A 123,882-nucleotide genomic window follows, 5' to 3' on the forward strand; every position below is an offset into this window, starting at 1 on the left:
GGCAACCTGATAGCACTGAGAGCAAGAGCAAGGGGGGGGGGGGGGGGGGGGGGGGGGGGGGAGAAGAGAGGAGAGCAGAGGAGGAGGAGAGAGGAGAGGAGAGGAGACGGACCTCTGCAGCTGGTCCGGCCCCGGCCCAGCCAAGCTGAGCACGACCCCGACCGAACGCACACGTTCTCCGCAGAAAATCCTCCACTTTTAAGTGCAAGAATGAGTAATGACCCCGTGCCATGTGTTGAGCTTAAGTGTGTTTGTATGGTTAAAGATGATGAGAGTTTTCTGTTTGCTTTGAGTGAAAAAACACCAGTCTTGCCCCCGGGGCCTCAAGTGCTTCCCACCATCCCGGAGTTTGTCGTAAAATAAAGAGCTTGTATCCCTGCTACTGCTCTGCCCTGGGTTCGCTTTATGCTGCGTAAGGCTGGTTTGTGTGGACGTTTAAAACTAGTTCAGGGAAACTCCCTGCCTTGAGAGGAAAAGAAAAAGCGGGGAGGAAAGAGAGAGAGAGAGAGAACGAGAGGCCATTATGACTATAGCTTGGGGCGACTCCCAACGGATAAGGCATTTGTCTACACTTGAAAGTATGATTTATTTTTCCACCAGTCAGAAGGGTTATGTTTGTCACCGCACACCGAATAGGACTTGTGGAAATAACAGCAGAAGCAGAAATGGGAACAAAAAGAATGTCCCCCGATGTTCTAATGCAGTCGGCCTGTTTTCTCCAATACTTCCCTTCTATGGTTACCTTGTTTGGGATCACTTTCAGTCTTCATTAACTTTAGTTAATCATACTGAACCTGGCGTCTAATTTATCAGCAGACGCACGTGCGTGTGTGTGTGTGCGTGTGTGTGTGTGCGTGTGTGTGTGTGTGTGTGTGTGTGTGTGTGTGTGTGTCGATGATTAAGAGAAAAGGGGGGAATGTGGGTAGGGGGAGACGGTGTGGTTGTATCAGGTTCCCTCCACTGGGTGTAGATGTGGTCTTAGATTTCTCTCTGGGCTGCTGATTAACGTGTGTGTGTGTGTGTGTGTGTGTGTGTGTGTGTGTGTGTGTGTGTGTGTGTGTGTGTGTGTGTGTGTGTGCAGGGAGTGCACCAAGGAGGAGAGGAACTTCAGCTTTAATTTCCCCCAGCTCCAGATATTACACCCCCGCGCACTCTGTTTTTATTGGAACAGAGACCAAAAAACACCAAGTGTTTATGATGCATTAAAAAGGCGGTGGGGAACTTGAGTGCGCAATTGTAAATCTATACATTTGGCTCTGTCTCGGCAAAGCAGAATTAATTCTTTTATAGGGGGATGGGGGGGTTTTGTGTGTTTTACAAAGACTGATGATTGTAACGTGCCGTGAAATTATGTTTATCATCCTGATGCTGGTGAAAAAGATTTCCTGATAGAAGGATAGTGAGAGGAAAAAAGGAGGCAGGACTTCTTGAGGGAGTAGTGTGGATGGGGGGGGGGGGGGGGGGGGGGGGGGGGGGGGGGGGGGGCAGAAGGCCACATGGGAGGTAGGAGGTGTCATTGAGTTTTTGGTTGGAGCACAGAAGGAAGGAATTATTCTGCATTACCCTAATGACCATATGAACAAACGGATGGGTGAGGAGACCACATTACATTCTATTAACTCAGCTTTTGTTGTCAGTGAACTGTTAATGATGTACAAAGGGAGCTCTGCAGCGCTCCTCTGGACAATACCAGCTCTGTGCTTCTAATTATTCTCAGGGAAGCACCAACAGCTTTTATACCTGGAGACACATTAGCTGGCTCTAATTAGAGTAAATATTCTTCGGGTATAACACCGGTATTGCCTCACCAATCCAACGGTGATTAGCTCTTTCTGCAGGGCAGGTTGTGCTTTCCTCGCTCTTCTCTATCTCTCATTCTCCAGTTTTTTTTTTTTTTTACTTTCTGCCTTGCTCATTGCCCTCGCCTCTTCCTCACTCTTTTCTTTTTCTGCACTCAATTTGCTTCCTCTCCTCTCCTCCTTCCCTCCCAGCAGCAGCCCTGGCTGTGACAGAATGGCGGCGTCTGCCCATGCTCCAGCCACTTCCCAAGTTCATTATATCCGTACACAGAGTCCATCCCTCTGTAGCCCCTCGTAGCTCCCATGTCCCAGCCAAATGCAATGTGACAGCGCCGCCACAGCCCTCATTTACAGCCATCACAGGACAGATTTGCCCCTTCCATGGCTCCCCCGTCTGCAGCCTGATAGATGGCACCCCTGCTTTTCTTCCCGCGCATGCATGTGCCGTTGCTTGGTGCGGTTGTGCGTGCGTCGGAGTCGCCTCCATTTGTCTACGTCTGCATGCATACGAGCCTCTGAGTCGGAGCGGGGGCCCGAGCTGGAACAGCATCGTTTCGTCTGTCAGTAGTGATCGCTGAGACGATGCATTATGATATTACCGAACCTTGTTTCCACTCGCTCTCACACTGTGTTTTTAGATTTAATGCACTCTGCATACATTGTTCTTATTTCTCTGCCAGACTTTCGGTGCAGTTTTAAGTGCAGAGTTTGTGTGAGACCTTCCATTTGCTGTGGCGGTGCTTATTGGAGCACCCTTGGGGCAAGCACATCTTTAGGCTGCTGCAGCACACTTCAGCTTTGGTGCACACTTTCTGATATCTTGTCTCTTCTCCTTTCCTCTCCTCGCCTCTGAATATTATACTTGTAGTTGCAGCCTCAGGCATCCGTCCTGTGTCACACTGGGGAAGGTCAAAGCAGACACACATACGCAAAGCGCACACACACCCATAGATTTCAAAAATTTCCATCAGCACTCGGAGGATCAGATTGTTTTACGGGAAATCATGTCACGGGTCAAATGATTGAATTATTAATGGAAGTGCAGTGCAATAACAATCGGGTCTTGTCTATTGTGATTCCAACGTGATATTCACAGGCCCCCCCCCTTCTCAGCCTAACTTGATACTACCATGTTACAATCCAAATCCAATAATGCCGACTCCGCAGAAGAATGTTTCCCCCCCCTCTCCTTCTCTTCTATTGTTTCATTAGTCGAAGAGCGTCTTCAGTCTGTTTGCCTTCCCAGTCAAAGACGACTTCCAACTCTGAAGCCGTATCGACTGCTGTGCCACATTTGCAAGGACGAGGCAATACATTCCCATCAAAACTGTCACGGTAAAGTAATCCAGAATCATAAGACTCTTTCAGCAACACACCGGTCTATAGAGAGTGTGTGTGTTTTTTTGAATGTCTAATACAGTATGTGTCTGAGTAATCTGGCACTTCTCAAAAAGAAAGGAAAAAAAAAAAAACAGCAATCTTTGTGCCTTTTTTACAGTGCCAGATATGGATTTTGTTCCTGAGCATAGCTGGAAATCAACCAAGCAAATCTAAAGGCGTATTCATGTTTCACATTATGGAAATGAAAGCAGACAATTCAGTATTTCCGCATTTGCATATGTAAAGAACCACACTCAGAGAGGTACAAGTATTTTAACCTAATTTGAAGCACAAGAGATTCAATTGAAAGCAATATGTGGCGTTATGATGTTTTCAGAGCACTTTGCTACTCTACTTTTCCCTCGGGCTTGTTTCTCACAGGACTGGTCTGGAAAAAAGAAAAAAAAAAAAAAAAACGAATTGGTGATGGATTCTTGACCTCGGCTCAAGAGGATTTCTCAGTCTGTTTTGAGAATGACCGTAGAGCAACACGGGGGAAAGAGACGTAAGGTCAAGCTTTTAGCATGTATTATCCGCCGGTGCCAGAACACACAACTCTTTTAGACATCCTAAACATAGCGCGCTGGACACATGGGCTGACAACTTCACTTAGGACAAGGAAATCAAACAGGCTTGTTAATGCAGCTGCTGAAAACAGTCCCATTAGGAGCAGTCAGTCTTTTTCTTTGTTTTCCTCTCATTTGTACTTGCCTTTTCATCGTCACTCCCTGTTGGGCAAGGCTGTGAAAAAGAAAAGGAAAAAAAAAAAAAAAAACGGAAATGAAACGTGTTTCCTTCAACATTTAATGGTGACATTTTGTCTTCCACTTAAAGCTCAAAATAGATATCACAGGGAATAAAACAAGAGAAGAAAAATAATGGCGGTAATGGGTTTGTTTGGTTTCATATTTCTGAATCAAGGCGCTGCCGTGTCTCGTTCTATCAAGCTTCTTTTGCGCCATTATGCATTCTCATTACAGCTTAGCAGAAGTTTCCCATCTGGAGAAGCGATGTCCCTGTTTACAGTCCTCTCTTCCTCCCTTCTCCTCCCATTTCAAACCCCGTCGACATTCTCTGAGGCCTAAATGAGCTTGAAGACAAAAAGAGCCCTGTGTAGTATTACACGGCGCTCTGTAGAAATTAGCCTCTTTTTTTTTTCTTCCTCATTACGTTCTTCACTTTATGGGAAATAGAAAACAAAAGACGACATATGTAATTACCAGGCGAGTAAAGCGTAAACATGCCTCATAGGATGGAGCTATGCTCTTGGCGATGGGCTAATTGTAACTTTCCCCCCTTTTCCCTCGGCGCCTGGGTTACATGATCGCTCAACGTGAGACTGAGGAGCGTGCATATGTGCTCACACGCACACAGATGCACCCATGCTGTGCATGCATCACGAAATGAAGCTTCATATTCAGTCTAGGTGAAAAAAGAATAGGAAAAAAAAAAAAAGACTACTTAAAGTACTTTAGGTCTTTAGATGAAGCAGTAAACTTTATTATGAGCCACAGGTCAAGCTAACGTTGACCTTCTCACCTCTGGCCGGGACATTCGTGCCGTGTAACGTTGGAAACACTTTCAAGGCATATATACAGAGATTTAATGGCTTTTTTTCTGCAATCATTTGCACAGAATTCATTTTCAACATGGATTATTGAATTTGAACATAGGTAATATATAGGTAGCAGCGGTGTGTTGACAACCAAAATAAGACTTTTACTCAAAAGAAGAGTAAAAAAGACAACAAAAAAACAAGTGCAAAGATCAATGGAGTGGTGAACCGAGCTGAGAACAAGTAGAGGCTTTTTCACTTGTCTGAGAGAAAGAGTCCACAGCTGAGGAAGTAAATCAAATGGAAGACAAAGTAGCATGAAAGAGGAGAGATAAAGATGGCAGGAGTGTCCCGAAAGAAATCCTACCTTGATAAATCGAGTTCCTGCACTCAGTGCTCTGCTGAGGACTGAAGGGAGCAACCTGATGATGCCAAGTGATCCTCCACTCATCAGCTAGAGAGAGCGAGATCAAGATGTGGAGCGAGGTAAGTCCGTCTACTGTATGGTTACGAAGGACATCCACAGTTTCAATTGATACATTTCAATTATTATATATATATATATATATATATATATATATATATATAATAATTGAAATATATATACAATATATATACAATAGTGTAATTTCTAGGATTTGAGGATTTTCTAGGATTTGAAAAGAATATATCTTAGTTCAATTGATTGTGACGATACAATTAAACGTGGTCAAAGTATCTGAAATGAGTAGCATTTCAAGAAAGTTACTTTAATTGAGTATTTTAGCAACAGTACTTACTTGTTATTGGGTACAAATTAAACTATGAAGCAGGAGTTTGATTTTTATTGCAGTTTTTCAACACTCCTTGCGCCCTTTCAGTGAAATCTGCCCCCCACATGTTGACCAGCACTCTTAATTCTCTGTTTAAGGTGCCTAAAGAAATAGCGAACAGATTTATGAGCGTCTGGTTTTAATGAAAGCTTTTAAACTTTTCTTTTACTCTTCCTTGATCTCAAAAGACTAATCAATGTTAGTTGACCTTTAGATTCCCTGCATGAATGTTAAACCAGGGTATTGAGCAGGTTGATAAAAAACCTGTGCTCTCCTTTATTGAATGGAGGAGATATTGTTGCTATTTGCATAAACTAATGACCATCATAAGCTCTGCACTGTTCTTAAACTTGAGGAGAAAAGACACCTCTGCTCTTTTTTTCTTTTTTTTTTAAATACAATCACCACTTGAGATTGATTTTGCTAAAACTACCGCGCAGAACTTGCCAGTCACAGTCTTAAAGGCTCCTTCGACAGTTAAAAGCGTTGCACTACAACCATGAATGGCATCCCGGCCTTGGTCTACACACACATCATTCCACACATTACTCCCCTCAGCTCCCCTTTTGATGTGTCAGAGAAAGAGCCAGCCACTGTTCCTCCGGTTTTTATTGCTCACGCAGCACTGTGTGCATACGTATACATGTGTGTATGTGTGAGTGTGCGCAAAAGAGTGTTTGCTCTTCAAAGGCTGCAATGGGGGTGTGCTACTTAGGACCTATTAAACCTGCAGCTCTGTTCATTGTAGCTGGAAGAGAGAGCGCTGCGTGCTGAGGCAGACAAAACGGCACAGGCATACCTTTGAACTGGAATCATGTGGGAGCTCACATTTTCACAAGTGCTGCAGAACTGAAAACAATGTTTTGGCGAGTCCCCTGATATGTGCTTTTTTTTTTTCTGCTAACGGCCAGCTAACAGAGAATCTGTTAGGGCTTTGCCCTGACGGTGTGATATTACAAGCCCACAGTACATAATCCAACATACTGCGAGTTATTAAAATATGACCAGAGCTGCTCCCCGAGGCTATATAACTCACACATAAACTGTCTCCCTCTCTCTCTCTTTCTTTCTCGCTCTCTTTCAGACAGACAGACACACACACACACACACACACAGTCTGGCATACATTCCTGTGGCACCGCATTCGAGCATGCTGTTCATACCTCTCTCACTCTCCGGTGCAGACACGAACATACCCCTTTATTTAAAGCCGCTCGCCAGTTGGAATGAGTAAACTTTACCCACAAATCAATACTTTAATGGAAGTCCATTCTTTCATTACACGCCTCTCTCTGCAGTTAGTTGCCCTGCAAGGTGAAGAAAGGCATGTCTCAGGAAAAGACTACCAGTGTACATGTTACTCTATACCACTGGAATACATAGATAAGCACATCAGACACAGGAAGCAGGCACCTCGCGAACGAGACACACTAAATCTGATCAGTGCTGCTGACTGCAGCTTATGTATAAGAGAAGCAGAAAACAGAGGGAAATTACCATAACCTGCGGGGTGGTGTGTGCGAAGGCAAAGTTTTGGCCCGATTGATTTCCAAAACTCATTCCAAATAAAAGGAGGCATGTTGAGTGGGAGCTCTGCGGTAATGATAGATATACCCGTATTGGATTCATTTATAGAGTAGGGCTGGAACACTATTGTTAGATCATAATTCAGACAACCTCCTTCTTTCAACTACAGTAGATGAGCTTCCCAGGAGGCTGCCGCGGTAGTCATCTGCATCGTGCCTGTGTGAGTGTGTGTGCGTGTGTGTGTGCGTGCAGGCATGCACATTCTGTAGCCTCAGACACACAGTATTGGTGTTCATGTGGTCCCCGGGGTGCAGAGCAGGACAGGAGATTTATGTTCTCTGTCGTCCAGACACGGTTCTCCCGGCCAGCTTCCCCGCTCATTAGGGCTCCTACATGGTCATACGTGTTCCTCTAACAAGCTGGAGAGAGCCTCCCCCTAAAGCCTGATGGGTTCTGAGAGGGCTGCACCGAGTTCCCTCTCAGCGAGGAGTCAGAGGAGACGTCACCACGTGTGAAGCATCGCAGAGACGACTCATCTCCATCCAGGCCGGAGGACCGTGAGGCTGCTCAGCCATCTACCATGGTTACCTGCTTTTATTAGCCCCGGCCTAATGATCCTTTAGCAGAAGTGAAGATGTACTTATGCTGAAATGTTTGGTATTTGTCCATGTGTTTTGTGTGTGTGTGTCTGTGTGTGTTTGTGTGTAGAAATGAGGCCAAGGAGCCTCGTTACTGCTGCAGCACTGGTACCTGAAGCAGGACCATGTGCTTGCTAATCTCCACAGTTACACGAAATGACTATTTTCTCATTCTCGGGTGGTTACAGGAGACTGGAGTAAATATGAAGGCCAAATGAACAAACAGATGACTTGTTTGTGAACTGCTCGGCGTACAAGCTTTATCAGTTTTGTTTCTAATCCGCCTGATAATGAATCCTGGGTCTATTATGCAACTCATGCTCGAGTGATCGAGGTGCGCGCCCGCTGTTTAGAGCAGACGCCGTCTTCCTGTGAGATCCGTGCTTGTCATAGGAATTGAGTTTGATACAAAGAGGAGCTTTGCTTTGTTAAAGTATAATTTCTTGTGAAAGCTCAGGCAATAAATGGTAATATCACTGCCGATGAAGCTCATTTCATCTAAGTCTGCACCTTGGGATTTAATCAAAAATCCTTTAGCTCTTCGCTCACAACTGCAGTGATCGTGCTCTCCGCTGCCGAGGAATACATTCTAATGATTTCTGTAATGAAGACATATTGCACGTTGTCTAACTTTACGTTGAGGCTCAGAGGAAAAAAAAAAAAGCAGCTGACCTAATGACGGCTAATAATTTCCCACCGGGCTCGTTTATTTCTTCCTCGGGTGAAGGCAACAAAAGTGACACACAGGTGAAGGTTGCAATGAAGCAAGCAAATCGCTGGCAAAGAGATATGGGAGACAGGCGTTATTTACAGCCTGGTGTGTGTGTTGGATGCGCCCCCCCCCCCCCCCCCCCACACACACATGCTCCACACAGCCCATATTTCAAGCGCAGCCATCAGGAAGTGGCAAATAAAATGTCTGCAGTCACATTTTACAGAGCAGTAAAGTGTAACTTAATAAAGGCGCTGAAATGCACGCCGTATTGACTGCTTGTGCGCCAACACAGTGATTCCAGAATGATGGAGGATACCATTAACAGCATCATTAATGAGCCAAGTCAGGGCCTTTGTAATCAAATGAATCCGCTCAACAGTCGAACTTATTCAAACAAACAGTGAGAAGTGAAAACAGTGGTGATAGCGCAGGCACAGCCGGCAGTGAGTTCCTCCGGAGCCTTCGCTGATTAATCACACCGCAATTTTTGCACGCTAGGTCATTCACCTCGGCAGCGCTGGCAACAGCGAGGATCTTGACGGTTCTTGGAAACTGCTGTTTATCATCGCACCAAGTACATGCTTTTTAAATGTCGTGACGGGCCCATTCATTCGATAGAAAACTGTTTGAGTTGGCACGCCGCGTGGGTTTTTAAAAAGATATTTAGCGACCTGTGGAGGGTTTCACTTTTCTAACACAACATCCAAAGTAAACCTTTTCATTTCCAATGATACAGGAGATCGCAGAGGCAGAGACGGAGAGCCGTGCCATTGTAAATTAATCAGCCGCGTGGAGGAGAAACAGGGAACAGGCATTCCTCAAATTAACCCCAAAAAAAAAAAACAACAGCCACAGCTTGATGCAGGCAAAGCCTGGCTGTGATATGGCTGCCTTCCACGCTTCATGGAGAGCCAAAGCGAAATTAGAGCTAATAAAGTTGCCCGGGCCTGTTACAGTGAAACCTCCATGTTATCAGTACTCTGGCCAATTATCTTTACAGATGCCTCTGCTTGTGTGCTGTCTATCGCTGTAATGCACATATGAGAGCAAACAAGTGCTTTTTTTTCGGTTCCAATAAATAACAGCAAAGTCAAGTTGTGTCGTGTGTGTGTGTGTGTGTGTGTGTGTGTGTGTGTGTGTGTGTGTGTACACACTCAATCCAAGCCGCTCTGTCTGGGTGACACCGAGCCAGCCTCACTGCCCGGCCCCTTCATGGAGACAGTGCTGGGTTTAATTATCCCCAGCTGTGCCTCATCTCCCTCCCCAGCTGGGCTCTGTGTCCCAGTGTCCTCTGCAAGTATGCCACGGTATTCTCGGCGAAGTCAAGGTGAGATGCAAAGATGAGGGTATACACACACACGCAGACACACACACTGCCGCCACACACACACACACACACACTGCCGACACACACTCATAGGAAACGCAACACCTGTGCAGCAGAGCGCTTTGACCGAATCACCTTGAAAAACAATATTTTCTCACTTTTTGGATTTCATTGTGACTGTCACCAAGCTTTTGATTCAAACCTACAGTGGAGTACTTCGACAGCTGCACATTTTCCTGCTCCTCAGGCTAATTCACTTTTAATGGTACCACATAAAAGTGCCCTAATTTGAGCAGATTTATGTCAATACAGACAGAAGTGGGGGTGATAAAGCCCTTTTTAACATAAAACGCCTCGAGTTTAGTGGTTCAAAAGCAATTGGGCAAATGTACAGGTATCCACAGTAATTGAATATTAATATTTTGGGTGAAACACACTCAACCAATGTCATCTACAGAAGCCGTGTAACCAAATCGATGATGCTCACTGCAGATGTCTCCCGCTATTGCTGTTATAGGGGAATCCCCGCCTTTATCCTGCCCTTAAAGCAAGTGGAAAGCAGCTCGGCTGGATTGAAAATCAGGAAACCGACTCGGGCAGTCGAGGATATTCAACATCTTTCCTCTCTGAAAAGGCCATTTAGGGATCTTCATCCTGCTGAATGATGAAATGCTGTCCAGTGAATTTTGATGCCATTGGCTGAATGATCCTCTCTACCTCCACATTCATCCTCTTGCAGTAAAATAGTCAATAATTACCAGCGTGCCAGCTCTATTGGCAGCCGTACGTGCCCGAGCCTCAACAGAAGCATCGCCATGTTTGACAGATGAGGTGGTGAGTTTGGATCACGAGCAGAATTCTTTTTTTTTTTTTTTCCTCCACACTTTCCTCTTTCCATCATTTTCATCGAGGTGGTTTAGGGTTTGATCAGTCCATTGCAGTTTCCTCCATAACATCATATGTTTCTGGCATCCTGCTGCTGTTGGGTTTTTTGAGCTTTCGCAGGGTCTTTGCGTCTCAAGGTGAATCCTCCGAGGTTGTGGTCATGAAGTCTTGTCTTCATCACTGACGAGCAAAGACGTCCGCCTACATCCTGGAGAACATTCTTTAATTGCTGTGAAACCATAACATGTTTTTCTTTTTCTTTTGTTTTTTACCACAGTGCAGATGATTTTCTACTCATCCGCAATATGTGTGTTCCTCTTTCTGCAAGGTCACTGGTCATTGTCTCTCTGTGATGGGCACACCTGCTTTATGACAGGATTTTGGCAAACAATCTCTGAGAACCACTGCAAAATGTATTTTTCTTTTTTTTTCTCAATTGTCTCTGTCTAACCGGATTGACAATGAACAGATTGAATCGTGATGTTTTCCCTGATAGATTGTTGTCTTGTAGTATCATCTTACTCTCCTGACTGACCCCCCCCCCCCCCCTTTTCCTGACTTCTCATGCTGACAGAAAACTCCACCTCAGTGTATTTATGCAGAGCGCTGAGGCACATCTGAGATCTGTTGTATATGAACTAACATGCAAACTGACACACAGCTGGCAATATTTTGTGCATGTCACAGAATGGAACACTGGGGGGAGAAAGAAATATTCAAAACTGCTTTTTCAATCACACCCTTAAGAAATACCAGCGACAGGAAGAAATACATGGAGAGAACTCAGTGAAACTAGTAACTGATTCCTGTCTCAAGTTGTTTTAGTGGAGTTACTTTTTCATGCATTTATAACTGTACACTTGTAAATATATCTGTAATCTCACAATATCACTTGGAAGTGAATATATGTAATTGGTGGTAATTGGTGAAAGAATCTTTTTTTTCTTATCATGCTGTTCCAAAACAAATCCCTTAGTGAATCTGATTATGATTGCAAGTGCAGCTAATTTGTGCATTATGTTAATTTGCTTCGTTCAATATGGATTATTGTCTCGATGCTGTAGTTTTTTACAACTGATTCACACAGTAAGTTCAGTCTTTTTCTCGATTATCATCATCAATAGGGGTGGAATAAATGCAAAATAGATAACTTCGTTAAAACAGTTAATTGGAACTAACAGAGGAGAAGCCGATGACAGAGAAAATAAGCTTTGAAGGTAAAGTAATGTTTCTTTAGAGCCACTAATACATCAGGTACAGCAGAAACAGCTGGTGTTCCTTTAAGTATTTACCACGTTGAACTGGGCAGTCTCAATATGTTTTACACAATCAATAATAGTCACCCATTCGCTCACACAGGCAAGGTGCTCACATGGAGCATTCGGCAGTTCAGTGTCTTGCCAAAGGGCACTTCAACACACAGACTAGAAACTGTATTGAACCTGTTCGACCCCATTAAGAGAATCAATTTAGTTCAGGATTAAGGTGGTGTTTGTTCTCAAATAAACAGGAGGTTAGTGAAATAGTGAAAGATCTGCACTCCAGTGGAGAAAACGTCAGCTAATGCTGAAGGTAATCGTTGGCTCAGCAAGCGGGACAAAGACACAGACAGCAGCTCTGGAGCAAGATGATTTCCAATAACTGTAACTGCATTTCATAACAGTAATTAATTCCTTAAGTCTTGTTGCAAAACTAAGTGCAGAGTCACAGTAAGTATTAAGTGTGGCTTTTCAGACAGAATCGCGAGCATTACTGTCTAATATACATTGTGCTTAGGTGAAAAGCTCTTAAGTCGAAGGTTTTAACCGATACTCCAGAATAATTACCAAGTGAGACCGTTTATCAGCTTATTCTTGTCATCGGTGAACATCCAGGTTAAGCTCCGGCCTGTCAGACGTTATGCAAACTGACGTCCAAAAAGACCCGACACACTCACATTCACACCGTGGTACAAGTCAGAATCACCGATTCATCCAAACGCATGTTTCGGGACTGTGGAAGCAAACGGGAGAACATGCAAACTCCACACAACACCACTGTACCGCTAAACATTGGTCTCTATTAGGTACAGTTTGTCCTTCATTGTTGAAATGAAGATCTTCATTTTGCGTCAATAGTACATAATTAGACGAAGATTACAAACAAAGGGTATCACTGTATAATATAAGTTTGTTTCCCTCAGAAAACACGTTTGAATTCCATTGATTTCCTCTTATAACAGCGTCCACTTGATTTGAATTGTGAAAACATGTCCAAATATGTGTTGTACACTGTGTGCATTGTACACTAATAAAATAAGTATTGTCTCTTTTTTTTTCACCTTCAAGAGTCGCTATTATGCTTTTTTTGGGTCGATCAGCCAAAATCAACAGCATCTTTTAAGACTGCCAGAAAAAGGTTTAGTTATTTCTTACTACTTTAATGTGCTGAAATTAGATATCCCTTATATGAAAAGCATCAAAGATTTAAGACTCTTTAATGTAAGTTAAATGGATTTTAAAAACATGGTCCCAACTAAATATATCATCTTCTCCCTAAATAATGAAATGATAGTCCGACACCAGAAAAAGATTTTTCATTGAACACTGACATATTCTAATTGCTTGTAGAATTACGTCGACCCAACACAGCGTTTCAAATTTACTTAATTGGTTTTTCTACACTTCAAACCATTTATCTAGTTTTTTTTCCAGCCTGCACTATTCATCACAAAGCTAATGCATAAAGGTATATAATCGCACACTTACATCTGCAGCCAAGTTAGAGTCACTAATTAATCTAACACTTGTGTCCTTGTATTGTGGAAGCTGAAGAATCTACCTGAAAAATCGAGGCACAATTGGAACACGCAAACTCCACACTTAAAGGCCGTGTTGACAGTGGCGTTATATTATTCTGAAACATTTATTACTATTTTATGGTGAACACAGCTTTTTAAATTGGTTGTATTTGGGGGAAAAGCACTAAAAGCTTTTATTTTAATGTATTTCAATGTAGACTAAAACTGCCTAAATTCTTTCGTTTGGTACAAAGAGCAAAACCTGTGTATTAAATACACAAAACCCAAGTATTAATCTACCTTCTCTGGCAGGTTTCCGATTAAATTGTAATTGTCACAAAAGTGAATATCTAAATTTGGAATACACTCGCTTGCCATAGTCAGTGGTTGTGGTCAGTTCAGGGGATTTAAAACCAGCATGAAAAGTAGGGTAAATAAGGTAAGAGATTTATTAAGATATATTTATTAAAGTAAGTAAAATCTATTTTTTATTCGAACGCACTAAGAATAAGAATAAATAAGAATATTTGAAGTCCTGATTTAAAAGAAGTGAGTGTGTCAGCAGTCTGCAGGTGGTCAGGAAGTTTGTTCCACAGGTGGGGAGCGTAGGAACTAAAAGCTGCTTCACCTTGTGGTTTTATATTCCACAAGTAAATCTGAGATGTATTTAGGCCCAAGTGGAAAACTCATGGTGTTTGCATTTTTATTGTCATATGAAGTTTTTTTTTGTTTTATTTTTAAACAATGTCCCGGAAACACTGAAACACTGAAAACAATGTAGTCAGCATACCGGGCCACTAGTGGGTGCTGTTGTCGTTTTGTTTTTTTAATGAAACCACACGCATGCTAGCAGAGAACAATACTTTATAAACACTAACAATGGCGAGGACATGGACATTCATATGGACAGACGACGAAGGCCACATTTACACGCCAACGAAATTCGAGTGTGTCCGCAAAGCTTTCTTCAGGTTTGGGGGCTCCGTTTGCACGGCGCCGGTGTGCGGCTCCACTGCATCCATGAAGTTTTTATACCGGCTGCAAAGGTGGAACATTTCTTTCACGCTCGCGCTTCCCCCCTGCAGTGACTGCTGGAGGACGGAGTGCTGTTGCATGCACCCCCCCTACCCCCCACAGACACGTGTTCTCTGCACACATGTACGTGTGGTTTTATTACAAAATAAGCGACAGCGCCCTCCTGTGGCCCGGCATACTAACCACATCGCTGTCAGTGTGTCCGTGAACGCACCACTTGGTTTTAACGGATTAGGTGTTGTCACATGAAACGTTGTAGTGTAAATAGGGATTACTATTACGGGCGACTTTCAACTTTAAAACTATGAAACTACGAAGCCCCAGGAGAATGTGGACCAGGAATCATGACACTCTGGATGCCGCCGTTGTTGTTCTTGTCCATGTACTTGTTTCAAATGCAGAAGAACCGTTTACTACTGGTGTGCAATCTTAGTATCAGCGTTTCAGAAAAGTTGTGTTTTCCACCATCTACACGGAAATGGAGTTGGAGCATCTTCAAAACATTGCATGTTTAGTGGATCTGAGTCGTGCCAACGGACCCTATTCCACTTGAATACATTATTGTATAAATGTGGTCTTACAGGAAACAACACAGGTTTTTTTTTTTTACTCAGTGAGAACACGCAAACCCCACACAGAAAAGAGCCTGAAACCATTACGCCATTGCATGAGCCTACTTGAACACATTTCTCAAGAGAAAACACATTTTTTCTAGTACATCCATATCTGTTGTCACTCAAGTAATTGTTATTATTTGAAGAACAAATGTGTTGAAATAGAAAACTAAGGTTTACTTTCAGAACACAACACAGACAGTGGAAAAACCGACAATGGAAAACTTCAATGTACTGTACTCGAGGCCTGTTCCATCTTTCATCCCCATTCTTCTCCCTTCTTAACACCAGTTAGCATAATATAAGAGGATGCAATGTTTTCTCTTGAAAGACTATTGAAATGTACACATTCCAGAACCGCAAATAAATGACAGACTTGCGGAGCTGCTTTAAACAAAACGTTAGCTCCTCTCGCTCACTGATAGATTTATTGCGCCCGTTTGCATGTCAGACAAAAGCAGATTTACGATGAGCTGAACGGCACAGAGTGTCGGACTCCGGCGTCCGCTGACGCTGAGCCGGGTAGTAAGACGGGGAATCTGTTGCTAATCACCACGGAAAGCGAAAATAATGTTTTAGACACTCGTCCTGTTTGTGAAAAAACATACAGTCTGCTTGGAGAGCGTGTCCAGGCACGCGGACCGCGTGGGAAGCTCAAGCTGGTGCGGAGAAGCGAAACCGTTCAACAGTGTAATTAAGATACCAGGACGGGAATCTGAATCAAGGATTTTAGTTGAGTTAAAAAGTTCAGCTTCGTCATGGCAATGGGTGAGAACTAAAAATGATTCATTCAGTCATTCCTTCAAATGCTTCTTGAACGGGTCACCAGTCCATCACGGAGATAACACAGCAAGAGGTTTTCTTTCTTTTGCCACCCAGTAACCACCATTTCATTGTGACTAGAGGTCACAGAAGTGAGTTTCTTACTGGATTTTCATTGGTTCAAATCCCACCGCCGATACGATACCACTGCGGGTCCCTGAGCAAGGTCCATTACCCCCTTACTGCTCCCCAGACACTGCGCTGCCCCCTGAATGTGTGGTCAAGGTTAACTATTAATAGGATGGGTTTAATGCAGGGAAGGCGATTCGGGGGAATTTATGAAGTATCTTGCGTGTAAATCTTAAGTTCCAAGTCCCAAACTGCCCCATTATGTGCCCATTCATTTGTTTCAAATTAACAAACCAAAAAAAACATGGCGCCCACTTTTGCACACACACTTCTTAGTCAATGAGGTCGCTTTTTAAAAAAAACTCTCTCAGTTCCCCCTATAGAAAGTACTCTAATAAAACCACGACTATCAAAAGTGACTTTTCTTTTAGAAATGTTGAAGAAATGTATGAACAAAAAGCATGCAGGGGTAGGCGGAACATGCAAACAACAAAGCGATTTAAGCATTGAGCAAATATTTAGTTCATTACTTCTCAGTATCAATTCGTTTGGCTGCATAATAAGAGTACTGTAGTTTTCTGTACGTCTGATTTTACAGTGGGACTCAAGACAGATTAGAAATAAAACTTACATTTTTGACTTTTTCTTCATTTATTCAGGTATAATATAGCTGCTGATTTATACACCTGCATTAACAGGTGATTGTATTCTCTGATACAATTCAGTGACCTGAATATACAAACATAACATTAGCAGTAATTTTGTCGTCAAAGTTTTATTGGTGTAAGGTCGGAGAAGTCTTTAGTTTTTAAAACCACATTGTGTGTTGTAGAGTTGTTCATGTTGTTGTGAACATTGACTGCATTCATGCATTACAGCACATTAACCACACACACACATGCACACACACACACACACACACACACACACACACACACACACACACACACACACACACACACACACACACACACACACACACACACACACACGCACCGGCATGTGTACGTTCACTTAAAACAGATGTGATCGCTGAGATAACAGAATGCCGCTGCCTCACACTGTTCCCAGGATGAGACAAATGCTTATGAAAGCTGTCCCTGCGTGAAGCTTTCGCATGACCACTGGCCTGGCAGTTTTGATTGAATCCCAATCTGACTGGGTCTGACTCGGTCCATCTGTGCGACTGTCCTTGGCCCCAGTTTGGGATCTGGGGTGGAGGCGGGGCGGAGGAGGGGGGCACGGAGTTATCACACTGAGAGACTGCTAGGGTCATTACAACCCTCTGCTCCGATATTTCCACTTTTTTTGATGGGAGCCAAATGTTGTGCTGGAATCCCTGTGTCTGTCTGTCTTTGTTCCCGTCTCTCACCATCCTGTCCGGGGCTATGCCAGCACAGCTGTGAGCGGCAGCGTGTAATAAAAGTCTAATGCGAGCAGCTGCTGGGGGTTTAAACTGTAATGAGATGGTGTGTGAGATTACCACACTTCGCTAGTCGCTGAGAGAAAGCCTGGCACCCCAACAACACTGCCCACCCCCCCCCCCAATGGTACAATTACACTTTAGATATGGCTAATAGAATATCCACACAACGCCTGTAAGCAAGAGGCATAATGAGCTTTAGCTTTAGCCTCTCCAGTCTCCATTCTCGTGTCTCTCCATCTTTCTCTCTCACATGCCCACAGCTGCACGGAGCGTCCACCCCAAGGAGCTGCTGTAAACTGCGAGGGGCTGATGTAGGAAACAGAGACAGTGTTTTTGAAATCAAAGGCACGCCTAGTCAGAAGATTCCCACAGAGAGGGTCTTTTTTTTTTTTTTTTTCACTCTCTCTCTCTCTCTCTATCTTTTCAGACCTCGATCGCTGGAAACGCAGTTTGCCTGCTTACATCAACCCAACAAATAATTCAGGCCTCAAGTCATGAATAGTTGAAAGCCCTGTGTCAACTTCATTAGTCATCACGGGAGAGTTTGTGGTAGAGGGTGTATGCATACCCACATGGTGCCCATACATTCAATGGAGGGGTTACAATGGGAAGGAGGTGTGCAAAGAAGTTGCTCGAGGTCTGCTGTGGAGCTTTTGTTAGGTGTTACTTTATCATGCAAAATCTTCTCTCCCGGTTCCCCCCACACCTCTCTTCTCTTCTCTTCTCTTCTCTTCTCTTCTCTTCTCTTCTCTTCTCTTCTCTTCTCTTCTCTTCTCTTCTCTTCTCTTCTCTTCTCTTCTCTTCTCTTCTCTTCTCTTCTCTTCTCTTCTGAATCCTTGACATGATAGGAGGCTGCATGTAGGAACATAAAACTCCTTGTTATGGTTTCTCCACCTCCTCTGAGGCACTTTAATGAAAGTTCAGTGTGTGTGTGTGTGTGTGTGTGTGTGTGTGTGTGTGTGTACCTGTCACAGCATTGCCGGGATAATAGGCCCAAAGGTGCCACTGCCGCATCACAGCAGAGGAGAAACTCCTCTGAATGCATACTGCTCTTCATTACCTCATGCGCCAGGCTAAACTCCAGATTCACAGCTCTTGCAGGGCTGTATATTGTAAACGTGACCCCAGGGAGCGCAGCAGTGGAATTTCAATATGCCACTCGGTCAGTATTATTCCACACCTGAATGCAGAGCCTTCCGGACAATTAACGGAGAATTATAGAAAGGGGAGGCACTGAGTAATTTACAGGGTCTGTCTCACCCTGGCCCGAGCCTTGGCCCCGCCAGCCAATGGGGGGATATTTCACATTTGCACAGGCTGGGGGTTGTGATGCCTCGGGCAGTGGAGAAGGAAAATGGATGTGCTGAGAAACCTTAAATGGGGGCAAACTCAATTTCTGCAGGTATTTAGGAGATGTCGAGTGAGGCAGCCCCGGTCCATTCAATATCTAAACGTTATTGTTAAGCGGGTGTGGGTGGGGGTGGATGTCTCGCTTCTGTAGTATTGGCTGCACGTCTGCATTTAAATGTAGGTACAGCTGTGAGATTTTATGTTTGGCAAATGGCCTGTCACTGTAGCACACTGTGGTCGTTTCTTCACACCGAGCGCACAACGAGGCCTGTCCCATTACGAATGCAAAGGACGACCAAGTCATTAAAGGAATATTTGAGTCTGGACTGCAGCCTTATCAACGTACTCCGCCATCCCTTTCATTAGCCCACCTCATCTTGTTATTATCATCCACAGCCGATTTTGTCTGCTGCAGATAACAGTTGTCATTTCACTACACCGCCGCTCTTGATTAAAGTGCTCTATTAAGTGACAGCCTGTTGTTATTTCGCCATGAATCCATCTCTTCATCTGTGCAGAAATCTGAGCAATTATGAGACGATCGCGGCGGGAAGGCTGAGCTGAAATTCCCGACCATCAACAGTTGATAACGTTAGAAAACACCCAAACAAATGATTGTGTTAATGCATCAGCCAGTTCACTTCTGTTCTCGTTGTCATCCGCTTGTCATGCGATGCCACAGCGCCGCAGCTCACCGCTCACCGAGGAATGCTTATTGCCACATGAGATCTTCATACTATCCCGGCCTTCTCCCTCTGAAACGTGTGTTCCAGCTGTTACCACTCTGCGGAGTTGTGAGGTTATAATGAGCATGGAAGCAGCTGCTTCCTCCTACAGTAGAGGCCCCAGCCTCTCTAATCCTGATCATTAAGAAAGGAAAGGGTGTGGGGAGCCAGAGTGCGCAGACTTGTGGGCCTCAGCAACGCAGGACAGGACTGCAGAGAATTGAGTTTCTCCACTATTTTATTGGTGGGACCAGCAGGTATAGGACCCTATTGATCTGCCTGAAGTGGCAAAATGAATTAGGCTATGCAAGACAGCCTGAGCAAAGACTACAAAAGAAGTGTGACCGTGCTGTTTTCCACCCTTCGTTGTCCTGACAATTTTAAACATTCAGCGAAAATGTGCTGCCACCTCAGTGTGAACGTCCTTACCCAGGATGAAGACACAGAAGCCTGATATTTCTGTATTCTCACAGCTTTAACGTCACCGTGCATAAACTCAATCTTTACACAGGAAAATATCAGATTATGAAATATTTATGTTCTGACCTTTTCCAGTAATGATTTCATGATTTAATTTTCTCTGGCTTTACCCTATAGTGCTGAAAGAATACAAAACAGACCAAACCACAAGCCCACCAAGAGGGGGAAAAAAAAAAAAGTGGATCTATGGAGACAATGACATTTGCTTTCAGCTTGTAAATATCAACAACACTCAAGCAGATTATTCCTGGGTCTGGACTCGCCTGTTCCACTGCTGTCTCTCAATAAGTCGTCAGTCATTGGAAAAGACATCTCCGTCTGTCTTTCAATTTCGCTCTTTTAATACTTTGAGCTGAAACAGTTGAGTGAGCAAAGTTTAAAACGGCCTGATATCCAATACGAGAGTCGTAAATCACAGACCATGAACGCCAGCGCCATTCAGACAAAATATATGCAAGCATATACCATGGAATGTACCGGTGTAAAGTTAATAGTGTTACATTTAGAATAACAAGCCCACTCAACCTTGTCATGCCTCAGTCAACGTGAAACTGCACCCAAGAGCTGTGACTCTTAACAAGACCGCGTCTTTGGAGCAATTTTATGTAGATTAGTAATATGCAAATTGTGAAGCATGACCTCGCTGTTTGCCAGATAAAATCAGTCGCTTTTTTTGATCTGCATATTAATGCTCAAAGGAGAGATGGAAGTTGAGACATGAAAAGGCTTAATAAAATCAGCAGGTAATATTCTGCCTCATAATTAATCGGGCAAAGAGGAAGACTTCCGCAGACAATGGTCGCACCTCAGATTCATAATTGGGGCCTTTATTGATATTCCACAGGCTCCACGACATGCCACCCGAAACGGTGATTAATGTTTCACCGAACAAAATGCAAAAAAAATCTAAGGTGCTGAGGTGAGACGTGCTTAACTTTTTCCTGGTGCGTCTGGTTTAAGCAAGTAGAATCCAGAATTATCCCACGCAGAATCATCTCCACCTCAACCCCCTGTGATAAATACACAAACCAGCCAAATTGCTAGCCAAACTCATTTTCCAGCCAGAAACACAAATGTCGGCGCGGTGCGTGGGACAGGCCGAGGCTTTATGCGTGATGGTCTGTCATTGCGTTTGCTCTACCTAACCTCTCCTGACACCTGGAGTCAGGGACCCCCCTCCAAAATGTGTAATATTCAATCTTCCTGACAGCTCTGCTAATGACCAGAAGGAACCAAAACAGAGGTAATAGGTGAGCCTCAAAATTGCGTTCAAATTATCCCTGATAATGATTCCCGTCCAAGTAATAAACCCCGGGGTGTGTGAGAGAGCATGTGTGTGGCTGCGTGCATGCGTGAGTGAGTGGCAGTGTGTTTATGTCGGGATATGTAGAATGGCAGGGCTAATTATCAGCACTATTAAAGCTAAGTACATCCAGCTGCATCCAGGACTAGTCCTAATGAAGGACAGCAGACAGGCTGGACTCTTTCATCTGTTTTTCTGATGTTGGTCAGTATCCACACCTCTGAACCGCCGCCCCAACTCCTGATTCTGCTCCAGATTGGAGGTGAAAGTCAAACATTTCATTGTGAGGAAGGTGATGGCGCTCCTCTGCGGTTTGTCTCGGCGAGAAGACAGCCAACAAAATGTTGTTTTCCCTCGATTTTCTTGTGTGCAAACTCAGCTCAGGAGGACATTAGCATAAATGACAAACACTTTTAATTCTTTGCCTCTTCTCCGCCTGTCTTATTTTGTCGGTCTTGAATATGCTTTCCTCGCTTTCCTGGACTGAGAAGAAACAGGCCCGAAAAGTCTGATGCGTTGTCCTCGGTCTCACATCGCAGACATCTGTTACTGTTGAAAAACTGGATAACTTTCCCAATTAAACCGTCCTCAACCTCAGACTTGTTTCGAAATACAGACTCAATATTTCTTAACCCGGGACATCCACATGTGAAAATATGCATATTAGTGCCTTCATGCAGCTGCGAACACGGAAAAATACCAGCCGGGGAACTCCCACTTCAAAGATGGTAACGTCTATTAAGGATAAAAGAACCAGCCAATAAGTTCAACCCTTGAAAATCTCCAGATAAAACAAACACAGATGCTTGTTGAGTCAATATTATCTACAGACACACAAACTTTGTGTGCTAGATTAATGGAGTTTGACTATTTTCACTGAGTCAGTGATGACGGTGGTTTATTGCAGAGTTCACTATTGAACAACGTGTTTAGTCACAACTTATGTGCTTCTCCAAAAGGTCCCAATTTCAGATTGGGAAATTCCTGGGAACAGTGTTTAGATACATGGTCCCACCTCAACTTTCATGTTAACATGTATAATTAAATCTTTCAAGAAAATCTCAACATTGTGAAATCTAGTGGCTGGAGTAACTGTAACAAGAGAAAAGAAATTAGAGGTAGTGTTGCAGGAGGTCAGGACTAGAGGAGTTGGAACAGTTTGGGGTGGATGGAGGGGTTATACAGAGGACCCACTCTAAGGAACTCACGTTCAAATCTAGTGAGGCGATAGTAGTTGACGTTCGTTTGAAAGCTTTTTAAAAATGCAAAACATATATAATTTTTCATACTAAAATCTAGTGAAGAGTGACCACTTGAAAAAACAAAACAAATATTTGATGAATTAACAAGCGATCTCTACAACCTCGAACTGTATGACCAATACAAAACTGTGTTTTTATCAAAGTTGTTTGGTAGAAGTCAGACAAAACAATGTGCTGATGCAATAATGTGGCGATGAGCTGTTTTATTTCAAATCACACCATCAGTGTGAAGAACGATTTCAACACCTATATATAGGACGACATGTCCAGTGATGCCAGTAATATGACCCCTTTTTTTGGTAACGAGTAATCTAGTGTGTTACTATTTCCAAACAAGTAATCATAGTTAAGTTACTTATCCAAGTCGCTGTGTGTTACTATTTTAGGATCCCGGTAGTCACTTTATTACTGAACAGAACATACATAGATTCACCGAGCTGCTCCTCCATTCATTTTCCTCCAACAGGGCACACACACACACACACACACACACACACACACACACACACACACACACACACACACACACACACACACACACACACACACACACACACGCGCGCGCTCTAACGGTGCGTTCAGGTAAGATAAGATAATAGAAACCAACAAACATCATCATTGAATCATTGCAACAATAACACAAACTGCAGAGATGTTACACTATTTTTGTAATGCTCCTTGGTAACATTGGCAGGGAGCAGGTAATCAGTAAAGTAACTAACTCTTTAGAAGAGTAACTAGTAATCAGTCATCAGATTACCTTTTCAAGATCACTGTGGCCACACTGTACAGGCCACACCTAGCACATGGGAATACATGACTATGACAACATAGGTTGAAGTTGCAGTGTGAAGTGTTGTTTAAGTGTCATGAACCATGTTGTAAATAACACATTGTAAAGTATCTACACCTGCTTTTTGCAGTAGCACACTAGTGACTGGTGGATGGATGGATGGATGGATGGATGGATGGATGGATGGATGGATGGATGGATGGATGGATGGATGGATGGATGGGTAGATAGCTGTTTGCATGTTGGTATTTTATGTTGCTGCTTCGTGTTGTTGTCGTTCGCTCATAGATTCAGTTCTTTTGTGAAGCAGTGTTCTGCCAAGTTCCGCATGAATGCCAGAAAACTGCATCTCCTCCTCTCGGGACTTCAATAATGACTGATTAACTTCAACAGATCAAAATAACATGTGCGTCACCATCTGACGTCCAACTTCTCACTTCAGCTCAATGAGCGAATCAGTCATCGGACTGACCCACACAGAGCCGACAGCTCAGTTGATTCATGGAAACACTACAGTAGTACAACAAAGAGTTCATCAGACATCCCGAGAGAGAGTTGCAGCTAAAGGTATCACATAAGTGTCTTTTTCTAGCAATTTGTTACTTTTTGGTATTTTTGGTACCGAGGATAGTAAGCCCCACCCCCTTTTTAAAAAACTAATTCTCATTGATTTGCTCAATAGTGGTGAGAAACCTTAATTTTATAAGGAGGTAACATCACTGAAAATGTAGTGAAAACCATCTATCTATCTATCCATCTATCCATCTTCTATCTATCTATCTATCTATCTATCTATCTATCTATCTATCTATCTATCTATCTATCTATCTATCTATCTATCTATCTATCTATCTATCTATCTATCTATCTATCTATCTGTCTATCTGTCTGTCTGTCTGTCTGTCTGTCTGTCTGTCTGTCTATCTATCAACAATAACAATAATAATTTATAATTATTCTTATTATTTATTTAATTTTAGAACAAGGGGTTGTATCGGTACATCGAAAGCACATTAAGTGTGCACAGTGTAAGACCAGTGTTATTTTACATTGTTATAAAATAACATGTTTCAAAATCAACATAATTTCAGACTTAGTCAAACTGAGACATGAGACATATTATTACTGTGGAATTTCCCTCTTTTACTAAAGATTCTAGATGCTTTACCAATCTGTAAAAAGAAGTTGCAAAGTTACAGAAAGTTCACTCCAACTGCTGTACAGAAAATGCTTTAGATAAAAGCCAAATATTCAGGATAACACTAAACACACACATATAACACTAAAGGAAGAAATCTATGTCAAATAAGTAAAAAAAAAAAAAAGTTCTGTAAGAACAAAAAGGATTCAGATGGTAAAAATCAGCGTATGAGACTATCGGTAGGAAACAGAAAGGAGCAGATTTCCAGGCAAAGTCAAAATTTACACTTTTGTCACCTTTGCTTCTGAAGGACGGCAAACATTATTTACATGAAAGACAATGCCTGCAGCTAAAATGCTAACATTGGTTTTTCAAAAACTAACATTTTCAGACTTTTTTTTTTACAACAAAAAAAAATGTCCAACAAAGACCTGCCTTATGGAGCGACCCACAATGCCCCTGTGCCTGCCGTGCTTCAAAGCCAGTGAACAACAAGTCATAAACTGTTAGTGTTGGACCGGCCCTTTTTCATGTGCTAGTGGCAACGTGGCATTCTGGGTTTTTCTTTGTGGAATATTTCAAGTGGTTCCCATTAGGGTCATTTCTGAGTGCCCTGCTTGCAAATAGTTCCAATGCAAGCAAATTTCTGCAGATTATTCAGTCTGTGTAAGGGGATTTAAAAAAAAGAAAAAGAAAAAGATTTGCAATGTATATGATAAAAAAGACCTATACCTCCTGCTTTAATTACTGTAACACAAGTGTAAAGGAAGTTGTGGTGTAACACATACTGTTCCACTGCATAAAGAGTGCAGATACTCTCCTGCAGCGTCTCGTGGAGCTTGTTTAATGCCAAAAAACTGTAGAAATTGGCTCATTTTTTACACCGCTCCTGGACCACAGTTCACTGCATTTTCAACACTTCAGCACAGCATGTTGTATGCCAACGTGTAATATATCAGTCTCTATTTCTCCTCTAATGCATGTTACATAGCAGTTTGTACATTTGTAATCAGTGCCGCAAAAATACATCACTGTCAACATGCAGCACTCTGCCGGCTCCTTTCTCCTCTCAAATTACTACCATTGTATAGTGCTCTTAATTTTCCCGAGCCGGTGAATTATGAATGATATAAAATATTTAAAAAGCAAGCATGGAGCAACGGCGGAGAGAGAGTTTTAATAATCAAGCTAAGTATGCAGTGGTCTGTACTTAACTAAATGAGTCCATAGATGTGCGCGGCCTAACTGTTTGACCTCTACGCTGCACATTCATTTTCTGAACATATGTTGGCCATTTCGGCAGCTCTGGACTGTGAAACTGAGACAGGAGCAGAGAGGTCTGCCGTGCATGTGAGCATGATCTAACTGGCTGTGAATACGGGGAACGGACCGGCGGTTAGTGGTCGCGAGGGGAAAAGTTAGCAAACTGAATGACATGTTTGTGTGATCTGATGCAGATTTTTGAAAAAAAAAATTTTATTTTTTTCCCGAGGTCCTCCGTAGGAGTCGGGGTAACCCGTAGGCCTTCAGGCGGTCTCAGTTCAAATCATTTTCCAAGCATGCACGAGCATGCTCGCACACAGCCGCACGTAATTATACCGCCGATCCCCACCAGCGCAAACACTCTTAAGGTACAGCTGCTCTGCTCCGTCCCATATTAAACGACAAGGTGACTCCGTGTCCTGTAGGCCACCTGAGAGGTAAGACTCTACAAGGGGGCACAGCAATCTCTTCCTCAGTGCGAAGAGGAACTTACTCAAGCAGAGAAGCAGTTATTTCCCCCACTCTGCCCTGCTCTGCTCTGCTCCCAATTCCTCCCTGTTTGCCTTCAAGTCAGCACCAGTTAGTAGTTCCCCTTTTCGTGCAAGTGTGTGCGCGCGCGCGCAAATATGTGTACGCGAGACTGTACGCCAGCTTAATTTCCACCGCGATGCACTGCAGTGTGCTACGAGCATTCTCCGGGATATTGATGTGCTGCATATTAGTCGGCAGAGTGAATCAGCGCCGCGTGCTGTAAATATTCCATTGTCACTTTAATGCCTCTGTCAATGGCTTTGTCCAGGGTAATTCAGTCCACTGGTGTCTCTGTCCCCCGTAGCTTTCACCAGCCAAGCGTCAAGCACACATCTGCACACACTTCATGCACACACGCGCAGGCACAGGGAGACTGAAACAGAGAAAATGAGAGGAGAGAGGAGGGATAGTGAGAGAGGGCACACACACACACACACACACACACACACACACACACACACACACACACACACACACACGCACACACACGCACACGCACACACACACGCACACGCACACGCACACGCACACGCTCTCTTTGCCTCAGGTTTTTTTTTTTTTTTTTTTCGCCGTCACAGATGATCAGGCCCAGTTTTGGCTTTAGCTCAGCACTGGCCAGCCCCTGGTCCTGGAGCCAAACTGTTAAAAGACATTAAGTCAGCACAGAGACGCGCCACTGCTTCCTCTCTCTGCTAACCACAGGACACTGGACGCGAATGCCTGTGCACGCCCGTGCATGCATGAGATGGAAACGGTGACTGTTGGCCAGGATCTGCATGCGCACATGTGTACCCTAATGAGTCTTTGCATGTACCGTTGCATGTGCGCCATTCTCTTTGGTGAGGTCAGAGAGGATAGAGCTGAATATTTGGAGCAGCCTTCCGGTCTCTCCGGGCGCACCACATGCCTGTCGCAGCTCAGTGAGCAGACTGTGAAAAGCTTATGTAAATGACGAGCCGCTCAGATGTGAAATCAGCTCTGTATTAAATTGTTTTGTTCCACTTGTCAGAGCTGATTAGTCCGAAAGCTCTCCGAAAGCTTCACAGGTATTGTGTTGGTTGCATTCATATTGGGAGTGGGCTCGAAAGGAAATCCATAGATCACCTCAGGAAAGAGCATCTGTGTAGGTAGTGGGGTGCAATTGCTCTCTGAAGTGTGATCGCTAGTCAGTTATCCCATGACAGATTATTCTAGTGGATTTTGAAGAGGCCCGATGGCTCCCTCCACAGATGCAGGCTGATTGAGCTCCAGAAAAACTCTTCAAAAGAGGCAATTCTCACCCTATCACAAAGGCCAGATCACAGGTCCCATTAGTCTAACCTTGGTCCACTTCTGACTGACATCACAGCTACATCCCCTCCTCCTCCTTCTCCTCTTCATCTCTCTTTCTCTCTCTCTCACCTGTGGGATGCAGCACAGGTGGCTTTGTTTCTTCACTTCTGAGCTGGGATAGTGGGGGGAAATTAGAGTGGAGGATAAAGCTATGTAAGAGACAGACGGTTGGGTGGAGGAGGAGGAGGAAGAGGAGGAGGTGAGGGTGAAAAAAAAAAAAAGCAGAGGTCCGGTACGATGTGTGGGCAGAGAGAAAGAGATAGAAAGAAGGAGAGAGGGGCAGTGAGGAGATTGCAGTGCTACGTCTGGAGGGCTCCCAGCATAAAGCAGGTCTTTGAAAAGGGCAGACAAAGAGAAAAGGTCTCGGCCAAATACCTGAAAGAATGTTGAGAGGAAAGAGGAGCGCGGCCAGAGGGAGATAAGGCAGTTAGCCGCACACTGAGGCAGCTCCTGTGTCATTGGATCAGGTTACTTCTGCACTCGCGTGTGTGTGTGTGTGTGTGTGTGTGTGTGTGTGTGTGTGTGTGTGTGTGTGTGTGTGTGTGTGTGTGTGTGTGTGTGTGTGTGTGTGTGTGTGTGTGTGTGTGTGTGTGTGTGTGTGTGTGTGTGTGTGTGTGTGTGCCTTTTGCATGTGCTCATCTGTGCACTCGTCCATTTGAGCACTGGGTCGATGCCGGCTCTGCCCAACATTCCGGAGCGGTCTGCCTCTGTTCACGGTCCAGTGAGGCCGCTGACAAAAGCCGTGATGGGTGGAGGCTGCGTGTGTGGCGCCTCCAGGGCGAGCCTGAGGTTGGTGCGACGCAGGGCCCGGGCCACAGCAGCCGGGGCCAGACTATGGGGTAAAAGAAGGGATAACGAAGTCTCAATATTTCTGTTAGGCCGATGAGAATTTCAGTTCCCATGCGTCGCTTTTTCAAGCCCCTCTCCCGGGCTTCAAAGCATCTCGAGATGAGAGCCTGCTTTGAAAGTGATTTTCAAGTCTGGGCTTTATCTGCGTGAGAGAAATCACCCTCTAGCTATTTTGTAAGCTTAGGTACCTTTGAATAGACTAACAGAGCCTTAGGATAAAGGGATCTACCGAGCTGCCGTAGCAACAAACTGAAATGAGGTGCAAACCACCTTCTTCCCTGTGCTGGCGTGGAAACGACAACAAATCTGTCAGGATATTAGAAGTGGATAATATGAGTATCGAAACAAATCTAAGCAGTTATTAGTTGTGATTGAGGGTCTGATAGCAATTAGTCTCGCTCGGGCACACAGACTGACTCCTATCTAATGATGTCATTGACCTTGTCACCCCTCAGAGGTCAGAGTGTCCATGTTAAACCATGCGTAATGGTTCCGTGTTTAGACTACAAGGGCCTGTCCGGCTAAATGGTGATGGATCGCTTCTTTTTGCTGCCGGTGGTGTGTGTTGCATCAGATGATACGGGTCCCAACATGATACACAGTTGATTAAATCAATACTCAGAGGAAATGTGCGCCGGGGCTCAATTTCAGTCCAATAACACCAGAGGTTTTTGGGTGCGCGTGCGGGGCGACGTGTTCGCACATGTGCGAGTGCGACCGTGCGTACCCTTGAGGAGCGTTTTCATGGTACACAAAATAAAGAACAAGGGCAATATGTTTGTTTGCAGTTTGCCTTTGAAATGAGTTCATAAAGAGACAATGTGCGGCCTGTAAAGAGGTTCTCATGATCATCTCAAACACGTGAATGCACAGATCTCTCCGATATCAACGACGACACACTAGATGATAGCGGTCATTTGCCGCCTCGGGTTTCTAAATCACAAAAGAGAGATGGGAAATGACAGGCAGCCCAATAGGCTTAAGCAGAAAAAGGGGGGAATGTTTTTTCTGTTTTTCCCCGGCCTGTTTATTGAATTTGGTCATCAAGGAGGGGGCCGGCTGCTGCCGAGGCAGAAAAGTGAATGAGGATGGTGGAGACATGAAGGATGGCGGGTCTAGATGTAGATATGAGAGTATTTCCATCCATATGGCTGCTGCTGCAGCTTTCCACGTTATGTCAGGGATTGTTAGGAGGACAGGTGCTGGCCCGAGGCTGTGCACATTAACAAATGCACGCACGCTGTTCGCCACACCGCTCGCACACAAACACAAACACAAGCAAATGACGCAGAGCTCAAAATGAGGAGAAGAATTTAAGTTATTTTACTGCCGACCTGGTTCCTCTCCTTTTTCTTTCTTTTTTTTTTTTTTTACTGCTTCCTTTCTTTTCAGTCTCACCCCAGCAGTGACCCATAGCAACCCCTAGTCTAATGACCGCTGCAGTTTGACACTCATTAAAGGTGGTCAATTAACCAAAGGGCCCGGAGTCACTTTCACTAGACGACTTGTAAAGGTCTATTTCAGTCTGGCTTTTAAACACAAACACGAGAGGAGGGCAGGCGGGACGGGGCTGCCAGGTACTCAGACCCCGGCTGCTCGTAGTTTCACTGGCAGGAGACAGAGGGAGGTTTACAACCTTGCAGAAATGAAGAAAAGGAACCTCTGGAGAGTAATTTGTTTTGTTTGTTATTTGTTTTGTTGAACTGGATTCTGTCGGTGTTTTATGGAAACAAACTGAAACGGTAAAAAATAAATAAATAAATAAATAAACCCCAGTGAAATTGCTGAAGAGAGCACAGAAAATGAGATCTCATGAGAGCGAAGATGAAAAACAGAGCCATCTGCGCCGAGGGTTGGCTCTCTAAAGACGATCTGGTCTCATTTCAATCCTTTGTATCCCTCCTTTACAGTAAATCAAGGGAGAGACTTTTATTCCTCCACCGGTTTGAGCGTTTCGATGCGGACACACTTAGAGCTCGCGTGTGCGCAAACATGGATGGAAGGGCAGCGACAGGGGAAATGTTTTTCCCATTCCTGTAACAAATCTGAGTGCATGTATGTTTGTGTGTGTGTGTGTGTGTGTGTGTGTGTGTGTGTGTGTGTGTGTGTGTGTGTGTGTGTGTGTGTGTGTGTGTGTGTGTGTGTGTGTGTGTGTGTGTGTGTGTGTGTGAATCTGGTTTTAGCAGAAAGCGTCTCCTGGTCCCAGGCCTCTGGAGTCATCAGCCTGTGAAGGTCAAGTCTGATTCAGAAAGAGACAAGGCAGATTGGCATGGAAATGGAATCTGCTGTCTCTGTGCCAAACGTCCAGACTGACTGACTGCCCTCAGCCTCTCATCACATCCAAGTCTATCCTCTCATCACACCGTCCACTCCTCCTCCTCCTCCTCCTCCTCCTCCTCCTCCTCCACCTCCTCCTCCTGCAGTCATCCCTGCATACCAATAACAGAACAACACAACAGAGGAGCCACTCTGAAATGGGGCCTGTTTAATAATCAGATTGTCAAACAACTGTCTGCATAAAAAGGAAACATGAATCCAGCTGTTAGCATGCGGCTACAAACCATCTGCTTTAAGTGGAGCTGCCTCTTCTCATTGCTTCTCTTTTTTTTTTGCACGTGGCAGATTCAGCCTTGAGCCATTTTTAAGCAGTTATTTTATAATGAAACAAGAAATGCACTTATTGAGCTAATGGATTCGTAAGCAGCTGCTGCAAAGAGATATTGTTCAAATGTTTATTATATCTTCATGAGAGAAGTCAAGTTGGATGAGTTGCATGATTGCTAATGGCTGGTTTGTGTGCGTGCGTGTGTTCCGCTGTTGTATGTAATGAGCATGCGCTTTTGATATGAATGAGTGCAGCGAGGCGTGAGATGAGTATGTGCCTGCTGGTATGGAACAAGTCCTTGCACTTTGTGTGTGTGTGTGTGTGTGTGCGTGTATGTCTGTATGATTTTGTGACTGGACTGCGTGAGTGTGTGTCAGAGAGAGAGAGAGAGAGAGAGGGAGGGAGTGTTCATTGGCCTGAAATGGGTCCCTGCCCTTCATGAATATTCAGTTACCCCCCACCTTCCACTGATGTCTCACTGATGTCAGCTTGCGTGTGGGAAAACGAGTTTCCCCTCTCAGAATATCAATATTCCCCCATCGCTGCTCCCGCTGCTGCTGCTGCAAGAAGAAAAGAGAATAAAAAAGTACTTAATTTGCCCCCCCCCCCCCCCTCCCAAAAAAAAAAAATGTTAAGGGGTTTGCCCTGTCTGTCTGCAGCCAGCAACGGCACACAGGGGACTTCTTGATCTCGCGTGGCACTCTTAAAACTAGGGCGGCACTCAGGTCACATGTTTAGGTCAGTCACCCTTCACTGGGGGATTCTCTAATGCATCCTGTCAACCGCTGTGGAGCTTCCGCATCACAGGGAACACAAAAAACCCTATCTGCGCCCTCCGCCCGTGATGCCTCCCGACTGCTCTTCTCAGTTTTAATTTCTCAGCTGGCTGTTTGCTGTGAGTTCGTCTGTTAAGCTGAGAGGCGTCAATATAAAAGGTCCGCTTCGCTCTCGAGTGAGGGTGACATTGAGAGATCCTTCACTGCGCCACTGACTGAGAGATGTTATTATTCTGACACTGTCATTGTCGGGTAGATTTGCAGTCGAACGCGTCAGCGTGCGCACACACACACCCACATATACACACACACACACACACATGCGCAAGTTATCCGTCAGCATCCAACCATCTCTGCCCCCGCAGATGTTGCCTAGTATTTAGGTCACTTAGTTTGCAGATGGGTGGCCAGCAACGCTTGGGTTTCCAGGAGCTGATACAATAGGCCAGCCAGCTCTTGGTGGCCACCCCGAGAGAAACCGGAAGTGCAGCTCTTGATAATCGTAACAGACAGCTCGCTTACGGATACCAAAGAGCATTACGGTCCGGTTAATGAGAGTCCCTGCCAGATTTAGACGGTAGTGGAAATCCAGTGTACAGATGAATGCTCGCACTGTAGCTGCGGACGTTAAGAGCGTTCATATGACTGTGTGCTACTTGCAGCATGTCACCAGTTTCTGCTCTCTGACTTAAACTGTGGCATCAACATGGAATATAGGCTAAAACCGTATTACGGTGCATGACATACACACAAGACAGCAACAACAGATTGGGAAAGTATACAATGTGGGTATATATTTTATTCATTTATTCTTCATTAACCTTTATGTACTCGTTTATGTGTTATTACAAATATTTTGCTCTACAAAAACTCTTCATTTTGTGTCATCTGGTTTGCCTTTATTATGAAACATTTGAGAAAAAGTAAGGAGATTTTGTGTTTAATAGGTAATGCCTTTGTTCTAACAAGCTTCTCTGCTGTAAAATTCATGCAGTTTTAAAGTCTGCCAACTGTTTTTGAAAAAGTGACATTTGAATGTATCATGCATCTGTGGGATATGCAGCGGAACTGAATGTGTCTGCTGTGTCAATAAAAAATGCCAAACCTTATTTGCCAATTCCAAACAGCTCCTTCATCATTGCAGTCCAAAGAAACAACATATATTACAAGCTTAACAGTTAGTTTAACTAACAAGTGCAAGGAGATAGTGAGAAATTCTTGATCAATCAAAACATTATCTTCAAAATTCAAGCAATGCAACTGTTTTTGTATTTTCTGTCTTTGTGTCTTGCTGTGTTGAATTCCAATTTGAATATTATTTGCCAATAAAAACATGCAGATATCTATCTATGTTATTCATTAACATGTATACAATTTGACTAATATAGGACATATTACTCCTATGTAATGGTAAAATAACAAACTACCATAAAGGCTGATAGAGCAAACATTTTCAGATCAAATGAGATCAATGATTAAACCAGGGCCTCTGAAACTCTGCTGTTGGCGGTGACCTAAGCTAGTTATGGATTTCCTCTAGTGTTTATCTAGTTTGTCGACGCCACCAACAACACATCAGGTCAGTGACGCAGGGATGACGTACGACCTCCATTTAGCTGCTGACAACATTTTAATAAGTGTTGCTCTCCCGGACACATACATTGTGAAATTTTTATACACAGCTTATTAAAGGACTAAATCTAGCATGATGTTACACGGTAACCGAGTAATGAGTGTGTTATTATCCCGGACGTCCTCCTGTAAATTTTGCTGCTATGGGTGTTGGTGTTGCTCCGTCTCTGTGCCTTTTGGACTCGGGCATGAATGAATAGGTTGGAGTTGCTGCCATCTTGGGTAATAAAAGCGGCGTTATGTTTATTAATGTGTTTACATTTCCTATTTTCAAGAAGATGAGGTGAGGATCACAGTGTGACTGGTTGTGCTTGGAGAACGTGTTGGGACTGGCCGATCAGATTAAAGTGGACTTTGTTAGATTGGGGGGGTGGGGTCCATTAATGGCAAACATGAGAGAAACTGATTATTTTCATATTGTTTGTTAGTGTTATTCTGTTAGAGTGTTAAAACAAGTAAAAAGAATAGTTTCCCTCGCATGTATTCTACTTTCCTCAGAAAGTGACTGAACATTTGTTCAAATACTTCCTGTATTTGTTGAAGAGTCTCAGGCTTGGATTCAATTTCCCAATGTACTCTCCAATCCTAGTTCAATATTTACAGGGTTTTTTGGTTGGGTTTATTTGTATTCTCAGGTACACAGTCTTTTTCTTTTCTTTTTTTTTTTTTTTTAAATCAAATTTCTTGGGAAAATCTGTGATCTCTGAGGTTTTAGTTGCCGTCTGATTTTTAGATTTAAATTCACAGCCTGGGGTTTTCTGGACGAGTATGGACTGAACTTCTCGTCATTTCCAGTCAGTCAGCCATAGCCGGCATAGAAATACCTAAAGTAGCTTAAAAATACATGGAAAAATAAAAGTTTCACAACAACCAACAATATAAAAAGACGAGAAAGGCCATTACTTAAAAGTGGAAATGCTTGTCTGTGTTTGCAGGGGGGACTCTTTTGTAGTGTTAAACATCAAGAGCGGTTTGACTGAAAGGGGGGAAATGAGAGAGACAGAAGGAAGCAAAGCTTCAAGGCATAATACTGTAATTGGAAAATTGTGCAAATGCGTTTTGGAGTCATGTTATATAAATGGCCAGCAGAGATAATGCCTAAGATTCGAGGCATGGCCTAATTGAGAGTTGGAGATGGAGGAGGAGAGGGGTGGTGATGCTGAGGGGGCGAATGGAGTGTGGGCTTTAAATTGGGTGAAGGAAATGTGGATGGAAATGGGATGTTTTTAAAGAGGGTGGGAGGGAGGAGGCCGAGACAAAGAGAGAGAGAGAGAGAGAGGGAGGAGAAAAAAAAGAAAGGGAATAATTTCCACTTTCTTTCTTGGTCTCCACACCTGTGACCCAGCAGCCAGCCTCCATGGCAATTTCTCCCATATGCATTTTTCCTTTTTTCTTTTGTATGTGTGTGTGTGTGTGTGTGTGTGTGTGTGTGTGTGTGTGTGTGTGTGTGTGTGTGTGTGTGTGTGTGTGTGTGTGTGTGTGTGTGTGTGTGTGTGTGTGTGCGTGAGTCTCTTTTCCTCTCCCACTCTCTGTATGATTGATGAGTCTCGGTTAGACCTGGATCCCTGCCACAGCCCGGGCCTGATCAGGCATGTTCTGGTCATAACAATGCCATCAATATGTGGCTGACGGCTCAGTGTGTGTGTGTGTGTGTGTGTGTGTGTGTGTGTGTGTGTGTGTGTGTGTGTGTGAGGTGTGTTGAACCATACCATAACCCAAGAGAACAAAGATGCTTAAGTGGAATTTCTTGCCCCTCGGGGGGATTAAAGGGGAGCCGTGTTTAGATATGCCCCCCCCCCCCCCCCCCCACCCCCCTAAATGATTGAAACTTGAATCACATTAATTAGCCCTTTCATGAGTGAACTATTTGTTACAGTTTGACTAATGAACTCCCCTTCCGTGGTTTTTCCTCTCTCCGTTTTCCATTTCTCGGTGCCGTCTCAGGTTTCTTCTGAAGCTCAGAGATTGACCAAAAATCTGCTTGATATTTGATGAGCAGCATTTGATGAAAGGCATTAGCCGGCCTGCATTATTTATGAATGGTGAGTGATGCATTAACCCATTAAAAATGCATATGTACATTACATGAGAAAGAACATGTCCCATAGCATGTCATATTGATTCTGGCGTGAATTACGAGGCCCCCGTGCCGTCCCCGTGAAGAAAAACTTTGACCAAAACAAAATCGGAAAAAAACGTTGGTAAATTGCACTCTGACAGCTTATATTGACGGACTGTCTCCCTGGATGTCTGGTCACAGTCGAGAAGCTGCGGAGTTTGAACTGGAATGCTTCGACAGCTCAAGGGTAGCGTGTGCACATGCAGCAGATTTTGTGTGGGAGCGTTGCGTGTGAAGTAACGGGAGGGGAAACTAAGACGCAGTGCCAGCTTACACCGTTAAAAAGGACTCTTACCAGTGTTGTTGAATTCTTTCCCTCATCTGGATAGCTATCACTTTACTTCTCCGACTTTATTTTCCATCTGTGGCTCCGCGAGCTCCGCAGGTCCTCTGCAGGCCTCGTCGGAGCTGCGAACGACTCCGAAGCAGACTAAATGGTACGTAAGCCGTGCCAGTCGCTGCTGATCCTCTGAAATGAATCGGAAGAATAAATCGGTCAACCCGCTGAGGGAGAAAAACAATCTCGCTAATTCATGGTTCCTCACCTTCAAATAAACTGCTTCCGCTTAATGTTTGCAGGAAAAGTTTGAGTAAAACATTCGAACTAAGTGAAAATTTGCAAAGACAAGTGGAAATTAAAATGTCAGTAAGAGAATTAATTCTTTTAGCACTCAAGCCCCCTGAAACTGTTACTACCCCCTAAAAATGTCTCTGGATCTGTCTGGACTCTTTTACTGTGTAATTGTGCTGTTTAATAGATAAAGAAAAAAACAATAATAATACCCATCCACGATCTGCACTCTATCTAATTCAGGCCATGCATCCAGAAATGAGTCATCCTAATGAATAAACAAGGCTTTTTTTGTCTTTTTCTTTTTTTTTTTTCTAATCTGGGTGGCAACATGTATTCTTCCCAAACCTGTTTGGTATTAATGGAGCATGTGATCCAGTCATCTATGCAGTGTGCACTAATCCACCCTCATACCATCACATAAGCTGACAGCTCGACTGTGACCTGAGGAGGAAAAAGGAAAAAAAAAAACTCCACTTCTCTTTAACCCCGAGGTCGCAGCATCCATGAATTCAATGGATTTCAAGTTTTGACTCATGGGACGCTTTTCTACCTCACGTCCTTAATGAGCTAAGAGGAGGACGCTGCATCTCTCTGTCTTCTGTTGCTGAATGAAGCAATGCGCTGGATCCAGAGACAATCGTTTACACAAGTGTTACTGAACCCTTGCAGTGATTTCCATGACATAATCCTGTGTGGTTTCACTTTGACGCTGCCTGAGGGCCTTTCAGTGCTGGTTTGTGGCCTTCTCCTATGTGTACGGAGGTCACATGATTCCTGTAAATTTTTTATTGATCGCACGCACCATTGAAGATGAGATCCTTAAGTCATTTCCCATGTGATACTGAGTCATGCCACTTTATAGTAGTTTTGTACTTTGGAAAGATGCTCTGGCGTGCTTTTTCTTCTATACGATATGATATGCCGCGCCTTATACCGGCGCAATATGTAATACAATACAAAAAGATGAGCGATGTCACAATATGATATGTGTCACTGAGATGTGTTTCGACGGAAAGAAGTTAGGAGACACTCTGATACGATCCAAAAAGATAGGCTCTGTCACCATGCAATACAATGAGTTGTGAAGGGATAAGATGGTACAACACAAAGAGCTACAGTAAAATATGATATGTTCCCGTACAATATGATACAATACAATAAAAAAAACAACAACCTCCAATACAATGTAAAACAATACAGGACGATGAGTTACGAAGTGATATGATGCCGCTGCATTGAAAGAACGTGGAAAACTTGATACACAACATTATAATAACCAGTGAGCAACACATTGAGAGGCACAATAAAACACTAACAATGCCTATCAACATTATTAGTTGTTAAATGTTCCATCGTGTAGCGTTACACAATTCTATCTATTATTTGCAAGCCATTTCCTCACAAACACATCCTTTGTGATGGACTTGTTCAGCGTCTACCCTGCTTCACCCCATCGTCAGCTGGGGGTGGATCGGATGGAGAATTTATCAGTCAATACTTCATCGTTGTACTAGTTCTAGTCAGAGCAGTCTGCTGTCTTATTTTATATTTTACAAAACGTACTAAGTTTTCTGCAGTTGCCACAGAATTTGTCACTTTAAGAATGAAAACGACTTCATAAAAAAAAAGTTTGCTTTAAAGTTTTAATGCCTCAAAATGATACTTTGTGTTGTTTACTATACAAAAAGCATTGGGAAAACTGAGGAATGTGAAGAAAAACAACTTCTCCGATTTTTTTTTTTTTTTCAATTAGTATTCGTGGTCATGGCTGAAAATGAGTGTAAATTAAATTGTTCCCAAGCCACCTCAAACTGCTGGCAGCTGTTGCTCTCCCAGGTGACTTGTTTCATCTATAAAAGACATGTGACTCACCATGTTATGCGATTAAAAAGAAAAGAAAGGGACCAAATATCACAGACATTGTGAGGAATTACTCATGCTTACATCAGGTGTGAACTGATGAGGGTGTTTAAGCTGTTGACACATAAACAGGCCACATTTAAAGTAATAACAAGAAACAAGCCCTGGTAATGATTGGAAGCTTCTGAAGTGTCTCGTAAAGATGCGGCAATGTGTTGTGTATATGTATAAGGCAAATATTTGATTTAATAAGGATCCGGAGGATGCATTTTCAAAGAAACCAGGGAGCGAAAATGCTGCAGTGCGTGCTGCAAGAGTATCGCTTCCTTATTTCTGGGACTCTTTTGGAGAGCAACTGAAGAACCCTGTGGCAAGAGGCACACACACGCAGTCACTGAGACATTCGCAGACCGAAAAAAAATAAATAAATACACACACGCACAAAAAAGAACACGGAGTCACACACAGTAGCTCTGTAGGGGGAAGGTTTTAATAAACCCACAGTAACGTTGGATCTATGGGGGCGTCTCGGGACCGAGCCAGGAAACCAGATGAACGTACCTGCCCCGAGGTGCAGGGAGGGTAGAAAGCGGGGGGGGGGGGGGGCAGTGAAGCTACAGGCACATTATGTCTCTGACTGCCCCGAGTATTCCTCTCTGCTGCCATCAGTCTCTTCAGTCGCCCACTCTGTCTCTCCTCACATCATCAGCCACACGAGACCCGTGCCCACAAACACTGATGTGTTGGTCGGGAGAACAAAAAATACAGAAGAAAAAGAAAAAAGAAAAAAGGCCAATCACTTTAATAACATTTCATGCCATCTCCACTTTCACCAAGGACTTGGGGAGTTTTGCTCCTCAGTCGGATACGCGCAGACTGTAATTTCAGACAAACGCAATGGAAATGCCGAGTGCAGCCAATCAGATTTAATCATGTATGGAGAAATGTAATTTTGGAGGACACCGGGGCAAAGCGGGTTGATACGGGTATTAGTTGCTATGCAAAAAGGCGTGTCCATCCTCCCTGAATATGAATTTATGAAGCCTGCTTGTGATTTCAATCTGACTAATGTATCAGAACAAACCCATCTGTGCAGCACTGACCCCTGAGGTGAGGGTTTGGGGGAGATTTTTTTTGGGGGGGGGGGGGGGGGGGGGCAGAGAGGGAAGTGCTGTGTGCGTGGGCGGCTGGTTAATGTTCCCACCATGCATGGAGGTGGTCAGTGAGAAGGAAATGGTAACGCTTTACCAACACAGATTGAGCTTAAAGTTGAAAAAGAAAGTGACTTCAGACAAAGTTCCATGGGAAAAATTTTATTTATCAATATGCGGTAGTTTCCAAACTGGTGGAACGTTATTTCCATTGTAGCTGGTGCCAACAGGTTACGCTGAGAAGCGGCAAAAAAAAAAAAAAAAGAAGAAGAGTGAATGGCAAAAAAATGAAATAAAATAACTGAAATTGACAACTCTGATTCAAACAAAAGGGAAACAAATTCAACAGGTTTCGTTTACACATGCACATTGAAAAATAATACTGTGGCTTCGAACAATAGCAGTAAATGAGCCTGCAGAGGGGCTCGTACAAAGAGCCATCAACATCCTTGTGCTAAATTGGGAAGGGAGGGATGACAAAGGAGAGGGGCGGAAGGAGAGAAAGAGAAGGAGAGAGCATCTTTAAAACAAAGGACCGCCAGCGAGATAATGAGCGGTGTAAACCAGATGATTTATCGGTGAGCGTGGAGCGGTCAGACTCTCTCACACGGACTCCCCCTTTTTTTTTTCTTCTTCTTCTTCTCCTCTCTCGACCCCTCTCTCTGTCTCTTGGCCCGATAGGCTTATTAAAATTGATAAAAGATTCATCTTTGTGGACCAGAAAACGTTTTCTTTTGTTACATCTCAGAACGAAGTGGAAGGTGTAGGTAACTCAAAGGCAGTGGAGTAACACAGTCTTCATCTGCAGAGTTAAGTGCTGTCTGCAACAGGGAGCGGGACCCTTATCGCTCATAGTTTGGGTGACCTATCCATTTCAAAAGCTACTCTCTGACAAAAGCTTCAGTCCTGAACGGTTTCTGAGCGACTTGCAAATTCCTGTTGAGAACCAAAACTCTGAACTCCAGTATATTTTTTTTCTCTTCTCTTTTCTTATATGAAACACGTGTGGTAACAAAGACATGTTTTTGACAATACTGGATGCTGCAAACAAAAAAAAAAAAACAACAAAAAGAAAAGAGAGTTCATGTGACCGTTGCAATATTCAGTTCAACTCTAAGGAAAAGGAAATAAAAACATATTGCAAAGACAAAAAAAAAAAAAAAATGCAAGGATTCATACAAAACACACTTTAAAAAGACAGCTATTTACAAACATCCTCCATTACAAAAATCTAATCTTAAAATTTTGTTTATGAGCAGTGTTCAGGTGAAATTACATCTTAAATTGGGCTCTATCCATATATTTACATTTCTCTGTTATCTCCTTTTTATTGTTTTTACCCACCCCCCACCCCCCACCCCATCCCCAAAATTCGAATAACATTAAGTGGTCTCTAGAATAAATGAAAATGAGATATGGTTTGTGGTAATTTGGTAATGACTCCCTCGGCTGGTGTAGGTGAATGGATGCGCGACGATCCGAAACAAAAATATATGCTCTGAGATATGTTCTGCAGAAGGCCCGCTGAGGGCTGCATGCTGAGTTAAAACACAGGGCCACAAAAGCGCGAGCAGCTGTTTAGGTTGTTAACTCTGAGGTTGACGACGCACACAAAGAGTCGTCCCCGAGCCGCCTTTTAACTCAGCAGTGTGTGTTTGTCTGTGCGTGGACAGGAGTGTGTGGCGGCAGATGGATGAGAAGTGTCTTTGCCGGTGAATAAACATTGACCGCCAGTCTGACTGTTTGACTGGAGATAAAACCTGGACCCATCAGTGTGTGTGTGTTTGTGTGTGTGTGTGTGTGCGCATGTGCGTCCAACGTCAGCTCGTGTCTGCGTGCTGAGGAATGGCTGTCCTTATCTGCTCCTCTCTCCTCTCACACATCATTAGCCAGGACTGTGGAGCTCTCTGTACTGTGGCATCCACACTGTATGAAGCACCTAAACACACACACACACACACAGACACACACACACACACACACACACGCAAACACGTCTGTTCAGTTGCTCGACCACAGGAACGCGCGCACACAATCACACGGAAGGGGGTGGGGTAAAAAAAAACTGCCAATATAAGCACAAATCAGCACTCACACACACCTAAACGCCGCCGTGTCCATCCCCGCCCTCACCTAGATGCGAGCGTCGGCGTGCATGCCATGTGCGCACCTCCAGCTGCAGTAAATCCTGTGTTGGAGGAGCCGCTGCCCTGGGCTGTGTGATAGCCGGAGCTGCGGCGTCCTCACTGACTTGAACACCTTGACTGTAGAATATTGTGCACAGCATTTTTTATTCACAGCACAACTGGTGGGAGAAGATGGAAAGAAAAAAAAAAGAGAAAAAAAGAATGCTAAACTACCTCCACCCTCCCCCCCTCCCTCTTCCTCTCAGGTTAAAGCCAAGTCACAGGAACATTTTCTCCTTTATCTGCCACTCTCTCTCTCTCTCTCTCTCTCTCCCTCACTCACTCTTTTCCCCAAGCTGGTGAGTGTGGGCACGGAGATGGCACATAGATTAGTCACACACTAGCGACGCCACTGACTCATCTACAGATGGCAGCCAATTGGCATGTGACAATACTGTATCCCAATGTTCAACCGTCGCTCTCTGTCCAACTTATATATAGGGCATCCTTACCTATGTAGGCCAGCCAATCGGTGCCAGGCTTCCAACCTCCGCCCACCCTGCCCAGGCAGCAGGCACCAATCTAAGTGTTTGATGCTTACACATAGCACCAGGAGCTAGAACAAACACATAGCAACCTGCCTGCTGTCTTAAAACCCTCACCCTGAAAGCTCATCAGACACAGTACAACCTTCAGTGGGTGCCAACTGGAGCACTGAGAGAGTTTAGTAAGATCTTGGGCATGTTTGTCTGCAGGCGCATCAGTCTGTCTGCCTCTTTTTTCCTTTTCCTTTTTTTTCCTGTGTTGCAATCTGGCGATACAGTAATGTAGTGTTCTAACCCATAAGCCAGTAAGTCTTTGCAGATACAGAGCTGGTCTGGACATGCCCAACCACACTCGCAGAGAACACACCCTGAATTACACACACAAGTAGGTCACGGATACCAGAGTAATGCTAATGCTCATATCAGACCAGTGAAGAAGGGAGTATTCCTGGAAACACACACACACACACACAAACATACATGTACACATATGCACTTAACAGTCCAGGTTGAGGAAAAACAATGAGGGCAATGGGTGGTGAAATGGGTGGTGAAATGATGGAGTAATAATGGTGATCTATTTCAGTCTATACATTGTGCACTTGTAGGAAAAGTCTAACAAAATACAACTGCTTTGTGAACTGAATCAGGGTTCAAGGAAATCCTCCATCAAAAATAGTAAGTAAGGCAAACATCAGAGGTGCGAAGGGAGAGGAACACATTATTTCACACACTGTGTCTGATACCTGAGCTATCTGGAGAGTTTCCTGGCCCAGCGCGGAGCCCCAACTTAACACACACTCAGCCGCGTGCACATGCACAGGAGACACACATACACACGCACACACACACACACACACACACACACACACGTTTTATGCTGAATCTGCAGGCCCGAGTGTCATTTGGGCCCGTGTCGGCCTGTTCATGGCTACTGTGCTCGGGATGGTGTGTTTAATTGGGTGGAGCACAGAGCGTACATCGGGGAGCCGAGATAAGTTATATCCTGTCCGTTAAAAGGGACAGCCAACCACGAAAGCTGGAGTTCCAGCTGTTGGTTCGCTCCAGCCCTCTCCCGCGCACACCCCACCCGACTGTCAGACCACAGCAGGGAAACGCAGGAGGTGGGGAGGTGGCGGGAGGGGCGTTGGGGCGGGGGGCAGGGGGTGAGTAGTGGAGGAGGGAGGGTGGGGATTGTCAGACAAGGCCCAAACAAACAGGATAAACCTCTCTTTCTCGTCAGTCAGCTCGTAACCCTGCTGGTTACTGGTCAGTGCGTGTTTCTCCAGATTTGTGCAGCAGGTGGTAGAAATAACAGGGGCTTCAAGAGGCATCAAGTCCCCCCCCCCCCCTCCCCCCTCCCCCACCCCTCCCCTAAAATGCAAAGGAAAGTGTTCTTCCCAAGAACGTAAATCAAGCGCTCCTCTTCTTTTCTCTCTCTCTCTCTCCCGACTGTGTCACCGGCAGCGTTTCAGCGCGTCAGACTTTGTAGTAAATGTTGGCGGGGCTCTGCGGCGGCATCTCCTGGACGATGTAGACGGGGTGGCCGTAGTCGCCGCTCACCTTCTCGTAGTGAGGGCAGTAGTTGTTCTCTGTCCGCAGAGGAATGATGATGTCGCTGGGCTCCGTGCCAGCCGTGCCGCCCGGCAGCTTGGGGTTGGACAGGGTGCTCAGCGACAGCGCAGAGGGGCGGGGCTGCGAGTGGGTGTTTTTCCTCGCGCGCTTGCGCATCTTGATCAGGAGGATGACGAGGAGGAGGATGAGCAGGAGGAAGATGATGCAGCCGCCTCCGATGGCGGAGAACACGGCCACTTTGGAGCTGAAGATGCCGTCCGAGTTGGCCGAGGAGCCAGACTGGTCCTGATTGATGGAATCTGGGATGGGAAATAAAAATAGAGGAGAGCTTAGGGACTGTGGAAAAATGATTGCAGGGCAGATTCAAGGTCAAGAAAAAGACGTGGTAGTAATTTGTACTTTCACTGAAGTCTGTCCGTTTTGAAGAATAGCGAAGGAACCTTCTTTTTTTTTTCCCCAGCCCCGTATGTCAGTGTTACGACATATTTCACATTTCGGAGATTTATTAGTTGAAGAAGATCAAATAGGAACATCAAAAACCAGTTCCTTTATGGACTCCATGAGGTTACAGTTTGCCATGTGAACAGGATGTGGAGTGAAGTGAAAATCATGCACAGCGCAGTGCGACCACCTGTTCTTCTTTCGCTCATTTCTCTCCGATAATATCACCTTTTTTAGAGTAATTACTCTCACAGCAGGTTTGAAATGGACTTTTTATTTGCTACAATCTCAAACAAGAGTCACTTGCCACAGCGGGGACAAGCTGTTTGACATTGGCAGGGATGATTTGGCAAATGTTTGGCAAACCCACAGACTCTGCTGTTCATCCCACAAATGCATGGGCAAAACAACATAACAACAACAACAACAACAAAAAACGCTAAACGACGCAATTCCCTAATTTTTGCCAATATTTTAGTTACTTGTTTTACCCAACTGAATATAATCAAATGTGAATAAATACATCATGAAAAAGCATGCAATAATAATCAAGCATGATTGTTTAAGGAAATAAGCTATTTGTCTCTGGCTTCACTCATCTTCCATCTGCTCTCTTTCTTACCTGCCGGAGGAATCTGCATGAATAGTAATTTTATGGCTTCCAGTTTGAGGTTATTACTCCCAAGCATCAAACTATTTGTTCTCTAATTGGCATCCGAAGTGTGTTCACTGCAAGCCAAACAGAACACTGCCATCTTTGTCTCTCTGTAAACTTCCTGATTCAGTGTTTCCCACAGATTGAGAATTGACTTGCGGTGGTGGGGGAGAGTCGCCTGTGGCTGATATGCATGCAGAGACTCGTGCAGTTCGGAGGGGAAGAGTGTCACTTGTTTTCCTTTCTGTGGCTATAATTTCTAAGCTCTCCGCAACCACAAATTACAAGCGTTACCTAAATGCCCCCCACGGATTCACGACACTTCCTTTCCTCGATGTTTGCAAAATGCCTCTCATACACGGGTCAGTCTTAATATTTACTCATGGTTTTTGTGTCGGAATTGCTTCAGTGTACATTATAATTTACTGGTGTTTCCACACACTGCAAGCGTTTATCTCTGCCACTTCAGATGTCACCGTTTATAGATGGTCCATGCTGCAAACGCCGAGACAGATACTAGGTAAGCATGAGCTTACAAAGAGGTAGAGATGTTATTACAGCACACCACATAAAGGAGACGTTAAAAAAATTATTTGAAAAATGTAAAATAAGTATCACATTTACCTCATTTCAAACGGGCTGGTTCTACGTATGTAGGTGGGTGTGTTTTGTCCTGCCACTCTGGGAGCTGAGTGTTAATTTCCAGGCCGGATTCTCACCATGTAAGTGTTAGATTGAGATATTGAGGGGGGTGGTAGTGTATTATTTGTGTCTGACAGAAGGAGGAGGTTGCAGAGACAACATTATTAACACCGACGAGTTTCTTTTGGGCGAAATGAGACTGTTTACCACTCCCTGCCGCAGCAATTTTCACATAGCCCCTTGGAGGCTGCAGAACATTTACAGTAAGCCAGTCCTGTCAAACGCGAGTCTTGCTGATCTGTGCCTAAATCAACCGTGAGCACATCCCAGTTTGTTGTTTACTCAACATGACTAACAGCCTCATCGATGTAATCACACGGAATCAGCTCAATCAGAATGGCCTCCTTATGAAATCTGCAGTCATTACTGCATATGACAAAGACCCTCGCTCTGATAAAGACTCGAGTCTGGGCGTGACACGACAAGCTGCACAACATGCCAAGGCCATGTTTGTGTGGCAAAGGCCAAGTGAGATATGGGGGGAAGAAAATGGGGGGGGGGGGGGGGGGGCATATCCGAACATCTGATTTTATTTTATTTTATCCCCTTTGTTTGAGGGGTTCAGGATAGGAATGGGGGGTGGGGGGGGGGGGGGGGGGGGGGGGTGGGGGGTTGTTACTGGATGGGAAAGAGAATGGCTGGCTCCTCCAGTGACTGAAATCTGAGAAGAACCAAATCTGTTTTCCATGTATGCATGCAGCTGCTGCCAAAGAGCAGCACTCACCCCTCTCCCAGCACTACCACTACCTCTTTACTGTCCATGACCCCCCACCACACACACACACACACACACACACACACACACACACACACACACACACACACACACACACACACACACACACACACACACACACACACACACACACACACAAAAACAGACACAAAAGCCTCATACCTCTGGAGACTGCCATCCACTCTAATGACTGTGTCCCCGCACTATGTTGGCCACTTTTGCACTTAACCATTTATTGAGGAGGGCATAACTGCGCCTCATGGCTTATCACAACCAAGTGACATCACTGAAAGCTACCAATTCAGGCCTTATCGGTGAAATCGGAGGCTGCAGGTATTTCATACATTCCCGGAGAGAGGCTGTCAGAAATTTCATTCCTGAAATATCAGCGGCTCAAACCGCAGTGAGTCGTCCTTCATTCCACCCTTCACTTCTTCACTTGACATAATCACTGATCTAACAATGGTAGACAGGTAAAAGCCCAGGTATGGGGGGAAAAGTGACATTAGGAAATCTTTTTTTAGAGCAACTAATGTCAAATAAGCAATTATTAAATGAGGGCGGCTTATCACATTGGGACAGGCTGAACAGTCTGCACTTGGAGGAAGTTTGTGCCGCGCAAAGTTGTGGAGTAAGTCAAAAAGTTAAGTGTGGGGAGTGACTTGAAAAGAAGAAGAAGAGTAGTCTCTCCTGTGGTTGTGAAAGGTGCTGGTAAAAAACAGGAAGCACGGCGGGCCCTGCGCGTCTGAGGAGGCTCAAGTGACTTCTTCAATTATCTTTGCTTTTAATCTTCATTTATCTGCAATTCTAATGAGGCTTTAAAAGACATATAATAAAGAGTGTGTCTTTGAGTCTCCTTGGGCGCAGCACACCCTTTGTATGCTGTATGAATATAAGTAAAGTGAGGGTGAGCCGTATTTGTTTGAGGTGTGGTTTTGTAATGTCTTCCCGCAACCGGCGTTTTATTCCACAAAACGCCCGTTTTAGACGTGCTGACCCCTCCAGAAATCAAAGGAGCGCCTGCGGCATGAAGAAGCCATACGAGAGGATTCAGCTAAGATTTCTGTTGTAGCTTATCAGGCTAAATGTGATTAATTATTAGATGAACCCTGGCGGCTGTGTATATTCCTTTTTTACACTTAGAAAGCCCCTATATTACTAAAATATTTGAACTCCAGAAACAAACGGGCGTCCTTTAATGGAGCGGCTCTGAACTGCTGGGTTAGCAAGCCCGTTTTTCATGGGTCAAAGAATACAAAATATTAGTTCAAATTGGACTTTTATTGTCTTTTTTTTTTTTTTTTTTTTGAGGAAAAGGCTTTTTCTGGATTAGCGTGGTAGTCATGATAAATTCATTTACTGATGTTGGAAACACTAATATGTCACCGAGTATTCAAAACGTGGATCTGAATAGATTAAGGAAAAAAAGAAAGAGAAACCTCAGTGTTTGCTGTGTAATGAAGTGCTGGCATACAACAAAACCATCCACACTAAGCACTATTTGGAAACTAAACGAACGCTGCGTGTAGAAAGGAGCTGGGTCAGTTTCCCTTTATTGTGCTCTGAACGTGAGAACGTACACAGAATATTCTTTGTCATGCACCAACACAACGTTGGTATAGACCGGGTACCAGTACTTACGTTCCGTGAACATCGACTATGTTTTTTCTGAAACCTGACAATCCCACACTGAAACACAACCACACTGCCCAACGGCGCTTTGCTCTCTGTCGACGTGAGATTTTAATTCGGGAAAATTACCAGAATTACTAATCTACTTTACGTGGGTACTTCCTGTCTCGCTCGATGGCAGCTGTGTACGCGCCTCATCAGAAAAACTGATTCATTGTACTTTTGCCATCATTTTTTTTTTTTTCTGGTAAATGTGCCACTGAGCATCCGCTTCCCTTAGTATTGAACAACTGGATCATCAATCAGCAGAAGACCAGTTTTCAAAACTTAAAAGAAATCCCCACACTCCTTAATTGATTAGTGACTCAACTTTCAGTTAATCTCAAGCTTCAGGATCGAACCAAGCATCACTGTGCGGTCGTATTTCTTCTGTGTTCCGTTTATTGAAATGTTAATAGATCCTTTTTAGGAGATGTCGTTTCCTGGTTTGAACTCTTTAAAAGTGGGTCATGATTCAATGATCGGGAAAAGATGTGGATCGCAGGATGACATCAATTGAGAGCCGTGTGGTGAAGTTGATGATGATGATGATGAGTGAATTCTGGTGTCTCGGTGTGCTCACCTGGGTTTCCTGGCACTTCGGGTCCGAGCCGCCCCTGGTCAGGCGGACTGGGGCTGGACTCGGGTATGGCGTTGTCCTCTGGACCGTCGGGCATGGCAGGGTTCGCCGCATTGGGGACTGTGGGAAACAACACAAACAGACAAAGTCAGCTTGGCGAGCTGCACCGAATGACAATGACTCTCTCTCTCTCTCTCTCTCTCTCTCTCTCTCTCTCTCTCTCTCTCTCTCTCTCTCTCTCTCGCTCTCTGAGATGGTAAGGATTATTTTTTATTATCTTTTGATATATCTTTTATGCAGAGAGAAGGTTATCTTTGCATGTTGAAAGTGTCTCGGGAGGGAAGATGAAAGCACAAAAAAAGAGAGGGAAGGACAAGTTAGTGAACGTCTGTGAAACACGCCAATATCCCTGTCCTGCCGTAAAAAGCTCCCATCTACATCAGCAGCTCCTTCAGCAAACACTCAGACAGGCATTTCCAACACTGACACATTCATGAGAGCCTGGGACACGAACACACACACGCACACACAAATACACACACACACACTCTCATGTGTACACACCTACAATATACTTACAATACACTTAGGCATGGCAGAATGAGGGTAAAGTAGTTATATATTAACTTTTTATTGTTTTACATTATTCATCACGTTAAGAGGCCATAATATGCCTTATTTATTGCCCTGCCTGCCTGAAAGACTCACACGTCTGAAGAGGACAGGATGGGAGGATGGGGAAGAAAATTGGAGAGTGAGGACGGGAGAGCAGGAGGAGGAGGAGGAGGAGGAGGAAGGAGAGGAGGGGGAGGAAGAGGTAGGGGGTTTCATAAGCTCTGAGGGGAATGCAAAGGAAATACACAGTTTATCTGTCTGTCTGTTGCGATTGCAGCTCACACACTTTGAAGTCTTTGTGCAGTAAAGACTGGTGGGTCCGGAGCTTTTTTTTTGTTTTTTTTTTCTTCCTTTTACAAGGGCAGGACCAGCAGACAGTTATAAACTATTACTCAAGCCGGTCGGATGGATTCCACAGCCCTCTATCAGATGTCTCTTCTTTCTATGAGGCCTTATCTGCATCTGCCCTAAGGCCTGCTCAAGGGGGTGTGTGTGCGTGGGGAGGCAATTTACAGTCGAGTCCCTCATGGCAAATCTGTGTGTGTGTGTGTGTGTGTGTGTGTGTGTGTGTGTGTGTGTGTGTGTGTGTGTGTGTGTGTGTGTGTGTGTGTGTGTGTGTGTGTGTGTGTGTGTGTGTGTGTGTGTGTGTGTGTGTGGTCGTGCATGGGCGTGTGACTGGAGAAGAGGGCCTGTCAGTCAGAACATGTTTTCTATTTCCACCCCAGTTTGACCAAATCCAAAGCAGAAGCGAGGAATGGCGCGGGCGCCAGACGTCCAGAGGAACAAAAGAAGGGATGAAAATTAAACTCAACGTCCACTTCTGCCTCTTGTCCATCTTTTTTTTCCTTTCTGTCATGTGTTGAACATAAATTCTGCTATTCACACGCCCGGGCCAGCGTATCGCCCTCATACTGATTGCAGCAGTGGTGAACCCAGACATGAGCTGTTGTGTGCTGTCAATAATTGATGAGAAAAGACAGGAGTGAGAAGTGGGAACATTCACGCATGACAGGGAATATGAGAGGACACGGTGATCTGATTCACTCCGTGCATATAGCCCCAACACTGTGTCAACCACTGAGCATGTGCGGGGTGCGTTGTAATGTTCTGACCCATTTTTCTGTGCGTACTGCTGACATTTCCCTTAGCTATGCAGACAGCAACTACCTCAGAAACTGCCAAACCCGCCAGAAGGAGGGAGAAGGTGGGGAAGAAGAGGAGGAGGAGGAGGAGGAGGAGGAGGAGGAGGAGGAGGAGGAGGAGGAGTGAAAGCAAGGGAGACAATGATCGAGCGATAGAAGAGAGAAAGGTAGAGAAAGAAAACATGAAGGAGGGGAGATGCCGTGCAAGGCGTTGAGTCAACATATTTCCAGTGAATGCGGTGACACGTTGTGGTGGAGGGGGAGGTGAGCGCCGAACAGCAATGTCTTCATAAAATATGGGCTTTCTGTATCTCCCAGTTTGCTTCTTACTTTTTTTTTTTAAGTAAGACAAAACAGAGAATGGGAGGCATCTAAAGCACGACTCGATGTGTCGGCAGTGCTAAAGAACGTTGCCAGGGACACATGATTCGACGTCATGATTCACGCCCCCAGAGGTGTCATCGCGATTTAAAATGTGCAACGCAAATGCAGCATTTAAAAGAATGCAAAAATATTTCACACCGGAGTGAGTCACCCGAAATATGATCCGCGGCGCAAAGTGCAGTGAAGCGCGTGGTGGACGTATGAGAAGATCTTTGGGGCTTGGTTGAGGAGAAGAGTTGGAGTTCGGGCTGGAGAGAGACGGCGCAAAATGTGAATCAACAACAATAGCATCTGAGGTCAGCACCGAGCGGAGCCCACATTGTTTTCGAGAGTGCTCGGCTGGAACAAATCATGTGCGGTTGGAAACAGGAGTCGAGGCCGCACATAGAAAAATGGCAGCGAATAGAGTTTCTTTGTGTTTTGAGGATGTCTCAATTCAATTAAATGCGAGAACACGTTTGCGAGTTTCCATTTGTGGTTAAGCGACAGATATTTTTAAAGTTTAACAGGCCGCCCCATGCTACGAAGTATTGATGTGTTTGCTGAAAACACGGCTTTGAAGTACAATGTGTGCTCCTCTTTGTTTAAGGCAAACAGCAGGAATGTGAAAAGTACACAGCCTTAGCATGTCGAGCTGATGTCTGCACTTTACATTACAGAGACATCTGACACGGCTTATTTTGACAAGAAATCATGGATAAATGGACTTTAAAACGGATGTGTATTCCTCAAACCGTGTGTTTTTAGAATTATGTTTCATTCCAATGTAATGAAAACAAATTAGATGTATGAAAAAGAAAGGAGGAAAAAAAAGCTGTAATGGGTGTAACAGGCCTATACTGTATATATGGAAGTCTCTAACACTCCAGATAAAGCTTTGTGTTGCTTTGGGATCCAAACAGTGAAAAGTGTCGGGGTGTCCGACATCTACGAAAATGTGTTACTCAGTGCGAAACCAACTAGATTTTAAACTCTTCCAAATATAAATAATTCATCAGAAAGTGGGTAGATCGGCCCCATTTAACTCGGTTAAAATCAACATGTTAGAGAGAAAATAAAATAGGTTCAGCTGGTGCAATATCTCAGCACAGATCTAGCGTTTGGTCTCTCCCTAAAGTGGACAAATAATCCACATCCAGAGCAATGTGTCCCAGTTTTTTAATACTTCACGAGAAAATAAAAAGCAAATCTCCTGGGAGGAGATCGAGGGGGGAAAAAAATGTGAAAAGAAGTGGCGCGCCTTTTCTAAACAACCACACCCACTTCACGTTCCATTCACACTGATATTAATCAGAAAACCACCAGAGACGACGATGCCGTCATGATTATCTCGGAGATAGAACTAAAGGAGATAGAACTAATTCCTCCCGTCTGGCAGAGTATGAACAAAACCTTTAAGTCTAACAAGAGAAGAAGCAGGTGAATGGAGCTGCAAAGACAAAAAAACAAAACCAAAAAAAAAACCTTTGATGAAACAAACTCCGAGACACGTTACAGTGACTCATCATCATTACCGAACACAGATAAGTGACATTACCCGTCGGAGAAGATGGTTTCCTCCTGTTAAAAGGGACTTTCCTGCCAATCAAGCTTGCTCATATGGGAATAGTTGGGTTTTTTCCAGCATCTTATGAAGCTTTTGGCATTTCCGCTTTAAATGTCATGAGTTGTTTTTTTTTTTTTTTATAAAGTTGGAGTTACATAAATAAATGGATTTGAATGCAAAAAGAAAAAGGGAAAAAAACCAACAACTTTAAAACACGCATCAGTAGGCTGGACTACTTTGGCATTAATATGGCAAATTGTAAAATGACTTTGACGTAGGAAGCATATTTCACTGCTTGAGCAGTCCCACTGTGCCATCTTCACATGACTGGGCAGGAAGTCACTCGCACGTTGCACGGCTGACGTGCAAGGTGATCAGCTTTCGGTTGGGTGGCTTGCCAACCAACCACTGACACAGCTGCCCAAAGTAACGAATCAATAGAATTACTGACTTAAATAAGAAATCATCTCATCTCGTGTCTCGATTGTTTTTAAGAAAATCCACAAATTCATTGTTTTCTTTTTTTCATATTCCTCTGAATTTGTCATGGACAAGATGTTTAAAAACACATTAAAAGGAAAACCATTCATACTGCAATGACACAACTAGATTCCACCACTATTGAACAAGCAGTTTTAAAAGAAAAAATATTTTTTTTAGGTTGGAAAAACAAATGTGACGAATAAATACGATCAGACTTTATAACTATTCTTTGTAAATAGTGTTTTTTTTTTTTTTTGCTGTCAAGCCCTTCTCCTAGTATATACAGTATTGTGTTGTATGCATTCACTGCTAACACACTAATATATATACTTATTTGATATTTTAATATTCTACTCTGTATTAAGCGACTCTGAAAGGAATTTCCCCCTGAGATCAATGAAGTATTTTCTATAGTATCCTAATCTATTCTACTCTGACAAAATCTATCCTCCAATGGTTTTCTAGGAACTCTAAGGGTCACTCCATTCTCTTTTCAGGAAAAAAGAAAGAAAGCTGCTACAATCTACTTAGCCAAGTCGAAGCTTCTGTCATCGCTCTAATTTCTCACAGCCCTTCTTCAAATAGTTACTGGGTTGGACGGGTACATTAGGCATCAAATATTCCACCCACAGAAATAGATTTAAAAGTAGTAGCAGCTGGGCCAACAGCATCTTTTCTAACAGGGTTTTTAGGGCACGCTGATCGTGAGTGACAGCTCGCTCTGGACCGTTTTGGGAAACGAGTGCACGGCTCCGGCGAAGTTGAGGAACAGCCGGGAGCCACAGAAGCCGACTCCAGCTGAGACCAACTTTCCTAGAACTTCCCTGGAATGACAGACTTCCCTTTACGTCCTCTCCATTAACGAGGAGAGGACGCTGTTTTGTTTTTGTGTGCCGCGGTTAATAGTTCTGGCTGCGCCGGTGCAGGCTAGCTGCATTGTCATTCTGCCGCCGCGCCGCATCTCCAGCTGTGGGGACGCTCAGAATTTGACCTACATGGAGAGATAATGCAATGCCTGTCTTGTTCCGGAGTATTTTTCACTGTGTCTGCTGAATTTGTTCAGACTCAGACCTTGCTAGCATCAGCAGCTTGTTAGCTTCAATTCTCCCGCCAACTGCCAGGATACACTTCTGTCACCCCGCCAGCCAACAATACAATATCTGCACACAGATTTTGCACACAAGCACACACATAGACAGACGCAGCAGATTTCCCCGCAAGTCTCAGTTTATTTTTCGAGCATGTTGCAATCCAGCTTTTAAGCTGGAATCAGATCGCGGTGGCGGGCAGATGTTCCTCTCAAGATGGTGGTTAGTGTCTGTTTCGGTCAAAACAACCACACCGAGGATGGGGGAAATGTTTACAGAGCAACACATCTGTGTACTGTACCCTGTCAGATTCAGGATATGGATGTCCACTTATTGGACAAAAAGTGCGTTTAAAAGTGAAACGTATGATGCAAACCAAATGTTGTGTCCAAGGATATCTAAACAAAGCCGGGCTTGTTTACTCCGAGCATTTCTCGACGATTTACCCCGAACCCCGCACTTAGATACTGGTTTCAAACACATTTTCACTCAGCGATGATTGCAGAAGAGTCCCAGCTGAGGAACGTTAGAAGTGGGAGTCATTCTTCGTAGTCATTTCTCATTTGGTTGTTATATCTTTGGCTGCATTGTTTGCAGAAACTGTTTATGGATGTAAAATATTCAATCAAAAGAAGTGTACAAAGACTAATTGAGGTGGGCAATATGGATCAAATCAACTTTGGTGGTGGATTTTTGTTCTTTTCTTTTTTTTCTTCTAGTAAATTCGCAGGAAGTCTGGTTTGGAAAAAGGGACACACAAGAATCCAAACTGGAAATCAGTGACTGACAAATTAGGTTACTTCATCACAGTGATGCACAAATCCTGAAAATCCAATAGTGCAGTCCATAAAGTCGTCCTGCTTATTGATTCGTCTGCCATGGCTTAATACAGCCACTGACGTTAAAGGGATAGTTACCACAGTATCCATATTTCTGACAGTGTAGACAAACAAACTACTGAGTGATTTCAGCATCACCTGCTATACATTCTGACAGCCCTCCTCTTTAAGTGGACCGGCTGCAGAGTAGACCTGGGATTACCCATATTAAACAAATAGTGCTTCACATTATATAACAACTGCTAATATATAAAAGAGTTAGGCATTATTGTACTTTTGTAGAATTTGTAAAGACAAAATGTATTTCTTATATTTAGCTAAGAGTGAAGAGTTATTTTGATTGGATACAATTTATTGCATTTAAGAATTTGTATCTTTTTCAGGTGTTGCAGGTGTTTTTTCCCTTCAATTTACAGAAATATTACTTAAATAATAGAATTTCCATATTCATAATATAATTTAATAAATTGTATTTTTATCCTGTGATATTGAGGGGAGGTGATTATTGTATTATCACTTTTTTTCATTCTCTTTGAAAATATGCTGTATTATTATTATTATCATTATTATTATTAAAGACTTACTAGATTTATTAGCTGATTTTAAGAATTCTAGCCAAGCAAATTTAGCTTGGAAACAAAAACAAGATTAAACATCTCAAGATTTTGCATAATTCCAGTAGATTTATTGACTGTGTCTTTTCTTAGTATCCAGCTACTTTTCCAAGTTACTGTAATCTGTTAATGGGGATATAAATGAAAACGGAAAGAAATCTAATAATAGAAATTTAACTTCAGATAAATATCTTAACCAAGCTTAAAGGATTAATGCAAAAATGCATTTAATCCTTTATAGCATGTTACTCATTAATTAAAAAAAACAAAACTGTTTCACTTCTTTTTTTTTTTTTTTACTTTTGACGGTTGTGACCTTTAAAGTAAACACCAAAAGAACATAGTTATCTGCTGATTTTCTTTTAAACACTGGAAACATTTCAACCGTCTTGAGGTTACAGAAGTTCCCAAATATGGTGAAATTGCCAGAAAAAGAATTAAATAAACAAGCTTCACAGTTTTGTGTGACAATGAAACGTCACTGACAGATGAATTCCATACAACACTCCAGTGTGTTCATACCGCTGACTATCGGATTTTACGATGTGCTTGCTTCTAAAAACCATCATTTTTTTGTGTGGGGCATCTATATTGTTTCAAAATCCATTAATCGTTACAATTTATGGCTGCTTTTAGCGATTGCTCTTATAATTGTGCCTCACAGCCAACTCTATTGGAGACCAAGACTCTCACCTGAATTTGTTCTTCCGCACGTCTTTTGTCTGGAAATGGGATTTCCGACGTCACAGCCTTGTAAAAATCCAACCCCTCATTGAAACGCCTCCAAAAGTAATTAAATAATTATCTTGACTTATTGCCAAGGCCATGGATGGGGCGATTAAAGAAGTCCTATCAGACTTTGGAGAAATATGAAGACCGGTGCCAAATGTATTTCATAAAACAACTTTACAGTTCCTCCGAGCTGGTTGGCGGGCAAAGTCACGGTGGGCACACATAGCGATAAATGAAAATGTCACACCAAAGTGAAACATGGCTCGGAGGCAGCAGCGCCGCATTGTGTTCTACATGTGAGGTGAGCGCACATTTACCTTGCCCGACTTTCATGATGACTTTCATGGCTCGGCTCTTGCACACGCCCCCCTCCCGGTTCTCCAGGCCCTCGACCGTGCCGTTGGAGGTCGCTGTGTGGAGGAGAGGACGAAGAGGTGGGAGGGAGAAGGAGAAAAGAAGCGGGAAGTGCGGGGGGGGGGAAGCAGAGAAGATGACACATCGGTTAATGAGCACGTCCATAACGCACAGAACTAATCAATATTTACGACAAGCACTGATTAGCTGTTCCAGTGATTAGCCGTCCTCAGCCTCAATCAAGCGGCAGCCCCTCTCCACCGCGTCTCTCATTAACACAATAAGAGTGAAGTCAAACGAATAGAACAACACTGCAGTCTGCTGAGAGCTGGTGGGCGCTGAGGTGGAGAGAAGGAGCACGGTCAGACCTGAGAGTGTAGGTGTGAGTGTGTGTGTGTGTGTGTGTGTGTGTGTGTGTGTGTGTGTGTGTGTGTGTGTGTGTGTGTGTGTGTGTGTGTGTGTGTGTGTGTGTGTGTGTGTGTGTGTGTGTGTGTGTGTGTGTGTGTGTTTGTGTTTTCTGCCTGTGCATAGTTCAGCAGTGAGACATGCCAGCAAGACTTCCAGCTGCTTGCCAAGTCCTGGAGCAGCTCACTCCCTCTGAGCCACATGTGTCACTACTTGCTGGTAGCGCAGAGAGCTAAATGCCTCCCTTAATGTTTGTGGGTGCAAGTGTGTGTGTGTGTGTGTGTTAGTCCAGTTTATATGCCCGTATGTGTGTGTGTGTGCCAACCCCCTCTCCATTTGTTTTAAAGTGTGCGTCTGCTCCGACTTGAGCGAGGAGCTCAGGGTTGAGGGTTGTTTATTCAATGTCACATTCACTTCAGACGCTGCGACACAATTGGCCGTCTATTTTGGGGCACATGATAATGACCTAGGGAGACAGAGTGTGACTCTGACCTTAACACTGAGCCGCTGAGCACAAGGCTGAATGTGTGTGTGCGTGTGTTTGCATGGGTGTGTGTGTGTGGCCGCATGCGATGGCAGCTCTAATTTTGGAATTCCCCAAATGATCTCCGCTTAGTCTGCTGTTTCAACTCACTCCCGTCCGAAGAAGTGCTTTTGTTTCTCTTCCTCGCATTCTCCGTCTTGGTCTCTCTCTCTCTCTCTCTCTCTCTCTCTCTCTCTCTCTCTCTCTCTCTCTCTCCTCTCTCTCGCTCTCTCTCTCTCGCTCTCTCACTCCCTTTTCCCTCTTCCTCTCCACATCCTTCTGTTTCTTTCGCTCACTTCATTTAGTTCTTTATCTGCACTATCTGGCTGTACGCCGCCCCCTTTCCTCCCTCTTAACTCAATGACCATCTCCCCGGGTGATTGCTTCAGATGGCACCCTCATTATGATGAGATAGTCTTGGAGAGGGTGCTTATCTAATGATGACACAAAAAGAGACAGACTTGGCTGCGGGCACGGGGGGGGGGGGGGGGGGGGGGGGGGGGGGGGATGTGGGTGGGTCCAAACAATGCTCTACAAATAGTGAAATACTTAATCTCACTGGCACGATGCATCCGTGTTTGTACATGCATCCGCCCCATTTTTCTAAAGCACCGTCCTACCGAGCCCCGTTGAAATCTGGCCTCCGCCGCGCTGGAGAGACTCATCCAGTTGATTCATGCCCTGTCATTCCTAAGCATTATTAATGTTGACATTCGGTTGCCCCGTGGGACTTCTGCTTTGTACTTGAGCGAAATTGAAGAAAACTAAATAATGATTAGCACTAATATTATGCTACATTATCAGATCAGACTCCGGGTCTAAATTACGGGGAGAACCATAACATTTTGCAGCGCGAGCTGGAGTACGCGATAATTTGTGAGAATGATTGTGATAACATCGTGTCAGGGGCTCTTTGGCAACCCCCACATCCCCACCACCCCCCACCTCAGTGCTGTAGACTCAACAACACGACGGAGAGAACTGGACAATGAAATATATACGAGGGGGGTGAGCTGCCTCAGCGAGGAACAAAAAAAAGGAAAAGATTGAAAATTTACGCGGGGCATTAATGTGAATGAACACTCAAGGGCTAAGTGAGTCTTATGTTTTATGTAAAGTCTATTGCAGGGGAGCATGTCTTTTCTAGAGGGAACGTCCCAGAGACAGTGAGGTGAGCAGGCCTGTTTTCAGTCATGAAGACACCCCCCCCCCCCCCCCCCCCCCCCCCCCCCCCCCGGACAGCCCAGATGCTGCCACAAGTGCTCACCTCATCCGGCCATTTTTCCACCCAATTTCTTCTTTTCTCTCAATTTCTTAAAATTTCCAGGGCAAGGTTATACAAAAATGAGCTCTTTGAAGATCAAGCTCAAAGGCGCTTGAATAATCTGACTAAGAGTGAGCGTCATGCTATGAATTTTATATCCACTCAGGGAGAGCAAATCTTCTCAGTGTTAACTTACTTCTGTCATCTAAATTAACTATTCCTTCAGGCTGGCTGAACAGGCTCCTGCATTACTGATGTGGCACAATGATAAGTTGGCCCTCCGAGGCTTCTGTTTAGCTGAACAACTGCATGAAGAGCTGGATTTATAAGGAGATGATTGCTTCGTATGTTGTTTGTACTCTGGCCATTCAGAACGTCAAATGATTCAAGCCGTCGCCGCAGCGGTGGAAAATCATAATCCGATTAACTGTGTCCGATTTTAACTACATTTCCTCATGTGGGTCCATCTTTTAAGCGGCATTCAAGATGGAAATCGGCTGCAGAGACAACTGTTGAATGCATTTAGACACGAGCGGTGGATCTTAGAGCGATAAAACTTGCAGACCGTTAAGCATCGCACATTCCTGCGTCTGTCATTTCACGCTTCCCTGTTATCGGCGTCTATCATGTCCGAGATTGCGCGAAGAAGAGGGGAGAAAAAAAAAAAGTGCCAGCTACGTTTCTCATAGTCCCTTACCCTACTCCATAACAAGGACACACTGCCAGTTCTTTTTTTTTTTTAATCTGAAAGCCTCTCTCTCACTCGATCTCCACTCCCCTCTCACTCCACTCTCCCTCCCTCTCTCTGTTTCCCTCCCTCTTCATCCCCGCATACTGACGTTAATCCAAATCTGGATTTCCAGATATTAAAAGGCCGACGGTCATGTCGTGTTTTGGAAAGAGGAAACTGGGGAACTGGGTCCTCCTGTGTGTCTCAGCAGAGATAAAAACACGGGGGGATAAAGCAACGACAGGGCGAGGAACAAAGAAACTCGCAGTCTGCTGCTAATGATTTAGTGGAACAAACTGGTTCAGTTCTAGTGGTCCGGAATACCGAACGAACTGGTCATTGCATGAAGGAATGTTGCTTTTTTTTTTTTTTAATAAAGCAGTTGGCTCCATAGAGGCTTTTTTTTTTTTTTTTTGATTTAGTTTTTTTTTTTGGTCTGATTTAAGGCCCTTTCTTTGTGGGTGTGGATCATTGGCCACAGAGTGACTAGTGGGAGAACAAAAGATCTACAGCTGCTGAAGTCATAAGAGGAACCAGGTGCCAAATGTTGATGTTGGGAAATATCTACAGAACAAATGTATCAGCCAAGAGGAAGCCTTACAGGGGAAAGAGCTGGCCTGCACCAATGGCTCCCGTTCCAACGCTACACACTTACCACATTACCTAAAGCACAACACGTTAACATGCATATGTGAACGTACACTCATGTGAGCGCGCGGGGTTTTCACAAGGACGTTCGGTGTAGAGTGGAAGGACTGCTCCCCGAGGCGCCCCCGACGAGAAGAGTGGGAGATGTGTGAGGGATTCAGTGCTGACTGGCCAAGACAACACAAGCTGAGGCGAGAGTGTGATGCGGTGGTCTATATTTATTCTCAGGTCTGCTAAATGAGGTCACTCAGGTGGTCCTGCTGAATACATTCCCCATCACCATCATGAATCATCTGCTGCTTATTATTCCTGTCCAGCCCAGAGGGGGGGCTCACTTTCATACAGTGCACCGGGGCTGTCTGTATGTGTGTGTGTGTGCTCGTGCGCGCTTGTGTCTACGCGTGTGCAACATCTGCCCAAAGCGCAGAACGAGGGGACGGATACAGCCCATGTGACAGACAGAGAGCAGGTTGTTTAATGAGAAAGTGGATGAGAGGTGACATTCATTGGCTACCTTTCACCACCACCACCACCACCACCCTCTCACACACACACACACACACCCAAACTCCATTCTCCACAGCATTCAGACTTCCACTTAGATGAGCTCAGCAGGCACCAGGTAGTCACAGTAACCACCGGTAATAATGCCAACATTCACCACCTCGCTCCCAAAACGAGAAGCTAAATACATAAACAGGCACGACCGCGGTTTGATCACTCACACTTAGCATCAAGTAACAAAATACGCCAGCAACGCAGGGCGGTTTCATCCAGTCCAGGCAAGGCAGGGAGCTGTAACGCAGTCTCGTCAGGTGTGTATCAAACAGAGCGTCGCATGAGAAATGGGTATTTCTCATACCCTCCATTTTCCTATCTTGGTTTTTGTTTACATTCGCGGACCGGAATCGAAGTGCTGAGCAGAAATACAGAGCCTATTTGCACAAAATATTTCACTCCTGAATGAGCACAGAGAGGGTTAGATTAGGTTTATGCGCCTGATTCCAGAGATAACCCTCCCCAGCAGATCTGGCACGCATGCAAGAATGCACGTGCACAAACGCACACACGCACACACACACACACACGCATGCAAACACATACAGAGTGAGGTTGGCAGACTGGAATAATACTAGGGGGATCTAGATGTTTGCACTTTGAACCTTTTCTAATCCAGAGTATTAGGGCATGGCTAAAGCCTGATTATGGCAGAATGAAATGGATCTAAATAGATGTCCCAGCCCATCAGCCTTCATTTCTTTGTCCTAGAAATAGAAATGGAAATCAGTAATCAACCTCCAACCTCTCACTCGCCGTCTCTCCCACATAGCCTCCTCCACAGGTTTGGCACCAGCAAAGAAAATTCATTCAGACTTTTCATATCATCTCGGATGAATTAGGTGTTCTCGGCTTGGCTGGTGGTTTTTTTCTCTCTCCCTTTTTTTCCCCCCTCGTGCTTCTTTTCAATAATAAAACCTGGCAGGCGATATAAAATTGTCATATCTTCAACGGTAGACACACACATTTTTCATGCCTTTTTTTGGGAACCGAATATTGAATTCAAGTTAAAATGGATGTGATCCAGAGTAACGAGGGTGGACACAGCTGATTTTCTCATTTTCGTGTTTAACAGTACTTTCTTTTTTTTCCTCCCTTTTTCTCCCCACATTTCGCTGTTGAAAAGCATCATTATGTAGCCGCGCCGAGATTACGGCGTGCTGCCTGCTCCCACGAGCCACTTTTCTGTGGGTTCGGTAAGCAGGTAGCTGCATTAGTGTCAGGGTTTAAGGTGGTTAGCAGCTCGGTGCACACAACTGTTGCTCAGCTCACTGCTTCAGCTCACAGCCAGAGGGGGAGCTCCTCTCCTGCGCCCTGATTAAGCTGCTCCTTCTGTCATGATTGCACGCACACGCACACGCACACGCACACGCACACGCACACACACACACACACACACACACACACACACACACACACACACACACACACACACACACACACACTTGAAATGGCTGCAGAAAAATATACAGATATGTAAGCCCTTGCAGAGATGAAACACACACACACACACACACACACACACACACACACACACACACACACACACACACACACACACACACACACACACACACACACACACACACACACACACACACACACACACACACACACACACACACACACACACACACACACACACACACACACACACACACATTCTGGCTGCCTGTGTAGCCAGAAGATCAGGCAGGACTTAAGAGCTCCTCCGGCACCAAAATTACAGGGTACCTCTAAATCCTCCCAGCAGAGAGCACTATGGGATAGCATGGGGTGGTGGGGTGGTGGGGTGGGGTGGGGTGGGGGGGGGGTTCTGCTGGGAGGGGTGAAGAAGGGAGAGGGTGAAGGTGAGGTGTTTAGAAGGGGGGGAAGGATGGAAAAGGGAGTGTGGGGTGAGGGGGGCAGGAGAAGAAGCGTGAGGTTTCCTCTTCTTCTTTTTTTTTTTGAAGATGAGAGAGTGCGCGAGGTGGAGAAGAGTGAGACTTGATCTGTCTGAACTGTAGCTCGCATGCGACTGCCTGTGTGTGTGTGTGTGTGTGTGTGTGTGTACGCGCGCAGGGGTGTGGGAATTGGCGTGCGTGCATATGTTGGTGAGGGGATATGGAAGGAGGTGATGAAGTGAGGAGTTGAGAGGAGGAGGAGGAGAGCTCAGTTTGGAAAGTAGAAGAAGAAGTGGGAGGTGATCTCTCTCTGTGAAGCAGAGGAAGCATATGTGTGTTGGATCATGTGTGTGTGTGTGTGTGTGTGTGTGTGTGTGTGTGTGTGTGTGTGTGTGTGTGTGTGTGTGTGTGTGTGTGTGTGTGTGTGTGTGTGTGTGTGTGTGTGTGTGTGTGTGTGTGTGTGTGTGTGTGTGTGTGTGTGTGTGTGTGTGCATGTCTGCCAGCTCACTTCTCTCACACACTCACCATTTCTCTTACACTCTCCTCTAAGCCGGCCATTGTGTGTGTTTTGGCCTCCGTGCAACTGAGCGCTGTTGAGCAGCTCCGCGGCTGGACATCTTTGTGTATTTGAGTGTGTGCATGAGTTTGAGTTTGTACATCAGCCTGTGTACAAATGTTTGGGAATACGTCCATTTTCCTATTATTTGATGGTGTGTGTTTGCACGTGTGTGGTCCCTGCACATCAGACTCAGATGACAGAGCCAAAGTTTGGACAATATGGACTTCCACTGCTGGGCACTGCTGGGCTAGTCCTTCAAGACTACTTATGACAGCTTTTAACCTCTGCAGAGGACCTGTCAGCGGCTCCCAAAGTGTCCGTCCACAAAAGTGTCTGTGTGTGTCTCTGCGAGACTCACAGCCTGCAGCCGGAAAGAGCTTCTGCATCATTTAGCTGCGGATGTCTGTGTGTCACCTCTGCGGTGGATCTAGCGGGGCAGAGCTTTTACACCACTGCACTTTCCACTCTTCATTTCCCAACTCAGCATGCTGCAAAGCTCCATACATAGCAGCAAAAAAACAAAAAACAAACTTCCCCCCGCACTTCTACACACACAACTTAGTGACATTGTGTTGAACGTGTGAGCACGGCGGAGAAGATAAAAAGAAGCGACGTGCACATGAAGAGATATGACACACACATACTCATGCACGTGCAACAAACAAACTAAAGTACACACACACACACACACACACACACGCACATACACACACACGGTGCGGGCCGTCTGTCAGATCAGTAGGAGATAAGGGATGCAGAATAACAGGAGGACCTTGGGGAGCGGAGCAAGTCATCTGTCTCAAACAGGAACAGACTGAGCACACTCCAGCATGACATGTTGTAGACAGACTCATCTTGAAGCACATCGCATCCTGAACCTTTCTCCCTCAACCATCCACTATCCACACACACACACACACACACACACACACACCCAAATGAATGAGGCCTGCTTCGAATGCGCAAGCATGCCTCCAAAGCCGAACCCCCGCCTAATCTGACAGGTGTACACTGCTCGAGTGCAGATTTTCCAATGCAGTCGATTGGCACAATGAGACGGCGTAACCTGAGGGTGCTGGGACTTACAGCTTATAATACTATAAGCTGTTGCATATAGTATTAAAGTTATGAGAAGCAACGACAGCGGCCAAAAGCAGCCAATATTAATTTAATAACCACGCTGGCTGTAAAATTCAAGCCTGCGACTCTGTTGCTCTCCGTATGGAACATTTTTTAGTTATTAGCTACTTCCAACTTCACCAGCCATTTGGGCTCTAATGCGTTCTGTTGTGAGGGGAGGTTGCCAGTAGCCCACACGGCCGTCCCTAATGACAGAGCGGCTAATTGGCAGCAATGGCTCTTTTCACCGATAGCATCGAGGTGCAGCCGCAGAAAACCTCAGCAGTTTAACTCGAATCATTTGCAGAGCGAAAAAACAGCCCAAAGACGTGGCGTGCTCTCGCGCCGTTCAGCCCCACATGACCAGCAGCCACCATTTAAAACACACCAGCTCCAGTAAGAAGAAAGAAATGATTGCAACAGTTGTGACTGTTCATTTTCTTTTGTGTGCCGCAACCGCCTCTCCCCGCCAATTAGGTGATTATTTTTGAAAAGTGGCACAGCCCTCATGGGCCCACACGCATTAGCACCTTTAAATACACAGAGCGAACAGGTGAACAAACACGCTGTGAGTGACACACACACACTGCATGACACACACACACACACACACACACACACACATGACTAATGGCAGCTGAAATGTTGCGTGTTCAGAGAAATAAGTAGACGGAAAAACTGGGTCAGCGAGGGCAGAAAAAAAAAAAAAAAAAAAAAGGCATTTCACCTTCCTATTGGTCAGAGCTAAAGGTTAGGAGAGATGCAACACATGCTGAGACACACACTCACACTCACAAGCTCAAAAGCTAAAGGTTAATACTGCCCGTGTGGGAGTTGCAGAGTTAGTGTTTATCTCGCCCTTAACCATTCTGTATGTGTGCACAAGACCTGACTGTGCGCTCATGTGTGGGGCGAGCAGCGAGCACACAGCTTCACCCTTGTTAAAGCAGATGGGAGTGCTATATTACTGTTTCATTAATCCCATCATGGGTCCGGTTTTTTTCCCCCCTCATCACCGAAACAGTGGGCGAGATGCCCACTCTGTTCCACCAATTGCCCATTAATCCACATTAACAATCAGTCGACATGATTTCTCCTCCTGCCTTTCAGCTCTCTTTCATCTTAAGTGATCAGAGCTGCTGATCCGCCGTCAATCTAACAGGGAACTTTTGTTAAGAGAGCTGCTTTCAACATTTTTCCCGTATCCTTTGGTCATGCTCATTCCGGGAAGTTATACGCCGAGGAGTGGAGCATAATATTCAATTTTCGTTTCACTATTAACCATTCCTTTGTACTGAGGAGAACTGGAGAGATGCCAAAAGAAATTGTGAACAAAAGAGAAAAGAATCTGTCGAGATTATTAAGAGTAACAGCCCTGAAATTACCGGGTGATATGTGGCTGGAAGAAGAGAACGTGTCCACATGTTTCCAAACAGAGATAGATCACGAAGTGGAATAACTACATGGGAGAAGAAAAATAAAATAAAAAGTGGATCTTAATGTGAAAGAAAGCGATATATAATCTAAATCTTTTATATCCCTAAAATAAATCACCTTTCATCTAAAACTAACTCAAAGAGCCTCCAGGGAGCGCTTAAATACATTCATTGTTCTGGGATGAAAAGAAATCACGATCGTCAGACTTTGACTTTGAAACTGTTCATTTACAGAGTCTTGTTGATGTTAATAGAACCGAAGATGAAAATTAGATTCCGCTACAAAAGGACAAAGTAGCTTTATTACATCGTGGAACAATTTCCATCCGCTTTGGAAACACAAGACCAAACTTCTGTTTTTCATGGCGATGTGGTTATGTGATTGTAAATTGTGGCTCGACGCGCATTTTAATGAGAAAATCTCGTGATCTAAAAATTTTTTGCCAGAAACCTCACAACTCCATTGTTTCATGATCCGACTCCGGGTCTCGGCGCTTGAGCCGATCCCGGCTGAGTGTAGGCGAAGGCAGGGTACACCCTGTGCACATCACCAGTCCATCACAGGACAAACGCAGAGAGACAGACAGTCACACACGCTCACATTCACTCCAGCGAGCAACTTTCAGTCACATTCCACCTCAAACCCTGTGAGGCCAGAGGACTTAACGCGACGCCACGGTGCGACTATTTAATAATGATCAGAAAGAATAGCTTAGCGCTATTCACACACAACCCAAATCTTCGGTGAAAAATGGGTTTTCAGCAAATTTGCCCAACACTTTTATTCATGTTGACAAATATTAAGCTAAAATAGCCCACTCGGAACATCATGTTGGGTGAACGTATTTGGTGTTTTTCACTCTCACAAATGATTTGTATCAGCGGCTGCCAGCCTTTTTGGCTCGTGATGCAATTAAATAAATTCCCAAAACAGAGTCAAATATTTCTGAGGCGGCAAACAAACAAAAACATGGAAATATTCCTAGAAAAGAAGTGTAATTCATACATAACAAAAATGAAGAGTGTTTCTTTCCTTTTCTTTTTTATTTGCCCTGCACTGCATTAACTACCTGACCCCTGGGGTCACTCCGGGTTATCACTCCTGCTCGGTAAATCACCTGCTCTTAAAACATCCTGAACTTTTTGTTACTGCTGTCTGATTAGGGAGCTGATTATTTAATGGGCCGCAGAAGGCGAACTCTAATTAGAGTTTTATATGCCATAAAAGCAAGAGACACTTTTTACTATACCATTCCCCTCGGATGGAAAACTCCTCTTTTCACATTAGTTTCTGATTTGTCTGTGCAGATATTGAACAAACTGGGAGTGGATTCTATGAAAATTAGCTAAAAACTATTTTCCCCCCAAAGCAAACACAATAACAATGTGTTCGCTAACATTTGACAAATTAACTTTTATTGCAAAGCAAATAACAGTGTTCTGAGCCCTCTCTTTTTGTAATAAAACTACGAAAATAACAGGCTGCCAAGAGGGGAAAAGCAGAGTAGGGCTCTGATTATCCTATTATTTTGCCCATGAAAATGCCTTTGTATTAGGCTTAGCTTATAAGAAATCCCAGTATTTATTTCCTCAAAAACATCCAGTAACCTTCATGGTGGTGGGTGGTATTGTAACTGTGGGGTTACACATGTGTAATCAGCTGACAGATGTACACAGAAGGTCGGTTGGGAAGCTGGTTCCTCGGCAGGAGGCTCACTGGAGTTTTTGTCCTGCTTCATTTGCACTGATAATCACATGAGGTGAACCACGGTTCGCCCGCTAAATCCAAACAGATGATAAAAACGATCCCCCTCCTCCCCGCCGCCTTTTCTCCGGCCCTTTGTGGGTCGCGTACAAAAGTGCTGTGGGACTCTGGACTCTGGAAAAAAAAAAGGAGTCGCCCTCCTTGATCCACCTCTAATGGTCCACGAGCCACAAATCAGCCCGATAAAAGAAGCGCTGGAATGGATCGGAATGCGTCGGGGAGATAGTGGCGGCGTGTCAAAGGCCACGACGCTCCAGAAACCTGCACTGATTGAGGAGGTAATCTGTGAGTAAACTCCCCTGCAAGAGGAACCCGGGACTGCGAGCGATGGAAACCGTCGACAAACACCAACGATGGCGGACAGCACGTCACATGATATGCTGCTGCATGAGGGGGGGGGGGGGGGGGGGGTATGGTCTCACCAGGCCTGCGTGTCTCCAAGTGCGTCGATGCAAAATGTGTTCAGTGTGTGCATAAGGCTGCCCGGTGTGTGGAGCTGCGACACTGTACCCATTCATCCTCCACGGAGAGGGGAGCTTCATTTTCACTGACCTTTTCAATCTGGCCTCCAGCAGAGAGTTATGACAACTGAGCCAGCCTTGTGTTGCTCGGCACAATAACACACATCAAAGATGGGGAAACAAACAAACAAACAAACAATAACTCCTGCCACCAGCTCGAGTCTTCCAACCTCAAATAGGCAATGCAAAACAAACCTGATGAGGTATTCTGAGAGAGAGGAGAGGGCGCGGCGGTGCAGCGTGTGTGTGTGTGTGTGTGTGTGTGTGTGTGTGTGTGTGTGTGTGTGTGTGTGTGTGTGTGTGTGTGTGTGTGTGTGTGTGGGGGGGGTGGGAGGGGGGGGGCTCAGGTGAGAAAACCGCCTTTGGGTTAATGATGCCTCCTCTGTGTTGATCAGGTCAGAGCAGCGTGCGAGCACAGAAGTAGACCACTTTTTAGGAATAACAACCCACTGAAACCTGAAACATAATGCACACTGATTTCCCCCCACAAAAAAGGGGGCAAAATGCAAATACACACTGAATTCCAAAAACTTAGGAGCAAATTCACAACTTTTCCCATTTATGCTTCACATGGGATTACAGTTGCTCCACGGTTCAGGGTCTCCTCTGTTAAGTGTCTCGTTTCGTGTTGTGTCAAATGTTTACAGTGAGGTGACAGGGTCTGAACTGCCGGCAGAGTAGTTTAGCCTCCGGAGTCTTTTATTACACAACCAAGCTGTTATAATATGTGCACATAACGCGGTTTGGATTCGCCTTCACGAAACAAGCAACATATTTGCGGAAGCATGGAGGTTTGGACGGCAGCACGTATTGCTCAAAAATGTGGAATATTGTACAATAACAACTGAGCCTTCTCAAATGTACCAGTCACACTTGCAAGGCGCACCACCGCACCACCTATAGCACCACAGGAGCTGGCTCACTCCTCTTCACGGTCGTCAGATGCTTTTCTACATCTTAGGCTATCTCGTAACATTTGGGACGAAGAAAAAAGAGCGACGTCTTTGCATCCTGTTGCGTATAATTGCTGAGCATGGTTTAGTTTCATCCTGCATGTGTGGATGTAGCAGCAAACTGTTGACAGACAATGGTTTGCAAGTATCAATGTGTTTGTTTTCTTGATTTGCCTCAGTTCTCTCCCTGTCAGACAGATATTTGCACATCCTGTTCTAACATCTACCGCCACAAAAGCCACAATTCATTTTTAAAAAAATCAAATAATCATGAATCATTGCACTATTTGCATATACAGTTGACCCATCTATGTCAGCTGGAATCAGCAATATTATTTAGTTTAAAGTCGGATCAAATCTGGATGTACATCAACAGCAGAGAAACTTAAATATAAATACAATTCCTCAAATTTCATATTTGCCATGTGACTGCAATATTCCTTCATGGACGTCAGGCTGAAATGATTACAGGTCATAGCGTGGATTTTGCACATTGTTCCAACTTTTTGCAGAATGAAGGTCACAGATTTCTTTTTTGGGGGGGGTCGAGAGAGAAAAAAATTGCTACAAGATGCCAGAAAACTGTTCCCACCGATAAGTCAAACATATTACTCACACAAAAACAGAGAGCCGTTTGATGAATACCTCAAGCAAATAATTGACAAATTGTTTCAGCACCAGAGAGATTACAGTGCAGACGGACAGTAGAGCCAGTGAGATGAGAGAATGAGAGAATGAGAGAGAGAGAGAGAGAGAGAGAGAGAGAGAGAGAGAGAGAGAGAGAGATGTCAGCAAGAGACAGAGAGTGTACTTGTTAAAGAGGAGAGAGTCCATGTAGGCCCATCTGTTGTCCACAAAAACAAAATCTGCAAAAGCGAAGAACAAAGACGGCGACAGAGAGCAAGAGAGCGGACGGCGGACAGGTGTGTGGGCGTGCACGTGTCCCGATGACTGCGTGTGTGTGAATTTTTGCACGTGAACGTGTGAGCCCGAGCGCCTAAAAGCCCCCCGGGGGGGGGGGGGGTAATGTACCTGCTAACATGAAGGCGACTGAACAGATCTGACTGCAGCCAACATGGAATCCCAAGTCCAGGCAGCTCTGATGTTCACCGCCACAGACACCAAGAAAACACATGGTGACATGGAGACACATATATCACAGACCGAGGGTCTGATGTGTGCAAAGTGCCAGAGCGCCGAGCGTTCGCTCCAAAACCACAGCGGGAGGCTCCTCCAGCTCTGAGGCCGCGCTGCAACACAAGAAGCAGGAAAAGAAAGACACTTTTCCTGCTTTCCCCTCCTGTTACTCACCAAAAAAAACCCAATCAGAGAGCAGAGCAGACCACAGAGAAAAATGCTGCTGATTGCATCCTAATACACACAAAGCCCGCGTTTGGACGCACATATACAAATGCGCACGGACGCACACGCACGGACTGATTACATCCTCTCCCGGTGCTCTCTTCGCTCCTCATCCCCCGGTGTTGGTTACACGGTAAAGCCACGCTGATCGAGGATCAGCGTATTTTGGCACAGGGCGGTGAAAGAGTTCAGGGGCTTAACCTCTAGTCCGAGAGCGGAGAGAGCCCCCCCCCCGGTGCCCCCGCCCTACCCTCTCCACAAAGCACAAATAAACAGCGACAACACAAAAATGTCTGGCAGACTAGAAACAATTTCCTGAAGGATCTGTCACTGTGCAGCAGAGATGGGAAGAAGGAGGAGGAGGAGGAGGAGGAGGAGGAGGAGGAGGAGGAGGAGGATGATGGGGAGAGCAGGGGTAAGATCTGAGGAGGAGAGAAAATAGGTGGATGGAGAGAAAGATTAAGTTGCACAGGAAAAAAAAAAACTAGAGAAAGCGGAACCGAAAAGAGAACACGAAATTGGACCCGTGGGTTTGGAACGAGGGTGAGCGGGCGGGTTGGTGGAGGGGTGGAGGGGGTGGGGGTGGGGGGTTCATCATGTCACTGTGAGAGTGCGGCGTGGCTCCGAACCCAAATGCAACGCATATTTATTTGAAGACGTGTTTTCTTTCCCGAATCTATTCATCCATCATGGCACGCATGCACAAACTCTGACAAGCGCACACGTTTACACCCGTGGGATCCGCTGCCTGAAAATATCTCCGACTCAGCTGAGCCACCGCTCTCTTGACTGTGCATTAACAGACGCACAATGCATGAGGCGGCTTCCATTAGGCCTTGTGTGTGTGTGTGTGTGTGTGTGTGTGTGTGTGTGTGTGTGTGTGTGTGTGTGTGTGTGTGTGTGTGTGTGTGTGTGTGTGTGTGTGTGTGTGCACAGTGTGTATTTGTGTGAGCATCTATTTGCATGCTAGTGCAAGCTTATGAGTATATATATATTTGAATTTGCTTATGTGGCTTTGTGCTTATTTATGCCTGCGCGTTGGTGTGTGCGCACACACACACACACACACACACACACACACACACACACACACACACACACACACACACACACACACACACACACACACACTCGTCTTGTGTGTTTGTCTGCTCCTGTTACTGTGTTTGTGTGCCTGTGGTCGAGCTGGAATGGAACATGGACATTTTGCCACTGAGCTGAATTCACAGAAACGGGTTTGGTCCTGGCCTGTGGAGCAGTATTTAGACTCTGTATTTATGCATTGGACAACCACAGCAATCTCTATCACCGCCTTGTGATTCATGTTTGTTTGGTTTGCTCGATTCTGATTCGACTCCGTCAAAAAAGAAAGAAAAAAGCCCCCTTCTCTCTCTCTCTCTCTCTCCCTTCTTGCTCCCCCCCTTCAACGCTTCTCCGAAGGAAACGTTCACGCCATACCCGGCCAGAGTTTCATCAGCCGCCCCTCATCGTAGCTGACCAAGCATGCAGTGGTTTCCATTGCGAGGATGCGACATTAAAACTAACAACGTCTATAATTATACATCCATATTTCTCCGATGAGTTTATGTAAACACGCCCGGCTCCAGCTCCGGGAGGCGGACTTCTTGGCAGGCCCCGGCTGAGGGTGCCACTGAAAGGCTGTCGGAAAACAAAGCCATTTCGGAGTGTGCGTTGGAAAAGACAAACCGCTGTTCTCGGGACGGTGGAGAGGGAGAGCAGGCTTCGTCTGACAGGCGAGAGAGCTGTGATTTGAGCTTAGCTATTGGCCGGAGAAGAAAGACACTGAGAATATGTGTTGTTGGCAAAGCAAAGGGCAAACAACCTCAGACATCTCAGATGGAAACGGGAAATATGCATTTGCTGAGTGTTTTAGATTATGGGCTTTCATTGTTTTATCCTGTGCTTGTGTTTTTTTTTTTTTTTTTTTTTCTTTACATAAAGCCATCCGCCATTGTCCACACTGTTTGCCTCATAGACAATGAAGCTCATCTGTTCATGTCCTACATTTACTTTTGCTAATCACCACGGACTCCAAACATGCATCCGTCTTTTAAGACGTCTCTTCTCCCGTTTTTCCCTTGAAGCTATTTTAAGGGCTGCAAATACCACAGAGATGGAATAAAAGATAAACAGGGAGCTACTTTGAACAACTGAAAACCTCTTTGCGAGAGAGCGAGCCGTTGGACAAATGAGTTTGTGTTTGTGGAGAGGAGGGGAAAACAAAAATCAAGGGCGCTGTTGTTGCAGAGTTCACCCTGTGGTCTCTGGCGGTCTGCGTGCTGAGACGAGATCTGAGTTATCAGTAAACTTTAAAAAAAAAAAAAACAACAACGCCTTGCACTTTCCCACTACTGCACCTAAACACACATGCTCACACACTCACACACACACACACACACACTCACACACACACAACTTTGAAACATGAGAGCAGAATTACTGAGTGAGAATTGGATGGTTAAAGGAGGAGGAACAAGGGATGACACGCTAGGAAATAAGAGACAGGGAGGCCTTGCGTGCAGGATGAAATATTCTAATAAGATAAGCATGGAGCGCAGCCGGGGAGGGATGAGTGTCTGCGTTTGGAGATGCGCGCGGCGGACTAATTGAGATGAATACATGAATATATCAGCTTCATCTGGCAGCGGCGGGTTCAGCCGTAACCAATGGTTACCATTCACTTGTACAGCCACGTGAGCAGCCCTCCCTCCGAAAGAAAAAGTCCTCATTCTCCTCCGGCGCCGCCACTCACCCCCCCCCCCCCCCCCCCCCCCCCCCCCCCCCGCACTCTAAACAAACTCCTCTGTAATAAACGAAAGGCAATAACCAGCGACAATAACGCTGTGCCTGCTAACCCTCTCCGAATGAAATATCCAAAGGACAAGTAGCAGAGGCAGCCTGGATAGATTTGCAAAGCAAGCAGAAAGTCATATATTACACTGGCACCCTAATAAACACTGGGCTATATTCCCCCTCACAAGGGGGCGGGCGGATAAGAGAGGTGCAGAGGGGGTTAAATCTCCTTATCCCAGGCCATGCTGCTCCATCGGTGCAAACCTGACCTGTTAGCGGGGTTTACTTTGAAAACGAAATCCGTTAAGGCTTACCGATTAGCTGCCTTAAACTTAAATCAGCAACATCGATGACATAGTTCACTTCTTTTTAAGTTCTCTCTTCGGATCCCTCTCACGGTGGAAGAAACGTTGTAATTCAACGTATGACAATCGAATAAAATCAAGCAATTCCTGCTGATCTCGTGAAACTTTATCCCAAGAAGCAGAAACCTGACATTTCAATCAGGACGGGTACAAATGTTTGCCGATAATACAATTCATTACTTCAAAACTTCATCAGCAATTTTCTCGATCCACAATCTGATAAATATGCGAGGAAATAATACACCCCTTGTTCCGTGCTAATAAAGACTATGTGGGAGAATTCACGATTTATGCAAAGGGGGAATACTGCACCGTCTCTCAGTTGTAATTAAAATAATTGAGTGTGATTTTACAGAGGAGGGGTTACCAGATGTTAACAGTTACCATTTCTTGGAAGGAAAAAAAAAATCATTTAATTGCGAGGCAAAAATGTGCCAGTTATTTGCATCTCTATAATCTGACAATCACAATGGTTTTGTCTTTTGTTAAAATGCTTCACTGACAACTGCAGCTGCTCCCCCCCCCCCCCCCCATTTCCTCAAAGTGGCTTTCATTTGATTATGGTAATTATGTTGCAACTCTAAAAGATGACATTTAACACTTTTTCAGTTGTTTTTTTAACTAATCAGATTACTGTTATTGCTGGTGTTTATATTATTTGCCAGCATGCGAAATGTGTACATGCATTTATGAATTCATGTTCGCTCACGGTACCTGCGTGGGAGCACGCGTGTGCACATATGCTACAGTGTTTATGTCCCGGCGTATGTAGGGCAGGGCAGGATCTCGTGCAGTAGGGTTGGGGGGGGGGGGGGGCGATTTCAACCTTGACCTTCAATTCCCCCAAGGGCAAAGCAGAGGAGACGAAACACACTTGTAAGGCCGAAGAAGAATTGCTGGATGCATCTTGCCCAGTGGAAAAGGATTTCCTTTGGGGGGGGGGGGGATTAGATGGAGGGGTGTATAATGTGTAGGCTGTTGAGCAAGAAATAACAATGATAGAGAAGCGAACCCACGCAAAAGAGCATGAATGTTGTTGATATGCAACATGCTTCCTAACCTTAATCCTATAAGGTGTGAGCGCGGCAGAGAGATCATCCCGTGGTGTCAAACGCAGACTGTCTGATTCATTTTGACAGTTCAGCTTGAGCCTGTTTTTTATATATATATATATATATATATATATATATATATATATATATTTATATAAAATCGGAAAAAGACACATTTTGAAAACGTCCAGAAAAAAAATACCTGCAAGTTGAAGACGAAATGCTGTGTTATTATTTAAAAAAAAAAATATGACCGTTAATGAAGTTATATTAGCTGAAAGTGCAGCACTTCTCTTACAAATTCACAAATAAAAAGAAAAAGATATGCCAAAGTTTGAAATATCCAGGGAGAAAACATTTTAAGAGCAGTTTACACTTTGTAAAGGAAATGAAAATCAGGGATTACTTTTGTTTTGTAAAACGTGTGTTTTATACAAGAAAACATGCTATTAAGTAGCAGCATATTGATATAGGTAGTACATTAAATTATATTAGGGAGCATAATAATATAGGACAATGGTGGGACTATAAATAAAGACCTATTCACCACACATGCAATTTGTCTGTGAAAATACTGATATTGGATCCCAACAGCTGTTACCGAAAAATACAATCTTTTGATGTGGAATTCATTAGGCAGTCTAACATCAACCACACTGGAAATTTTTACACCAAATTAGTTACTTAGTGTGAGTTCACACGCGCTGCAAGAGTTAATTGGCAATTCTGCTTTCCCTGGATTTGATTTTGATGTGTTTTGTGTCGTCTGCTCGCGAAGTAGCTTTCATCACTTCTCAAGAAGATATATTTCATTCCCCCTTGCAATGAAAATAAATCCGCAGAAGAGGCGCTGCGTAGGGGGTTGGACGGGTGAATCGATGTTCGGGTGGATGGAATGAGTTTCTAAAAACCGAGGTTTTCCTGTTCGGGTCAAAACTGTTCCGCCTCTCGTTAGCACACATGTTTAAATCAATCAGGCAATGGAAAGCAGCTTTTTCATCACCGGCCCAAATACCAGAGGACATATCAGTCGCTCGGTGACTCCTTAAAAACAAAGAAAGGAAGTTCCTCTGGATTTACGAGAAAAGTCAGAGAAGCTAAGCATCAGGAATGCAGTGACTGCTCGCGGTTTTCCGGAGGTGAGACAACGTGTGCTGCGGCGCGGCAGTATTCTGGTGGTGGAGTCGGTGAGTGTCACGAGTCCACGATGGTACACGGCGATGGAGAGTGACAGCTGTCTGGACGGATCAGGCTTACCCCTGCCCGCTGCGCAGGAAATCAAAGAGAGGAGAGGAGCGCACGACGACAGGCCGCCTCTGTTCACTGCCTCATGGCCTTACCCTTATATAGAACAGAGAGAGACTCACCAGCACAGCTTCAACCACACAAAACATATCACCCAAGTAGTCAGGCCGCATTATATCAGCAAGAAGTGGGGAAAAAAAAGAGAAACAGAGGGACATTTATTTTGGCTGTGCTCGGTGACACCTAAAAGACTGTCTGTGTATATGTTCGTACACTCATGTCTGTTCCTTTCTTCCTTTTTTGCGCCGCTGCTCATTTTTCCACTTATAATATTTCTTTTTCCTTAAAAGCCTCCTGTCCAAAATCACTTCCATCCTGAGTCTACACCCTAAACACGGCACAGCAATTTTCCTCACAAACAGCTCATTCGATATCCTGTGTTTAGACAACGCAATGAAATATAACCAGTTTGTTCACTCTTACGCTTGTGGGGACGGGGGTGTGGGAACGTGTATGTATATACGTTTGTGTGTGTGTGTGGGTGTGTGTGTGTGTGTGTGTGTGTGTGTGTGTGTGTGTGTGTGTGTGTGTGTGTGTGTGTGTGTGTGTGTGTGTGTGTGTGTGTGTGTGTGTGTGTGTGTGTGTATGTGTGTGTGTGTGTGTACACAGAGGGGGCGTGGAGGGTGCTGATGGACAGCACAGGCTGGTCCTGGTCTGGGGTTTAGATCAGTGCGGGGTTATCATTACTGGCCCCCCGCTGTGTTTCCGTGACCTCCTGGCCGCCAGTTTTGACCCCCACAACTCCTGTCAGAACTGGGTCGTGAAGGCCTGGTGGGGGGGGGGGTCCGAGGAGCTGGGATCCCCTGTGGTGACAGCCAGGCATGGGATACACACATAAAAACAAATACAGACACACAAGCCATTTGCTGCTTACTTTACCCCACACCTTTTGTGGCACAGCCTGCCCGGTGGAAGGAGCAGACGTGAGGTCGGGGGCGGGTGGCGGCGGGGGTGTGAAAGATAAAGAAAACAACTCAGAGAGGCTTGGGGTGGACAAGAGAGAGAGACCGCTGGAGGATTCAGTGGAATGTCCACTCCCTATGCGTCTTCCTCTCAGCTCAAACGCTGTCTGCCACGTTTGGCCGTTAATCAGACCAGATAAGCCGGGTCTTTATAGGCCGAGCAGATTTACACCGCTCTGCTGGCCGGCTGGACCGCATTCCCCACAGACACGGTGGGATAATGTACTCACGTCTTCCAGGCGAGGATAAGCTGGCCTAAAGGAGCCTCAGCACAGACACCGTGGAGTCCACAATGAAGGTAAAGCAGGAAGAGTATGGTGAGCGCAGGTGCTTACAGTCCTTCTCGGGTTCTCTCAAGAATAAACACCCATAACCCACAAGTACGGGCAGCCGCACACGGCCATTATCTAAATGATAGATGAAGTGTGTCACAGTGTATGCACATGCTGCGGAGGAATAAATAAAACAAGCTCTTCCCTTTGCAAAAGGACAACAACATTAACATAAAACCAAGACAAATACTACATCCGATTACTGCTGACGCGAGAATGTTACAGTATATGAGCCTAATAATGATCTGATATGACGCCCAATCCCGCTCCACCAGTCTCGCCTGTGAGGGATTTATAGCCGGCTGTTGTTATGACTTCACAGTCTGAAATACGATGGAAGGAGAAATAAGCAATCCTAAAGCTCACATGAACCTCACATCAGCAGCAGCAACGCGGAGGAGACACGGAAAGGGTATAAAAGGCAAATTCAACCCAAAGCAAGCTCGATGTCGGTGCTTTGATGCTGGATAACGTTGGAGTCAAGATGCACATGTCACTAATAAAAGCTAGTTAAAATATTTATGATGTAATCAGGAGACAATATGTGGAGCAGCGCCGCAAAACAGTGGGAGAGGAAAACTTTAGGAAGACGCCAGAAATGCCCAAGGTGTTTTCTGAAGACATGTGGGTGTAATAAAGCTCAAAGGAGTTATATCTTAAAGTCCACATGATATGTGACCACGGGAGCTGCCCCCCTAAAAACTGTCGCTTGATAACATCACAAGCTCCATGTTTCCCCGCGCTCTGTTTTTGGGGTTTGCAGGGACAGAGTGGACTGCGGCAAAAGGAGGAAAAAAAAAAAAACACATGTGGGATTTAACTTTATGGGGATTTCGTAGAGAGAGAGAGAAAAAAAAAAGCTGCTTTATGTGATAAAAACTGCAGGAGCTTTATATCTTCTTAGGCATGAAAGTTAAAAGATATAAAGATAAGCTATACGCGGAAGAATTATATTCATATTTGGCGGAAATTTAGTGTGCAGGAATAAATAGTTGAAGGGTTGTGTAGCTATTCAAAGGTAATAAAATGTAACCAGGGATTAGAGATCTGTAAACCAGACAGATTAATTTATTAAAAGGAACAGAGAGGATTTTTTATTTATTTTTTTAATGGTTATTGGGGCGGACAGTGCTGTGCTCTTGGAATTAGGGGTGGAGATAGGATAGAATGTATTGACCAAACACGATGGGATACTATCAATACTGTCTGCCTTTTTGTTGTTTTCGATTGTTCGCCTCAGTTGCTTGTTGGATTGTTTTTGTTTTTTATTAATAATGAAAGATGCAGTCTTACTGTTATTACTCTGCAGGGAAAGTGTTTGTATGACTATAAAGAAATTACTTTTTGCGCATAAAAGACTACTGTATGTCGTATTACACACACACACACACACACACACACACACACACACACACACACACACACACACACACACACACACACACACACACACACACACACACACACACACACACACACGTCTGTGCTTTATTAGAGGGAAATGTCCAATTTTTCTAATGGCCTCTAATGATTCCTCACCGTGCCAGCCACTTTCTGACAAAAGGCACTTTGTTACATATTAGTTTAGACATGAGGCGTTTTCCGATGTCCAAATCACTAAATTAAAAAAAGGTGCCGAAGGCTAGACGTAGCAAAGATCACCATCAACCAGCAAACATACTTTGATTTCCGAGAACCTTTCAAGGTTACACAGCTGTGGAAATAAAGCATTTCAAAAGGCCTAAATGCTGTCTGCACTGTCGTTTTCATCAGCGAGGAAAGCTGCAGACTTTTCAGAAATCCATTAAAAGACCAAAGTCAACAAGTCATTAGTCTGTCTCAGTACTTCTTCGTCATGTATGTGGCTCTTCAAAGCTTCTTTACTTCTTTTTGAAGCTCTAAATCTTTAAAAGCAGGACACAGCCATTTAGGGTTTCGAATTTTCTATGTGTTTGGTATAACTTCATGGGGGATCCCTTTAGACTTTACATTGAATGTGTTGATATGCTGCTGAAAATATATCAACGCTCATTTCCATAGAAAAACACCTGATGAGCTCATTAATTCAACGTGTGTAATGACGCATCAGTTGCAGTAGGCACATTATTCATATATAAGTGTGACATATTACATCAAATATCAAATGAGCAGCTATAAACTTAACTCTTGACTTAAACACGTTTGAAAATAATGTATGGGTTTAAAGCATTGAAGCGTTGCGTTAGAGCGTGTTGAGTTTAGGGACGGGACAATCAGAACACTTGAAAATGCTCACTTCACCGTGCACTCGAGCACGAGGACAAATGTTTGATGGATGAACCGGCGAATTGAGATGTACAGAAACAATAAACAGATGTCAGTGGAGTTCCTTGAAGAAAGCAGAGGAAACTGATAGGGCAGCACAATATCAAGTGAACTTGCAGTATATAATATTGTCTTTTATGATCTACTTTAGGAGATCATGTTAATGTCTCTGTGCTTTTGGATTTCTTCTCAATAACAGTGCTCTTTCTCTCGGCACAAATCTAAACCGGCTGTGACTTTGTTGTTTTTTGCGACTTTTCCTTCATTGTTGTGCTTCTGATTTCTAGCCTGTATCCATCGAGTATTTAGTTCAATTGAATATGATTGAATATTGAGTTCTTCTGTATTGTTAGAAATGTTCACGTAAGGAGATTTTATCAATTAAAGCCTGCGTAATTTTTCCACAAAGTTTCTTCTTTCTGATACAAATCTTACCGTCATTATTCCTTCCCCGTGATTATTTCCCAGATGAAATAAGTTACCCTCAGGCAGCCATCTTAAAAATGATAAAATATAAAAATGATCTCTTTGAAAATAGTGGATGCTCGAGATCCCGGCTCCCTTCAAAGGGAAGAAAATCCCATCTCTAGTTAAGACTGGGGCCTTCCTTCAAAGTCTCAACTAACATAAAATGTCCTGTAAACTCTGATCAACTCTGACTTGTCGGGTTGTAACATGATTTGTATGCTTTATGTTTTTAAATAGCACTGCTAAGTGGACTGCAGGATATGACATTGATTTGCACACTGAGGTTAACTGTAAGTTACTGAAAGACACACATGATAGTAAATGATAAAAGTAGCAAAGATCGTATTGTTTTCTTCCTGATTTTGAAGTCTTTCAAGTCTTTCAAGCAAAGTGAAGTCTGGTAAGATGGGAAACCTGAGACGTGTTAGAATAATTTGCTCTCAATTGTCCATTTATGCCGATTTTACCCTCTTAAATATGTGCAAAGTTCACTTCATTTCCAAATGTGTTGTTCCAGGATGTGGGAAGTAAATGTCAGCAACAAAATGCACAGATGGTCTGAATTTACAGTGAGTCGCCTTTGACTCAAATTACTCAATGACGACGTTGTGCATTTTGTGTTCTTTCTTATGTTTTTAAAAAATCTATTTTCAGGATAAATCCAACAGAAGTTCCAAAAACCACCTGCATGTCACAAAACCTTGAAGAAGAACACTTTGAGAGAAAGGCCCGGTCGCTGCCAATAGATTGTCGGACGGATAATATCTGATAGTTCTTAGAACCCAGCAGGGTTTCTGGGTGCAGCCCCCTTTGCTCACTTTTATATATTTCTTCCTAGAAGCTTATCAAACTGTCTGTTGGGGTTATAAAGGCCACTTCTGACAGGTTACTGAATGCTCACACCACTGTGAAGTCCCTTATCACGCTCTGCCACCCCATCAGGGATGACATGGACCTGTCTGTCCTAACTGAAATCCAACTGATGGACCGACCTGGTGTTTGAGAAAACAAGTAAAACTGAGTAAAATGGAAGATGCTACTGTTTCAGCATTCGTACCACAAATTTCTGGCTAATCTGAGAAGCAACCTGTCGTTTCTGCCTCGGAACCACAGACACCTGCTGAATCTTTATCCCTTTCAGAAATTCAAAAGGTCCGGCCTCAAAGAAGACTCGAAACCCACCAGAGATCCAGAACCTGATTCGTTCCCAGATTCTCCAACACCCGCTGCTGAACCTCCATCAGATTCACGTCATTGAGGATCTGAACAAAGCGTTCTGACTCAAACAATCAGTCTGCTTTGGTTCCAGCTTAGTTTCCTCCAGCTGAACCTGAGGTCATTTACTGCAGATGACTTGTCCAGGTTCCAGGAGCAAAAGGAGCATTACACAGTCAAAACACCGACACCGAGGCCTGCTTGTTGTCACAGACATCTTAGAAACACAGATGACGAAGCAGGAGAGAAGCATCGGCTTCTTTCACTGGGTTTTTACAGTCAGCAAGTCAATCAAACCCATTAGAAGCAAAAAAGGATATTAATTAAATTGTAGTTGGTCTAATGCAAAATCCTTTTAATTGGATGCCATTTGTGAATTATTATGCATTTTGTGAACATTTATTAAGAGCAACGATATAAGTTGCAACTAAATGCAGATGACTTTTAATGTAAATGGCTATTTTAAGTAAACTTTTTGATTGCAGAAGTCTCCACAGGGTGTTTGCTTCCATGTGGTGCATTTCACATTACTGTCTGTCCAGCTGACCTGTGTTCTCAAGATAAAACTGTAGTCAAAATAACACTGAATTGGAAATACGCAAATCAGACTGGAGCTAAAATACATGAATAATAATAATAATAATAATAATAATAATAATAATAATAATAATAATAATAATAATATAAGCATATGTGCATAGATACATACATATGGAAAATAGAAGTTATGTAACAAGTACTCTAATAATATCCAGAAAAATTACATTCTACTCAATATATTTGCACTGCTTGATTTATTCTCCCTCAAAAATGTTCCAAAAGTACAGAAACCATGCAGGAGTCAATTAAGGTTGCCAGTTTCACTCCTGTAATGACATGGAACGTTTCCAGCCCAAACAACCTCAAAACCGCTGTGCCTTGAGCACGCCACATAACCTCCAGTTGTTGCTATGGGACTGCTGCAGCAGGTCATTAACATGCAGTTTTACTAGGAAACTCCCAGGTGGGACTGTGTGTAACTGAGTGTGAAGCAGAGATTATGACTCAGATTGTTCAGTCGGGCTTCTCTGGTTAAATGAAGGTTAAACAGCTAAATCTCAACAATATATCATCCTTGGTGGCAAACTTACAGGTGATATAGTAGTTGACGTTCCTCTTAAACTCCAGGCCCATGTAGTTGGGGCTGAACTCCTGGAATTTGATGGTGAACTTGATGTCCTTCTCAGGCTTGTTACAGTTGACCAAGACATTTGGGTCAAGGACTGTGCTGCAGCTCTCAGCCTGCTCCCTCTTCACCAGGTACAGCTTGTAGTACTCATAATCTCTTCCTTGGTCCGCTTTGGGACAAATGATGTCCAGCTTGTCTCCAATGTCTGGGTAGATCACCAGGCCTTTCCCAGCCACGAACCTGGAGGTGGAGAAAGACACAGTTTTTAATTCATAAAAAAAGAAGTCTGGAAATGCCGCCAAATTACTCAACAACAGTTTATACAGTCTTAATACTTTGAGCTACAGGAGTTACGGGTTTAGATTTGTCTGGAACGGTCTTTAAAGCAGAGCAGAGTTAATTTGGCCCCGCGAAAACCCTACATGTTGCAGCTTGACATTTTTCAGCGTCAGTCAACAGAGCATATCGCACAAATCCTCTGAAGCTGATTCTCACACTTGGAAATAAATCAAAGCACACGTAAAGTTCACAAGAAGCACAAAATGGCCGCCCCAGAAATTGCTACAAACACGATTACATTCAAAGTACGCAACATTTTTCTCTTTCTCATACTTTCGGGACTTCTAGATAAGACCTGTGATTCAACAGTATCTATGCAGCTTTTAGTTCAGAGGCATGCGTTTCTGGAGGAAAACATTGTGGCGGGGTCAGTTGGGAGGTTAAGGCATCCTGGTTCATCTTCCCTCTGCCATGATCATCTACTGAGGGATTAAGATAATCCATCTGGCCTTACTGTACCTCTCCACCTCGCTCTCTGCTGCCAACTCAATCAGATCAACGCTTGTTCCCTTTTATTCACTAAAGGTGGGGAACAGGAGGCCCTGTGTGTGTGTGTGTGTGTGTGTGTGTGTGTGTGTGTGTGTGTGTGTGTGTGTGTGTGTGTGTGTGTGTGTGTGTGTGTGTGTGTGCGTGTGTGTAAGTGTGTGTGAAAACAGGGGGTGGGAGTACTTGCAATGTGTTTGGGCAGTGGTGTGTGTACGTTCATGTTTGCGTGTGTGTGCGTGCGCTAGTCAGTCAGCAAAATGGGCCGAGGTTGCGGTCTGATGGGGGGGCAGATGGGCTGAATCATTGTTCTGGACTTGTTTGAGGCTTAAAATGTCAACATGGTTCAGCTCTGCTGTCCCAGTTAGCCAAGCATTAACCCAGACAGCCGGACTGACCACGGGTGTGTGTGTGTGTGTGTGTGTGTGTGTGTGTGTGTGTGTGTGTGTGTGTGTGTGTGTGTGTGTGTGTGTGTGTGTGTGTGTGTGTGTGTGTGTGTGTGTGTGTGTGTGTGTGTGTTTTGTGGTCGCAGACAGCGAGCACAGCAGCGGGGCTATCTGCTAGATCTGCCCATGCCAGCGGATTTAAACAGGATTTAGCAGTGCGCAATGCATTTGTTGTTCTTCCTGATCCCTCACGTTTTAACAAGACATCAGGGGCTGGGCCCCTCTCTGTCTCCCTCTCTGCCTCTCCCTTCTTTTTTCTCTCAGTGTGTAATCTCACCTTATCTACAGTCCCTCATTTCATCATCACACACATCATTTCACCACTAAATAACTGACTCCTCAGACAGGCTCGGCGAAAGGAGGACCACGACGCCTCCTGAAAGAGACTGATAGAGGAGAGTGTGAATCTGGGAGGCAGGGGGCGGTTTACAATCATCAGTCTTCCTCCTCTGACGATGATGTTAAACACTGGCAAACAGCCAGTCATTGTTAAGAAGGGATCATTTAAAAAGTCCCGTTTTCTAAAGAAATACCCCCATGTAAATGAACATGATTGGATTAACATTCACGGCCATTCTTCTCGGACAGAGGCATTACCAAATAAATGTCTCCATTCACAAAAGAGCAAAATGAAATTTGCAAAATGGTCAAAATCCTGTGTGTCGATCCCTCTCCTCTTCCCCTTTTCATTTGATGAATATGATGCCATGAAAGCATGTGTGGATGGGAGCTCTTGTGCAGAGCTTGGAAGTGGGTGAGACGTTATTTCCCCGCTATTGTGCGATGGTCACGAGGGTGAGGTGGGGGCCGGGGGTGAAGGGAGGGGTTGTGCTAATTCAAGGACCGATAACAGCGAGAACGTGGGGTATCCTTTGTCCTACATCTCCAATTTGTTGGTTCTCAGCGGCAACACACTGCATGTACTCGTGTGTGTGTGTGTGTGTGTGTGTGTGTGCGTGTGTGTATACTTGTTCACCTGTCTTTATGAGGACCATTGACCTTAGCACACTGTGACGGGTCCTTACTTTCTCACACCTGTTTAAAGAGCTGCTTTAGTTCGACATGAATCAGGTTTATGTCAATGTAGAAAGATTGGGGTTAGGCACTTAGTGTAACTGTTGAAGTTAGAATGAGGGGCAATTCATTAGGACAATGAATTTCACCAGTAAATAGCAACCATACAGAAATGTGTGAGGAGATGGATTTAAGATCAAGGACGGCAGTTTTTAAGCGTTGTATGAAGGCTGACAAATACATTATGCTAAAAAAAAATACATTGTTACAACTGTGTGTGTGTGTGTGTGTGTGTGTGTGTGTGTGTGTGTGTGTGGTGTGTGTGTGTGTGTGTGTGTGTGTGTGTGTGTGTGTGTGCGTATAATTCTACATGCACCCACAACGGCTGGGTACACGTGCATGTGTCTATGAGGACACAGACACAATCAGCCTCTAATTGGATCTACAAGATGCATCAGTGAGGCATAAACAAGTTTCCATAGCAACATTAGGCTTTGTTGCTGACCGCCCCCCCTCATCTCCCCACCTTCCCTCTATTCCTCCATCAACCCCCCTCATCTCTGCCCCCTCCATTCCTGCTCAACAATCTCATTCCCTCTTGCTTTATCCTTCCCTCTCATTCACCTCCTCAACATTTCCCTCATTCTGTTTTTCTCTCACCCCCTCCTCTCCATCCTCCCCCTCACTCCGCCTCTCTCCCGACACTCACAAAAAACACCTACAGAAAAACAAGCATGAAACCAGGGTGGGGGGGCGGGGGCAAAAAAACGACCAGGCAAACATCACAATCAAACAACGACTCATTGCACTCAACAAGTAGGTGTTTCTAAATTTTTCTTTGTCAGTGAATTGCTTTTAACTTTGTTGTTCAAAATGCACTCTTTCAAAAAACCCAAAAAGCCAGGCTCTCAAATTAAACAATGAGCAGCATGCCACGCTGTTCAGTTTTACAACCAATTCATTCCATTATCAAAGCAAGCCGCAACAATTTAGATGAATAATTAAGATTCCCAAAAATCTTAATATCTTAATATCCCTGAAGGATTTAATCGCAAGCCGGCCCCTGTCATTGATTCAATTTTCCGAGCAGGCCTCCTAGTTGGCGGTTAGATAGCTATCCTAAGTGAATTCTCCGCTTCTGTTTCCCAGCCTTTGTTAACTGTCTGCTATAATGAGGCTCTGGCTGCTGTGGAGGTCTGGAAGCGCCATCGCAGATGGGAAAGAAGCAACATAAAAGAAATAGGGCAGCAATTAGTGTTTAGCCCAGTTTAAAAGCCCTCCACTTGGCAAGCTGCGGCCCAGCTCCAGTCCAGGATGTGAAACTAAACTGGTGGGCTGGGACTTTGTCTCCTGTTTGTCTCTCTGTTGGCTTAATCAGCACCACTCCGGTGCTACACACAGCCACGCAATGGAGAGGAGGAGACGAGTGACTGAAGATTATTGTACTTATGAGGAGGTCGAAAAGGGAAAAAAGGGGGGAAAAGGGAGGTTGAATTGCATCTTTCATTCATGTTGTCTGGAGACTTTTTAAAACCTGTTGATGAAAGAAGTTCGAGCACACAGAGGAAGAGCTGTGCGGATACAAATAATGTTTCTGGGAAATGACCCCGAACGTAGGAGAGCCTTTATTCCCCTCATGTCAAACGAGGTGGATCTGCCTGAACCAAACAAAATAAAGGGAATCATTTTCAAAACAACCAAATGAGGTTGGTTTTGTTTCATCTGGATTGCTCCACGGCGTGCTCAATCCTGTAAAGAGCTTATACAAACAGACCTACGCTGTAGCACAGTGGAGAGGGAACAGAAAACAACGAAGCAAAAGAGAGTAGAGAACCCCCCCCCCCCCTCTCTTTTTACATTCCACTGGTGAATATGAGCACATGATCTCACATATGCTACACCACCACCCCCACCTTCTCTCTCTCACACACACACACACACACACACACACACACACACACACACACACACACACACACACACACACACACACACACACACACACACACACACACACACACACACACACACACACACACACACACACACACACACACACACGGATGTGAGAGCACACAAAAGCACCATGGGGTGCATCCTGGACCTTCCCAGCCCAACTTCCCAGCCACCCCTATTCAAGCACCCTGCCCTCGCCGACTTTCATATAAAACGCCGCCTACACCAAGGCCCACTCAAAGCCCCTTACAGAGCCTCAAACCACCCCCTTCCCCCCGCATGTTCTCCACCCCCGTCCAGTCAACTCAAGCCTCTGCCCCAGGCGCTGTACTGGCAGGCAGCCTCGGTCGGCGCTTGAATGAATGGACCCGAGACACAGGGACTGGGGGGGAGAGAGAGAGAGAGAGAGAGAGAGAGAGAGAGAGAGAGAGAGAGAGAGATGGAGAGAGAGAGAGAGAGAGAGAGAGAGAGAGAGAGAGAGAGAGAGAGAGAGAGAGATGAGAGAGAGAGAGAGAGAGAGAGAGACAGACTCCTCATATCAACAGAATGGTGTCAAATTGATTTGTTCCTCTGAGCGGCAGTCTGAACCATGCATACATATCAATTAAAAACAATTCCACTCTGCTGTGTATAACGCTGTAATCCACCTCCACCAGGGGAACGCGCCAGCAGTCCAGATGCAGGTACTGTCTTTCCTACATGGCAGCTGGACATCTCCATCTCCCAGGGCCATCCAAATTCATGAGCACCTGAATGTGTCGCGTAAAAACAAACCCGCGTACAAAACCCCAGTCACAACAGGTACTCCATTCCCCCTGATATTAGCGTGGTAATTATCACACCCCGCGAAGTGTTCCCTCACCAATTATTATTTCTCTCTCACATTATCTACCAAATCACAGCAGCTGCCTTCTCTTATTCCTACAGATGACAATTTCCATGGGTCACAGCTATTTCAATCAATACTCCTTTAGCTTCAGGTCTGATATATAATATTGTTCTTCGGGAAACAATACAACAACGCACCCCCGTGTCAGGGTAAGTCTGCAGATAACACAAAGCCATGTACTGTAGCCGAGCTCTAATGGAATATGCATCTATACCAAGCAGGGATTAAAAGCTGATTTGTTTGCTGAAGGCAGTCTACCTTTGAGTACAAAATGAATCCTGTCCTCATTCAAGTCAATCAATAATAAATAACTGTCTGCTGGCAAAGACTGTTGCGGTGGTAAACCGCGTACAGATCCATGTACATCAAGAGTGTTAAACACAAGTACATACAGCGGTATAAACACAATTCTGAGACACCGAACTAAACAGTAGATGGGACCAATACTACTCGCCAATAAATCAGTGATGCTGCAGTGAAAGATAGTGACCGAACTGCTGGTAAAATTACCTTAACATGCAAAAGGCCTTTGCAGACATTACTCTGAAGTGAAACGTGGCAGGTAGCATTTAAAGTAGTATTTAAGAGTGCAGAGAAAATTTCAGGTTCTTCATAACAGAGTTGGTGAAAAGTGCATTCAATAAGAGTATTTTCAGCATATACCTCTATTCTTTTGCACTAAAATTGAAGAGGAAACTCTGAAATTGTTGGTTTTTATAGGTGATGATGCTTTTTTTTTTTTTTTTTTTTTTTCCCTGGTCGGGCCCAATTGAGTTCAAATCAGGCTGTGTGTGGCCCGTGAACTCGATGAGTTTGGCACTCTTGATCTAGACGAAGCCACATGCTCGTTTGGCCTCACAACGGAAACATTGAAGGAGCAGCAGCTTCTGAAATGGCTTCGCTCATGATGTGTGGTTAAGATCCACTGAGCGCTGTTGGCACACTGTGATCGCCTCGAACTCGAGGAGAAAGGCGCATGTCATCAAACTGTGTTTGTAGGGTTCGGGGCAAACATTTGCCGCACCTGTAATTCTTTGAGGTCATGTGTGACGTGACCAACTGATCAGAAAGCAGCCAAATCGCGACACACATCACGAGAAGGTGTGCCGGTCTCAGTTTTGCGTTCCTCTGTCCCGAGGCTCGACCCGGGCGCTTGTATACATAGCTGGCTTCTGTCAGGCTGTCACGGGGGCAGATGTTCTTAGGGAGGCCTGACTATAAACACATACACATAAACACACGCCCCGCAGTGTACACACACCGATTTCCTCACATGTCAAACACGGTAAACAAGCCGCCTCAATGCTAGCGTGGGCCACACACAAACACGCACGCACACACACACACGCACACACACAAGCATCCTGAAATTAAGCAAAACAAGGTCCATCTGGCTCCAGAATTGTTTATCAAGGCAGGAAGGATTTGACCCTTATTATAGAAAAGGAGGACAAAACTAGCCAACGGGTAGTTGTATTGGATAAACTATAAACTGATTCCAAAGTTGCATTTAAACTCCAGACTTGGCAGTGGCGACTTGCTGAAAAGCAGAAAGCTCGGTATTCTCCCTCAGGGCTGTCCCCATTAGAGGTACATAAATGACGATGTCAGAGGGAAAAAAAAAAGACAGACAGACAGAATATCCTGAATTCCACCCCGCAGAGGACTGCTTTTGTACGTGTGAACACAGACACCCGCTCTCTCTCTCTCTCTCTCTCTCTCTCTCTCTCTCTCTCTCTCTCTCTCTCTCTCTCTCTCTCTCTCTCTCTCTCTCTCTCTCTCTCTCTCTCTCTCTCTCTCTCTCACACACACACACAAAGACTAACACACACTAGCCTCGGTTAGCTCAGTCAGCAGGCTGGCATGCTGTGCAGATCAGATTCAGCGTGACTCATAACAGTTGCACAGGGGCGAGTTATAACACAGACACAAGCAAACGGCCGACGCACACCTCCCATGTTCGCCAAACAGGCTCAGTATGCTTGCCCTCTATCACTGTCACATGAAGAGTTAGCATCGCACCATCGGAGGCCTTAATGAGCTAACAAGATGACGCCCAGATGGCCCCGCGACGAGGAGGACAGAAGTGGACGTTGTTACTAGATGAACAGGCTGAAGAGGGACTGTTGAGCGAAAGGAGTGTCAGAAGTCATTAGGGAGGAGAAAGAGCATAATCTGTTTCTTCTTATGGCCTCTGTGGTTTCTGTCAGTGCAGAGCCCATCCCTCTCTAACAGCAGGGGAGTTAAGCGCGCATGGGTGTATGCGGTTGTGATTGAACGTCATCCACGGTATCACTGACAGCAAGAGAAGGCCCAGACTGTTGCTCTCTGGGTTTCCACTTATTCATCCCAGAACCCAGGGACTGAGCTCTTCCAGCTGGAGGGCGAGAAGAGGAGTGAAGAGAAGAGAAGAGAAGAGAAGAGAAGAGAAGAGAAGAGAAGAGAAGAGAAGAGAAGAGAAGAGAAGAGAAGAATTCTTGGCTGGACGTGTTGGGTCAGTTTCAGCCCGAGTTTAGCCCTCATTCTGGGGTTGCTCTGTGACCCAAACACACACAAGCTTACCCTAGTTCCTTGCCTGGCCAACACACACACACACACACACACACACACACACACACACACACACACACACACACACACACACACACACACACACACACACACACACACACACACACACACACACACACACACACACACACACACACACACACACACACACACACACACACAGCCAGCTGCCTCCCATCACCGAGGAGCAGCCACAGATGGGCTCTGCATGCTCGGTAAAGATCTCTCCACAGGCCCAGTCTACAGTCACAGCCAAACCCGCCTGGCCCGAGCCCACCGTATGTGTGAGAGGGTTTGTGCGACCGTGCACGCAGATATACGTGTGTCCGTACACAGGCTTGAGTGGGTGGGTGGGTGGGTGGGTTATTTGTGTTTGCCTGTGTTACAGTGCCAGGCACCACAAACGAGCCAAAGCTGGTGTGCTTGGATGGTCGCAGGGAGAGGAATCCCTCAGGACTAAAGCGCTGCGGAGCAGGGAGTCAAGAACTGGATGGGGATGCAAGGCCGCAATCGGCACCGAGCAGAGCAGAAGGGGAGAAAGCAGCAGAAATGTCCCAGATGAACAATAGCGGGCCCTCAGACTCACACCGATTGTGTTTCACTGCCACTTGGGGGGGAAAGGAGGAAGAAACTAGAGAGAAAAAGAATCACGACCATTATCAAACCCACACAGCTTGGCCGGGTTGTTACCAGTGGCCATTTTCTGCTCTGTATCTCCAACCCCATCAGTAATCCCTCAGAAAGCATTTCTAAGAAAAAGAAATGCTGTTTAATGTTGCTACTCAATCAGATATTTCAATAAAAACAAACATGAGTGCACGCACATAAACACCCTCACCCATACACATTAAACACAAGTTATTTAAATTCTGTTTGGCTTAGATAGAGCCAGTCATGGTTAAATTAAATTTTTTAACAATTGGCCTGCTATCTAAGCATGGTTAAAATTACTTGAGGGATCACGGTTTTTAGCCAGAATAATGGAGCAAAGTGAAAAGCTCATTGAGGGTGGGAGTCCGGATACGCTTCGCAAGCTAAAGTTGGATAATTTCTCCAAGCTTGTGCTTAGAATGAGTGTGCTACTCGGACAGAACCGGAGAAAGCGAGAAGACGGAGGACGTGGTTCAGCTGCCCTGCTCACTAGCTTTTTTTGGCACGGGCACATCTGGGAATCAAATCAGGCAAAGGACAATCTCCCAAACAAACCTGACACCCATTACTAATGAGCCTTTTTTTGTGAATGAATAGTTTGACATTTTGGGGGAAATATGTTTATTTGCTTTGCTCCCAAAAAAGAAAACTGACACCACTCTCGTATGCGTGGAGCAAAAAGAAAAAGAAAAGGGCCTCCCAACACCATGAGGTATGACTTTTACACTGTGGATTTTTGTGCCAATTAAATAAATGAGATCGAGCACGTTAATTAGCGAGATTTGCTCGAGCTGGTAAGTGGATTTTGTCACCTTTGCACACAGCCAGGGTGGCCAACTCCTCCAGATCTCCGTCTTTCAGCTCAAGCCAGACATTTTGCTGCAGCTGCAGCTTCACGGAGAGGACAGAGGCATGGGGAGTGATTCTCGTGCTTGTACACATATGTTTAGCATGACATTTTAAGTGTTTTCCAGTGTTGTAGCAACTTCACATCATTGTGCAGGCAGGTTTATTGCTGGAGTTTGAAATGATGTACTGGCTGTGTTTAGTTATTTTATTTTTTTATTTTTTTTTATTGTCCTGTTGTGTGGCTTATCTTGATTCTTGGGTCTGATTTCTCATGTTTCTCATTGTCATGTGAGAACTGTATGTGCTCCACTCGTACCTGTGCCACCAGCTCCGCTCTCCCCTGTGAGCCAAACCCAGTACGTATAATCACTGCCAGCGAGTCTCCACAGTAGCATTAAGTATAGCATGCTAGCACTGAGCAAAGACGGCTCTTTCAAGTGTATTCTTGCCTTCCAGACTCGGACAAAAATTGTTCCGCTTTGTCTCTTTCAGAAAACAGAAATAAACTGCTTCTCGTTCACCGGGAAGCCCGATTCAATATTTTATAATCCAGTGTTAACAGGTGTTAATGTGACACAGCTACACAAAATCGGGATTACTGGAGGGGCTCCAAAGCCTTCGTGGAAAGAACAAAGAGATGACACGGCACACAGAAAGTAAATCAATCAATCTTCATCAGAACGCGTCTGGCTGTGACAGCACAGATCTGAACCCAGGAGAGAGAGAGAAAGTTCAGAATACTTCCATTGTTCATCTGTCAATGCGAGACAGTCAATTGCAAGCGAGAGGGCGGGAAAATACTAACACAATATTTATCTTGCGTCCCCTTTCCTCCTGACTCACTCTTTTTTAATGTATTCCTGCTATTGTGAGGAGCACGGCAAGATGGATGGGTAGAGGAGTCCGGTAGGTGATATGTGTCTGCTCCAAGCACGGCGCAGTCACTCACACATTTCCCCCCCTCGTCTCCAATCTCAAGCTACGGCAATAATTCAGTCCCCATCAAACAGTACTGGGGTTTTTTTGTTTTTTTCTTCCTTCTTTTTTGTGGCATTTCAATTGTCGGTGGTTGGTGGGGTTTTTTTTTCTTCTTCTTTGCATTGTTCTAGAAACTGCTTCCCTGGGAAACTGGGAAAGTCAAACAGCTGACGAGATGTCACCTCATGAACTTTCTCCTCAGTTTCACACACTCACAAACAGCCACGTCTGCGAACCAACACACACTCTCCCTGTCACCCGTTCTTTTTTCTTTACTCCCTGTACACACACACACACACACACACACACACACACACACACACACACACACACACACACACACACACACACACACACACACACACACACACACACACACACACACACACACACAAAATCTAAAGTTCGCTCATCAGCTGCTTGTCAAGCTCAACGGCGCACAGTGATGCCGCCGGTAGACGGTTGCCTCTCAGAGCCGGCTCCCCTTGATCATATCATGTCAGACTTGTGATGTCTTACGGTGGCTGCCGGCCTTCTCCTGGCTCACAAGTCACCATAAAAGCTGCCCGATAAATCTCAGGGATTTCCGCAGAGTGCGGACGCATTCCTCATAACTTTCATTTAGCCTACAGCCGGAAGAGCCGGCGAGAACGTGTGTGGCGCAATAAAATTTCACTTCAACAGTCATTTTCCCCCCCGTAGCGATACCTGCACACTGTGCAAGCCCGTACCTGGGCCCCACTCAAGCCTGTTGCGACTGGTCATGCGGTGCTATATGGGGAGCATGTGTGACCTGAGGAATTATCCGGTGTTCAAACGGGGACGTATGTACACATGAGCACACACATACACACAGGCAGGCATTCTTACATGTACACGCATGTCATCCATGCGAGCATTCTTTCGAAGCCAACAGTAGCGAAACAAGAGAAGATAGGTCTCTCTCTGTCTCTGTCTCTCTCTCTCTGTCTCTCGCTCTCTGTCTCTCTCTCTCTCTCTGTCTCTCTCTGTCTCTCGCTCTCTGGGAGCGACTGACTGAGTGAATTACACGCGGAGCTAAAACACCGGCTTCCTGTCTCACACAGCAGCACTAGATGGCTCTCAGATGGATTTCGGTGAGTCTTGTACAAACGGCGAGTCAATATCAGAGTAATGGCCAAATCGTTGAGGAGGAACGATTCACAAGTGAATTGCGGAGAAAATGTGTGTTTAGGGCACTTTGCACCACAGTGTGTCACCCAGCCGTATCCAGGGCACGCTGCCAGCGGGCTCCATTTGCGGGGCTTTGACAACACAACTGCGGGCGGATGTTTGAATATTCCCCGGCACTTAATATGTACAGGGCCTCAATATTTCTCATCAGGGACAGACATCGGGGGGGGGGGGGGGGGGGGGTTCGGCTGATGAAAGGATGATAATTCTGTTTCGAACGATTCAGGAGGCCATGAAATCAATGACAAATTTGCGTTATGAGCAAACGTACAAGACATTTTAATCCTTCAGCACTTTGCCTCCAATATTTATGCCTGTCGCCGGCGCTTTCATTATCATAAAGCGTGTTTAATATTTCTCAGCAGTATGAGAGGACTGCCACACTACAGATGATTGAGTGCACTAGATTTAGTGTCTCTCTCCGTGTCTCCTTCACTTTTTTTTCCAGCTGTGGCCACATACTTCAGGACATCTACGGATGATAGAGTCGGCCCGAGAGAGGGAGAGAGAAAGGGCAGGAGAGAGGAGGAGGAGGGGTGAAAAAGAAGGGAGTGGGGGGGGGGTTAGAGACGTGGTGCCAACCAGAGAGGCCCACCGTGCCTCCGTCCCATCTCTCCAGCTGAGGGCTTTGATTCGCCTGATTGTCTCCAATATTGAGACACACAATAAACACAACACTTGGCGGCCATTTGCAATTCTAATCAGTCCCTCTCAACCGGCCTGGACAACTCGGCTCGAGCCCTCTGGGATATCACTCATCTGACTGCAAAATAATGACACAATCATCGCCATGGCTACGCTCCTACTACATCCCATGAGCGGCAGCACGGTGAGGATATTAATACACGGGACCACTTGGAGAACTAAATGAATTAGCCAGGAGATTAGCTCGATACTAGGTTAATGAAAGTGCCACGCAGGCAACTTCTTTCTTTGAGGGGAGACTTTCACACCCCCCACCCCCGCCCACCCCCGTTTAAAATATTATAGCTGTTAGTCAAGCTGGCAGGTCTACACCTGCTTCTGCCGGGCGTGCTGCAACAGGACTTCAATAAACCATCTTCTTTTAACATGAAACTCTGACTATGTAAACTTTCAGCGATTTTCTCTGGATAAGGCAGCGAGTTGCAAACCTGGGCGCTATCTGATTTTGACATGCTGTAAAGTGCCTGCAAAAGCAGCACGCAGGCAACGATGTGATCCTCATCCAAAATATAAACGATAAAGTCTGTGTTTATGTTGAACGGGTGACACTATTTGCTCTCCCTCATGTTAGGAATCATAATTTAATGCAATTTAAGAACTTTTCGATAAGCAAGGAGATAAAAAGAGGATTTATCTTTAACAAACTGCCCCAAAAAACATACATCTGTGAATAATAAAAAGGCCCATCTGTCGGCTTTTCCTGCAGTTTTTTTGGGGGTTTTTTTTCCCGCGGACTCGACAAACATGACGGTAATAGATGCTCGGCGATAAATGAGAGCAAAGTGACACGCAATGATCCACATTTTAGCAGCCTTGATGTATTCGCTTTAACAGTCACCCAGAAGATGAGAAATTTCTTTCAGAAAATAACAGACACATCTTATGAAACCTTCGTTATTTGACTTGCAAATCATCCAGATGATTCATATCAGCGACCGTGCTCATCTGCCCTCGTTTTCAAGCGGGCACGAGAGCATGTGTGTGTGTGTGTGTGTGTGTGTGGATGTTTGCACAGGCACGTGAATGACAGGCTGTCAGCGAAAGAGATGTCATTATCTGGCTGATGTCTGTGCGAGTCGTGACCGGGGACAGGGTCACATCACTAGCGCGAGAGCTGACACTGCGGACAGGAAGCATTACTTTATGATTTCCCTCCAGAAAGGAAACACTCTTGTCACAATCTGCGATGCCACTGTTCGACCTCATTTTAGAGGTTATTGCAATAGACGCAAACAGAGAGTACGTGTGTGTCTGTGTGTCATGACAATAGCATGAAGGATGGCTATTTCAGAGGCTATTTTTACAGGAGGCGCTTCTTTAAAATAACATAGCGGGGATTTTTCTCTTTTTTTTCCCGCCTTTGTTTGGAAGGCCTTGAAGAGAAGGGCTCTGGTAAACCTCTCCCCTCCCTGTCCTTACCCTTTGACTTTTCTGTGTTCCAACAATACCGGGGGTTTTAGTTCAGTGTCCTGCAGTCGATCTGTTAGGGCGCTGATAAGAGAAGCTGATGGATAGGTTTAATCAGCCAAGCCCAGGGATCAAGACCACAAGACAGATCAATCAAATGCTGCGTGGTTTATAAAAGAATCGGCTTTTATCAGTGTCACAGGGGTCTTCCTCTGATTCCTTTTCCAGTAGAGGGGGAAAAAACCATCATTAGCTCAGTAAACTAAACATAATTAAAGCAGGGAGAGTATTTTAGGAAGTTGCATTCACAAATGCGACTAAAAATAACAAGCTACAAGTGTAGCAGGAATGAAAAGACACATCTGTAATCACTATGCTGAGATTGCTGAACTCCTTGCGGCAACGCTCTAACAAGGCATGAACCTAAATGTCCCCTGTCTCTAATATACTAAACACCTCCTGACATAAACTGAAATAAAAACCCAAACTAAACCCCTTTGGAAACATAAACACATAACTGAAACCGAACCTGAGCTGAAATCAAAAAGCAACACAATGGAAAGCCAAAAAAAGCAGAAAAGTATCCACACCCCCACAAAGCATCACAATATGAGGGAAAGTACAAGGGGACTCTCTAATAACCACACTTTCTCTAGTTTATTTCCCCCCCAGTACACAGCCGCCTTATGTGTCTTAAAAGCGGCTTCTTATCAGAGAATTTGAGTGGCAAGTCTATTCTCTGCTTACAATCTCGGCTCATGATTGTAAAAGACAGCTACACATGTCCCATCAAATCCAAGACAAATTAGTTGCTCTTTCTTTCCTCCCTTGGATGGGAGATCTTATCCAGGCGGACATGCTTAAGTTGTCAGTGGGTTTCTAAACCCCATATTGAACGGCATATTGACTGATGCAATCGCAGAGACACACATCATTAGGCTCATTAACAGTGAATGTAAAAAAAAAAAAAGGGGGGTGGGGGGTTGGGGGGTGGGGTGGGGGCTAACTAGTGTAGCGGGAGTCTGTGTCTCCTCTGATAACGCTCGCCTTTAACAAGCGGAGCGCGAGGCAAGAGGCAGGCTGTCGGTATTAAAATGAAATGTGTGTGTGTGTGTGGGTCTGTGATGTGTGCACTAATAAATAGCTTGTTTGACATGATGCTATTCTCATTCGCGCAGTTTGCTCTGTGATAACCGGGCGGATTGTGGCCTCGTAAAGGCGCTCCATGTGTTGTTTTAGGAAGCCATTACGGACTGGGCCGTCTCCATTACAAGGGCTATCTGATCATTATTACTGCCATCTGTAACGCACACTCAAACCTTAATCTGCACAAGCCAACCACAGCTGACTCCTGAGCTGGTGCACGCTACACACATCCATACCACCTTCCGCTGGGTGTGTGTGTGTGTGTGTGTGTGTGTGTGTGTGTGTGTGTGTGTGTGTGTGCATAAATCCAAACGTGACACAGCAGCTGTTGCCTCGTCACATTGCGGCTTTCCGTTCTACACGTTTCCGTCCAGCCCGGTTAAAATGAATCGAGCGGAGCGCCACAATCCTGTTGAACCCCGTGCAAAGCAGGGGGACACACACACACACACACACACACATTCATGCAATGCAATAGCAATCTCCCAGCCTGGACCGCTCGCACCCTTCAAAGGCTCATCACAGGACGCACATCTAATGCAGAGAGATGGCCGGTTAAAGCCTCAGCCAGGCATGCTGCTTTGAAGCGACTGCTCCAGCCCCTCCAATGGGAGCCAAATCACTTCCTTTCCCTCAACCCCGTCCATTGTGCGAGAGGTGGACCGGCCGCTCTGTTTGGTGGCCGCACACGGGGGCGCCTTCAACGATTCATGCCACTTCCACTCCGGCGCGGGGCCACCACAGGAAATGAGCCTCTCCCGAATGCACAGGGGCTTCTCGACAATAAATATATTCATGCATTCATGCATATTTGAAATCAGGGTTTGACTCGGGGCCCTCATAATGCGCATGCAAGGTTTCAACTTTGAGATTCTTGACATGCATGAGGTGCTACAATCAGGAGGGTATAAATAAATCAGAAAATGCAGCAAACAGAGCTACTAAAAGCTAAGCAACACAGGCTCAGGGCCCAGCGCACAAAAAGAAGGACCAAGCAGAGGTTTTGCTGCAACCAAAAAAAAAAGCTTTCATCTCCCAGACAGGAGTGGAGAAGAGAGGAGTGATGTGGTGGAGGTTCACGCTGTCATGTTTCACAGTGGGGGGACGTGAGAGACAGATGAGGAGAATAGCTAAAAGTAGTCAAAGTTTTCAGTCGAGGGAGGGCAAAAATGGCAGATGAGACAGTGGAAGCGTGGAGAGAGCTCCGCGCAAGGAGATTAGCAAAGTTAAAATCACAGTGTGAAATATTATATTACAGAGCCTTAAGAGGCAAAAACTCGCACGGTAACTCATTAGATCAAGTCAACGCCGTGCCTTCCGCCTTCTCGCCCGACGCATAGTTCATAAAGTGAGCCGAGAGGTTTTTGGAGATTGTGTTTGCTTTAGCGGACCTTCGCTGCTATTTCCAATATTGCAGAGATGAGAGGCTTCCATGGCCGAGCACATCATGGGGGAGAATAAACACACATCTAATGGGGAACATGTGTGTGGGAGATGAAACGACCTCCCTCATATGAATGGGATGAAATATAGACCTACGTCCCGCAGAGCTCCAATCACGGCCGTAAGAACTCGGCGTGGAGGGGAAACGGCAGACCCCCGACAGGCTCCCTCACTCAACGCACACACGCGCACACACACACACACACACACACACACACACACACACACACACACACACACACACACACACACACACACACACACACACACACACACACACACACACACACACACACACACACACACACACACACACGCACAAGTTGCCAATATGGCCATTCTGGAGCGGATTCATGTGGAGGCCGGTGTCTGACAGTGACATCTCCATTCACTCTTCAATTCTTTTTCTCTTCCCAACATACATGGATGGACACACACAGACATGCGCGCGCACACACACACACAGACACACACACACACACACACACAGACACACACACACACACACACACACACACACAGACACACACACACACACACACACAGAGCCAGAGGCCATGGGAGGAGGAGCAGAGCTGGGGCATAAAAAAGCCTTTCTCCCCGCCGCGGGTCTCTGTGGGGTTTAGCATGGCATTATGGGAAGATTAGACTTTTAGAGTGCTTTACTATCTGATGTCATTGTTGGTTTTACGTTGTCTGGATGGCTTGTGGAACTCGGACCTGATGGCAGGCACATTTCTCTGTGAAAGAAAAAAAATGCCCAGGGTTGCAGTTGTGATTGATTGCAGGTTCCTATTGTATCTGTCTGCCGCAGCTCTATTGGAAGAAGAATTAGTCCGACAAAAACGCATGGAAAACGCTCCACATTTGACTCCATCAATCAAGTCAGCAATCAAAATAATTCAATTAAGAGACTTAAATCCCGCTGGCTTACGAGTCCCTGCTCCAATAGCCCAGAGACAAACTCAATTTACTGACAATCCATACATGATAGCATTAACTCTACTTTAAGGCTCAAATCTTTTTCCATTACTTACATTTTCTAAATATCAGGGGAAATTCATAGGAAATAGCTGAGTTAGGCTGTTTACTTAAGGAGAGTGCAACTTGGAAAAAAACAACAACAAATAAACGAGTGCAACTTCAAATGCAGAATGAAATTGCAGACGGGCTGTCCAGACAAGTAAACTAATTTGCAACTTGTTTAAAAGGAGGACTTATTTGCAAAACACAACCAAACTTTACAAACGTTTTTTTTTATAGACGTGGTAAATGGCTGTACATCAGAGATGCAGGATTGTGGGCAGACTGGGGGAGAAGTAGGTTGCTGAATATGTGTGTAATTGTCTTTTTCCCCCCGTTTCCGAGGTGTGAAAGGGAATGCGGGGTTGAACTGGGGTGTCCCAGGGAGAGGCGATTGAAGCGTCAGTCACAGCTGCCACACAGAGCCCCGGCGCACACCAAATCCCAGGCCCGGCCACTGCGGGCGGAGGAGCCAGGGCCCGGGCCTGGGAGCAGCGGGAGTCCCACAGGCCTTTTCTTCCAGCCCCTCTTCAACCGGCACAAGAGGGGACCAGGATCACGCTGGGAGTTTGCTTAGAAAAGGCTGAGCCAAGGCTTGGCAGAATGGGTTAACGGAGGCACACACACACACACACACACACACACACACACACACACACACACACACACACACACACACACACGCGCACAAGCGCAAATGCTTTTTAGACTGTCTGTCTTGCCTGTGGGCATGGTGGGAAAAAAAAATGAAGTTAAGGAGGGAAAGGAGGCGGGGGGGCCCAAAGATAAATCAAACTTCAGAAAATTTAGGACGCACATTCACAGAGACACGGGGAGGAAGAGAGCAAGAGAGAGGAACTGCTCAAACTAGATTACAGCAGAAATGAGTGGTTCCTGCTCCATGCCTGCGGAGCCTAATGGTGGCAAAGTCCCCAGGATTATACACTGTGCCATTTTCATGAACCCCCCCTCCTTCACTAATAGTCTCCATGTCCTGCCTCTGTATGCCATAGATGGATTATGATGCTTTATAATTAACGTGGGGGAGGGGGAGGGGTTTGTTACAGACCGCCCATCTGCCACGGTGACACACTTACGGGGGGTGTCCCATGGGAAAAGAGGACTGCTGCCGCACTATTCCATTACTTTATCATTCTATTATCCTACCACTCGATTCAATTACCCCGTCACTCCATTAGTGTACTCATAACACTGAACAAAGAGGTCCGTGATGATCATTAATGATATGTTCAGAGTCACCCGGTACGGTCATGCTTCATCCAGTCACTTCTTGTAAAAGTATCAGCTGTGGCAAAAGTCAACCTCAGTCGGGTTCTACTTCACAACCCACAGGTAATCGGAAAAGTTCAACAGTAGTCCAAAGAAATTCATATTATATTATATTATATTATATTATATTATATTATATTATATTATATTATATTATATTATATTATATTATATTATATTATGATTAATTTTATTCCACAAATATCTTACGAAACGCTCACTTTTTAAGATTAAAACAATAAAATAAAATCCAATATACTCCATACTTGTTAAGCCAGAAAAGCTCAGTAACCAACACACGCTGGTATATTCATTGTAAGTTTTTATTCTTAAAGTTTTTGTTCTTAACGCTTCAGATACTGTGAAAGTTCAGCCTACATGAGTTTGTAATAAACGGAATCCGCCTGAAATTATTCAAAAACATATAAATAAAGTGCTTGTACTTACAAAGACTTAAAAGTTCCAGAAAGAAAAAACGTGAAGCTCATATGTGCCGAAGAGAAGATATTAGAACTTAATCTTGTGAACATGTTTCACAAACTCATGAATGGATGTGGAGTTAAGAGTTTATTACTCTCTATAAACTGAGTATATCTCAAGTTTTTTTCTGTTAAATAAAATTTAAGAACTTTTGAAATTAAGGTGGAAAATTGAAAAGAGTAAATTGATCTTGAATTTTAATTTTCCTCTCATATTATACTTTTGTCATATTTTTTTTAAATATCTAAAACTTCAAGAAAATACTAATTATGAATTATAAGCCTAACTATATTTGATCAATGTACTTTTACTACTTGTAACTTTCATTTAAAAATATATTTTGGATTTTACTAACTGAGGTTTAAAGTCGAGGTTGAAAAACAGAATTTTCATTTGAATCTTTTCTTTGTCATTTTTAGTTTTTTTGCAGTTTTCAGACAAAAGAAAACTTTACAACAGTTTAAAGAATCCAAAGGAAAAGCCTGTATGCTTGGATCACCGTTTACATTTCCTCACTCATTTTATTTGTTAATAAACATGAACTTCCCACCCTGGTGCCGCATGTTTTTGTCATTTGTTTGAGGGGCTCCTCCACCTCTTTCATGACGTCCTGGCACCACTAAAATCACAAAGGGTCTTTGGAGCGCCGCAGAGTTCTGGGGCTGAAAACAGATCCCTGGACGCCTGTGTGCCGGTGACAACCCCTGACGTCTTAAAGACGTTAAAGGAGCGGCGGCGCAGCTGGCCGTTCAGGTTTTCTCCTGCACGCTGCTTGGGACTGGCATCTGACGGGGTCTGCGCTCCTCGGCACAGAGGGGTTCTGTGAGAAAGAGTTAAGTCTGTGAGGTCAGTCCGGAGGAGGAGGTTACCAGCTCCCCGAGTCGAAGCCGCGGGGGTAATGGTTTTAGAGATGGCTGTCACACAGATCCGTTCCACTGTCCAATACCGCCGCTGATCTCCACCAATCCAAGTCTACTCGCTTTTCAATTGCTCAACTTCTCTCTCCCTGTCCTCCTTTCTTCTCCTTTTTTTTTTTTTTTTTCTTCTCTCCCCCTCTCTTTCTCCCTCGCACTGACACATGGAAGTAATCTAGGAGCTCCACGCTGGACTGAAAGGATGTGCGGTTGAGCCCAAGGCTGCGTTTCAACGCTCTACATTAGCTTCCTTTCCTCTCCCGTTTAATCCCCTTATTTTCAACTGCTCTTATGTAAAAGAAGTAAGATGGCAAACAAAAGGCAGACTTTGCCCATTCAACTCTTTTCCTCCACTTCCTGTAACTCTGCATCGCTTCATTTTATTTATTTTTTTACGCAACTCGGCTCGAGCTCAGTTGAGGCGGCGAGCAGAAATCTTTACGGGGGGGGGGGAGCGTTCCAGTGCCGGCCGCCTGCGCCTCCGCTTGGCAAAGCCGGAGCTGATGGGAACTTCCTGGCCGCTGCCAGCCAGGCCTCCGTCTAATGAAGCCGGGTCGCTAACAGCCTGTAAGGCGGCCACTGTTCAGCCACTCCACACTCATCCACCACTCGGCCCTCGGCACTTTCACAGGGGCACGCTGGCACGCTCCGAACACTTCCTTAATGCTCCACTGTGGCTGGACAAAGAACAATGGCACATCAACATGCGCTCTTAAACACTCATTCACTTCCATAAGCTTATTGCCTGTCCCATTCATATGAGCCTTTGGCGTTATTCGACTCTGGGGCGAAGAAGGAAAAACAAACAGAGCTCACATTGATTTCAACAAACTTTATATTTACTGCAGCAGGTAGCCCCGTTTCTCCGGTAATTAGTGTTTGTTTTGGCCCATTAAGATCACACATTAATGTGGTTTTACTGCCTGAGAACGTTTCTGCTTGCGTACTGAACTTTGCACTACTTGTCACACTTTTCTCTGACTCACGACAGACGAGCCCAGCACATGACCCGTCTCGCCCCGAACGTGGGAGTCGAGAAAAGTGGTTTAAAGAAGTCTGCTTCTCGTACTTATAAACAAGTCATGTGCACAATTAGCCACAAAGACGCACTTCTGCATTTTGAAAATAGAATTCTTTTAAGTGCTTCATGAAGCTGTGATTTATTTTTTTGTTTTTATTACATTTTTTAATTCTAAATTCCAGATCAATTAAAAGAAAATAGAAAAAACTGCAAAAGTAAAAATTGGAAATAGAGAAAAAAAAAGAAAGTATGTGTTAAAATACTTGAAATTCGAGACAAACTTTTGGGATTAGGTGCGTGTTATCAGAACCTGGGGAGGAAGTGATGTGGAAATAGTTTTACTTGAACCTCTGACACGTTGCTATTGAACTGTGTGGCGTTATCATGCCAAGATCTAAAGAGCTCTCAGAGGCATTCGGGGGGAATGTTTATGAATGCCTGTGAGCCTGTCAAGGGATTTAAAAAGATCAACATTAAGTACAAAATCACCGAAGATCTGCTGTGAGAAAAATCGACAGCAAAAGGCAAAACTGCCGATTTTTTTTTCTTCTCAGGACTGAGCGCCTTGTAGAAAATTCCGGCCAAAAGCGAGAAGCTTTGGTGCCAAACTCTTAAAAGTCTTAAACAAAGAAGAAAAAAAACCAGAATTCTCCAAAAATCTGCAGGTAGCTCTTATAACTGACGGTGTTAAAGACACTGCAGAAATTTGACCTGCATGAAAATACGCAGTTGAAACTCGATATAGTATATTTTTCAGTTGAAAAATATACCTGCTTTAGAAACATTAGGGGGGAAATAGTGACCAAAAAAAAAACTTTTTGGCAAAACTGGTGCATGTGACTGTATATCAAATCTATAAAATGGCACGTAAATAATTGTCAAATGTCAAACTCAATTATTTTTGAATCTTGTAAAAAGAAAATAAATCTTTCCACCGGCGTTTTTTGTTGTTGTTATTGTTGCTGAATCACAAAGGATTAATCACACATGAGTAGGTGGTGTGAAGTATACTGTTTATACAATGGCGTCTAATGGCATCTATATCCACAATGTCTCGTTTGGCTGTTCGGGATCAGTGTAACGGCTCTCTGAACTAAAAAATAACAAACAAGAAGTATAGATTGGCTTTTCTAAAGCAGCGACGTCTTGACAATGTTGTATCAGAAAAGTTAGATATCAAATTGCACTTTATAATAATATAGGGATGCTACATTTACGGGATGGATTTTATGAATATTTTCTAGACCGATTAACAAAGTCGCTGTTGATTATTTCAAGTCATTCTTGTTTTTTTTGTTTTTTTGTGTGTTTGTTCAGCTAATTGACTAATCCTCCTCCTCCTCTATTCTTCCAAATGATTCACTGTGTTCAGCTGTTGTCTCTGTAATACATACTGAAAGAAAAACCAACTGTAACTGTGGCGGCGAGCCGTCACCAGGACTAGTTGGAAAGTCAGAAAAATACAAAAACAACAACAACGAGAGAAAGAGAAAGAAGCCATAAGAGTCATAGGAATGCGTTTCTAATGCTTCTCTGTCCCCAAAGACGTCTTGGGGACGAAGCTCCGTTTTGGTGCCCGCCACTTCTTCAATGTAAAGAAATGGCTGCATCAAATACACAGAAAAACAGAATGATCAGCTTTCAGCGATGCGGCAGCCAAACCACCGGGCGGGTAAAGTGGGTCCATCTGGAGCAAAACCACGGTAAAATAGTCACCCCCCCCCCCGCCACCCCCCAACCCCACCCCCCCTCCTATAGAACTAAGCTGAAGCCCTGCACCCGTCCCTGAGCCCAGGTGCTTCGTCCAGATAACCAAACGAAGGATCCGTCGCTACACACCACTGAAACAACAGTCGCGTCGACACAGGAGTGCACGCACATAAAAGCGAATGCAGCTGTCCCCCCAGCGAGACACAGGGTGCCTTGACGGGACCGAGGGCCAGTTGCTTTCCACGAGTATTTCTCATTGGCCGGGCCCTGTCTCCTTCTCCCTGAGAGCGAGGGCTCCGGCTCTAAGTCCTCTCTGTGTGTAATGAGATCTCTATCGGGAGGGGAAACACGATCAGAGCCTGAAGGGTGGAGAGAGGGGGGGACTTCAGGAGGCACAGAGAGAGAAGGTGAGTGCCGCGAAAGGGTAAAAAAAAAAAATGGGGGGGGGCAAGCAGGGGAGGAAACAAAAACAGGCCTCCGAGCCTCCCAGCAGTGACCTGCGCTGCGAGCCAGCAGCAGAGGACGACCAGGTTCGCCGGACTCTGAACCAGATCCTGTTTTTCCTCTGAACTTTTCATCCCGCTCTCGTTCAACAGGTTGCGGCAGTTTCTGGTTTTTGCAGTTTGCCGGTTTGTTTTTTTAACCCCTCACAAGAAGTCCTTGTTACTCCTAAACGCCGGCACAGTAAAGAGGGCAGCAAGTCGGAGCATGGGGAGGCAAACTTTCATAAAAAAAAAAAAATGTTTGCTTTGATTACTGCAGTCTCTAACAAAACAAAGATAAGGAGGAGGTTATGGGTCCCCCCCTCCCTCTTATTGTCACAAACTAAAAAAAAAAAAAAGTAAAAGAGTTTTCCAAATTTCTCTAATTAGGAGAAGCTAAACATGAAAGCGAGTCTAACAGCGGCCAAGTCAAATCATGCCGCTTTGGAAATGTAGTAAACAGTGGGCTTGCTGTCTCATCATCTCAAAGAAAAGAAAAAAATAAATGGCACAAGATTGTTTCTCTGTTTAGGGGGGGGAAAAAAATAAACATATTTGCTAAATATCACAGCGGTAATCAAGTTCAGCTTAATCTCAAACTCACTGAACTGTTAAACCACCCAAGCACGATACATAAACCAAACCACTCGGCTGTTAAACTGCGAGCCAGACAGCTGAGGTCAACGCACAGCCCAATGCATCGAACGAGAGGAGGCCCTTCACGAGCCGAGGCTGGAGTCAACGTCTACCGAAAAACAAAAACGCCTCTCTTTCTTCTCTTATTCGGTATATTCCTTCTGCGGGCGTCGAAACCGACACGAGGCCCCCAGAAAAAATGTCCGCTAACCGTTTCCAAGCCTCATCGAAGGGTTCAAAATCAGTGCAGCAGACTCTGGGCCGGGCCCCGCGGCTGTTTCCTCAATAATGTTTTTAGAGGTGTGCGAGAGTGTGTGTGTGTGTGTGTGTGTGTGTGTGTGTGTGTGTGTGTGTGTGTGTGTGTGTGTGTGTGTGTGTGTGTGTGTGTGCGTTTTCCGTCTTGTTTGTCCGCCGTGCTTCTGCACAACAGGCTGCGGCATTAGCTACAGGTCACGAGGTAAATATTAGCTGAGGAGAGGGTGAGAGGACGAGAGGGAGCCAACCTCGTCAGATTATCATCAAATTGGTATCACTGCGGCATTCCTGAACACTCTCCCGTGTGTGTGTGTGTGTGTGTGTGTGTGTGTGTGTGTGTGTGTGTGTGTGTGTGTGTGTGTGTGTGTGTGTGTGTGTGTGTGTGTGTGTGTGTGTGTGTGTGTGTGTGTGTGTGTGTGTGTGTGTGTGTGTGTGTGTGTGTGTGCGCAGTATGCCTGTACATTGCTATGAGAGCTTCAGCCAAAGCGATGGGACGTGATCAGTCATAACAAAGTGACATTTTCTACAAGTAATCCCACTCAGCTAAATGAGAAGTAATCCGATTTGCTCTGATCAAATGTTAGACGTTCTCCACCGGGCCGGGGGAACGACGACACATCCAGCCTTCTTCCCGAACAGTCTCCCACTCCTCCTCCTCCTCCTTCTTCTTCACCTTCCCCTCTCCTTTCCTTTCACTCATCCGGCCCTCAAATTAAATCTCAAAAAGGTCTGATGTATCCCGCAGCAATGAAACTAAAACGGGCAGGATGCGCCTTCTTATTACTTTCTACTTTCAGGAGCGACGCCACAAAGAGATGATGTATGTTGCCTGTTCGGAGCACGCTGGGATTGAATCAATTAAGTAAACCCCAGTTATTGATAATGCAGAAGTGGGAGTGATAGCATCCTCGCATGGAGGATCCATAACAGCAGGGGCGCACTGAGGGACACACACACACTCACGGAGAAAAACACACACGCATACTGTAGTGGCCCAAACCTGCTGGTTTCCTCCGCTTTGTCTCATAACTCATGGCCTGTGGGGAGACGCTCGTATTGTTATATTTTCATGCGCATGTGGTACAGTGTGCGAGCAGAGGGGCCAGATTAATTTATTAGCCCAGGCAGCGCTGCTCCCCAAAGTAGGAGCGAGGAAGTAAGGCGTCGTAAATCTCGATAAGTCACCAGATAGTGCACTGTACATTTCTATAGGCTTCCCTCCTCCATCGCCGCTCCGCAACACGGGCCGAGACGCAAGAGTTTAGAACAACAAACTGTGGGGACGGCCGCTGATTCCCGGGCAAGTACTCCCTGAATTCTTTTTTAGACTGCGCCCAATGTTGCTGACTGATACATTTCAGAGGAAAAACAGGTTTGTCTTTTGTTATTGTAAAGCCTGCACACAGCAAGATAATTGTCTATTGTTTCCTAAACGCAGAGCAGCAGGATAATTAGCTCGAGAGAACACTTTGCTGAGTGCATTATTGTTCCGCTGCGAACTTTATGAAATATTCGCCCGGCGTGGGTTCTCTTTCTTCTTCTTCTCTTTTTTTTTATTTTACAAGGGGGAGAATGGAGAAACAGATGGAGAAATGATCCTCCGGTCCCTAAAAAATCTTCTGAGGCATTCCCTCCAGGTGACATCATCAATCAATAAATGCCCCCCCCCCCCCCCCCCTCCCCCTCGCCCTTCTTTTTTTACTCTTCTCATGTCCACCCATCACTGTAGGTGTGTGGCTTTCGTGTCAATTTCATCTCTGAATATTAACTTTGTGTGTGTGTGTGTGTGTGTGTGTGTGTGTGTGTGTGTGTGTGTGTGTGTGTGTGTGTGTGTGTGTGTGTGTGTGTGTGTGTCCTTTTTCTGATGACGCTCACTGTTCCACTACCTCTGCAGCCTCAGTCACATAAAAAGCTGATGGCCCATAGTCTTGCCATTAGGGTTGCGGGCCACACACACACACACACACACACACACACACACACACACACACACACACGTATACACACGTACACACTCGGGTGAACATGGCAGCAATATTCATACTCACTGACTGCACAACGAGCTCCTATGACATCTGACATTTGGGGGATAAATCATGGATTCACTTGAATGAGCAAGTTCTAGTTATAAGCTGGTCCAGCTACTCTCCATTTCCCCTCGGTGCTGTGAGCTCAACTGAAGGTCAGCTCCTACCATACACATTTGCCTTCCTTCTTTTTCAGTGTACGGTTTTTTTTTTTCTTTCTTTCTTTCTCTTCCTTCTAAAGAGCTTTCCAAAATCATGTAAATGTGGGAGTGGAGTGTAAGTGGGTGATAATTGTTGCCAGAGTGTAATTTATTATCAGTAGTCAGGGCTCCCACTGCTTGTTTTGATGGAAATAGAAAAAGAATTTAAAAAGAAAAGTCTGCCTGCCTTTGAAAAAAAAAAGAAGTGGTTTGATATGAAGAAATTAAGCTGGATGGAGAACCACAGTTGCACAGAAAAGATATTTTCAAGAATTCGCTTTTCTGCGGTCTGAAACTTTCTTATCATGCATTTTCTTTTTTCTTTTTTAGTTTTTACCAACAATTTCAAACTTTTGAGGGCTGCAATAGGAGTGTAGCCCTGCTCACTCCTGCTGTAAGGGCTCCAGAGAAGAATTATCCAGTGTTACGCCTTGACACACTTGGCAGAGTTTACACGACTTTTCACCTTCTTTTCTCGACTCAGCTAATTACACCAATTACTAGAAATTGTAAGGCGAGAGGAGCCGAGGCCACACAGCAGTGAGATGCGGAGCGTCCAAGCACACTTTTGCCACCAGTTTAGGGAAAGAAGAAAAAAAAAAGATACATAAACTGTTGTAATTAAGCATCTATTATAGTGATTTAAGAGAGGTCTCCTGTGTATTGTATGAGCCTGCACTTAAGGCGTTTTGTGGGGTTTTAGGGTTTTTTTTTGTGTTGGGGGGGGGGGGGGGGATTCCCTACTGGGATATAAATCAACACCAAACTCCGCAACGCAGGCTTTGACAATTAAAACCAAATAAATTACACACACATATATACATTTTTTTTTTTTTTGCACCATTTTAACAGAACATTTAACTCCAGATCGCACACAGACAACTTTTTCAGCCATGTCAGAGCCTCTCCATTACGCGCGCACACACACACACATACACACACGCACACGCAGACGGACGTGTGGGGAGACTTACTTGGAATTTTGCGAGCTCCAAATGATAGTCTCCAGCGACTTGGCTGAAGGTAACGCCGACCTGCACATTAGTATAAAGATCCAGAGGTAATACTTCCAACAGCCGAGTCCCGCCATCGTGATGAATGCAGAGACGGTGAGCCGGTAACTCGGAGCGGTGGACGGTGCGGCTGGCAGCGTCTCTGTGTGCGTTCTGCCCGCTGGGAAGGTGAGCTACGATCAGTCAGGAGCATGTGAGGTCGATATCAGATACATGTCCCTCTGTCCGACTTCTTTAAATCTGCACTGGACCCCGTGTCCTTGACTGACTGAACCCCGGGGTCTCGATAGGATCTGCACCGAGGCGCCCCCCCCCCCCCCCCTCTCTCCCTCCACCCGAGTGTCCCGTATGACCTGTGGCTGCGGCCGAAAAGGGAAGAAAAACGAAGAAAAGCGTCCCCTGCGTTCCTCCCTTTGTGGAGAAAACTCAACGGTAAGATCCGAGAGGAGCGGAGCTCAGGTTGAGCGGAGACAATCAGGCGATGCGGCTGCGCTGCGCCGCGTCTTTGTCAAGACTCTCCCTCCTGACGGCGCCTGTACCTGTCGCTGGATATAGCCTACAGATGACCACATTCATCCATCAGTCACAACTCCGCAGCACGCCAGGAATTCCGAGGTCCACTTCATTCCAGTGTTGTCTTTCAGTCCTCCCCCCCTGTGCTATTCTTCCTCACCCGGTTTCTATTGTAAATCTCGCTCCCGGCTCTCAGCGCCGCTCCGCATGTGCGTTGCGCTCCGGCGGGGGTGATCCAGCCTCTCTAGTCCAACTCGGGTATGCCGCTGCTGCGTGGCTGGTGCGTAAATGCACAGTGCGCCTCCTTCTCGTTGTCGCCTGGTCAGAGAACCCCCCCTCCCAAAAAAAGAAAAAGTGACGGGGGGAAGATTAGACTTGCTCTCCGGCTCTCTCAAGGTGGCTCTAAATCAGCTCACCGACATTTCCGAGCCGGTATGTTGTTTTTTTTAACCCCCTCTGTCTGCAATGCTCTGCGCTCCGATGTGTGCGGCGGCCCAGGCTCGACTGTAACCCGAGCCGAGTGCAGCGCGGAGGGAGACCAGCCCACAGTGCGCGCCGCGGCCAATCACCGCGCTCTGTCCGAACTTGGAAGCAGGAAGCGGAGGCATTTTATGGGGACGTGGAGGGAGGGGAGGGGGCCGGAGGGCAGCCGTGGTGCTGCTGCTGATGCTGCTGCTGCTGGTGGTTATTGGGTCGGGGTCGACCCCCCCCCCCCCCCCCCATCCCACCCCGCCACCTCAACCCGAACCATCAACCGAAATGGGCTTTGGAGTTATTCGTCAAACTGAAAGCTTTGGTCAAAGGAAACGAGTGTTGTTGGACAGTCCGTGAAAGTGATTACATGAGCGGAACTTTGCCCCCTTTACGTCTTAAACGTGCTCTCACAGCTTTAAAACCTTTATTATTGTTTTATTGTGTTGGTTTATTGACGATAAAGCTTTCCCAGAGTGAGTGTGTGCTTTTATCCCATAAAAAATCCTCTTCTCCTGCTGGATAGAATTACAGTATCTGCTATTTTGGTTGCTTCTTTTGCCCTCTCTGAAGGGAATGATGATTAATGGTCTCTTTGGATCTCTTTCTAGTTGTCCCCTTTTGGGATAATGAACTGCATGAGAACTTAGTCTCCAGTGTCAATACACAATAGGCGGTCGGTAGCCTGTAGTCATTGGGCCATTCATTCATTGAGGGAGAAATGCTTGACACATAATTGATCATGTCCATGTCTGTGCCCCCTTTGTGTGTACCTGTGTGTGTGTGTGAGAGAGAGGGAGAGAGAGAGAGAGCGAGAGAGAAAGAGAGAGAGAGAGAAAAAAGCTGCCCCTTATTTTATTGCATTTATCCAATCAATGCTGCCCCCTAATGGTTGTGATGACATCCACCCACAGCCTACAGGAGGGTGATGCAGTGTAACTGGACAGGACAGAAAACAGACATTTAAAAGACATGCCTCATAGTCTCTGAAATCATTTTTTTTATTATCCAGCTGGGTGTTGACAGCACATAAATCTTGACAAAACAACAAGCTCAACACAAGCTTCTCACTCAAGTCATTGCACGCTCTTGGTACACGTCCCTTGTTTGTGTGTGTGGGAGCCAGTGTTAACAGGGGCCACAGAAATGCCACGACTCCATCCTCCGGAGCCCCGGCTAACAGACCGTCAGAGTGTTGTCACAGTAACTGTAAACACATGGCCAGTTGCCACAGAGCTGGCATGTCCCATCACGACGCCCGGTGCCTCTGGGATACCGGACACCTCCATGGCCAATCAGCTAACGGTGGAGGGGGGGGGCACATATAGATACCTGATCTGCTGCGAGCCAATGAGATACCTTCCCGTGTGTGGCCGTGATGGCTGCCACAGCTGCGGGCCAATACTAAAGTGACCAATAGAAATGTGGTCTGCATAGGATGGGTGGGTCCGCGGGACATACCAAGCTATTGTTGTAAGAGTGCAATCAGACCACAGCGCGGACAAGCAGAATCAAAAGCACCCCGACCAGCCGAGGGCAATAGCATATTCAGATTTGCCCAGGGAAGCACCCAGTGTAATCTTTTACCACAGTGCTACACGCCACACAAGAACAAAACATCATTAGTTTCAGCACAAGAGGATTAAAGAGGGATGTGTGACAGATAATGGACTGACCACATCACTCTACATAAACACAATGGCTTCATGCAAAGTGAGACACAGGATAATTCATGGGAGGACAAAGGAGTGAGCTGAGCATTGCTTTCATGTTAAGTCACTCCAAGGAGGATGGTTTGAGTCCCGTCCCGCCCCGCCCACTCTCCCTTCAGACAGCTACCTATGAAATAGTGCCGTTTTCAAGGAATGAGGTCATCACGTTAATGTGTATAGGTGGCTGCGATTAGAGCTGCTATAAATAGTCTGGATGTAGTTTGATACTTCATACACGGGCCATACAATATGGAGAATCTCAGCAGGCTGCGGCCAAAGCTTATTTTGGCAAGCTGTAATTAATTTATGACTCATTTTGACCACAAATTGTTTTGAAAACGACCCGTGTCACGTTACAGAGTCGACACTGGCATCTTCCATTGCTTCATTTGTCCGAGCAACAATTGAGAAGTTAACTAAAGCAACAACATGTCAGCTTCTCACAGTGTTTGGAAGGTTTCATTGTAGTCTACAGCTGTGGCTCCCTACTGCGGGACCGGGAACCTTTTTGGCAGAGGTGCTCCAGAGCACAGTTGGCGTCTGAAACTCTGCCCGAACTGAGGTAGTGAAAATTAGAAAAGCTCAATAAGACTCTGTCTCGACTTTAGTTCACATTTTAGTAAGCTCCCGCTTTTGTATGTTAGTGTGAGTGGATGTGTCTATTATTTTTTGGCTTCGCTGAAATGTTATTTTAAATCAGAGGTCCGAGGATCCACAGCCTGTCAGATAAGGAATCTCGTGAATCTCCAAGACCAAACAATCGGTTCATCCTCTGGGTACTTTGGATATCAGGTCTAATACATAATAGATGATTTCACTCAACGCCAAAAGAAAAAAAGATCAAACTGCAGCTGGCACCGGGGGAAGTGTCATGTGATCAACATGGGGATCCATATTCTGAATACATAAACTGATTTTAGAAAGTAACGGTGCTATTCATAGTTCGCACTGCTGGGATTCACCAAAATAACAACACATCCTCCGGGCAACTAGGACTTCATGTAAACCAGGGATCACTGACGTGTGTTTGCGTTTTCTGCCTTGAGGTGATCAAAATTTGATTTGAGGAATATTATAGCAATAAGAACTGCAAAACGCTCCTGCTTTAGTATGTTGGGGCGTCCGCCAGCGTTTGGCTTCGCCGTAATGTTTGAGCAAATGCGAGATTGAGGAGTTGGGGTCTGCAGCCGCTCCAAAGAAAACATGTTCCGAACCACAGGTCTATTGTACGCTTGGTCGGGCCTCAAACTCACAAACACTAACATGCTATAAAACACAATGGAAAGAATCTGTCTCAATTCGTCGGCCTCCAACGGTGGATGAGTTCCATGTTTGCCGATGACATTTACTCAAATATTTCATGAATTATCGAAACCGTTCTGGATTTCTCTTCATCGCCTCGGCATTCAAGAAAGGAAAGTAGTGAGACTTTTGTTCCAGCTTTCATTTTCTTCTCTCATAAACTCCGGAGTTGAACCCTGCTGCCGAGGACAAAGTTCCTTCCCAATCTGATATTTACACTCGGCAAACAGTGAAACCATGACATCACCACTTGGGGATGAAGCCACTGCGGGGCCTGTCAATAGTCCAGCAATCTCACAGTGAAAATAAATCACAATTAAACTGGCCTCTTCCTGCTTTTAATCTTGCCTTAATGAAGTCTGGCACGTTTCCCTCTGGTGTGGCTCAGTGACACGGCTGTGATCTACGGGCCGGGCTGGAGACCACAGGGCTGCAGCCTGTCCTGGAGCTCTGGGAGAGATGTGGCTGCAGACGGGGGCTCTGGGGGGGGGGGGGGGGGGTTCAATCCAGGTATGAGCAAAGCCCCCTCTGGCATGTGTGAGGTCAAGTGTTTAACCCTCGTTATCTGAAGAGGACGAGGAACATGTGACCGGGACGTTCCAGCTGTAATCAATATCGAACAGCCATTAACCAGTGAGACAACACACCCCTTGGAAATGCGTCCCCGCAGACACACAGGCACTCAGGAGCCACATGTTTCCCGTCCATCTCACGCACTGCGAAGCCCCCGCTGAGCAAAACACAAGGGCATTAACGCAAACAACGTGAACCCACTCCAAACACTTAAGACGGCCGAAACAGTGGGAAAAGTCTGTTAATGTAAACGGACTATTTTCGGAAGGCGGACACTCGGTCGGTTGTTGTATGAGCCGTTCCTGCTGCTTTGATTCAACAAGCAGCGAGGCGAAACACAACAGCTGGGCCCTCCGCAGACTCACATTTCCTGTTTGCGGTACGCTTGATTGCCGTCCAGACGTCTTCCTCCTCGCTCTTCTCGCTATGTCGCTCCTCTCTGCCCTTCCTCCTTTACTCATCTCAGCCCTCATGACTGACAGGAAAAGCGCTGATTACAGACAAATAACAATCTGCGCTAAACACGTCCTCCACAATTTGACGTCTCAGCAGGAGACGGAAGCGAAAGCCTCTTCTCTTCTGAGAGGGCCGGCTTCAGGGCCGAGGAGACGACTCGTTTCAATTTTCCTTCTTTATTTTTGGACCAAGATTCTATGTCAAGAAGAAAAAAAAAAGAAGCATGTGCACGATCATATCAATTTTATACCTGCGTCTGCAAAACTGTTGCAAAACTGTCCAGCTGGCTCAAAACCGAAAAACAGGGGATTCAGTGGTGGTTTCTAAAAGGCTGACTCAAACTCGAGCATTTCTACTTGTTAATGACGACCAATACAGAAACTTTCAGCCTTTCATGGTCAACTGGGAATGTGTTCTGTTAAGGAGGATGGAAAACAGCTGCTGCATTTAAGAAAATTGATGAATTACTAATTGTTTTGGATTACTTTGACCTTCTTTTGGGGTTTATGCTGTAGTTTACCGCTTGAGATAATATTTCATGGAACAGTTGTCTTCTTTGATGGACAAAGTGAACGGACTGTTTTTTCCTCTTCTCTTCTGCTATTTGCTCTTTTCTGTCTTTCGAGGCTGGTTTCAGGCCCTGGGAGAAGACAGTCCTGGCAATTGTTCGGCAAAACTGTCCATCTGTCTCACACCAAAGAACCAGATACTGGTAGGACTCATTCAGTGCCGCTTTTTAAAAGGCCAACAAAAGTCCAAAATTGAACAATAGAGAAGCCTTCGGTCATACTTGGATAAGTGGGGGTGTCTTGTGTTTGGGGAGGATGGAAAACTGGTGTTTCATCTCTGAAAGGAATCTGAATTGTTTGATTTACCTCACGCTTTTGTTCTTCTTCCTTTACTTTTGCTCTGTTTTACTCTTTTAACTATCATCATTTTTTTCGTGTGTAATGGCTCCTTCTCTTCTCTTCTCTTCTCTTCTCTTCTCTTCTCTTCTCTTCTCTTCTCTTCTCTTCTCTTCTCTTCTCTTCTCCTCCCTTCTCTCTTCTCTTCTCGCACATCAGTAATTAGCTTCGATAACAAGCCAGGACAATGGACCGTCTTTGTCTACACATAAACATGGTTGGAATCTTGATAACAGTCTCGATTAGTAGCTGGTTGTGATCCTCCTCTCTTAACTTCCCCACATTATACCAATCTTACCCTCTCAGATGAGATTACAATTTGAGAAGAATGAAGTAAACGATTCTTTGATGCTTTGATATCAAAGAAGAAGACGATTGCCACTCGAGAGCCGAATAGAAACTTTGGGACATGGACACACACACACACACACACACACACACACACACACACACACACACACACATGTTATTAACTCTCTGTGATTATTTGTTAGTGTAAACTGCGTTTTGTCGGCCCATGGCCCAGAGGATTTAGAGAAGAGCTAAACTGATGGAGAGAATATGCCAAACGCTGGCCTGGAGGGGTTGCGGGGGGGGGGGGGGGGGGGCTGTTCTGTCCATTCTAATAGAATTACAAGCCTCTGATAGATGAGTCTTTTCTCCGAGGCTACTTGTCTGTCAAACATTAGGTCACACTCGGCTTCCAGACTCGGAGGGAGGGTCGGGGGGAGAAGAAGGGGATAGAAAGGGGCTCGAGGCACAGAGAAGAAAACGTCTGGAGAGGTGCCTCACTCCCCGCCAAGAAAAGGAGGGCAACAAAAGTGGAAAAAAACAAAAAAAAAGAAAAAGTGGGGGTGGGGGGGGGAGGTTGGTTATGGGTAGAGTGAGTGAGGGACGGGATTAAAAAAAAAAAAGAGAGAAAGGGTGGGAGCGGGTGAAAGAGAGTGAAATGAGTGAGGGTGGGGGGTTAAAGAAAGAGGAGAGAGTGAGAAGGTTACAAAAGAGTGCATTCGAATCCACTCTAATTAAGGCCCGCGTGATGGACAGGACCTGTGGACGTGCCTTCTTTTCTTTTCGAGTGTGTGAGTGTGAGGGGACGGTGTGACGGTGGGCGTGGCCAGGCCTCTAGTAGAGATGTCTACTGCCAGCAGTTTGAATGGGACAAAGACCTGAATAGAAACTTCAAAGAGACCTCTGTGAGCTCGCTCGCCCCCCACCCCCAGCCCCTCCTCTTCTTCACAGTCCTTTGGCTGTGCGATGGTCAACAAGCTCCTGTTCGAGTGTGTGTGTGTGTGTGTGTGTGTGTGTGTATGTGTGTGTGTGTGTGTGTGTGTGTGTGTGTGTGTGTGTGTGTGTGTGTGTGTGTGTGTGTGTGTGTGTGTGTGTGTGTGTGTGTGTGTGTGTGTGTGATTCTCTTTCCCAGTCTGTTATTTTCTTACTGCTACATGCATTTCTTGGCAGCTATGCGTGCAGTGTAGATTTCAAAGTGTGTCTCTCTGCTTCTGTGTGTTTTTGTTTTTTTGTCTCGTACGAGGATATGTGTGTGTGTGTGCGTGTGTGTGTGTGCGTGTGTTTGCTTTAAAAAGCAGACTGCAGGATGCAGATATAATTGGAGCAGAGGATCTGACTCATTGCTCTGGCCCTCTCTGAACCGAGCTTTCTTTGGTGGGGCTGGAATTGAAACAAGTAGCCCAGAGAGCTGACGGGCCCCAGAAATTATTGTTGCTAAATGATACAGTGGGATTTAGTGTCTAATTTGATCTCGCTGTCCTCGCTGATTTCGCCCTGTGTTATGATCTTGTGCTGTGCATCATCTAATTCTGTTTGGCTCCAGCTCTGGGCCTCTAATGATCTTCCACTTATCACCCCCCCCACCCCCCCACCCCCACCCTCCAATCCTCTCCACAGTAGATGCTCCTTAAAGTGGCTTTAATAGCCTCACACACAACTCCATGGCCTGCCACAGCAGTCGGGGCTGGAATCTTTTTGGGCCCCTGAGAAAAACAGGAAGGCCGAAGGTGACGGCCGGGCCAGGCCAAAAGATAAGATTTCTACGTTTGTGTGTGTGTGTGTGTGTGTGTGTGTGTGTGTGCGTGTGTGTGTGTGTGAGTGGTGCACTCTTTGGCATGCACGGCCAGCTCACGAAGGTATCTGCCCTGTCTGAACCCTCTTGCACCAGTCAAGAGTCAGGTCAGGCTTTAAAGCCCCCGGGATCAACATGTCATTGTTGCTGCCTGGTGTCACTGACATGTCCTCAGTGACGTCACCACCGAGTTGCAGCGCACAGATCACTCGGATCTCTTCAGCGCGTCGCCTGAGAGCCATTAAAGTACCTCTAGCAACTAATCACAAAGCAGGATAAGGCACTCCAAACAATCTCACGACTGGCTTGTATCCGCTGGCAGGTGCACAGCAATCCTATCAGGAACTTTGTTTCAGACGCTGCTGATTCTTTCATCAACAAACTCTATCTCCTTAAGTACTGCTTGGGTCAGAATGGACACATTATGACATTTTACAACAGTTAAAAATACTCTAAATGAAACTATTTTGTGTAAAAGTGTTCAAAAATATCAAACCAATGTAAGTGGTTTCATGTTTGTCTCCAAGTGTTTGTACAGTGAGACTGTTCAAGGTCACATGGGCTCATATCTTTTCCGATCATAGGTCAGTGGGTCAAATCAATGAAAACATCGGCTCAGCAGTGTTCATATTTGATAGTCAGCTGTTTTAGGATTAATCATTAACTAAGATAAGATAAGCTATTTACAGTTTAAATGGATACGATGTTATTAGAATGAGGAGAGTCATGAGCGGCTCTAAATGCATGAAATATAAACAGTTTGTAATGAACCACGACGGTTCCAAACAAGGAAACTTAGATAAGATATAAGCCCTTTTGTTTTTTAAAGATTTTCTAATCATCGGATCCTTTCATATGAGATCTTTAAAACTTTTAGTCCAGTTGACTTTACAAAAAACGTAAAACAAACAAACTGCTGTTTAAAGTGTCATAGGCAGACCACAACAATGTGGAATCCCATTTAAACCACATCTGCATCGATTTATCTTTCGTACCTTCTTCATATAGACCGGCGTCAATACGAGCTGGAGCCCAGCGTAGCGTCACTCTGTGTGCACACATCACCAATTCCATCGCAGGGACAAACAATCTAAACCCTTTTTAAATAGTCAAGGGGTAGAAATATTACCCACCGTTTGAACTCAAGTACAAACAAAAATGGAAATACAAATACGCTATAAGATTAAAGTATTAACTGATTTTTCTTTTTCTTCATCCAATCACAGCGTCAAGAACACCCGATTCAAATTAGCCACATATAATAGTTATTTTCAAAACATTCTTTTTTTTTTTTTTTACACAAAAAATACACAATTGTAAGCGATAAAGCAGGCATTTCCTCTGTCCAAAGAATAAATCTATTGGCAACCAAACAGCTGATCAAAGATATAAAATCTAATTCAAATTGTGGGTGTATTCAGCAGTGACTTGCAGATCATATGATTGTGCACTTGGATAAAATACTCCGATTAATTCTGGTCAATTGTTCTGCTGTGATTAAGTCGTTACCCCCACCCCTGGAAGTAACACAAAACAACAATGGAAAATTAGTTCATTGTTCTATTTGTTAAAGGAATCCATAGTGAATTGGATCATTTTTTTGCTCCATTGGCACTTGCGAAGCGATCCGTTATATTTAGTTGAGAAGTGAAACATTTTCATCCAAACAGTCAGCAGAGGATTAGAACTGTGTCTGAACTGCATTTTAATGACATGTTGTGTCAACAGTTATCAGCGAGCGAGGGACTCGCGCCACAGGTGGCCCGGTTTTTAACCTTTGCAGTGGGAATACACGCAAACAGTGCTTCCCTCATGAAATAAACGAGGGCCTTCAACGGACAGATTTTCCTCAGACGCTGCTGATATTAACAACTTCAGCTGATGAAACCCTCAATTTCTTTGAAGTTTTACGTCGGATAAAGCCTGAACTGTTTGCACAGGCAAGTATATCACGGAATGGTGTTTTACCTTTCTCTCATCTTGACTTCTGAGAAAATCAATCTCTTTCTTCTTCTTCTTCTTTTTTTTTTCTGACACTTGGTCATGTTATTGACCTGTTGCTACTAAACCACATTAGCTGTGCAATGTCCCACAGGCTTGTTTTTGTTTTCAAAATCACACATTTTCCAATGTTTCTGGAGTATTTTTGCCTTTATCCCATTTAAAATAGGCCAAGGATTTATTGCGCTGCTTTCGTACTACTTGTAACTAAATGCAAGAATGACATAATCTGTGCATTCTCCCCGAATGTTATTACGTCTTGCACGATGTCCCAGCTCTTCTAGGACTGGAATTGCTATTTTAAGAAGTACAACCGCCCTGCGTGCCTTTTCAATAAATGCCAGACACTGAATGAGCCTTTATGTCAAATGTAGTAGTTGGCGTCATGTGTTCCTGGGAAAACGCGCCTATTTTTGTACCATAGAAAACCACCCGGAGATAATCTTATCTGCAACTAGAACGTTATCTGTCATCCTGATTATGTCATATGTTTTCAGCCGAGTGTGATTCGGCGCAGCTATAAATAAAGAGGCCATAAAATGTTGTTGTTTTTTTTTTTTTTTTATCCTGGAGGCGGTCTGTGCACCACACACGTATAACGCAGTAATTGTGACACACGCCTTTAAAACAAAGACGCGAGCTATGTGCACAGCTATGGCCCACATTCACACTCCCAGCAACAACAACACAACTAAAAAAAAAAATAAAAAAAAAGGAACCACGGCACCCCAGCAAGCTGTGTTACACAAACACACCTTTGGCAAACAAAGATACGGACCAAAAAGAAACGCACATGCACTTTAAACCCAGGGAGACAAACTCCTAAATCCGAGGATGTCCTTGTTAGTAAGCAGCCGAGGGTACACGAGTGCTCTCAGCCGCATCATCAAAGCCCCAGCAATTACTCCCATGCTCCCTCACTCTGGCATAAATCTGCTCTTATCTCAGCTCGCTGCAGGATCAGGGAATATCAGCTCCAGCATCTGCTCCATCTACAAACCCAGCCACTAAAAGCACAACAAAGTGGCTCTGCAGGCATAAATAAAGGAAGGAGGGGCAGCGGAAGAAGCGCAAAAGGTTCGGAGACGGGCACATAGAAGGAAACTGGGAATTGAAGACAGGCAGGAGGAACGAAGTTGTGTGGGTGTGTGTGTGTGTCTGTGTGTGCGTGTGTGTGTCTGTGTGTGCGTGTCGGTCTTATTTGCCTTGAGCGATCGGGCTCATTCGTACTCCAATCTGTCAATCTGCTGTTCCAAAAAAATCTCTGGATTTCCAAGCAGCTCTGCTTGGCTCAGCAGAAATTCTTCAAGGGAAATTAAGATATAAAGAGAAAAGGAAGGTCAGCAGCGCAGGTCAGGGTAAGAGGTCAGAGCCCAGGCTTTGTAGGCAAGGCGCAGATATGAAGTTTAGACAGGCACGTCATATTTATTAGGGAGGCCGGGGGGGTGGGGTGGGGGGGTGGGCGTGGGGGGATAATCACTGACTCTTGTTTGTCCTATGAACTTTTTGGAGGAAGCCGAGATCAAAGAAACCAGACACATTTTTCACATTCTCAACCGGGTTTCCTGAGAAAAATCAGCAGATTTCAGGTTTGTTGTTATGCGGAGCAAACGCTGCCGGCACCTGGCTGAGGTAGTGGGGCCGGGACTCCAAGCTATTTCCAGGAGGATGTTTGTTTTCCACACGGACCAACTGAGAAGCAACATCTTTCAAACTGACCTCTTTATCACAGCTGTGACCTCCACCTCCCTCCTCCACCTCCCTCCTCCAGCCATTAAATGTCCTGTACCTCCCCGTCCTCCCTGCATTTCCTCATCTCTATGTGCCGTCCACTCCCATTGGCTCTGGCTCAAGCGCTCCATGCTCTTTGTATGTGTGGATGAATAGAAACTAATCAGTCATAACATTATGACATATTAAGTTTCCTTATTTCTGCCAAAACGGCCCTGAACCACTAAAGACTCCACTAATACTCTGAATATGTGTACATAGAAGGAGCAGGATCATGAAGGATCCTCGACACCCTCACATGGGACTGTTTGAATGGCTGCACTTCGGCCGACGCCTCCACCTCATCCAGGTGAAAACAAAGAGAGTCCCCTCGAGCGCTCAGGACTGTGACCTCTGACCTCCAGTCCGCGCCACACAAACAAGGAAAATAGAGGTCTGGTTGTCGGTACTGCAGCATTGCACATCACATCACACAGACATTTGCCTGTTTGTGCTTCTTGGATATTATAGTTTTACCTTTTTGTTTGTGTTTTTCTTTTGTATTTTCACACTTTTGTGGATTTGCTTTGCGTTCCTAGAGCCTGGCGGACAGTCGCCGCATTTCACTGCCATGCTGTGTGTGCATGTGACGCATTAAAAAACCTAATCTAATGGTCAACGGGCAGTATATGTAGAAAAACACTAACTAAACTTGTTCGTGTTCATTTTCTTCTGATAAATCCTCTCAACTAACCGGCGCCAATATAAAGCCATACGCACTGTTCTTCAACGGCACCTGTCGCTGGTCATAATGTTATGGCTGACTGAGATAGTTTGCAGTGCATCACGTGAGAGGAGACATAATGTGACTTGATGAATGAAAATAATTTTGATTGTCTTTTTTTTTTTTTTTTTTTTTAAATTCTTATTCATTTCCAAAGATTGTTTCTTAGATTGCACGATTTGGTCTTGAATGAAGCGTGATGAATAACCTCTGAAAGGGTCTATTTGGCTCAAATTATAAGGTATACTTGAGTAAACTTTGAGTTTCAATTAAGTATCTGATCACTCTGAAACAGATTTCACACTGAAGTGAATTAAAGCGAAGTATCCGATGAAACGCATTCAGCCGAAGATAATTCAGACGGAGTGGAGCGACATTGTTTGAATCCTCCATCAATGACGCTGCTTCCCAGTTTGATGGAGTTAGAAACTCATTTTCACCCGTAGAGAATATTCGAGATGAAAAACAGTGGGATCTGATGTCTTAGAGATACACAGTGTATCAAAAGTTCTCTAACCTTTATGCACTGGAGTCCTTTTTTCTCATTTTCCGCCCAAAAGATAAAATAAATAATCGTCTGTACCCACGAAAATATGTTTGACCTTTAAAAGAAACGTCATTAGAATGGGATTTCATGGGATTTTCAACAGATTTTGTGGTTTTAATGGTTTTTTTTGGAGGTTGTGTTGTGTCAACAAAGGTTGGTCGAGAAGGTCATATTTTCATCTGCATTCTTTTTTTTGTTGTTGTTGCCTTTTGTTGTTGTTGTTGCCATTTTAGCCACCGTGTTTAGCCATTTCAGCTTTTTTCCACCATCAACCCTTTTTTTTTTTTTGTGTGTGTAACTAAAAGCGATAAAGGTTAAATATGAAGTGAAGCTTCAGGAAGCGGCTGAGGAGCCCCACGTGGCCCCGGCGCAGCAGGCTGCAGAACTCTGGGATAGGTGAAAAGTAAATTGGTGATTTTTACTCCTCATGGGAGGGAATCTGTGTGGGTGATTATCTATCGGGAGTGGACGCTGCTCTTTGCCTCGACTGTCAGCTCGGGTTTGGCGCCGCTCGCCCATTAACCTATTCCAGACGAAGAGGCTGGTGAAGACATTCTAAATTGAAGCATTAATTAGGACGGGATGAAACACACTTTGACCTGTAGGTTGACTTTAGCGTTCCAGCTCCACGCGGAGCCGTCGGGAGAAGGGATACTGATACTGGGAACACCTGTTGGAGGTGTTGCGTCGGAATTGCGTCTGCTTCAGCGGCCCCGAGCTGGAAGGAGGGCACCATCGGTCCGTATCGATGACTATGTGAAGGAGTCTTCGTCCTTATATACTGTATAGGACACTCGAGGAGGACGGGCCCCATCAACCCCTGAAATAACTCAGCCACATGAGAGACGTTCGCTGCCGCCTGCACGTATCTCAACTGTTATTAGTGCTTTTTTGCTTTTTTTGTTGCCTTTTCAAGACGATCCAGATTATCGAGCGTCCGCCTCAGGTTTCGAACCGACAGCTCAGATAACAGAGATTTGCATAAGCTGAAGTGAGCGGGACAAAGAGAACAACACAACCGGTTATTCATCGTCACTGTTGCTTTGTTCCAGTTGCCGCCGTTATGCGGACTCTATTCAATCTGCTGCCGGAACAGGTACAATCAACTTGCACGACGCCGAAGCAACCCTCAAGCTGGAATAATGTGAAAACACACACATGAACAATTTCATAAGGGAATCCGATTTTAACTGCTGGAACAGCTCCGTAACTCACTGACTTCCTGCTGCTGGGTTTATTATGTGTTTCCTATAGAACCTGGTGTAAGTGTTATTATAAAAATGCACTGCTGATTGTGTGCGAACAGTCTTAACTGTTTTATTCTCTGTGCAGCCCCCGCCCTGCCCTCGCTGTTTGCCGGGTCGCTGTAGTAAATCAGACTTTCCTGGTTAAATAAATAAAATAGGATAAAGAGACCGATTACTTCTCTTGGCACGATAGTAATCTATTGTTTTTGCTCCCCGCTCACTACGTGTTCCAGCCTAAGATGGATCGTGTAACAATAATGTGGCCCATACTTCTAGATTTTGCGGGTTGCAGGCGAAACTTTTGTTTCGAGATGCGAGGCCGAGGCCGACGTGGCGGCATGCCGACTGCAGGGATCATTCGAGGACGTGTGGTTTTTTCCCGCGAGGACCTTCCGGCCTGCCGACCGAGAGAATGGGTAATAGAGACGAAATGTTACAAGTAAATGTTATGAGAAAATACCTCAGCTCCAGGTGCTGGCTGGGGGGTCAGGGGTGAGAGGTGACTGGTCACACATCAAGCCTCCAGGCTCCCTGAACCCTGACCTCACGAGACTGATGAATAGCGTGCTAACGAGGAACAGCTCTCCCGTACTGTGTCTGCACTCTCTCTTCTTGTCTTTGACTTACCTTTTAATTTCTTTTTTTTTTTTTTTTTTCTTCCCCTCCCCCACCCTCCCCTTCACACTCTCCCGGGGGCCGATCTGGCGGCGGCAGAGTAGTAATACTTATACCTGCTGAACCTTTAAAGTACCCCACCATCTGTCGTCTTC

General features: G+C 45.0%; 1 protein-coding gene across 1 annotated transcript; it reads right to left on the reverse strand.

Annotated features, from left to right (window-relative positions):
* Positions 1 to 43,236: 43,236 nt before the first annotated feature.
* efnb1 (ephrin-B1) lies at positions 43,237 to 109,827 on the reverse strand. Its single transcript, XM_080465695.1, has 5 exons — positions 108,770 to 109,827; positions 81,631 to 81,908; positions 55,921 to 56,013; positions 48,164 to 48,280; positions 43,237 to 43,674 (listed from the first exon to the last, which is right to left on the reverse strand). Exons 1-5 carry the CDS (start codon positions 108,883 to 108,885, stop codon positions 43,280 to 43,282), a joined length of 999 nt encoding a protein of 332 aa, XP_080321821.1. The 5' UTR covers positions 108,886 to 109,827; the 3' UTR covers positions 43,237 to 43,279.
* Positions 109,828 to 123,882: the final 14,055 nt, after the last annotated feature.

The sequence above is a fragment of the Lipophrys pholis genome, assembly GCF_963383615.2.
Source record: "Lipophrys pholis genome assembly, chromosome: 6".
Taxonomy (NCBI): Eukaryota; Metazoa; Chordata; class Actinopteri; order Blenniiformes; family Blenniidae; genus Lipophrys; species Lipophrys pholis.

Coding starts and splice junctions, on each gene's coding strand:
- efnb1 (XM_080465695.1), bottom strand. CDS start 108,885: ATGGCGGGACTCGGCTGTTGGAAGTATTACCTCTGGATCTTTATACTA. Junction 81,909..108,769: donor TGGAGCTCGCAAAATTCCAA/GTAAGTCTCCCC, acceptor CTCCACCTCCAG/GTTCGTGGCTGGGAAAGGCC. Junction 43,675..48,163: donor CGAAGTGCCAGGAAACCCAG/GTGAGCACACCG, acceptor TTCCCATCCCAG/ATTCCATCAATCAGGACCAG.